Here is a 143,187-nt window from a genome sequence, read left to right on the forward strand (position 1 = left end):
TACACATACACCACACAACCTCAAAACATTGTAAGTTAAAATTCATGAGTCCACAAAACCACAACCATACAATCCATTCAAGATTTATAAGATCAACATACAATCCATTCAAAATACTCATTTATTTTTACAAGCTTCATCCATATCCAGTACATTTAATATACACAAATTTGTCTATTAAACCAAGATCATCATCATACTTTATAAACTCACTACAACTCCATCACTTAATCCCAATACTTCAAAACAATTCATCTTCATCCCAACTCCATTCCATGCTCAAACATCAACACAAGTGAAGCCACTCCATTCCATCCACTCCATTCCATCCAAATAGGCTATTGTCCAACCAACCAAAAAAAAAAAAAAAATCACTTTAGAACCATCGACATATTATAACTAGTGATATAACTAAGCCCCAATACTTCTAAACTAAGCCCCAAATCAAAGTGATATAACTAGTTTTCAGGTTAAAATGATGGTAAAAATGAGAGTTTTCAATAGCTGTGTGAACAATGGGACAGAATGTAATCTTTGTGGTCAAGATAATGTTGCCAGATCTTGTAAACATCAAAGCAGCTTTCAATAAAATCATAAAAAAAGATCCTAAAGGTAGAATGAGATACGACAAGATGAATAAAATAGTGGATTATAAATATAGTATTGACCTTAACCCCTTAAGTAGTGAGCCGATGACTTGAGCCTTTATTGAAACTTGAAAGACACAATGACTATACTTATTTAGATCACCAAACATCAAATCAAGTATTTATATGTAACTTAAGAAACATAAAAGTTCCACAAACCCACCCCCCAAAAATTGAAAAAAAAAAAACAAATAAAAGATACAATAACCTTACAGAAGTGGGATTACAAGAAAAAAAATACTAGAAAACATAGAATTTGAAGTACAAAACATGGAATTGCAGCATAAAACTGCTTGTCAGCAATTAACTTTCCAATATGAGCTGAAACCTGAGCCAAAGTTTCAAGTACAGAACATGGAAATTTTTCAGAATCACCAAACTGTGAAATCCAGAAAAAATAAAAGAGAATAATTGTTGTGCTAGTTTATAAATGATGAAGTCATGGTACAAGTACTTTTTTTTTTTCCATTTTCTAAGACAAGGTTGGAATAACTGAGTAAGGGCACATCATAACATGCAAAAATGTGTGCATAGCAATACATCTACTGATATATACATGCCTACATCTAGATATGAATAAAAAAGGCAACTATAACTCAAGTGCAAAAAGATCCAAACACAAAGGTGTAGGCATAACGTTTTAAAGCGTGGGATGGAAATTAGGTATTTGAGAATTTATAAGAATATGGTATTATCTGAAAGTTGAAAATAGGTATAGACAAACCTTGGCTATGTTCTCAATTTGATCTAAGAGGGAACAACTTGGTGATGCAACGTTACTGACTCAATCTCATATTCACGATCTTTCAATGTCAAAATATGGACAACATGAGGTAATGAATCAAAGCATGCTGTAGCCCAACTCTCATCTATTCTTACAAGCTCTTCCTTCAGATGCTGCAGTTTATTGTAACAAAAAATAAGGACAATGAGAAAAAGAAACAAGCAAATATGCACAGCACAACTTATATAAATAAGGTTTAACATCACACTTGGTCAAACAGTATCTAGCACATGATCCTTGAATTTTAAAAGAGGACTGTCATACCAGTTGTTACAGTTGTTCAAACAAGACTACTATGCACCATAATCATAGGGATAGTATTAAGTTAAATCAAAACTAAAATTATGCAGTGAAACGTTCTCCACTTGACATTATTAGTGTTCCCAACATCAGTGTTCCCCATAAAAAAGGTTACATCAATAATCATTTTAATTATTTACTATATAAGAACAAAATTATATGAGTAGGATATACATGAGTACATCCAAGTCATAAATATACAAAATTATATTACAAAGATTTAAATGCAGGTATTAGATTACCTATGTGGTTGGTAGCTTGATGGATCTTCTAGTTCATTTTGCCTCTTGAACACCAACTCATTCATCTTTGTGGCTTTTAGAACACTCAATCGTTAAACTTCTAGCTCACTAAGAAACAATATATAAAGTAACACTAAAAGTTCCATAGTATCGTCTTAATCTTACACAATTTCATCAAAAAAGAAGTGAAGGACTGGACTGTTAAAGTGTTAATAGTAAATATGGTAATCTAGAATTTGTTAGCAAATGAAAGTTATAAATTACTTTTATCATAGTAGAGTGCAAGCATCCAAAAGAAACAATGGCCCTCTACACAAAACAGATATAATAAAGAACTAGAGAATCAGAGAACACATACCTCTGGAATGTTGTGCAGGGCAATGGCCAAAGCCAAATTGACACCAACACGAAGACCCTGTAAAAGAAGCATGACAATGTTCATAAACACTCAATTCCTGTGAATTCCTGTGAAACAACACAGCATTTTAGCTCAATGAATTCAGGAGCACACATAAGCAATCTCAGGTTGCACACAAAACAGGTTGTACAACATCCAATTAATTCAATATTCAACTAAATCAATATGCACTCATATACATAACTCAATTTATAAGGCATATCAACATGTGTGTCGCCCATGTAATCCAATTCAACATAAATATACATATTCTATCACCTCACACTTGAGTTCAATACAACCCATTACACAAAATTTAATCATCTAAACCTCATATTACATTCAGTATGCATAAGATCTTAAAAATCCAACACTTACAAATACGTGGGAAAAATGCTGAGCAAGGGCTGTTTGGAAGGGCTGAGAGAGGCGTTAGGGTTGGGGGTGTCGAGTGCTCAGCATAGAAGAAAGGGAGTAGCGGAGAGGTGGGCTTTTGGCAGCGAATTTGGGTGGTGGAGACCCGTGAGAGAAAGAGGGAGTTACGGGGAAGGGAGAGATCGTGGGGGAGCTAGGGGATGAACGGAGGGAGCCTGTGAGGGGCTGTCAGTGCTGTCGACAACGAACGACGGTGGCTTTGGTGCGGGTTGCGACGGCGATGTGGAAAAGTCGAGAAGGAAGGAGGCTTGTTTTGGGGGAGGAGGAGAGGGAGAGAGATAGGCATAATGGGGAGGCTGGGTTCGGCGAGGGGTGGTCGCTGGCGAGGTGGTGGTGGCGCGGAGTTGCAGTGGTGGTCGGCTGTTGGGCTATGGCCGAAGGAGAAGAGAGGGAAGAGGGGAAGGGTTCCGTCGATTGCAAAAGGGAGGGAGGAGAGAGGGAAAACAGAAGTGAGGGAGAAAAGAGAGTGAGGTTTTAATTTAGGTGCTTTATCTTTGGTCTTCAAATTGGTATAGCGGTGAAGATTAAACTAATTTGCGGCGATAAAATGTCGCTGTAAATTTCTCGCCGCAAAATCCTTTTCCCCCACAATGTATAGTTTTACCCACCGTGTAATCTGATGGTAAAAGGGTTTTTTTTTTTCCCTACGAATAATTTTCACGAGAAAAGACCATATTTAATTTTGTTATTATTTTCGGTAGGTATTCATCGCCGCAAAATTAATAATGTCACTACAAATACTACTAACCTAAAATTTAAAAAAAGTTTGGCAAGCAAGATTATTTTCAGAAATAACGCGTCGTCGAAAATAGCTAACAATTTTGTCACAAAAAATGACTATAACACAATTTTTGGAAAGTTTATTTGCGGTATCGCCGCAAAAAACGTTGATGTTGTGGCAAAAAGTTATTTCTTACAAAGTTTTACTTGCCAACGTGATCTCGTGGCAAAAAATTTGTTTTTTTTTCATGAATAGTTTTCATGTCATCAATACACTATTTACCACGATCGTGGGAAAAGAATTCGTGAGAAAAGCTCACATTTGTTGTAGTGTATATAATATATTACACAATAATATTATAAAATGAAAGTATTTTTATAAAATAATATTATTTTTATAAGATATTTTATAAAAATATTTCTCATTTAAAATATAATTAGATAAAATATTATAAAAAAATATTATATATAAATCAAGTAAGGATACCTCATGCATGCCAGCTGAACTATTGAAACGAAAATGATATATGTCTCGCTGGTTGGTAGCCCCCGCTCCCAATTTTTTATTTATTTATTTTTTTACTTAATGATTATGTATGTATTTTTTAATAATATTGTGATTTTTTTATTTTTTTAAAAAAAATTTAAAAATATTAAAAAAGACATATATGTAAAAAAAAAAAAAAAAATCCTAAAACTAGCGGTGGCTGTAGAGCCACTCTTCTACGAGTCTCTTTCATGTGGCCGGACAAATACTCCAGTCAGGTCCAAAGGAAATTGCCCCGGCGGCCTTCTCCATAGATCTTTAACAAATCTCTGGCCTCGATTGTTTTAAAAAAAACCTCTAACATTTATTGAAACCTCATTGGAGGAAAATTATAATTATTATAAAGATATTATTATCAATAAAATAAAATCAATAATTGCAAGTGAAAATTCACACCAACCCAAGCTATACACTCTTAAGTATGGAAGACCCATCTTATCTATTTTAAGCAAACTTTTTAAAATCGTGGAATATCATTGCAATTATTCCATGTGCAGCTATATCCCTTATCTCCCAATAGCAGGTTGGAACTTCTATTGGTGAATTATTAAAGATTAATTGGATGCAGCTATTGGTATTATATATTGTAAGATCAGATGCTGATGGTAATTTTCTGGCTACAAAAAGAATGCAACGTAAATTTTTCTTTAATCCATTGCTGGCTCAAGCAATAATTTTTTACAGTGAGCTGGACTTAAAAGGATTATCTTGGAAGATGACTCTCTCCAGGTTATTAATAGCATCAAGCAAAACGATTCTCTTTGTAACAGTGTAGGTCTGATTATTACATATGTGAAAAATATGCTTCTACAACTTGATCAATGGTTTGTTAGATACGTTAGAAAAGAAGCCAATGTTGTGGCTCACTGATTAGCTAAGAACTTTTTTAGAGTTAAGGATGATTCTATGGAGAGGGAGGATTGTCCATCTTGTGTGTTCTTTCACTCTGAGTTTTATTAATAAATATATTGAATCATTGATGTTGATCATTCTCCAAAAAAAATTATGGTAGTCTTACGTAATCAAAAACATAAATATTTATGTAAATAATTTTAAAAGTGCGACATTATTTTCGAGCAAGAGAGTTTAGATGTATACGTACCATGTTATCAAATAAGAAACGATTAAGTTATAAAGAGATCTCATAAAAAATTCAGAGAATGCGCAAGTGCCGCATATTTTTTTGAAAAAATTGAGTAAACATGAGATTCACATGAAAAAAATTTAACTTTTAATAGTAGATCATAATTTTTTTTTCAAAATAAATGCATGGCATTTACACAACCTATAATTGTATCTAGCAAAATCTAGTTTATTTTATTATTTATATGACATATGTATCTTACTTTTTTAATTACTTTCATACATTGAATTTTAATTGCATGTTATGTTGTTTACTTTTTTTAATTTTGATTTTTTTAACTACAGATTCTTTGATAGAGAAAAATAATATGTACATATGCTAATCAAAATTATATAATACAATTTTAGCAACTTATTATATCCCGAACTGATTTTGTAACCAGATTTTTATACTACTAGTTATTATCTCTTCTAATATGTGTATTTGCTCCATTTTCTAAATATTATTCCTCAATTTTTAATTACATGAACTGTCGTATGTTACGTACGAGCGATCCATCTTAGAAAATGCATGCCCCTTTCTTTAAGCCTCAAATATGAATCTTTTTCTTTAATATTTTTTTAAATTATGGATACCTGTTAACAGTGATTTTGTAAGAAAACCCGAACCCAACATACAAATTGTTTTAAGAGAAAGAGCTATGACAGATATAAATAGGTTATACAAAAATAAATTCTTATACAAACTATCATAATTTAATGTGATCTATTAGATTTATTTTATAAGAAAAATAACTTTATAATCTAACGTACTACATCAAACCGCATAATCAATTTATAAGTTTATTTGTGTAATTATTTTGTGGCTAAAGTATTTCTTTTATTGCTCGTTTGGGTATTGAGATGAGATTACAAATATGTGAATAGTAGTGAAATAGTTTAAGTTAAAATATTTTATGAGATTTTAGGAAATGAGAGAAAGAAAAATTGAATAAAAATATTAAAAAATTAAAATATTGTTAAAATATAATTTGTGTATTGGTATTTGAAAAAATTAAATTATTTTTTTATTTTATTTGAAAGTTTGTGTTCTAATATTATTGAGATGAAGTGAAATAAATTGAGATGGATTGAGCTCCCAAGAGCACTAGAATTCCCTCTTCATCCCTTCATGTGTTTCACTTTTTCTACGACTCAAGAGTCCAAAAATAAAATGAAAGGTCTTGTGTTTGTTGGGAGTCCTTAATTGTTTTTTATTTGAGCACCACTTCTATATAGAGAAATAATATTTATAGTTATAGACTGTAAATATTGTGCAATTATTTATCATTAAAATATTTTTTTTCTATATAAATTCTATATTTATTTACTTTTTTTTTTAAAATAAGTATCGTACTACTATTTTATATAGAGAATATCATCTAATCGGTGCTTCTGTTAAAGTCTTAAAAACACCCTCCATTGAATGGTTGCCATGTCGTCATCCTATGACAGTTACATCGAACTACATAACACATGACACTCTCCCTCCAGAACCTCACGGCCTTGCCCAGTTGCCCAAGACCCTCCAAAACTACTCTCTCTTCCAAAAATTCGCCCAAGACGCTCTCTCCCAAAACTTTTAGCAATTGCAAGTACAAGCAGCTTTTAGCCATTAAAAGTTTTTGGAATATATAGAATTTTGGTTGAGAACGTGCAGAAGAAAATGGGTTTGGAGGTCATCGACAGTGGTGTGGTTTTTCTCTCAATAGGTTATTTGAGCAAACACTTACAGGAGAAGAAGAACAAGACAGGAGCTCTTCCTTCCTTACAACCACACCACACACCAGGGAGATGTAAATCTTCCATCAGCACACCACAACCATTGTCTTTACAATTAAAAGTCGTTATTAGCTATTTCGTACACTTGTCGTTAGGGGTTGAAATATTGAGAACATATATGATATTTTACAGTGTGTTTGGCTGCTTAGAAAGGTGAGGAAATTATAATGTGATTTTTTTAATCGTTTTCAACTTCTTGAACTTTCTTCGGAATGGGTTTCCAAAGTTCACTACAAATTGGATTAGGACTGCTTTGATTTGTTGGCCCTTTACTTACGTTAATTTTATTGAATGTGAGAAGTTCCATAATATGCCGTGGAGTATTGCTTATGTGGCCGGCTATTATTGGGGGTTGTTAAAGCCCCATGAGCAGAATGACCGTTCCAAAGTCGCGCTCGTCTATATATATCTTCAATCATTGTGATGCACATGCACACAAGATTGGACCTTTTCAATTTAGCATTTCACATTGAAGTGCCGATACAGGGCAAATTCGTCTGATATGATCCACTCCCTCCTACTTGCTTCACTTCACGTGGATTGTTGGATTCGTGCTCATCAAAAGTCATTTTTATAATTCTCAAAATTATTCTTAGATCTGTTTATTAATTATGAAAATTATTTATATTTTATAATATTATTCTTTCTAATTCTAGATCGCTCTCTACTTGTGCTTCTGCTTTATATTATATGATATGACAAATTGTTACAAGAAAATCTTACACAACATACATTTATCTAATTAATATGTGAATTATCATTTGTGTCATTCTATTTAAATACGCATATTTAAACATTAATATAGAATGATAAAAATGATAAATTACATATTTATTAGGTAGAAGTGTGTGGTGTAAGGCTTCTATTTTTAATTTTTATATTTGATATATCTGGTGGCGAACCCACGCCTAGGCCCCCAAGATTTTTTGAACACCCCTAGATTTTATTTATAACTCTATAAATATATAAAATGTCCTCCCCCCCTCCCCAAAAAAAAAAAAATTATAATCCCTATATGCTCTTTAAGATTTTTAAAAATTTCAAAATACCTATAAATGTCTCTTTCCAATTTTTTTCCTATAGTCTCAAAATTTTGTATAATTTCTATATATTATCTATTTTCAAGGATGTGGTCTCATCAAAATGAAATGAAACAAATTTTAGGAGAAATAATCAATTAATATGGGTCCTAAAGTTTTTTGTTATACAATATTGAACTTCTTAATATGGAATCTAAAGTAAAATATAAGAAAAATCATTTACGATTGATGATCTATATAAGAATTAGTTAAGAGGTTTTATCCTCTAGACTTCATTGAGCAAAAAAAAAAAAAAAAATTATTTAAGATTTCAATTATAGCATTATATGTTTAATAAGACAAGAAAATATCTAAATTTTACATGAAACTTAATAAACTTACTTACATACTAGAATAGAAGATGACATTTTAAAAAATCACTTGATAGTTTCTATGAAGAAAATAAATTCTAAATATTCCATTACATAAGTAATAATGGAAGAATATATTATTCCATAAAACATTATCGTCAAAATTCTGAAACATATATTAAATTGTGTTTTTAAAATTTTATTTATTTATTTATGTAGCAAATTATCGATATCTAATGTTATATATTGTTATGTTTTAAATATTTTTTAATCTTTTTATTTTACATAAATGTGTTATGCGGTAAAAAAATTAGCCCCTCAAAAAAAATTATTAGTTCTGCCACTAGATATATCCCTTCAAAATCAAGTTGGTGTGTCAGATATTACGTGTTAAATTCAATCCTCAAACATGTCAAGTAATGATTAAGGTTACGAGTATTGAGATGCCATAAATATTAGATTATAAAAAAAATTTAAGAACATTTAAAAAACCAAAAGAAATTAAATATCTTAAAATTTGAATTAATAAAACTAAACTCAAGTTAAAAAAAATTAATGGACTAAATGTTTACGAAAAAAAAAACTATTTTAAACAAGAGTTGCGCTACAACTACCGAGGTGTAGCCCAACAAAATCTCCCTAGAATGCCATTTTGTCTTTTTTATTATTATTTTTTATTTTCATACATTTTTTTTATACTCTTAAATATTTTTTTAAAAAAAATACACAATATTATTAAAAGACACTTTCTTAAACATTGAATAAAAAAAACACATATCGAGACCTACTATTGGGATTGATCCATTATTGTGGGTTTAGTGTTTTCCTTTAAACAATTGTGAAAATTAGGGAATCGGGCCTGGTGGTACCATCTTGACGCCTCCCGGATGGCATGGCCTCAGGCCAGCCCTTGTAGAGAGAAGATGTCGTACGGTGGAAAGTTCCCCCTCAATCATCTTCATCTTCTTAAATCCCTCTCAATCATCCAATCATCCTCGTCTTTTTAAATCCCTCTCAATCCCTCTTAATCAAAGTTTGTTTGTAATTTGAAAGAATTTAAATTTTAGCTCTTTTTTTTATATATAAAATAGACTTCATTTTATTCATGAAAGAAATTACAGTTGTGACTAGTCAGTACAGAGAAAACTTTGAATATGAGTCAAACTACACATCTGTTATACGTCTCTCCGCACACAAATTTTTTTGTGATGGACATTATCTTAATTTCTAGAAATTCTTATAAGAGAATAATCACTCTCTATAATAAACAGAGATAAAACCCTCCACCACCTCCAAAAGAGATGGGATATTAAACCACCCCATCTAAAATGATGAATATCCAACCACCCCATCCAAAAAGGAGGAATTCTACTTTTTGTTTCTAAACATAGTAGTTTCTTTTAATTCTTAGTTTTTTTAAAAGAAAAATTAGTTTTAGTTTTCTTAAGTTAACGTTTCTTTTTTTTTTTTTTTTCAATTCATTGATTTGGTATCTTAATATTTCTTAATACGTAATACTTAATACATATTCTTATGCCACGTTATTTCAACGGAATAATATTATATACAGTTTTAATATATGTAAGTCACATGTATTTATATAGAAAAAAGCGGGTCATATAATTAAAAACATAGATTTTTTTCTGTGGATTTCACTTTTGTCTATTATTTTAAATAGAGTATGCGAAACTTCCATATCTTAGGATTGAACAAATTATTTTTCTATCTCAATGATCATATGACACGTGCCAAAGAAATTAAAAAAAAAATTAAAACATATACCATCTTAGTCCTGATCATTCAAGAGTGTGACTAGATCGACCCAGATTAATATAGTCAGGATGGTGATACTCACAACGAGAGAAGTCACTAATACTTGGTATGGAGATGTGTTAAAGTATTTTTTTTTAATTTTTTAAAGCATTTTATGGGTATTTTAAAAAAAATGCAAAAGAATAAAAAAAAAACACGATATTAAAAATAACACAAATGCTAAAAAAAAAAAAAAAAGCCACATTTAGGTAAAAAAAAAAAAAAAAAAATTGATAGACTCTCTTGGTGAGGGACACTCCAACGCCGTGGAATTTATCACTTCATGGTAGCTTTCAATAATCAACACACGGATGTCACTACACAAAACACCCCCAAGAACAAGAGTATTGGACAAATTTCACCATAATTAGAGTCCCGTCTTCATGTTTTTTCATAGGAAAAAGTTGATTTTCTTTCCCTCCAAACGCACAGAAAAAGTCTGAAAGAACATTAGAAGTGATGGGATTCAATTTATGAATCATTCAAAATGAATGAAAAGCAAAGTGATGGGAGTATCGATGGATTTATTAAAACCCGACAGGCAGACATGCACAGATTCAAATCAATTGATGTTGAGCCCGTAAAATCTGGGTCGGATTCATCCGAATCCAAGACATGCCAATTACTGATTATTTTTCTCTCTCTTCTTTTTACAGTAGATTTGGTGCCTAAAGTGGTCCGTCGCCCTATACATTCAACATCGAGTTAACACTATCTTTTTCTGTCTTTATAGACCAATTGTCGCAACTACCAACTAAACATAGTACAAATCGTGACAAAAATAAAACAAAACAAATCGTCTTGTTAGGGCTGGGCCCTAGGCCTATCTAATCAAAGTTGGGCCCAACTCGTGCAATTCATTGTAGGGGTACAAAAAAAATCAAATAATTCTATGTAAATTATATTAATATATTTTATAACTAGTCGGTGTGAATACACTAATCAAAGCCTGCCGATTATTGATTTTTTAAAACCTAGATTTGGTGCCTAAAATTCTATTTCTATGCAATATTTTCTTTAGTTTAAAATAACTTATTTTACTTTTAAGTCGGTTCAATTATCGCATAACTTAGGCCTCATTTATTTTTTTAAAATGAGATAAGATGAAAATTAAAAATTTAATAAAATATTATTAAAATATATTTTTGTAATATTATTATTTTTTTCGATTTGAAAATTTTAAATTGTTTATTTTATTTTGTGTAAGAATTTGAAAAAGTTATAATAATTAGATTAGATGAGAAGAGTTAAGATGAACTGTAAAAATAAACGAGATATTAATATAAGAGAAAAAATATTTATAACTGTGAATTATACAACCGTCACGTAATCACTTTGAAAAGAATGAATAAAACACGAGATTTACATAAAAAAATTAATTTTTTAATAATAGACTCATATAATAACGTCACTTTAAATAAATATTAAAGTTTTTTTATTTAAATCTTTAACTTACATAACTGCTCTTTGTTTAAAGTAAGTTGTAAATAAGATCGGAAGAGTATCATTACTTATATTTCTTTCTCGCTGAGTTTTCAATTTTAGCATATTGATCATTGAATTTACAACTCTTTTAAATTTTTACATAAAATATAATAAATAATTTATTTTTTGAAATCTCAAAATAATAATAATATTAAAAAATAATATTATAATAATATTTTATTTAATTTTTAACTTTTATATCAACTCATTTCTTATCAATTCATCATTCAAACGACACATAATCTTTTCATCTAAATCCATTAAACCCACAATCAGACAGTTGCGAAGTGGATTTTAAATAGAAAGATTTCAAAAGTAAAATTATAATAAATTTAAAAACTCAAAAGAATTTCAAAATCCAAAAATTAAAAAATAAGGAAAAACTGAAACAAAATATAGACATTATTAACACAAAAAATAAAAAAAAAAATTTATTAACTAACTCAACACAAAATTAAACTAGAGAATTTATAAAAGGTAATTAGTGTTTAAGAAAAAAGAATTGTTGAATTGGTTATTTAAAATTTTTAATAACCTTTATACATTTTATTATTTATATTCTCCCTGAATTTTGAATTTTTTAAATTTATAATAAGGTGGATGGGATGATATTTTTATAGCACGTATTGGAATCTGACTCGTTAATCATTGATATCAATTCTGAAAGTCATATCTTTAAGAATAATGTTATATATATTCATAAATTATATAGATGTCGTATAATTATTATAAAAAAAATAATTTTTATTATTTAAAAATAATTTTTATTTTTTTATATAAATTTTATTTTTTTATGTCAACAGGTAATGGGGCTTCCCACGTGGAAATGGAACGCACGTGCTACACAGAGTCCCTCGTTTTCGAAACTCCGACCTTGAGAATCTGAGATGCATGTTCAAAGGGAAATCTCGAGGGTCTTTGTTCCGGAGCAAGAACGATGGCGCCAGCAGCAACAATTCGGTGGTTCGCAGTCATGTCCGTTCTAATGTTGTTTCTTCTCCTTTCCCCATCAATGGCGATCTACTGCGACGAAGACGATTGCTATGATCTCCTAGGGTCAGCTCAAGCTCACCTAAATTTCCTCTCCGATCCCCATTTTATCCCCACTTTTCTCTCATTGTTACTTCTCTAACCTATCTTTAACCTGCGTTTTTAGGGTTTCACAGAGTGCCAATTCTTCGGAAATCAAGAAAGCTTACTATAAGCTCTCACTGAAATAGTGAGTTTGTGATGCCTTTATTTTTATTTATTTATTTATTTATTTCGGTTTTATTCTAATTCTGGAATTTCATTTATTAATCTTGATTTAATTCAGTCACCCGGATAAAAACCCGGATCCTGAATCGAAAAAGATCTTTGTCAAAATTGCCAATGCCTATGAGGTACGGCAGATCTTACTCCTATTTTTTTCGTTCAAATCGGATAGTAACTATCCTTTGAATTTGTTTTGATGCTGTGTTTAGTTTATATATGTTGCCATACTTTCTGTGCTTATATGTGCTGAAAACGCAAAACTTATTGCTGCTGTAGATTTTGAAGGACGAAGCGACGCGGGAGCAATACGATTATGCAATTGCACATCCAGAGGAGGTAAAAAGACCATAATGATTTTATTAGAACATTATCTAACTCTTTTTTGTTAGAGACTTGGAATAATCCCTTAGTAGGTGACTTGGCCATTCATAAACAAGCTACAAAGCATTCGAACAATCTTAGTGTTATGGTTCGTGTGTGGGTGCTGTGTATTATATTTTCATGTGTTGCTTTGGTTTGCTGCTTGTTACAGCCAACCTTGTTTGAAAGTGTTTACGCACAGACTGCTTACCTTCAATAAGATGTTTTTATCGACCACAAAAAGACGTTGTGACAGTTGTTATGCAAACTTTGAACCTTTTTTTGTTTTTGATAAGTAAGAAGTAATTTTATTAGAAACGAATGTATGGGTGAAGCCCATGTATACATGAAGTATACAACAGAAAACTTTGAACTTTGAACATAGTGCTTGATATGCTTAGTCCTTAGCTTAGTGACATTGTATTCAATCTGTACGGGTCTTATAATTGTATATGTTATAATCTGGCAAATGCTGCAGTGGTAGTCTACAATAAAATCAAGCAGTTTGAGGGAGTCAGCATACATAATTTAGTGCTAGAGCCTCTCTAATTAACATTGCTCCGTCTTGCCCATAAAGAAATAGCATCTCTCCCTCTTTCAGCTTTTATTTTAGTCAATATCTGTGTGATATTCCTGTAATGGTTTACCTATCAAAAAAAATATCTGTGTGATATTGATGACCTTCATGAAAATAGTGTAGTACACCAGTACCATCTGTTGTTTACATTCGTGTAAGTTTTGTTGTAAAGGCACGCTTTTGTATCTGGCCTAGGAAGGACTATGTCTGGTACAAATCTTGGTCTGATCATCAAAGGTGTTGTGGGACTTGCTCCCTGCCACTGTATAAGCACCTCTCTTCCTACCATTTTGTAGAGGAAATATTTGAATGCCCCAAAATTAGAATAGCAGAATCTTTGAACCTTACATATTCATTGAAAGAATTGTAACTGTCATCATTTTCTTTTCAGGTATTTTACAATACAGCTCGTTACTATCAGGCATATTATGGTCATAAAACAGTGAGTACTTTTTCATTCGTCTTGGTATCTCAGTATTCTGTCTCAGTAAGTTGACTAAGGTTTGTATTCCATTCAAAATGTCCTTAAGTTGGTTTATGCATCTTCCTGCCAGGATCCCCGTGCTGTCCTGGTCGGCCTTCTTTTGGTTCTCTCTGGATTTCAGTATCTCAATCAGTGGACAAGGTATAACCAGGTACTGTGATATCTGATACCTCAAATATGAAAACATGATACCATATGCATCTTTATGTGAGATTGTTTGGTGGATATGCCGAATGTTGGTAAGCTAGTATAGCTCGCATAACTCAAAGTAATCTGAATTTAAGACATTGCAGTATTACTTGTCATGGCTGATGTTACTTGATGTTACTTAAGAACTCTTTATTCTCGTCTTTTCTGAATAGACCTCAACGAATGGTAGTGGTAAGCATTTAAACTCAACTATATATAGAACATATACAATGTATAAATTTTGTTATATAAGTTAGCTGTAGGATAAGAACACGTTTATATTATGCAGGGTATTTGGCGGGATTTTTTTGCAATGAAAATTATTTTTAATATCACATATTAAAATGCTCGGACAAGTCCTATGACATTTTGAATTCTTCTTGTTCTAGGCTGTGGAAATGGTCAAGAAAACACCCGCTTACAAAAATAGGTTACGAGCCTTGGAACTTGAGCGTAGTGGAGGAACTACAAATAAGAAGAAGACTCACAAGCTGACGAATAAGTATGACTGTCAAAAGTTCTTTGAGAGTTAATAATAAGATTTCATGGATGTCCTTTTCTTCTCTTGATGATGTGTCAATCAATGTGGACACCTCGTCCTTTCAAACTCCCATGTGCTTCTTTTTTAGGATTATTCTTTGGGTACTCCCCTTGTATCGGGCTTTGCATATTATGATTCTCAAATTATGGTAACAACAAAATGGGCTGTGTTCTTATTGCAGAAAAATGGAAGAAGATTTCAGCAAAGATCTTGACCTGCAGATAAAGGGAGCCGAAAAGCCCTCCATCTGGGGACTTCTTGGTGTCCGTTTCCTACTCCTACCTTATACAATTGGAAAGGTTGTAGTGCTGTTACTGCAACTTTTTTTAATGTGTATTATTCAACAGTAACTGCAATGGCTATGGTTTCTTGTTGATCTATTTCATTCATGAATAGATGCTGATCTTAGCTTATTTAGCCAAAATTGATGTTTGCGTTTTATTTTTATCCGATCCAGCTATTGTTATGGTCTGGTTGTTGGTTTTGGAGATACAAGGTGAAAAAAGCTCCATATTCTTGGGAAGATGCATCTTACCTTACACAAAGGTCCCTTGGAGTTCCTCTTGATGCGTGGATAAATATTGGTACGTTGGATCTAATTTGCATCTATATATACATATGCTAATCGTGTGCCAAACAAAGAGTGCAATGCGCCATATCATCTATAATCACCCCCCCCCCCCCAAAAAAAAAAAAAAAAAAAAGAGAAAAGAAAAAGAAAAAACAAAAGGCTGGACCCATACAAGAACTCCCCATTATGTTTTTGTTGGTTGCAGTCTTTCCTGACTTTAGTAATTTTTGATATTTTACATATATCAAAAACTTTATATATTTATATATATATATATATATATATATATATATATATATAAAGTTCTTTCCAGACTTCACGCATGTTGATACTGCACCTGCACGCTGTACTTGTGTGCCCTAGAGGGTCCTTAACTTAAAAAAGTTATAGAAATTAAGATATTTGTATGTTTCTATCAGATGACTCCACAAAGGAAGATCTTGTTCAAAGACGTTTATGGGAGAAATCCAACTTGGAGAGCTACCTATCTGAGATGCGGAAAGAATCAAAGCGAAGGAGATAAACAGGCTTTGCTTTGCTATACTCTGAAATACCAACGACAAACTTCTGATACCAGTCAAACATACACGGAAGAGTTTACCCATAATGCGCGAAGAAACAGAAACAGTAGTATTTGGTTTTTAGGAAAAAGGCAGAGTAGGATCATTGTTTTGAACCCCCAACTTACCGACCTTTTTAAGCCTTCAGAATCTCAGATGTGAGCTTATGTGTAGTTGGTTTAATGGGTCAATCGATCTTGATATGAAGTTCTTCAAGCTGATCTAGGTGGGTGGCATGGCATGCTGAGGTAACTTGGCAGGCTTGTTCCCTCTCTTTGTTTCGCTTCTGACATATGTTTGGTGATGATACTTTTTAAACTGATTATTGGGAAAGCCATTATATTGCTATTAGCCTGTTATGTTTTTTTTTAAATGCGCATACCAAATTTTGTTCTGTTGGCGAGTCGAAGTATAATGGTGCCCATTTCCCCCTATTTTTCGTCATTTTTCTGACATCGATGTATACAAGTAACATTTGTATTGCTGTCAATTTCTGAGGACATCTCCATACGCCTCAAATATGGCGATGGTGAGAGACGCATGGAGTTGAAATTGTTGAATCCTCTTTAACTTCTTTGTCCAGACAAAACGTATATCATTCATTCATTTCATTTAAAAGGAAGGGGGAATAGAAAAAGAACGAAACAAAACTTCTTCCAAGAAAAGAAAAAATCAAAACAACCAGACGGTATGGTTACTGGAAAATTTATTATCTTAAAATATATTGAAAAATTATATTCTCCAAACTGCATGTAGAGTTCACTTAATAAAATATTTATAGGATATAATTTAATTTGAAAGATAAGTTTTAAAATTTAACTCTTACAAATCAAATATTATCATTTAAGCGATGTGAATACTGTATTCTATACATCGACTTGAAAATAAAATTACTTGTATAATATTCTTATTCCATTCTAAAACATTATATCATACTCACTTATATAATCAGTGAAAATAATCAAAAGTTAATAAAATAAATATCATATTCTATTATAAATTTATTCGCTTTTGATTTAAGAAGCGCAGGAGACTTACCACTATAAGAATTATTAAAAAAAAAAAAAAAAAAAACACAGCACCCCTGACTCCCGAGCCCACTTGGCCAGCTGCTCGATTTTCTTCGTTTCCCCAACGATACCCTTCCCAAATCCTCTCTGAGGCTCTTTCGATCTCATGCTAACAAGCATTCTCTAATGGCTCAGTCTCAGGTCCTCTTCCCTTCCCTTCTCTGAAATTTCAGTAACCATTAGCATGTGTAAATGATATCTTGATTGAAAAAAATGATAATAACAATCTCGTTTTGTTACACATAATAGATTGGATATTTGGTTCCGCTTATGCAAAATCTTGTCGAAGACGCTTCAATCCCAAAGCTCACCCTCTCTGAGGGCGCAAACTTGATTGGCCGCAACAACCTCCCAGTGCCCGACAAGCGGCTCAGCCGCAAGCACATCACTCTAACCGCTTCCGCCGATGGCTCCTCCGCCAACTTGTTTGTGGTGAGTAGCCCTTTACTTCTTCTCAAAGACAACTCTATTCCCGTAAATTTATATTGTTGTGCTGGATTGGTTTATTTGGGTGGAATGTTTTAGGAGGGTACGAATCCCATTGTGGTCAATTCCGGGAATAAGAGAAGGAAGTTGTGTTCTCAAGAAAGCGCTACCATTTCAGACGGTGCTATTATAGAGCTGATTCCAGGGCATCATTTTTTCAAGTACGTATCGTCGGGTGGTGACGAAAACGCACCTTTGCGTCAGACCCATAAGAGGAATGAAGCAAGAGAGTTCGGTAAAGGAGAGGAACCATGTCGAAGGAGGCCGCATCAAACATCTGAACGCATATCCTTTGGTACCAAATCTCAGGTGTTGTATTTGCATTTGTTTTAGTAGTGCTTTTATTTACACTTTTGGCATTTATTTGATTTCTGTTCTTAACAAAAACTGGGAACAGTTTCCGTGTTTTTGGTTTTTGCTAGAAACATTCTGGCTTACTTGTGTTTGAATTTTACAGATTGGAAATTCAGGGCACTCCCAGTCTAAGGGAGAGAGTAATGAGATGGCTATCCGACATTTTCATGTCTCTAATGATAAGTTACCTTGGACTTTTCGGCTCTTGCAAGTGAAAGAGCTGCCAGCATGGGCAAACACCTCTTGTGTTTCATTAAGTGATGTGATTCAGGTAACAACATTCACCAATAAAAAAAACCAACATTTAAAATTTTGCATATCCAGTATCTACCTGCTTAATTCGTAGAGTTTTGTGCGTTATTTTCAAGGAGAATTTTCCAATTTAATCTTTGGTGCTTTTATCACTTTGAAAGAAATAATGGATTGTCTAAAACACTAGTATTTGATTGTTGACTTGATTTGCATGCAAATTATCTGATTTCTTGTTTGTTTGGTAGGGGGATATTCTCATCGCTATCCTTTCAAATTACATGGTAGACATCAACTGGTTGTTACCCGGTGAGTTCTATTCACTTTGGTTGTTATCCTTGGTTTAGTTCCACTTTCCTGTCTGTCTGAGCTAGACTGGGTTAACATCTTGCAGTGAAAGAAATCTATTGAGAAATAGGAATTTAGGTTCTTAGAAGTATGTAAATAATGTACGTACGTTCACCAATAATGTCTGACATCTGTATCCAATTCCCTTGTCTCAGTTTCGAGTTGAAAGAGCCAAAGGTAAATTTATTTGCATGTTTGTATCACTCTTTAGTTATGCACTCAGATTGGAGTACTTGTTAATTTGCCCTTGGTTATGGGGTTATTACCTGGTAGTTTTATTGATAAGAGAGAATTGCTTTTTCTCCTGATGCTTTTAATAGATTTGTTTATAGGTTGTATTTCACTGCTACACATATAGGTATCTTAGTTATTGCCAATATTACAAGTAATATTCACACTTTAGGTTATTCATTTTGAACTAAGATGCTTTAATGGATATGGTTCCTGTTGTAGTTTTGTCATAAGCTCATCTTATTAGCTATTTAATGATTGCATTTTGGTGCGGTCCAATGCATACACTCATTTGTGTAGTAGTGCATTGTTTTATGCTTTTTTTTTTTTTTTTTTTGGTGTGTGTGTAGCATGTCCAGCACTTGCAAAAATCCCTCATGTATTGGTAGTTCATGGAGAAGGTGATGGCACATTGGATCATATGAAGGTTTACTTTTATTCTAATGAATATCAATGTCCATTATGCATTGGGGGTTTATTTTTGTGGGCAGACACTAACTTCATTTACTCTGTTTATTTTCAAGAGAAATAAGCCTGCAAACTGGATTCTGCATAAACCACCCTTACCTATTTCATTTGGGACTCACCATTCAAAGGCCATGATTCTTGTCTATCCTAAGGGAGTGAGGATTATTGTACACACAGCAAATTTAATATATGTAGATTGGAACAACAAAAGTCAGGGTTTGTGGATGCAAGACTTCCCATGGAAAGATCAAAATAGCCCAAGCAAAGGGTGTGGATTTGAAAATGACTTGATTGATTATCTCAGTGCCTTGAAGGTAATAACACATATAATTTGTTACGTTGAAGATGGTGTCCTAAAGATCTTGTTTGGCTCTCTTGATGAAGTTCCTGTATATTTCTCCTAGTTGTTTGAGATGATGTTGACATAGAAGTGATGTCATGAATCTCTTACCATTCCCTTTTTTTACTCCGTGCTCTCTGCAGTGAAAATAATGTCTATGTCATGGACTTCCTTAACTGTGTGATAAATCTTACGCTTTCTTTTTATTCCTTTAACTTTCCTTGCTTTTGCCTTGGGGCGTTTTATTTGTTTATGCTCTCAGCTTATTCTCTTTCAAAAACTTACAGTGCACCTTCCACGCCATATGCTTGTCCAACCAGTAGATTTGGAGTTTTGCTTACCTGTGAGAGGCTTTGTATTCTCTTTATTGATGCTGCCATCTAGATTAAGCGTAATAATCTTGTCTTTTTCGTTGGTTGATTGATGCAGTGGCCTGAATTCTCTGTCAAATTACCAGCCCTTGGAAACTTCAATATCAATCCAACTTTCTTTAGGAAGTTTGATTATAGCAATGCGGCGGTACATTTTTTATTCCCTAATCTGTCATAATTTTTTCTGTTCTTAGTTTCTGTTGGGAGGATATGATGTTAAAATAGTATCTACTTGTGTCTAGGATATCATTATATGTGGACATATAAAACTACTTGCACATTTTTCAGGTCAGATTGATTGCATCTGTTCCTGGATATCACAGGGGTACCAATCTGAAGAAGTGGGGACACATGAAGCTACGAACTGTTCTCCAGGAGTGTACTTTTGATAAAGAATTTAAAAAGTCCCCACTTGCTTATCAGGTATAGTTAGAATTCTTGACTCGTATGATGGTCATGTGGTTCTTGACAGTGGATGTCAATCCTAATGGTTCTCAGTTAGTAGGTGAAGAAATCAAATAAGAGATCATGGTATTTGTTGAAGTTTTCCTTCATTTGGTTTCCCTGTTTTATGCTGTTCTGAATCAAGTCTTTTCATTCAATTCCTTTCTGCTGAATTTTTTATGTGCATAAATGTTGGCAATGGATATTTTGATGATTTATAATTATGCTGTATTATTGCAGTTCTCTTCCCTCGGTTCTTTGGATGAGAAGTGGCTGGCTGAGCTGGCTTCCTCCATGTCATCGGGCTTCTCAGAAGATAAGACACCACTTGGTCTTGGGGAACCACGCATTATATGGCCTACTGTGGAAGATGTCAGATGCTCTTTAGAGGTACTACCAAGTAGGTTATTCAGGTTGAGCTTATTGCTTGCTAGAGTAAGGTTTCCTCCAAAACCCTTTCCAGGTTTTGGACATTGGTTGTTGAGTATTGGTTGTCGTAGCAGTCATTCTAGACAGACAGTTTCATGCTTGATGAATGCAGAAGAGTTACAGCCCATGTAAAATCAATGGCCAACCAACTCAACACCTTATATTCTGAAATTGTCTAAATAATTTCCTTGATTGAGGTAAGGGTTGAGTTTGGTTGAATCCTAAGAATACCTGTCGTTGAACATTTCAAAAAATTGTAATACAAGGATCTTGCGATGCTGACACATCATTGTTCCTAGCTGTCAAACTTGTTCAGATATCATAAAAATCAATTGTATATGTCTTCCTGGAAGAGAATAATTCTCTGATATCTGTGCAAAGAAATTCAGCTCACTTAAGTAATAATGTGAACTTAGTTTACACACCCCACCTTTCCCCAACAAAAAGAAAAATAAAGTGAATCTATATACCTTAATTCTTTTCAACTAATGATCTCGTGTTATAGAATTTTGAAAGTGGATATAATCTGAATACATGGAGTTCTCATTACTCATGCTCCAATGTGCAGGGCCTAATCAAGTAATTTTGAACTCACAAAAGATGAGTCAAGTTGACTGACTTTTTTCAATTTGTGTATCAAGAAAATAATTGTGACAGAAACGGATGAGCCCCAGTTCTGTCATGCAAATTTTAGAGTATACATTGCTTATGAGTTTTATCTATCAGTCCATTTCTATACTTTCTGAATGTTTTATTTTTCACGGGTTCTTTCTCCCCAGGGTTATGCAGCTGGAAATGCCATTCCAAGTCCACTGAAGAATGTGGAGAAAGAATTCTTGAAGAAGTATTGGGCAAAGTGGAGGGCAGGCCACACCGGTCGCTGGTGTGTATCTCTTATTACTAGAGAAAGTTTGAACTATTTACTTATCATTCTGTTACTTTAGAGCATTTACTGAACTTCTAACTCAAGAAACCATCCATATTTTATACATCCCCCTGTTTTTATGGGTGGGGGCGTAAAGACATGTTATAGATATGTCATAATGTCTGGCACACTGGTTCATAGTACTTGATGTTCCTTCTTTTTTCTCTTTTGTTTCTTTTGAAGTATACTTATTAATTAGATCTACAATCATTCTTGTCAATATTCCAGTCGTGCAATGCCACATATAAAGACATACACCCGGTATAATGGTCAGCAACTTGCGTAAGTGTTCGTATTTGCCTATTATTTGTGCTTATTTATTATATGTTAAGCATGAACTATGAGCCTGTACTTTTCCCCAACAGTTGGTTTTTGCTGACTTCAGCAAATCTTAGCAAAGCTGCCTGGGGAGCCCTCCAGAAAAATAATACCCAGTTGATGATCCGATCTTATGAGGTATGTATATCGGTATTGGTGCTATTTGAAATATTAGGTTCAGATATAGATGAACGCTACATTAATTATAGGTCTTGGCCCCGTTGCAAATCATTGAGTATTTTCCTACTATTTACTCCAACTGAAGTATTGACATTGTAATTCTACCATTTCTTGTTATCATTTCAGCTGGGAGTGCTATTTTTACCATCTTCTACTGAAAGACACGGTTCTGAATTTTCTTGTACAAGTAATGGTGATGTAATGGAGGTAATGACAACATCCTAGCTTGTGAGTTCTTTAGTCATCACTGCCTTTAAATTTGCACTGCCTTATTCAGAGTGTTGGTAGGAAGAATCTTGGCCAAAAGAAAGTTTCTGTGAGTTTCAGGATAAGAGCAGATTATTAGAAAATTCTGAAGTACCAAGAACGACACAAGTTACCCTAACTTGGCAAGGAAGTAGGAATTCTGACCCAACATCTGAAGTAATTCCATTGCCTATACCTTATGAACTCCCTCCTCAACCATACACTCCTGAAGGTCCTGCTCTGTTCCTCATCCATTGCTTTGTTTTTGGGTCACATGTATCTAAACTCCTTTATCTCCTCTGCAGATGTACCCTGGTCTTGGGACCGGCAATATACTAAGAAAGATGTTTATGGTCAAGTTTGGCCACGACAAGTACAGATGTATTCTATTCAAGATTCCTGACATCTTTAATGTATATACAAGGAACTCCATTAGTGTTTCTTTCTTTTTGGTTCTCGATCTTCATTTGATGTGTATCATAAAATGGGGTCGTCGACTCCATGAATCTAGATTTGTACTCATTTTAGATGAGTTTTTCTATTTTTTTTTTTTTTATGCATAAATCCTTTTTTGGCAAGTGGCTCGCTCATTAGTTCTTTGTAAGGTGTGGTTAAGATAACGTGAATCAATCATAGCAGAAAATGCAACGATAATTTATTGTATTTATGCATGGTTGCTTACTCTTCCCAGGTTAGTTCTCTTGCATTTCCCCTCTTAGTGACTACTTAGCCATCTTGTTTCTTTTAGTTGTCTTGCTGGCACTGATAAAGTCGCCCGTTGGATGAGAATATTTAGGTGAAATTCTCTATTTTATTTCAGAGCCAATATGAAGGGAATTTAGGCAGGATCACCACGAATCTCGACTCTAGTTAGACAATATCGGGTACTGTTTGTTTACCTATTCGCAAACCCCAACCACGCAAGCATGCATGAATAAACTCTTTGTCGCTCACACAACGAAAAACCAGCCATCTCCTTAGAAGAAGACCCTTCTCCATTGGAAGGACTTTATTCGACTGTGTTAGAGAAAATGATAAATATTTTCACTAAAAACCTTTAAAATCGTGATTTTTTTATTTATTTTTATTAACTCATGCCAATTACATGGGTTGGTATCGACATATACAAGCAAATAGTCGAAAGAACAGTGGGGTTTGAAAACAATTATATTTGTGTGAAGTCAGGAGCAGCCCATTGAATTGGCTGATCATTTACTAACACTTCAATTAGCTTCCATCGTGATTTTATCTTGCATGAAGGGAGTATGTTGAAGAGTAGTGTAGTGTTATATAGTCGGGTCACCACGTATGCTTATGTGGGTAAAATTATAAATATATATAAAATTTTCTTTTCTCTTATATTCTCGAACGTATTTGAAGGAAAATTTAACGAAAATCACAACACATCTAGGGTGTTAGTTAGATAATATCGGATACTGTTACAACAATCCTATCATTCAATTTTTTTGTTTCTCTTTCCCAAAACCCATACGTGCATGCACAAACTGTGTCTGACACAGTGAAAAACCCAACTCTCCTTTCCTTTTGTTATCCAACAATGGATGTAGTTTTTGAGCCTCAGAGAGGAAAACCATTCACCATTGAAGTGGGTTTCTTCGACTCTGTCCTAGAGATCAAAGAAAAGGTACAAAAATACCAAGGCATACCCATTCACAAGCAAATCCTAATCTTCAAAGGCCATGTCCTCCAAGACGACCGCAATGTGGAGCACTCCGAAATCCTCCAAAACTCCCACATTCAGCTCGTTGTCACTCCCGATTCCGATAAAGCCAGTACTGTCGAGATAATTGAGAACTTCTCGCAGCCCAAGAAACTCCAACTCATCGTAAAGATGCCGATGTCCAAAGTTCACGTCCCTATAGAAATGGATGTAAACGATACGATTGGACGGTTAAAGGAAAAGATACAAGAAATGGAAGCTGTACCAGCCAACAGGTTGGTGATTCACTCAAGCGGTATTGAATTACAAGACCATAGATCCTTACGTGATTATGAACTTTCGGATAATTCAGATATCGATGTCAGTTTTAAAGGGTCCCCAACAGCTGCTTTGACAGCAACACGATCTGGGCCTACTACGACGGGTTCGAAGAAATTAAAGCTAATGGTGTTGCCAAAATGTGGGACGAAGAAGATTCCGGTAGAGGTGAATGCATCGGAAAATGTTGGGGAGCTAAGGAAGGAGCTGCAGAAGTTACAACAAAGGCTACACTTTCATCTTCCTCCAGAGGGTTATTTTTTCATTTATGAGCAGAATGTGATGGATGATGATAGATCATTTCGGTGGCACCATGTTGGGAATGGAGATACAATTGAAATCTTCAATGGGAGTGTAACCGGCGGTTCATAAGATATATATATATATATATATATATATATATATATATATATATATATATATTATTGGGATTTTGAATGTTTGAATCATGACTTCCTAGCTAGTACAATGATCTCTATCAGTCAACTCATGTATATTAATTATATCCTTTCAATATAATTAATACTCTTGATCTTCATCCTAGTTGTTACCATCCCAATTAATTCATGTAACAGATTTTAAACAATTGTCAGGATTTACGTAGTTGATAGAAGAAGATACTCAGAATTAGCTAGAATGAAGAGTAGCATTTCTCGTCTTTATTTCTTTGGCAACAATTTTTTTTCCTTTTTTATTTTGTTTTGTAAATTAGAGCAAGCATGATGCATGACTATCTTAATTATGATATGGAGAGAGAAGCTTCTCTCATGCTATCTAGACTTTGAACGACTAGATCATACGTGAAATTCTTGGGATTTGCAATTGATTAGAGTAGGCAAAATGCTTTGAATATAAGCCAAATCCATATGGATAATAATACACCTTAAAGAAACAAATCCATTGGGTTGTTAAAGGAGATCAGGCAATTCGACATGAGAACCTAATTTCATTTGTACCAAGAAATAAAATCTCAAATATAGAAAGAAGATCCAGAAATTATGGGAGATGTTCATGTTTATCTTCAAATATATTTGAAGATGCATGATCTGAGTCTTGGCATGCATGCACGAGTTATGGTGCTGTGCGGTGGCCCGGTGGGTGCATTCGAGTTTGAGTGAGGTGCAAGATTTGGTTGGGCCGACCACACCGGGCCCACTTAGAGGATGGACCGATCCAACTGTATTTGATTAGAGCAGAAGCCATCCTCAACTTCGAATAATAATAAAAAAGAAAATGCTAGTCTTCCCGTTGGTTCTTCCCGCTGGAAGTTATAGCTGGGATTTTTTTATTTTTTTATTATTATTATTTTTACTTAATGATTAAGTAATTATTTTTTAATAATATTATAATTATTTTTTATTTTTTAAAAAATATTTAAAAGTATTAAAAAATACATGAAAAAAAAAGTCAAAAAAAATAAAAATACAGAAAGCAACTAGCGGGAGCCCCAGCAGGAGCTCCTAGCGGTGGGAGTAGCACTGCCCTAATAAAAAAGAAGAAATGACTTTTCAATTAATAAGTATTTTATAATGAGTAATGTTATTCATAATCATTTTTTTATTATCTCATAATGTAATATTAGATGATTGGAAGTTATTTATTATATTTTAATTATAAACCTATCATTTAATGTCACATCATAAAATAGTGAATAGAGTTTTTGTTTTAAAATTCATAATGAGACTTTCTTACAGCTCTCTTTTGAGTTTCTTCAATCCTTCCCTCGATTTTATCTACTTTTACTCTTTTCCAAAACCAAAACTAATTTGAAGGCGAATGATGATTTTTAGATTAAAGTTGAAAAATCATTATTTAAGTTTTATAATATATATCAGTAGACAAACAATCACGTAAGTAAATTGCATTATTAAATCGAAAAGTATGTTAATAAGATTTTTGTATATAGAATTGTTTATATATATATATGGTCTTTTTTATATTATTATAGATGAAAATTTAAACTTATATGTAAAAAAATTATTTAATATAATATATAATATAGCTAGATTCCTTCTTGTTTATACCCCAAATTACAAACAATGTCGCATTAATTATATCCACCGCCTATAAAAACTGACAAATAACACTCTTGTTAATTAAGACGTTATAAGTACTGGTTAAGATGAATGAAAATTAATTAATAGGTAAAACTTGGTAACATGATGCAATGATCTTGATCGTCGGATCTTAATAAAAGTACACATTGTAAGTTTTCGGTAGTCTGTGGGTGTAAAGTACCACAAATGATAGATTTTTTTCTTTCTTACTGTACAGTGTAAAATGTTAATTTGTTAAGAGGTTGAAGAGTTTTTTTTTCCCCTTAAAAAAAAAAATAGTCTGCTATATATAAAGCAAGAAAAATAGAGAAAATGTTAAGTATTTTTCACCAAAAAATTTAAAATCACGATTTTGAGTACTTAATTCACGCCAATTGCATGGGTTAGTACGTATTATATTTGCTCATTGATCATAAGAAAATAGCCGAAAGAACAGTAGTACTAGTGTCAACAGTGGAGGTTTTAACACAATATTTGTGTGAAGTACTCATGAAGAGCAGCAGCTAGCCCATTGAATTGGCTTGATCCTTTATTAGAACTTTAATCTGCATGCTTCTATTGTATTTTATTTTGCATGAAGATGAGTATATTGAACATGCTAATAACATTGTGACTGCCACACCTCCAAGCTGGCATGCATATCTTATTATAATTACTAGGTTTGAATCTAAAAACTGATGATCGATCCTTTATTCTTCATATTTGTGTTACCATTCACAAAATCCACGTCTCGATCCGTTCTTTGTTATCCAGCAATGGAGGTGAAGATTGACCCTGAGGAAGGAAGGCCATTTTCCATTGAAGTGGATTTCTTCGACTGTGTCCTAGAAATCAAAGAAAAGATACAAAAATACCAAGGCATACCCATATTCAAGCAAACCCTAATCCTTAATGGCCTTGTCCTCCGAGACGACGACAATGTGCCCCATGGGATCCTCCAAGACTCACACATTCAACTCATTGTCTCTCCAGAGACAGATAAATTAGCCATCTCTGAGATTGAGAACTCATCCACATCAAACATCCGATTCATCGTAAAGATGCCAATATCCAAAAATTACGTCATTTTAGAAATGGACGTATACGACACAATTGGACAGCTAAAGGAAAAGATACAAGAAATGGAAGCTGTACCGACTGACATGAGTTTGGTGATTCATTCTAGCGATGCTGAATTACAAGACTATAGATCCTTGCATGATTGTGAGATTTCTGACGGTTCAAACATTGACGTCAGTTTGAGATCAGTGTCACCAACCACATTGGCACGACCTAGTATTACTAGTATGAGGGTGTCAGATCAGATGCTGAAATTACTGATCTGGTTGCCAAGTTGCGAGACGAGCAAAATCCCAATAGAGTTGAATGAATTTGATCGTGTTGGAGACTTAAGGAATGATCTGCAACAGTTGCAGCAGATACAACACTTCGATCTTCCAGAGGAGTATTTTTTTATTCACAAGCAAGAAGTGATGGAGGATGACAAAACATTTAGGTGGCACCATGTTGAACAGGGTGATACAATAGAAGTCTTCCCTGGACACGTAACCCATGGTCCATCATATCTAGACACTAGGTTTGATGTGTAGATGCAGATCTACATGACAGACCTGCTTTCAATTAGTTGTTAATTAATTTCTAGAAGAGTAAGGAGTTGGATCGATGATAATGTTATCATTTTCAGCTATAGATTAATTAATTGCTAAGGCATGATATATATCACAAGAATAATGAATTATCCAGAGATATAATTTCAAAGTGTTTACTATTTGTTGGAGGGGGCACCTGGCTTTCCTCGAATTAAACCAATCTTGAATCACATGCATGATCCTTCTTTCATTTTCCTTCTTTTGACATTTTGCAGCATAGCAAATCGAAAAGAAGGATTATTATTCCATGTTGTTTATATATCCTTTTGGTCATTACTCTGGTAAAACACACATACAAATGCATTAGCCAAACGTCTTGACCTTAATCTTGTTGATACGAGACATTTAACTGGTTTTATATATCAACTACTAAAGAGTAACTACTACTTAAAATATGGTACCTAGTATATAAAAGTGTGACAAGTGATGATAAAATTTAAAATGAAAAAATATTTCTCATTGTTATAAATACACATGACATGAGGAGTCACAAATAAGATAATTTCTACCTAGAAATCCGCATAATCATAGATAAATAAGACACTTAACTTGTGTCTAGTAAACCAGTGTGAATTGGAGCGATAAAACTAGAATAATGAAGACCAGTATTAATTATTATTCTTTGATTTTAACTTTTGATTTGTATTGCATGATCAGTTTGTAAAATTTATAAAATTTATGAAATAAAACTAATTGAACTATCTAACTATATATTACTCTTAGAAAATAATAAAAAATAAAAGTTGCTGCATGCATCTCATGAGATATTATTATTCTAGTTTTCATCTCAATTTTTTTCTAACCTTCCAGGCCAGTAACTTCATAAGTACTCGCGGCCCCATGGATTGGCTCACAAGATTAATAAAACTTGGTGAGAAATTAGTTCCTGCTTGGGTTGCAGGCTACTCAAGTGACAAGAGATCAGATTGGGATCGATCCTGAGCAACACGTGGCCGGTCATCAAATTGTATTTGTGGTACGCACGAGAGCGGGAGAGGGGAGAAGATTATTGTTTTTTCTTTTTCAGAATAAACACTAATTAACATTAATAAAAATATAACAAAAAAAAAATTATATTTATAAGTTAGTGAAAAAAAATATATATATTCTCTAATATATGCTGATCATATGGTATTAATTATATTAATACAAAAATATGCGTATACGAGAAGTTAATATCTTATTTATTATATCTAAAATTAGTTTGTCTCGATATATATATATATATAATCATGAAAAGTTCAGTTGCAATTGTATTGTGCCAATTCCATGGGTTAGGATTTGTTCTAATTTAGACAAAGAAATAGTTAAAAAGAGCATGAAAAATCGGTTTTTTGCACAATATATATTGCATGATGTTAAACGGAATTTGCATGAAGTTTGTGGTGGCCCGTACGGTTGAATTAACCCCGGCCTTTTATTATCTCTTTAATAGTACTTGTATTTTTCTTCATTGGAAAGGACGGATCACATGATCATGTTGGGAGTAGTAGTTGGTACAAAAATGCATGAAAGAAATTAGCGCATATATATTGTATTCATGATATATCACGCTTATAGCATCAATGTAACTACGCACCACACTCTTATGGCATGAATATTAATAATATTAAGACTTTAAATATTGCTGAACGATCATATATATGATGACCTCTAATCAGATATATTTATTTATCCGAAAAAATTCATTCGAGCTAGGTCATATATACTAATTCCCCCTATCATTCTTCCAATTAGCATACACTACTACTATATATGGATCCTCAAAATTCTTCGGTATGTAATTTTTAACCCTATATTTTCATTATATATTAATGTCAAAAACCTTGCGGTCTAGTCTGATCATGAAATTAATGATCAATATTCTCTTTTATGCAAAATTATATTAGATTTTAATTAAAAATACTCATTACAATTAGAAATTAATCATGAACTTGTTCTTGGGGTGGGTGCATACAGACGAGCGCCATAAAGATAAGTGTTGTCCACCTAGGTGTGCCCCATCGTATGGTGGTCCCAAGAGCTCAAACAATTATGGAACTGAAGTCGGAGTTGGAGAAAAAATTCCATATCCCAGCAGAGATGATAGACCTGGCATACAATGGTCAACGGCTGAAAATAGATGAACTGTCTTTGCGACATTATCGAGTTCCCGTTGAGGCTGCACTTATCCTCCACAAGAAATGTTCCATTTGCGTCAGGATAGGCTCCGAGTCCGAACGGATGTGCAACATAATAGTCAATGATTTGACTACCGTGGCCGACCTGAAAACCATTCTTCATGCAAAGCCTGGCGTTCCGGCCACATTGACGCACCTCCAATTTCCCAAAGGTTGTGATCTTGATGACCATCAGTTTCTGTGGCATTATGGCGTTGGCGAGGAGTCCGAGTTATATCTCGTTTGAGTTCTTCCACTTCCAGTCGAGTTTTATAAGCATACCAATATTAATAAATGATATATGTGATGATATATATTACTTGCATGCATCTTGTGTTTGCAAGAATATCTACTAGCTAGTATTGGATCAGAAAATAATATTTATTCATTTTAATATATATATATATAGTTTATTGAAATAAAAAGGGCATAATATTCTGCTATATATGGTGCATAATTAATGTATGAACGATAAATTTAAGAAGTTTACTGTCCTTTTTTTTTTATTTAAACTATACCTAAACTAATTGCAATAATGCATTGGACATTGGAACTGCTGCAGCACAAACAAACTACCGGTGAGGCCCAAGACATTGCCCACTTTTGATGTCATATAAGCCTAATAGCCCAATAGCAACGACCTTGGGCCCTTGAGGCTTTCCAATATATCATCGATGGGCTGAGCGAAAGTTCCGCGAAACAGTATCACGTTAGCAACATTCTTAAAAGTTGACTGTCTACATGAGGTTATTGTTATGTTACTAGCATAGAAGCCCTAAAAATTGACTCTTCTTAAATACTCGTCTTGATACCAAAATAAAATATTTAAAAACAAGATGATTTCATTGAATAAATTTGTGTTGAGCGAAAGCAACTTCGAAACCAAAAGAACTTTCAACTCAGCTCGAAAGAAGAATTGGCTAGTCAAGAGGACTTAGGGGAGTTTATAAGACGGCAAGCAAGGAAAAGATTTGTTCGAGAGAATATTTCTAGATGTTGAAATTAAAATTTAAAATTAAATAAAATATTATTAAAATATATTTTTTTATATTATTTTTATTTTAAGATTTAAAAAAGTTAAATTATTTATTTTATTTTATGTAAAAATTTAAAAAAATTATAATAATTAAATGAAATAAGATGAGTCGTAAAAAAAATGAGAGTTGTAAAGTATTATCATTATTCAAAAAATCAGTAAAAATAATAATAAATGGACTATTGATTGAAAATAATGGAGTTAATTTTTTTTTAAGGTTAATAATATTCGTAATATCATTCACATAGCAACGGCATAGCGCAACTAGGTGCTAAACATTTATTACAAATATCATTGCAATCTCTTAAAAAGTTAAAAACCACACCAAATTTATTTATTCGCAATAATTATATTATATAAAATTAAAAATAAATAAGAATAAAATATATCAAATTAAAATTATAAAATAATATAAAATATCATTATCATTATTCATTGTCAGCAAACTCGTAAGATGGAGCAAGCAGACAACTCCGGGCGGGGCCCGGTAATCAATAAACAAAGCCCACTTGCTATTATACAACAATAAAACAATTCTAATTTTTTTTTTTTTTTTTTAAAAAGGCCCACATTGACAGTGACATTCGACACCCACTCCCCGGCCTTTCTCCCCATTGGACAAAACCATCAAACCAAAAGCTAACCTAGATAAACTCCGTCAAAACCGAATCCCGAAGCTGCCTGCAGGCTGCGGCTATCAAATTCATCCCCACCGCTTTTTAATTATGACTTAACTCCAACCTAACCCACCGTTAGTCGTCGACGTGATTTGCCTCGAAATCATCGTCGAAACGGACGGACACATCAAATTTGACGCAACCTTTTGCTTTGCCGTGTAAACCAGAGCGTGACACCTCATATTCAATACGTGTAGCTTTCTTGTTGGACCTTCCCCTCACGGGTCCCCCAATTTCGTCTCCAACTTGCCTATCTCCACCGCTATAAAGCGACCCCCATTCTTCACATCTTCTCATCCTTTACGTTTCAAAGCAGCAATCAAGCATAAAGTAATCAAAATTCGATCAAGGTAATTTTTCTCCTCTGTTTTCTTTTCCTTTTTAGATTCTCCCCGCTTAGCTGTTTCTAGGATTATTGATTTTCGAGGTTTGCACGTTTTGGATAAGATTTGGGTGAGATTCAAATCGATTTATCTCCTTTTTGTTGTTCGAGGTTTCCGCATCTTGGATGAGGTGTGGGAGAGATTCAAATCGATTTCTTTTCCTTATTTTTGTGAGATTTTAAAAAACTTACAAGGTTTCGGCTTTGAGATCTGCTTGATCCTACATGTCCCACAGATCTGAGCGGAAATTTCTAAAGAATTTTAGTCTAATTTTGGGTTTGAGCCTCTATGAACAGATCTCTTAGAGTACGCACAAATTTATGCATAATTTAAAATTTATGCACAAATTTTTCTGATCAGATCTCGTAGACAGCAGTGTCGTCGTATCTAAAAGTCTTCTCTGATGATGTTGTTTTCCACAGATGCAAATCTTCGTGAAAACTCTCACCGGCAAGACCATCACCCTCGAGGTGGAGAGCTCCGACACCATCGACAACGTTAAGGCCAAGATCCAGGATAAGGAAGGCATCCCACCGGACCAGCAGAGGCTGATCTTCGCCGGAAAGCAGCTCGAAGACGGCAGGACCCTAGCCGACTACAATATCCAGAAGGAATCCACCCTCCATCTCGTGCTCCGTCTCCGTGGTGGCATGCAGATTTTCGTCAAAACCCTCACGGGAAAGACGATCACCTTGGAGGTTGAGAGCTCTGACACCATCGATAATGTCAAGGCCAAGATCCAGGACAAGGAGGGCATCCCACCGGACCAGCAGAGGCTGATCTTTGCCGGCAAGCAGCTGGAGGACGGTCGTACCCTTGCCGACTACAATATTCAGAAGGAGTCGACCCTCCACCTCGTCTTGAGGCTCAGGGGAGGAATGCAAATCTTCGTCAAGACCTTGACAGGGAAGACGATCACCCTGGAGGTGGAGAGCTCGGACACCATCGACAACGTGAAGGCCAAGATCCAGGACAAGGAGGGCATCCCCCCGGACCAGCAGAGGCTTATTTTCGCCGGTAAGCAGCTGGAGGACGGCCGAACCCTCGCCGATTATAATATCCAAAAGGAGTCGACCCTCCACCTGGTGCTCCGTCTCCGCGGTGGCATGCAGATCTTCGTGAAGACCCTCACGGGCAAGACCATCACCCTTGAGGTGGAGAGCTCGGACACCATCGACAATGTGAAGGCCAAGATCCAGGACAAGGAGGGGATCCCACCTGACCAGCAGAGGCTGATTTTTGCCGGCAAGCAGCTGGAGGATGGTCGCACCCTTGCGGACTACAATATTCAAAAGGAGTCTACCCTTCACCTTGTCCTCCGTCTCCGTGGTGGGTTCTGAAGGATTGGCCCCAAGCTCCCATGAATCTAATGTTTTTAAGAAATAAATTTAAATGTTTGTGTTATGCTACAATCAGCTTATATGGTTAAGGCCCTGCTGAGGCCATCTAAATAAATTGGGTTTGCAGTTATATTTTAATACTTAATGCTGTAGATTCTCTATCGTCCATGAATGATGTGTTATGTTTGTTCATACTGTGAAATTTTCCTTCATGTTTGCCATCTGAGTTCCTTTTTCTGGAAGTAGGCCTACTTAAAAACGAAGGAACTCTTAAAGCCAGATTTTCTAGATTTTGTTTGATGTCAAAGCAAAAAAAAGAATTAAAAAAATAAATTGCCTCGAGAAGAAATTGAAGGTCAGGCTTCTAAAACTGTAAACAAGAAGAGAGAATGATAGACTGTAATCGTAATGCCAGTCACAACCTCTGAAAAGCGAGACGCAATTTTATTCTCGGACGGCGTTTTGATATGCCATGCTCGTAGTCTGAACTCTTGCAATTGATTTTTATTTTCTTTTAGGTAATGGTTGGCAAGGGGATGAAAAATAATTTTCATTTCATTTTATTATAATTTTTTAAAATTTTTATATAAAATATAATAAATAATTTAATTTTTTAAAATTATAATTTAATTTTTTAAAATATTAAAATAATATTAACATTATTAAAAAATAATATTTTAAACTCTCACCTCATTTAAGAATTTAGGGATGTACTCATTTTTAAGAATTTAGGGTAGAATTTGAGGAGTCCGTCGTCATTGAAATATCCTTTTCCTTGAATGTAACCAAGTTGGTTGAAGAGTTGTCAAGAATGCGTTTGGTTAAAGAGTTGTTAAGAATGCGTTAAGAGTTGTTAAGAATACGTTTAGATGTTGAAGTGAGTTGAGTTGAGTTGTTTATTATATTTTGTATTAAAATTTAAAAAAATTATAATAATAAATTGAGATAAATTACTAAAACTAGAGGAGAGAGTGCCACAATGTTTTGAAGTTGAGGAAAAAAAAAGACACAGAGGTGACCCAAGCAATACTGTTATTTTATCGATTTCCTTCCGCGGATTTTTGAAATTGCCACATCTATTTATTAATTTTTATAGTTTACATCTATTTATTAATTTTTATAGTTTTAATATTTTTTACTTAAGAAAATAATTATTAGTAAAGTTATTTATATATATTTTTAATTTTTTTTTTATAATGATTAAAGATCTTTAAAAAATACATAAAAAAATTCAAATAAACTATAAAATAGTAAAAATGTGGTAGGAAAATGTTTCTCATCTAAAACTAATCTTTGAGTTTGTTTGATAGCGGTGGGTAGACCGCTGCTTATACTCCTGTTAATATTTGGTTTTCTTTATTTTAAAAGATAATTTATTTGCGTCAAACTTCAACAACAATTATTTATGTTTTAAAAATGTTATAAAAAATTACAATTAGTGAATTTGTATGTATATTTTTTAGACACAAAAAAAAAACATTAGGAGGCACTTTTACTTTTAGACAACATATTTGGAGGCCATCCTAACATCAGTGAACAAAATAATACCATCTTTGCGTCAAACTTAGAAATAAAAACAAAATAGCACCCAATTATTAATTTCAACAACCCAAGATTTTGATATCAGTTTCTTTTTTTTTAAAAAAAAAAAATGAATATTTGAAGAGCTTGGTATAATCTCGCTGTCAAAGCCTCATTGTTAACAGCATCATGGCTCATACAATTGTATTGTCCATTGTCCTTAATTATTGCCGCCTAACTTGTTTTGACTTGTAGGGAAAATACAACATCTAGCTACCTCATCATGAAAATTTGGTATGCATTTCTCAATTAATGCATAAGTGCTGTAGCAATTTCCTGGATAGTCAACTAAGAACTTCACAAGTTAACACCCATACGATACAACTACCTGCAGCTGCTTGTACAAGTTTGACACAACAACTGATTTTCTTGTGGACTAAATCCATGTGCGCAGAAAACATCCGTCATTGATGGCGGGGAATAAAAATTCATTGCACTGTTCGGCTTGTTTGTGTGGAGCATGGTTAATTTTGTAACGGTACTATTTAATGACTCGATTTAATAAAAAATAATTTTATAGTAAATTTTCATTGAGGCTTCGGCCATAGAGTTCAAGGCCCAAATCTAAGTGAGCGTTGACAAGTTTTGTGGAGTCTGGAAAATTTTATTGACTTGGTTTTGTAATACCTCACTCCCTCAGGTGAAGAACGATGTTACCTTTAAAAATTTTAGGAAATATGGTAGGCTACTAAATCTTGGCCTTAAAACTTTTTTTTTTATAAGGAAATGACAGGTATAAGGATTCTCTATAATAAATAAAATCGTTCAAAATAATAAAATCTTGAAAGAAAATATGCAGAAGTATTTATTAAAATTTTTTAAATTTTATTATAATAAAAATCAAAACTAAAAAAGCTCTAGCATGATCTATGCCTCTATCACACCTCTTTGAGCCAAGTTCGGTCCTGTAGCTCCATCATCATAAAGATGCTCACCCAAGTGGTTTAAAACATAAAACAAAATTAAAATGAGTAAAAAAAAAAAAAAAAAACTCAGTAAAAAACCCACCATAGCGTAAATATAATAAACGTAAGGTTTTTCATAAAGACTAATACTAATACAATCCTATGGCATGCAAGCTATGCGTACTACTTTTGAAAAAAAATAGGGTTTACTATTAAAAAAATTATTTTTTCATGTGAATCCTAAATTTATCTTTTTTTCAAAAAAGTGCACAGTGTTTGCACACCGTAAGACTCTAAATATGATTTCTCTTTCATAAAGTATTTCATGTTTAAGACTCATAATTATTCACACTTATGTCATACTAGGTGGACTACGCTTGAGTCTGTAGTTTACAGATCCACCTATAATTACATTTATACCGTGTGTATGAATGGTCATCTTATTAATCTGATCTTATATTACACTTTATCATAAAAAATCTTATATGTTTTTTATGCAATGTGAGATGCATAAAATACATAATACACAAATAACTATAAAATGCGGTGGTACATATATAAAAATTGACTTATGAAGTATTAACTCTAATGATAATCTATTTAACTAGTTAATATATGTTAATCTTAATTTATGATCTGCAAGTTACTTACCTGTAGCTTTAATCTAATACTTTCAATGCGCAATCGATTACCTATAAAATAAACATATCACCATATAAATTATTAAGAAAATAGGTACGATCTAATCAAAAACTTAAATTATTTAAATAACCTATATTTCTCTAAAACCTAAAATCATCGCAACCAAGTATCATCACTCTCCAAATAATTGATGCTCGTATAATTATTCAAATAATTAAATCACATTAACATTGTAATCACGTAGAGAGAGATTGAGAGACTTATAGTGCGATCACTGTGATGCAGGATGGGTACGTAGCGGGTTAACCATTGCAGTTTACGACATGAATGATGCCTCGTGATCTGGCCATTGTGGTGCATAAAATAAGGGTTGTGTGGCTTGGTGCCTTGAACATTTGTTTTAGTCGTTGAGCTGAGCGGCGTCTTGGGTTCCATTGAGGTGGTTTTTGGTTGGCTCCTGCCTATAAAGGGCTCAGTATGGCTTCCCTCATGGTTGCGGGTTGCTTTATGACTGCGCATAATTTGATCCCATGCATCATGCCAGCATATCGGCCTCTACATTAAATGCTTTGGCCAAAGGATCACCAACTCATGAGCAAGCATTAACTTTCACGAATCAAGCACTCAGCTAGCTCCACAAATCATGCATCCAACTTGGGTTATCATTAGCCTTTTATACTGACGTATTTTTGTTGTGAAATGTTATACAAACACACACCAACGATGAAAAATAAAGTAAAAGTAATACAATCAAGAACACAACGCACAATATACGTGGTCCATCAAATTGTCTATATCCACAGAACTGCAAAAATCTTATTAACTAAAGGAAATTACAATCATTCAATCTCAACTCACACTCTCTATGACTTTTTGCTCTCTCACACAATATACACTCACTAGACAATTGTTATCTCTCAAAATGTTTGAGGCCCTCCAACACAAGTCTAATATGACATATATAGTGAGTGTCGTTGGAAACCCTAATCTGGAAAAACTGCGTACTTTGCTTGAGCGGCGTGTCGAGCATGTCTCAAGCGAATAGCCAAATGAACATTGGCTCAAGCGAAGTGTCGAGCGAATACTAGGGATTGTGTCTCGCTCAAGCGGAGTGTCAAGCAGTACTCGAGCGGGACTCTTGGACTTGAGATTCGCTCAAGCGGTATGTCGAGCGACATCGAATGAACTTTGGCTCGAGCCAACTTTCAGCAAATACTTTTTCAGCTCCAAAACCAGTGTCCACATATACTCCAACAATCTCCCACTTAGAGACTGGGTCTCCACATGCTAGCCAATGTTTCTAGCCTAGCCTTATCATCTCTGCAGCTCACAGTTCCTGTCTTCAAGCTAGAAGACGCATTGAAGTCAAGCCTGACTTTAGTCTTCCATATACGTCGCCCTTAGTTAGCACATCCACATGGCAACTCACAACTCCCACTGCACCAGGAGTATCCAGTCTCAAACCAATCTTGGCAACCTTAGCCAACTTTTTCAGGCTTTTATGAGGAATGACAAGCTGACTTCCTTTGGCTTCCTCACAGGTTTCGCACGATCAAGCCTGTATTTTTACATTATTGTATTTCCCTACACATCACTGGACCATGATGTTAAATACAAAAAGTTAGATCTCTTACCATGCGCACCCTTAGTGATCTTCCAAGCTCCTCTAGAGAATGTTACTGCAAAGCCGTTGTCATCAAGATATCCCACAGAGATCGGGTTTTTATTTAGATTTGGAACATGTCTGACTTGCTGTAAAGTCCACAAGCTCCTGTTTGGAAGTGTGATGAGCACATCACCCACTCCCACTACATCCAGTGCCTCTCCATCAGCTGTATACATCTTCTCAAAATCACCAGCAACATAATTTTTCATGATTTCTTGATGTGAGGTGCTATGGAACAAAGACCCTGAATCCAACACTTAATCATCAATCAGAATGTGCACCACAAGGAGTAATGCATCATAAATTTCATCTGCCACTACATTCACAGCATCATCATCAGAACTTTCTTGATTCCTGCAGTTTCTCTTGATGTGGCCCGCCTTGCCACAACTCCAGCATGTGATCTGTTGCCCAGATCTCATCTTGCTCTTCCCCCTACTCTTGGAGTTTGACCTATCATGTTCTCTGCCCCTATTGTCAATAAATAGGGCTGATCCAGAACCCGATGACTCACCTGAGTCTCTCTTATGTACCTTTTCAGCAAGTACCATGTCACGTATGTCATCACAGTTCAGTTTTGACTTGCCAGCTAAACTACTCACAGCCATCCTCTTGGCCTCCCAACTATTTGGCAGCGATGCCAACAAAATCAATATTCTGATCTCATCATAAAACTCAATCTCTACGGAAGATAGTTGATTTGTAATCGTATTAAATTCATTCAAGTGTTGGGCTACAGACATACCTTCTGACATATTCATATTGAACAATTTCTTCATCAAGTGCACCTTATTGTTCACAGACGGCTTTTCATACATACTTGACAAAGTTGTCATGAGATCCATCGTGGTTCTTTCCTTACTGACATTGTGTGTTACTGTTCTGGACGAGGTCAGCCGAACAAGACCTAGAACCTGTCAATCTAATAGGGTCCACTCAGCATCATCCATGCTCTTCGGCTTCTTTTCCAACAGTGGAAGGTGAAGCCTTTTCCCATAGAGATAATCCTCAATCTGCATTTTCTAGTACCCAAAATCAATGCCGTCGAACTTCTCGATTCCGGGTGCGTTCACTTTATCGCCACCCATCATTCTTCTTATCTTGGCTCTTAATACCAGTTGTTGTGAAATGTTATGCAAACACACACACCAACGATGACAAATAAAGTAAAAGCAACACAATCAAGAACACGACGCACAATATACATGGTTCAGAAAATTGCATATGTCCATAGAGCTGCAGAAATCTTATTAACTAGAAGAGATTACAATCACTCAATCTCAACTCACACTCTCTAGGACCTTTTGCTCTTTCACACAATATGCACTCACTAGACAATTGTTCTCTCTCAAAATATTTGAGGCCCTCCAACACAAGTCTAATATGACATATATACAGTGAGTGACGCTGAAAACCCTAATTTGGGAAACCTACGTACTTCGCTCTAGAGCGTGTCGAGCACACCTCGAGCGAACAGCCAAATGAACATTGGCTCGAGCAGAGTGTCAAGCGAGGGTCGAGCGAACACTAGGGTTTGTGTCTCGCTCGAGCGGAGTGTCGAGCAGGACTCGAGCGAGACTCTAGGACTCGAGACTCTAGGACTTGAGCTTCGCTCGAGCGGTATGTCCAGCGACGTCAAGCAAACTTTGGCTCGAGTTAACTGTCGAGCCAACTTTCATCAAGTCCACCTTATCTCAAGGGACATCACTTGTATGGTTTTGTTGATGGCTCCATGCTGGCACCTCCTCTGCTGCTTCCTACACTTGCCAATGACCCTACTAGATCATATTTTATTCCTAATCCTGAATATCATCGTTGGCAGCAGTAGGACCAACTTCTCCTTTCACCCATTGTTTCTTCCTTGTCCGAAGATATATTGGCTCACGTAATTGGTCTTCACACTTCCAGTGAAGTGTGGCATGCATAGTAGAACATGTTTTCCGTTCAATCCAATGCTCGAATAATCAACTTGTGAGTAAATTTATCTTCTTTTAAAAAAAGGCAACAACACTATTAGTGAAATTTCCAGAAGATGAAGTCCTATGTTGACACCTTGGCAGCCATACGCCAACCCCTCACTGATTATGAGCTCATTAGCTAGATCCTTGTAGGGCTTGGTTTGGACTATGATCCACTCATAACCTCTCTCACAACTCGACTTGAACCCATGAAACTCCAAAAGACATACGGGCAACTCCTTAATTATGAGCTTGGATTGGAACAGCAGCAAACAACCTTGAACCTTCTTAATGGTACGACAATTATGGTTTCTCGGCAATCTTCACACTACGGCAATGCTCATGGTTCAGCACCTACTCCCAAAAACCAGTCCAATAATCGCTCATGAGGCCGAGGCATGGACGTAATCAGTCATTTAATGGGTCACGACCAATTTGCCAAGTTTGTCATAAACCTGGCCATACATCACTCAAGTGCTTCCATCGCTTTGACTTTGCTTATCAAGTTGAGTAGAACAATAGCCTACAAGCTCACATGACTATCGTACCATCCTCAACTGATTCAAGTTGGTACCCTGATACTATAAAAACACACATTCTTATCTTTGATCTCAACAATTTAACACTCCAAGTCGATGACTATATTGGCACAGATCAAATAAAGGTTGGAAATGGTGTAGGTTTGCTTATCCATCACATTGGTACCTCTTTATTTTTATCTCATTCCAAAAAATTATTCCTCAAACAACTCTTGCATGTTCTTTCAATTAAAAAAAAAAAAAAATCTGGTGTCAGTTAACAAATTTACTTGAGATAATTGTGTATTTTTTGAACTTCATCCATCTTTTTTATTTTTTTTTGGTGTGAATGACCTCAATACAAGGAAACTCCTCCTCCATAGACCTACTAAAGATGGGTTTTATATCTTTTCACAAATTTCATCCCCCACTCCACTCAAACTTGCCTTTCTAGGAGAACGAGCCTATCTTGATACTTGGCAAAGTCGACTTGGGCATCCATCTCCTTGCCTAGTCAAGCACATTTTATTTTCAAATAAACATCCTACTTCTAGCAATAAGACTTTTGCTATTTGCAATTCTTGTAAGCAAGCTAAAATTCATAATTTACCCTTTTATTTGTCACCATCTCGTTCTCAAAAACCTTTGGATTTAATTTTTTTCGATGTTTGGGGCCCTTCTCCTAAACCTTCAATTGAAGGTTATCGCTATTATTTTATTTTTCTGGATGATTTCAGTAAATTTACATGATTATATACATTGACAAAAAAATCTGAAGTCAAACCCACCTTCTACATTTTTCAAAAGCTTGTTAAACGACAATTTGATTACAAAATCAAATCTGTTCAAACTGATTGGGGTGGGGAATATAGAAGATTACATAAGATTTTCCAATCTCTTGGTATTCATGATAGCATTATTTTCCCTCATACTCATGAGCAAAATGGCTCCATTGAATACAAACATCCTCATCTTGTTGAAACCGGACTCTCTTATGGCTCATGCTCAAGTGCCCAAAAAATATTGGTCCCATGCTTTTCAGATGGCTTGTTTTCTTATCAATCAACTCCTCTCTCCGGTTAGTAAAAACAATCCCCAATTGAATGCCTTTATAAGACCAAGCTTGAATATAAATTTTTGAAGACCTTTGGATACACTGTTGGCCTAACCTCCGTCCCTATAATGCTCACAAGCTTGACTCTCAATCCAATTTGTGTGTTTTCCTTGGGTATAATGCGTTTCATAAAGGTTAATATTGTCTTCATATACCCATTGGTTGCATATACATGTCTCACCATGTTCAATTTGATAAGAGTCAGTTTCCCTTTAGGAGCTTAGTTCTGGTATATTAGTGCCTGCTAACACGACTCACTCCCAACAAACCTCTCTTATTTGTTTTCAGGTTCTAGTTAATAGCACTTCTCCAGGAATAGCCTTATCACCAGCAATTGACTTTAGATTCCACAGTTGGACAAACTATAGCATCTGGTCCACATCAATTCTCGGCATCAGGCCCAACTGCCTCACTAATTCAACCTGCACCTGTCTCATGTGCCATTATAGTGTCGTCTTCCCTATCAAATTCTCTTGATGCTATGAATGTTTCTGCACCAGCTAGCACCTCTAGTTCAGATCATTCTATTGCCCCCGTACCCATCAAATGCGCACCAGGCTCTAGAATCAAATTCAATGTCCCAAAACTCTCATTAATGGAACCATCCCCTATCTGCTGCAAGCTTTCCTCACCATAACAGAATTTGCTGCTCAAGAACCCATGTGTTTCACCACTGCTTCTAAGCATCCAGAATGGAGACAAGCTATGAATGACGAGTTCGATGCTCTATTACGCAATGGCACTTGGCAACTCGTTCCAGTCACTCCTCAGATAAGTATCATCAGATGCAAATGGGTGTATTGATTGAAATGTAACGCCGACGGTAGCATGCAACAACACAAGGCTCAGTTAGTGGCCAAATAATTTCATCAACAATTTGGCGTGGACTATGGCAAAACCTTTAGTCCGGTTGTTAAACCACAGACCATTCGGCTTATCTTGTCTCTTGTAGTCACACGGAAATGGCAGATTCGGCAACTCGATGTTAGCAACTCGTTTCTGCATGGCGACCTTACCGAATCAATGTTTATGGCCCAGCCGCCTGACTTTATTCACCCACAATATCCTCACCATGTTTGTCAACCCAGAAAGTCCATTTATGGCCTTAAGCAAGCTCCCCACTTGTGATTTGCTAAGCTAAGTTCTTGACTACTTGAATTTGGTTTTGTATCATCCAAAGTTGAGAATTCTCTCTTTATCTACCACCAGCACAATTTGGAGTTATTTGTTCTAGTCTATGTCGACGAAATTCTTATTACTGGCTTCTCATGATCTCATGCAGTTGACTCTCTCTTGCAACACCTTCGGTATAGTTTTCCCATCAAAGATCTTGGCTAACTACATTATTTTCTAGGGGTTGAAGCTAACTTTGATTCTAATAGCATATTCCTTTCTCAACATAAATATATCTTGGACCTCCTTCACTAAACAAATGTCTAATGCCAAACCCGTAGCCACACGAATGCCTCCATTTCACACCCTTACCCTGTTTGTTGGTGATGGCTTCCAAGATTCCATGACTCTACTCTCTATCATAGTACAATGGGTGCCTTCCAATATGTCTTGCGCATTAGGCCCGATCTCTCTTTTGCAATCAACCGTGTGTGCCAATACATGCATTGTCCACTGTCAACCATTGAACAGCTGTCTAACGTATCCTTCATTATCTTAAGGCCACATTCCATTCATGCATGGTCTTCGTATAACATCCAATTCTACTAATCTTCTCCAGGCCTACTCAGATGCGGATTGGGCCGGTTGCCTCCATGATCGTCGTTCTACAAGTGGCTATCTAATTTTCTATGGAAATAATTTAATTTCATGGAGCTCTCGCAAGCAACAAACAGTTGCCCGGTCCAGCACTGAGGTTGAGTACAAAGCCTTAGCCCACTCAACGGTTGAATTAATATGGTTTTAAGATCTTCTTCGAGAACTTTATTCGCCTCAATTACCTCTCATATTATGGTATGATAATCTTGGTGCTACATATCTCTAAGTCAACCCCATTTTTCATTCTCGTAACAAGCTCATGGTTATTGATTTTCATTTCATACTTGAACGAGTTAGCCTCAGACAGCTTCAAGTTCACTTTATTTCTAGCAAAGATAAACTTGCAGATGTCCTCTCCAAGCCCCTAGTTGCATCGAAGTTTGCCACTCTCCTTTCCAAGCTCACTGTTGCTTCCTCCCCGTTAAATTTGCGGGGGCTTGATAATGCACAATTTGATCCCATGCATCATGCCAGCATGCCCTCTACATTAAATGCTTCGGTCAAAGGATTACCAACTCATGAGCAAGCAATAACTTCCACAAATCAAGCCCCCAGCTAGCTCCACTAATAATGCATCCAGCTTGCGTTATCATTAGCATTTTATACTAACATATTTTCTCCAACAATTATGAGATTACACTTATATATATATATTTGTATTATTGTGTATAAGAAAATAAGATAATACAATATTTCCTCAATGTGTTTTACTCTATTTCCACTTTATAAAACAGTGGTAAATAATCATCAACCCAATTGGGTCAATCTTAAATTTCAAAATGAGCCAAACTAGTCTAATAAATATTTTTTAGTTTTAAATAAATTCTTAGCCCCAATATGAATTAAACATAGGTCCACTTGATCTATAAATATTAAAAAATTTAATAACCTCGATAAATTAATAGCCTGTGGGCTATTTCAAAATGATCCATTAAACATAATTAGGCCCAATATAATAATTATCCTTATTAGATTCCTATTATTATTGGATCGAGTTGTTACAAGTTTAGCTCTTGAATCGGTTCGACCCGACCACTAATTAATGTTTACATGCTAATTATCCTAATTAGGATTTCGCCGCATATTATATATATATCGTAATGTTGTAATAGCATATTGTATTGTTGTACATTGTATTTAACTTTCAAGAGAATAAAATCATCTGCAGCTCCATGGATATAGGCACGTTGTCAAACTACGTAAATCTTATGTTCTTGTATGGTTGATTTTGTTTTTTCCTTTACTTTTTCTTCTTATCATTCACAACAAGCACTAGAATTCACGACTTTTTATCTTAGTGGATATCGATAATTTCTTGTGGAAATATATCTCATCCCAAAATTCTCATGTCATCACATCTCCTTCCCAAATATAATTCAAATACAAACATTTTCAAACTAATCATTACAACTTTTTCAAACTAATCATTACAATTTGAGTGGTTCTACACCCACCGCTAGGGGCTCCTGCTAGGCCAATTCAAAGTTTTTTGTTTTTTTGTTTTTTTATCACATCATTTTTGTAATGCTTTTAAATATTTTTAAAAAAAGAAAAAAATCATAATATTATTAAACAATATTTTCTTAATCCTTAAGTTAAAAAAAAATAAATAAAAAAAGGGAGCGGGATCCCTAGCTTTTTCCTTACAATTTTCTTAATCTTTCAAACAAAAATAAAAAACAATTCAACTTTTTCAAATCCCAAATAAAAATAATATTATAAAACGATATTCTAACAATATTTTACTTTATAATATTTTTTATTTAACTTTTTCTCTCTCATTTTTCAAAACTCAAAAAATATTCAATTCAAACTATATATCTCACTACTATTCACAAACTATCTTACTATTATTTACAAAATTCTCATCTCATCTCATTCTCCAAAAGAGTCCTAAATCCTTGTGGTTTTGCAGCATTATATGGCACTCACAACCCACTTGACCATTTGCAAGCCCCACACACTAGTGATATGAAGAGATTTTGAGCTCACCTAGAAGATCTACGACCAGGGAGTGTTGTGGTGTGCATTAGTTGCTTGAAAGTAATAGATCGAAACTTTCTGACTTTGAGAGGAAAAAAAATGCGGTCACTTTAAATTATAGACAAAAGAACATGGGAATGAGAGGGACGGGTAGGGAGGGTAGAGGCTCCTCTCAGATATAATTGTATTTTCGGACTTTTAAGAAAGGAGAAGCAAGAAAGAATTGATTTGAGAGAGAAAACATCTATTACGAAAAGAGTCCTATTAGGTTTACAAATAGATCTCACAAAATTAAGTTCACAAATTGAAGTGGCTAGATATAATATGTTGGATCTACTATTTCATAAAAATAGATGTTTTACATTCTAATGCATTACAACAAGCTATATATATATATGTTCATAAGATCTTAAGAATTCAACCGAGAAGATAAATACACAAGATATATTTTGGTTTGGCTAACATGCTTCAGCCGTGTAGTTTTCTATTATATTTATAGCCGTAGAATCGAACTGTCAAGAGTATAACAAGGAAACAAACATGAGCAAAATAAGGAAACAATCAAGTACACGTTTGTAGGAGAAAGTTAAGCTAACTAGAAAGCGTTAATAATTGGTGCACATGCTCCTGAATTTTCGGCTGAAGATGCTGATGAAGATTCTGATAGTCTAACATGCACAACCAACATTAATCTTGTGTTTTTAGGTTTGGCAAATATTGATCAAGTTCACTGTCACAATATTGAAGATATATCTAATAATATACTAACGGAAAAAATTGACAGCAGGTAGGTAGAACCATAATACTTATATAAATATATATATATATATATATATTATATATACTAGTCACATAAGAATTTTATAAAAATAAATTTATAAATTGACGTGACTTGATCATATGATATGTTATATTATAAAGTTATTTTTTTCTTATAAAATATATCTAACATATTGTGTAAATTAACCATACCATGAGAATACAGAGAAGCCATGCTACACCATAATTATGGTATTCTTTCCTCCAAAATTGACGTTAGAATATTGTATGGCTAGGGTCCCATCACGGCTAGACCATACCATTGATAAAGACATGCTACCACACACGTCCAAATTATTTTAAATAGCTTTAAAGCCTTTAATTAAATTAATTATCATATAATATTTTTAATTTACATATCGCGAGTTTGATAGGATGATATATCATTAATATTTTTAACATATTGCGAGGTTTTAATATACGACATGATCTTATGATAAGATGATAAATATAGAGTGGTGCATGGAAAGTACTTGACGAAATAATTATATCCCAAAGAAATGTTTTGATCCTTTCTCCAATGACGTAATCAAAATCATTAATTTTATCCTCCGATGCTATTGCGACATTTTATTTGATTGGCATGGCATCCAAAATATCTGATGGCCCTCCGATTTTTTAATGATTTGCTAATTTTTTGCATACACAATTAAATTAGGGCCTCACAATTTCTGGATTGGAGCCGCAGTGATGCATTGGTAAAACGTCGTGATCCGAGAGCGTTGCTACACTGACTCTGACTCTGACTCCGACTCTTACGCTGTTTTTTGTTCTCTAGCATCATGCATCCTCAGAATCTTTCTGATCCACACGAGTCATTTCGTCGAAGATCGTAGATAACAACACGACATGATATCCCAAATCAAAACGTACGTACGTTTCTGTGATCACTATTAGTACTCCAACGTGGCAATCACTCACTCTCTCTCTCTCTCTCTCTCTATGTGTGTGTTGTGGGTTGGCTTGCACTGTTTATCTAAACAACAGGAGAGTTCGGGAAAACGATGGAAGGGAAGGGTGAATTAACATGCATGGAACACAGGCCAGCTGCATGCATGCTGGCCATGGGCCGAACAGAGAAATAAATATTTCTAAATTTATTCGGTGGATATAAATATATAAAAAAAGTTCCATAAATATTGTGTGGAACAGTACATGGATTCTCATGGGTTAGAAAATTAAGGGCAAAAAATTAAATATTTCCATTCAACGTACAGGCGTCAATGAACGTGACAAAGTTGAGCACAATCATGTCCTGTTAAATGCATATATGTACATATATGTATATATATATATCTATAGATGTGCATGCCAGACATGAAATTTCCTTGTGACTAATAAGCAATAATATTGCAGCTACCTATCAACTTTGTTAAGACTCTGCCGAATGCCTGTTCCCATTATTCAACTACCATTCTTTGTGCTCCCTATTATTAATATCTTAACACGAAGCATCTCCGTTAACCTCACAAACAAAGCAGCTCCCCATTGGCTTTGCTGGCTCCATTTCATTTTCCAGAAATTTGTGCCTCATGGCTGACTCTCAAAACTCTTCTTCCAATGGGGTTAGGAATGAAACCCCTTCCAATGATACTTTCGCCGACTCTAGATCAGGTACCCCTTTGTCCATATAATATATTAATGAGTTCTCTCGCCTTTATTTGTGAATTCTGTCGCATATACTGTCGCTCTTGTGGCTCTATATATATTTCCCTTGCATGTCCTTAGAGTAGGGTAGTTCCTAATAGGTTTCCCTGAATGATCTTTCATGGGTTTCTTTATTCCAGAGGAAACAAGTGAAGCATCCAAGCTAGAGTTCTCCGAAGACGAGGAAATGCTTATCATAAGGATGTTCAATCTGGTTGGAGAAAGGTTGATCTTTAGCTCTCGTTCTTATATTTACGCAGCTATTTATTAAAAATTCTAGTCTTAGGAGCTTTCAAAATCTGAATTCTATTTGACTTGATGATGACCAGGTGGTCTCTGATTGCCGGAAGGATCCCAGGAAGAACAGCTGAGGAAATTGAGAAGTACTGGACTTCTAGATATTCAACAAGCGAAATGAAATAGCAGATCAAATAGGTTGGCGCTTTTCTCCAACCAAAGCATATTAATTAATTGGGTTTAACATATTTGAGGAGAGAACTCCCGGCCAATTAAGGGATTCATTCCATCCCCTTTGTGCAAAATCTGGGCAGGAATTGCCGTCGAACAATCAACATATATACCACCACGTGGCCGGCCACGGTGATTGACGCTTCGGAATATTTCAGCCTTAGCCTTGTATTGTGATTATTTCCCCATCGTGTGTACAAGACATCCCTGTGCTCTTCTTGTTTATGTACAAAAATAAGGTGCTATATTATATATGAAAATTAATGCGTACAAAACTGGATATTCATGTGTTGTCTTCTCTTTTTATTTTTATTTTTTTCCTTTTACTTTGTCTCATCTGTCTAACAAACTCTAATCCACCCTGGTTTTACATTTCTTTAATCCGAAACCTTATCCAAACTTTACTCTCATGCTTATCCTAGCTCTTAGTTTTCAAAAGAGAAACTTATAAGATTGGGATGGGATGTAGGTCATGTACTAAGATAAATTACCATGTCCACAAAATTAACACCACGTGTACAACATTAACGATAGCTGAGCATTTGGGTGGATCGTCTCCTGCCTACCATGTGCATGTGCATGGTTTTTACAGAGAATGATTCACTATTTTATTGTTAATGAAATGAGATGAGATATTAATTAAAAAAAAAAAACTAATCTCTCGGTCTGGGGTAGACTTTACCGATGAAGCCTTGCATACACGATCGATTGCACGATAATTCATTGTATATATTAAAATAGAGATCCATCCATCCCACTCGACTTTTCTTTGCTACATTCTTCTAATTTACTTTCAAGATTATGATTGAGATTTGTATTTGTAGAGTTCATTATTTTCATGTTACACCTACTCAATCAATTTAACCGGACTCGGCGATCCATTAGACAAGCCACTTTTGTGACACTACCGTACAAAAACATATGTAATAATCATCCCTATCATTTCCCATAAGGATATTTGAAATATTACTTAATCTTAAAAAAAAAAAAAAAGGAAGAAATATTACTTGCTTTATTACAAATGACAATCCAAAATTATTTGATATGGTTTCAAAAATTCCCTCTGAGAAATAATAGAGACAACTTTGTTTTCAATCTTTAAGGCATTTTTACAAACAATAATACTCTAGAAGTTATTTGAATCCAGAGATGAGTTGAGATAATTTATGAATAATAGTATTAAAATTAAACTGTTTATTATATTTTATGTGAAAATTTAAAAAAATTATTTTGAAATTTGAAAATGTTAAATTGTTTATTATATTTTATGTAAAAATTTAAGAAAATTATAATGATGAGATAAGATGAGTTAAGGTAGATTTTGAATTCAAACGAGACTTACGATACGTTTGGAACTTACAATCATCTCAACTCATCATTACACCTTTTTCAAATTCTGATACAAAATATAATAAATAATTCAACTTTTTCAAATCTCAAAATAATAATAATTCTAACAATATTTTATCATCTCAACTCAACTCAGTTCAACATCCAAACGCAACTTAATATATAGTTATTTTTGTAGAACTACCCTTTATTTTAAAATGAAATTCTAAACAAGATTTCTCTTTCCTTCTTCTCGAAAGTGCTATCAGAGCTTATAATCATTCCAAAAATTAGCTAAATATGTCGGTAGTCAGATGACATGCAATTCCAATTTCAGAAGTCTCGAAAAGTAGTAAATACCGCGTACTTCAGTATCTATACCAAGTTGATATCACAGCTTTTGCATAATTCGGCTAAAAGTATCTCGCAGTTGCCTTCATGTTACTTGGCAGGAAATTAAGGCATAAATCAAGTAGAAATTATAGCTGGACGAGTAAATTACCAAAGAAAACAGATAAAAGGTAAAACTCAAAATGCGTTTTGATGCTTGTATCTAATATATACAGCCAGAAGTTGGCCTTTAAAAAACATAAATTTACATAGAGACACCATTAAAATCCATCTTAAAAGTATAAGCGCAATGCGACAAATTATAAAATAAATTGTTCATCGTGCATTACTACCAAGTACCCATGTTACAATTATTGAACTTTTACAGCACTAAAATACGATTCGAGTGAGTTGTCGCTTAATCTCAGGCACCAATCATGTGACAAACACAATGCTGTTTCGAGTTATCGCATTTACCAGATAAGATAACACCAACAGATATGTGGTTCGCCTCATACATTGCTTTGTTTGTACGACTTGGTGTCAAGTACTTGCTTACCGCACATGGCACACACTCCTGCACAACAGAAGACGTTTCAGAAGTTCATTAGCACCAAGTTCCCAATATATATTATTTTTTTTTATAGGTAAAAATTCACTGCACCAAACTTGGTGAAATGGGATTTTTCTAGCACAATCGGTTCGCAAATTGAGAGAAGAATATAAGGCATTCCAAGTTCCCAATATTACAATCGCCAAAAGATCAGCAATGTCAAATAGCAGTACCTTTGGTATAAGCACAAGTGTGACAGTACTTCCCGTCTTGGTGTACTTGCTGCTTACAAATGATGCATTTGGTTTTTCCATATGGAGTCCACCTGCCAGAGAAAAAATTAAGAAGAAGAATTCAGGTTAGGTTATGAAAGTTCAAATCCTTCAGTACTGCTCAAAAAAAATAAAAAGATGTCTGCTGTACACCTGACATTCATTCGATGGATATTCTGCATGATAAAGAAGTCAGAAACTAGTGTGATCGAAACACGAAAGCTTAAGCTATAACCTAATTCAAATAATCTTGATCCTAACTATTTGTGGTTTATGAATCTTTCCACGTCATTCAGCACCACCCAAGCTCACTGAGGTCTATCTAAGGCCATACTCATTGACACAAGAACTTCAATCTATAACCACACATATTTATGTGAAATTATGCAACCTTTTTTTTTTTTATAATTTATAAGAATTTTATTATCAAAAAAAGGCACAGCCCAAGTACACTGGATGTATACAAAGGAAATACCTACTAAACTCTAGAAAACAGGAAACTAAGACAAACAGATTCAGTACATTATATCATCATTCCTTACAAATTTTATTACGCAACCTTATCAATTACCTTATAACTCATTGGACCTTTTTTGGTGCATATGGCATGAATGTAATGAGCGGACTTTCGAAGATAAGGAGCGGACACTAGAGGAGCTTAGATCTTTATTTTTCCGTACCTTATTTCTTTGGGCTCTAGCTGTAGATTTTAATGGCCTAAATTTTCATTATTTTCTTGTTTCCTCTATTACGACCTAGATAGGCTTTCCCTTGTATATCATCTTGTGTACTTGGCTTTGCCTATCCTTTATTAATACTATTGTTTACTTAAAAAAAAAAAAACTCATTGGAGCCTTTTTTTTCATAATTTTTTCAAAACTTCTAAAAAAAAAAAAGGACAAATCCTCTAACCCTCAACACAAGATATGCAAATGGATGGAGATAATTTTTCCGATTGGAGCTATGTGATATGAATACTAGCACTCATTGAAGCTATGTCATATGAATACTCACCCTCATTGGTGCTATGTCATATGAATAATTTTATTTTTGTGATGTAGCTTTAGTGAGAATTTTCCCATTCTCTATCCCATTCATTCTAGTGTCACAGCCCACAAATCCGTCATATCATGTGTGCATATCCTTGACTTATTAAACACTAGAAGCAAGACCTATAAGCATTAGCCTTAGTAAACAAGACAAAATCATTTGATAAAGAGCAAAATGTGATATTTTCTCAAAGTTTACTCAGTGATAGCAACCCATCCAATAAATTGAACATGCATCCACAGCCAACCATTGGACAATTGAAACCATAGAATCAAAAAGTCCTTTCATGAGTATGACATAGCAGGGGAGAGAAGCTGAAGAATTAAAAACCTTGGTAGCACCACCATTATTTTCACATGGTAGGAAAGAAAAACATACTATTTTATTGGCACCAAGTATCTAGGAACAAAGTCCCGACTACACCTGGAGTTGCACATGCTATTGGCAAGTAGTTTCCCGCAAGTGCACTTCAGGTAATTCAAAGGGAAATTCTCTCGGTTCGATGGTCCCAATAATGTCAATGCGGTGTTTTGAACCCAGGAAAGAAAAGCATAACGATTAACAGACCCACAGAACCGAATAGAAGCACACAAACTCTAACATATACAAACGTTGGTCACAACATAATGGTTCAATGGTATAAAAATTTCTCGTTGGACAAGCTAAAGTTCCAGTCACAAGATCAATAACTGTCTTGCTAGCTTACTCAGATTCTTAGGCTTATTGTGGAGTAATAAACCAGTCTAGTAACAATACTACCACAGTACCTAAAAAACACATTGTCTAGTCTGTGATTCTCCCATCATTGGGAGCCAAGAGGCTAACAACTTAGTACAGAAATTCTTGCAAAGCCCCTGGGGAACCCTATTCCCTCCGTCTCTCAAATGCTACAACAGGATTAGCTAAATGAAGTCTGCACAACAATCTAAATTCTGTTGCTGATCATGATACAATCAAAATCCCGCATACTAAGGCAGAAAACCGGCATTCTTGCATGCAATAAAAACCAGTGTGGGGGAAAAATATGTATCCAACTATTCATAATGTGAACTAGAGGCGAATAACGACTTGCGACTTGATTAGATGGATTTAAACGCAATGGAGCACAGATAGCATATTTTAATTACCTGTTTCGCACCAAATCTATCTTAATGAACCCGAATTTTCATAAAACTATCATGAACAACCACGGCCTATATAGTCCATTTTTTTATATCACAAAGCGTAGCCAAAAGAAGCAAAATATTCAACAGATCAAGAAAATATCATTGAAACCAAGAAATCATAATATAAAAAAGAGCATATTCGGAAAAATAATTAAAATTTGAAAGTATCACGAGAGAGAAGTGAAGAACCTGTTCTTTTTGGAGAGGAGCTTGTTCTCGTTGATCTTGCGGCCACCGCCTTCGGTGGTGTTGCTCGCCCCTTCTTTCCATTTGTCCGGAACTATCACCTTCGATAGCTTCTTCTCACCTGCACTCCCCCACCAAACAACAAAACAGATAAACAAATTTTTTCGAGAAAGTAAAAGACTTGGAATATCAAAACGCTACATCTAAAGCAGCGTGATTGATCCTATGGAGATAAACCGCCAGGGAAAATCAGAAAACGCTTACACTTGTCGCACACCATTGCTGTCCTCTGTGGCTCTCTCAATTTCCCCCTTCTCTGTAAGTAGAAAAATCAAAGCCCTAATCAGAAACCGTTCCAGATTGGGCCTCTACTTCGTACGAGCGCGTTGATGTATTTATATAATAAAGTATGAAGGCCCAGAATGATGGCAGATTGACCCTATTGCCCTATTGACATTGCCAAATTCCCGTTTTCGCCTTTGCCCAGAGTAAGGGTTGTGATGCGGTGTATTATGAATCAATATTCATTACTAGAGCGGTGATTTTAGAAGGGCAAATCACGGCCATTGATCGAGTCCTCGAGTCGGTGGTAGCTCATGAGACCTTCGTGGAATCGAGAGCATGTCACGGCCGTTAATATTAATATTTGATGAATAGCAGCAATAAGCAGGATCCTCCTTAATTGCATGAACGAATTGAATACTCTAATTTCAAATGAAATAGACATAGTTATTCAAACATTTAACGATGCTTGCATAGGATTTTTTTAATATTGTTGTCTCCATATGTATACTTAAATGTTCTCTCTTCAAATCGGATGATCCAATTCGGCCAAATAATCAGAATTGCAGTACAACGAAAACATCTTTATCCTTAGTTATGCCGATTAATGTAATACATTTTAAATCAATTCATAAGTCATTCATTTAAATAAAGAATTATTTAAAATACGACATCTTGGCAGTAGCAGCCAATGTAAATAGATGCCTAAGGCAAAACTTAAAATATGGTTTTTTTTTTTCATTAATAATATAATGAAATATAAATTATTATATTAAAAGTTATTTATTTTTTAAAATAAGAACAGGCTTTATTTAAAGTTTTAATTAAAGTTTTTAATATTTCATATGTAATATAATACTTTAAATTGAGGAACCATTTTAAATTTTGTCTTAAGTCTCAATTTTGCAAAGTTTAAAAATTTTATTTAAAAATTATTTATGGAACTTTTCACACGGCCTCATTTGTTTTCAGAAATCATCTCAACTCATCTCATCTAATCATTAAAACTTTTTTAAACAAATATAACAAATAATTTAACTTTTTTAAATTTCAAAACAAATTAATATTAAAAAATTATATTTTAAAAAAATTTTAATTTTATAATACTTTCATCTCAACTCACTGTAATTTAAAAATAAAACTTCATTTATAGTGTTTATATTTGTTCTTATAAAGGCGACTTTTTTTTTTCGAGACATTGCAAGGGCCCAGGGGGTGGACATAGCCGAGTCGCCTTATCTTTGGGATGGTTGGTATAATGAGGTAGGAATGACAATTTTATTTTGGACCAACAAAAATGATTAGATATGGCGCCCGAATCCTGCCTCGAGATAATCTATATAATTATTGTAATTTAGTATTATTAGAGATGCAATATGAATAATTTTATTAGATTTAAATTAAGTTTAATAAGCGATTTGAATTTAAGCTCATTTAAAATTTTATGGACCAAATTGATCGGATGGTTACAATTATATTACTATAGCTATGTACAAATTGGTCAGATCGGCAATACAGGTCTCTGCAATATGATAAACAATACGGTATACCATTTATAAGAGCTCCCCATCCGGTACTCTGGCATCCTTAATTTCAACTCCTTTTTTTTCTCAGTAGAAATTCACTTTTTTAACTCAGATTCAGCTCAGTGGAACGGCATGTGAGAACAATTACAACAGATGATCCAACTTATAAATTATAATAAATAATCAATTGAATTAGATAGGAATCTAATGTTCAGATACAATAAACAGAACAAAAAATGCATCTTATACCCATCCAAATTGAAGACTGAAAAAAAAAAAAAAAAAACTCTGTATCACTGAATGCTCGTCAATCCCATGGACTCAAAGAACACTCCCCTGGCAGTTTTGGGAACCGATCAAAGTCCTTGCAATAGTCATAAATAACAAGGTTTCTCTGCACCCAAGCATAGTCCATTTTCTGGGAATCCGAGAGATGCCAGGCCTCGTATTGATCCCACCAATTTTCAGTGGTGGTTGATACGCATGGAGGGTAAGGATCCTCCCATTGGCAAGCCTCGACGCTAAAGTCCTTGTAGGAGGACACAAACGGGGCATTCTTCCACTCCGTCTTCTCCAGCCCACCTCTTGTTGCCCAGTCGTCGGCGTTCCAAATGCTCGAAAACATGTACATTGGCTTCTCGTTCGGGAAGAAATCATTTTCTTCCCCATTGTTCTTGAACACCCTTATCGGAACTCTATCCACAAAAAACCTGTTTTTTGCATACTTTTCATAATCAAGGAATCGATCAAAGAAAGTAAAGACTAAAGAGTCTAATTTATAGTAAGTAGAGAGAAACTTACACAATCTGGTGATTGTTCCAGAGAATGGAATAGCTGTGGAATTCCTCGGTGGGATCGAACCAAAGCATGTGCCTCATCTCTCGGTTCCCAGTTCCATTTTTGTACACGTTTGTCTGGATTAGATAGGGCTGCCCGGTCCTATTCCCTAAGAACTCAATATCTAACTCGTCTCTCGTTGGCCCTGCCCCATTTTCCGTGCACATCTACAACATTTTTTTTTTTGGTCACTTATGATCTTAGCTATTACTCTTTTGCATTAAATACACAAAGGAGTTTAGAATCGTCAAAGAGACTTACATAGTAAGCTGTGACTACGCCGGCAGAGTCACCTCCGACAAGCTTGAGTTTCATGCTAAACCACCCAAATCTATATCTTTGCCTTGTTTGAAACCCACAACCTATTCAACGTCAAACATGATGCAGACAAGACTGCGATTATGATCATTAAGATAGAGTATCTTCAAACAAAAGCAATGAAAATAGAATATGAATTCGACAACAATCTCCCTCATGTTGATCTCTGTCTGTCTCGAACTAACAAGTCTTGTGTATTTGTTTACCTGTTTCTTTGTCCAATGAGAGATACCAGATCTGCCCATCCGAGGAGGTCGTAAAATGGTCCTCAGACCACATTATATTGAAATTATCTTCAAAAGACCCTTTAGAATCGGCTGCTTCTAAAGGATAGCAAGAGGCAGCCATGAAAGCTGCAATGAAAAGAAGAGTGGGCATTGGAGAGACACTTCTCTCCATTTTCGGGTGGGAGACCTTTGAGGAAGACGAGGCTTGTCTGCTGGATCTCTGAGAAGGAGATGTGCATTAAATGATCAATATTTGAAAAGTATATTTCTTCACATGGCTAATGGGACTGATTTGACCCGGTTAATTATTTAGCTGTTACATATATACAATTTTGCCCATCTTAAGTATAGACTGTAAATGTTAAATTCATGGACTATCGAGTACTGCTAAAACATTAATCAGAATCCATTTTGTTTCATTTTCTATCGTTTTTATACAATTGTTGTTTTAATTAGCGGACTAGACATATGAATGGAGATTAAGGGCTTGTTTTTTGGAAATGAGATGAAATGAGATAAGATTAAAGTTAAAAAGTTGAGTAAAATATTGTTAGAATATATGTTTTAATATTATTTTTGTTTTGAAATTTGAAAAAGTTAAATTATTTATTTTATTTTGTATTAAAAATTGAAAAAATTATAATGATTAAGTGAGATGAGATGAGATATTTTCTGAAAACAAAAAAGTCCTAAGCTTTTGGCGAAGATACAGAAACAACATAACCAAACTGCATTATCAAAATACTAAGAAAATTGAACTTTTCAACGACAAAAATACCGACATCGCCGTGAAAAAGAAAGAGCTTCATTCGCTTTTATAAAATTTTTCTTATTATTTTATATCATTATGTAATTTTTTTAAATTTTAATACAAAATAAAATAAAAAATTTAATTTTTTTAAATCTTAAAATAAAAATAATATTAAAAAATATTTTATAATAATATTTTATATAATTTTTAATTTTTATCTCAATTTATTTCAAAAATAAAAGTAGGCCTGAGGCAGAAGAGAACAGATAAAAATGAGCCGACATGGGCAATTTAGGAATTGAAAAATGGATGATTGATGAGGGGAAATTTCAGATAAAATGAATTTTAAAGGAAAAAAAAAAGCTGGGAGTGAGGGAAGCCAGGCTGCCCTCCAATGGATTTTTGGCAGAATTAAGATGGAGGGTGGGGTCCATGTGTTGCGATCAAGCGCGTGAGTGATTTTGATTGGTCATTCAAAATAACAAAGAAAGTTCTTGGATTTGACAACTAGATTTGGCGGTTTGTAAGAGCCATGGGCTGTGTCTGTTTGATAATTACATTAGATTTGGTCAAAAGTTAAAAAAGATGACTTTGGGTTTAGTACCCTAATTTAAAACTGTTCTATTAATTAATTTAATATGGAAATATATTTACCTGAAAAAATGATAGAGAATCACTGACTTTGCTTTCTTGGAAATAAACATGACCAACATGCAGATTTCAATATCCCAAGAAAGGGTTGGGATATGCTGCAATGTCGTTTCCTGTCCTCATAAACTCAGATCTTGCTAGTAGTTAAAAGAGCATTAGTATTGATCTATATATATATAAAGTTATATTTATATAATATGATTCTAAAATTCTTTAAATTGATTTATGTATATTCAAATATTTAGTTATTTATGAACAGTACTTATTTAAATTTGGATAACTACTATTCACCGTACAAATCATATTTTAATCATTATTTATCTCCCTTCACACTCTCTCTCACAATCCTTTTATTTTCTCTATCATTCAACAACACAATAAATCTTCACTTGTACATTCATTTTATTGTTATAATATATTATATTTTTTACAATTGCATTTGTATTATTAATGTCAAATGTATGTAGTGGATGCTAATTATAAAATATATAAAAAAAAGTTATTTTAACAAAAAACTAATAATAATAAAATAAATAATATTTTATTATTTTATCTCAAATATGTATAAGTCAGTTTGAGAATTTTGCTTGAATGGTAAAGTAGATATATAAAAGAAGTGATTTTGTATATGTATAGACCAATGCTAATACTCTAACCAGCTGCTATACTTTTTTTTTTCTTTTAAATATCTAATGGACATGCAAAAGATTAATTATGTCTAAACATGAATATTTATTTGGGAAAGGTCCACATGAGAGGTAATTTAGTATCCCTGATCATGAAGGGGACCCACTGAATTATTGGGACAACTTATTGATGGTTGAGTGTGATCACAATGTTGGCTCCAAGGGAGGTGGAGGTGTAGCCCTTCACCCGGTTTTACTACCAAAATATAACTTTTTTTTAATTCATTAATTAATAAGTTTCGTTATACAAAAGTCACTATTTATCTTCACACTCAACACGGTATGATAATTTTTTTTTATAAAATATGAAATGTAGAATAATAAATAGTAACTAAGAAGAATTCTTAGTTAATTGTGCAACCTGAAACTCTCAATTTTCCATGGAGCATTTGGTTCAGCGTCACTTTTGTTAATAGATATATCAATTCCTTTGTCCTGTGGGTTGAGGAGAGTCAAGAAAGTGTATAAATAATTTAACTAGTTTTAAGCAACAACAGTGGTAGACAGTTTGGCCGAGTGGTCTAAGGCGCCAGATTTAGGCTCTGGTCCGAAAGGGCGTGGGTTCAAATCCCACAGCTGTCATGACTATATTTCCTTTTTATGTGATTTTGTTTCAAATAATTATCAATGGGCCAGGATTCTGTTGCTCTATCACATGTTCTGCTAGTGCTGGCCAACACATATGGAACAGGAGATTGATCTAGGTAGGACTCATCTTTATATAACTTGGGGGTCCATTGTGGAAACAGACAGACAGTTTGTACTGATTGAATAAATATCTTTCTTGGCATATGTAATCAAGACTCAAGTCAAGTGTACAATCTCTACATATTTTATTTAAAAAATAAAGTAAATCTGAGAAGTATATAAAAAAATTTACTTTCTAATAGTTGTTCCTATTTTTTTAAAAGAAAATTCATAGATTATACATAACATTACCCAAAACGTGAAAACGATTGCGGCAAGACTTGCACATTCCATGTTCAAGGACCCACTATTCCATGTTCGGCTTCCAGGATGAGGCTTTAAAACTAAATGGGCCTAGGAAGTGCTGCTCCGAGAGGACAAATACTGCCCCTATTTCGTGGATGGTGAGGCAGTGAAGTTGGGCAGGTGGCTTGGCCCCATGGCTCTGCCGAATCTATACCTAGCTAGTAGATTTTTCTTCTGACCAAAAGAAAAGGTCGCTTTTTCCACATAAATGATTTTTGGTTCATAATAAATACTCGCAATGCAAACTATCTGTAACCATTTCTTTTGATGCGGCAGTCAAGACTACTTCTTTCACCTTTGCGTTAGGTCGTGATTTTGGAGGGAGTGTAATTGAAATATACATAGAAGAAATTGGAACAACAAATTCAGTAGTAATAAAAGCAATTGCGACGAGACTTACAATAAATATAGCTAAATATTTAAATTTTCCAGATGTCATAATTAAAAGTGATTCTCTTATTGTAGTCTTAGAAATTCAAGAGCTATCATTAGTCTGATAGAATTCAATCATCTCTAAAGATATTGCTCTTATCATATCCTCTCATAAAATATGGTGTTTTAAAAAAATAGATCAATCTCAAAATTAATTTGTGCATTCTGTGGCACAATGGTCGCAATCAACAGTATAATTGGTTGCATATTAGTAGGTATTTTATCTTCTAGTATTGTATTTATTGACAGTAGCAAACACTCTCCTTGTTCTATAACTTAAATCTCTTAGTTATTAATATGCAAGCTTGATTGGAAGAAGAAGAAGAAGAAGGAGGAAAAAAAAAAAAAAAAAACTATCGGAGGGTATATCCAAGGTCCGGGCCTTCTGAACCGTTGAAATTCTATCTTCTTCCTCAACTACTCAGTTTCTAGATTTTTTGTTCAGATATTTTCATACCTCGCCACCGCCATTCCAGCCAAGCCAAATTCTTAAATACCCTTCTCACATTTATCACGCTCAGCCTTCACTCCATTTTCCTCAAGATATCCCCTAGTCAGCTAGAACTATATCAAACACTTCAATGGCAGCCATGGCCACCGCCCTCACTTCTTCACTCTCTTCAAACCCAAAACCATCTTTTTTTTACCACAAGTCCTCCTTCCATGGCACACCCTTCGCATCTCGCTTCACACCCATCAAATCTACCCCACAAAACTCCACCATTTCCATGTCCTTAACCAGTCCATACGATCTCAATTCCTTCAAATTCGAACCCATCAAGGAATCCATCGTCTCTCGCGAAATGACTCGCCGATACATGATGGACATGATCACTCACGCCGATACTGATGTTGTCGTCGTCGGCGCTGGCTCAGCTGGCCTCTCCTGCGCTTATGAACTAAGCAAAAACCCCTCAATCCGTATAGCCATCATTGAACAATCCGTTAGCCCTGGTGGTGGTGCGTGGCTCGGTGGCCAGCTCTTTTCTGCCATGGTTGTGCGTAAACCAGCACACAGGTTCCTCGATGAGCTTGAAATCGAGTACGATGAGCAAGAAAACTACGTCGTGATCAAGCACGCAGCTTTGTTCACTTCCACAATCATGAGCAAACTATTGGCCAGGCCTAACGTAAAGTTGTTCAACGCCGTGGCCGCTGAGGATTTGATAGTGAAGGGAGATAGGGTGTCGGGCGTGGTGACGAACTGGGCTTTGGTTTCGATGAACCACGACACACAGTCGTGCATGGACCCAAACGTGATGGAGGCTAAGGTGGTGGTGAGCTCCTGTGGCCACGACGGGCCGTTCGGAGCCACCGGTGTTAAGAGGCTGAAGAGTATCGGAATGATTGATAGCGTTCCGGGGATGAAGGCCCTTGACATGAACACTGCCGAAGATGCCATTGTTAGGCTCACCAGGGAGATTGTGCCCGGCATGATTGTTACTGGAATGGAAGTTGCAGAAATCGATGGTGCCCCAAGAATGGTAATTTTATTTTGGACTCTTGAGTTTGTAAGATTCATAACGTACTGTATACTATATGACTTCTACTGTGTGACTTGAGTTAATGATGTTTCTCTAAGCAAGTGCTTGTAATTTTGCAGGGTCCAACATTTGGGGCGATGATGATATCGGGGCAGAAGGCTGCGCACTTGGCATTGAAGGCATTGGGGCAGCCGAATGCAATTGACGGGACCTACGGCGATCTTGGTAGCATACAACCAGAGCTTGTTCTTGCTGCTGCTGAGGCTGGGGAGATTGTCGATGTGTAAATATAGTAACGGGTTTTTGTTGATTTGGAATAAATATGGAAGAATGTGTGGATGAAAACTTGGGCCAGCCATTTTGGGTGTGGATTGCTTGTTTGGATGGGGGTATATTTGATGGTTGGTGAGATTTCCTTTGATTTGTGTTGAGTCGAGTTTCAAGAAATAGCGACTTGGAGATTTCCAATGAACAATTCTTATTGCAGATAATATTTCTATTGATGCAAAAAAAACACTTGGTAGTTCTTGGATCTCAACGAAGTAGTTTCTCACAAAAGTTAATTGATTTATTGTAATTTTGTTGATGGCACAAATGAAGAGGACCTGAAAAGTAAATAGAACTCGAGCTACTTGTTCACAATCGATGTGCTAACCTCTTGTTGGGACGAACAATATCTAGTAGTATTTTTAGTGAGACAATAAGATAAAGAGAAATTTTATTTAGAATCTTTTATTTAAAGATTGTATGTGTAAACCTAAAAAGTACCATTTTGATAAGAATATTATAATTATTGTAATTTTGAAAAAGTTTAAACATAAAATTAATTAGATTTGTATATGCAGTCCTCATTTAGAGACTGTATGTAGCATTGTTCATAAGATAATGATACTATTCAACTCAAAAGCTTAAGGTCTCGTTTTTTGAATTTGGACCGAACTAAAATAAATTCAATTGAGTTTAATTTTAAGTTGGGTCTTAAGATACAAATACTCAATTTTTAAATTATTAAATTCATCACAACTCAAAATCTCTTTATACGTGAGATTTACAATTTTGTTTAACTCAACACTTCTTTACACGTAAAATCTATAATTTTTTTCAACTTCTCATAAATACATATAAATCTTTAATATCCAAGCATATCTAAACTCATTTTAGACAGTCTCATAAAACTCATTTTATCATCTTAATTTACTATTATTTATAAAAAATTAATTTATTTCAACTTAACTTATCATCTAAACGATATCTAAGATGATTAATTTTGAGTTACAAAATTAATATGACTATCATTTCGAGTTAACGGCTTAATAACTCATTGAATTCCTGGAAGTTCAATAAGCATAGATTTTTGTCTCAAGTTAAACCCTCGAAGGATTTAAGCCTTGTTTGGATTGAGAAATCAAAAGCCAACCCAAATTAATCAAAGTCGTAAAGCTTTTGTATTTTGGTGCTTGTTTTTTTGACAAAGTCATCATATTCACAAACAATAACTTCGTTCAGAAGTTAAACCTATCTCAATTCATCATTATAATTTTTTTAAATTTTAATATAAAATATAATAAACAATTCAATTTTTTCAAATTTCAAAATAATAATAATATTAAAAAATAATATTCTAACAATATTTTATCATCCCAGCTTAACTTAACTTAACTCAGTTCAACATTTAAACGCAGCTTAAGTTTGGTTTAGTTACACAATTCAAACAATCTTATATAATTTTATCATTATAATTTTCTCAAACTTTTATAAAAAAAATAGTAAATAATTAAAATTTTTCAAATTTTAAAATAAAAATTATATTAAAAAATTATATTTAACAATGTTTTATTTAAATTTTAACTTTCATTTGATCTCATCTGATCTCATAGGTATAACTAAATGAAGTCTAACTCATTTTTTGTTTTATACTTTGATATTTAAATCATTGAATTATAACAAGTTTCAATTTACCTCGTTAATTAATCAAGTTAGAATCTTATATAAATGAAAAACTGGCCATCTGTAAGGGTGTGAAATGATATCTATGAATAAATTAAGGTATAAATAAAAATAAAAATGATTTGTAAATTAGGGTGAAAGAGTAAAAAGGAAAATGATAATTCGTGGAAAATCCCGACTTCCTTCGACCGAGATCAGTTCCTAAACCTACGATCTCCCGTTGAACCAGAACTGATCCGTTTTGCTTTCTGAGAACCCAAATGCTTCCCAAAGCTCGTCATCTCCTCAAACCATTCTCAACCTCAACAACAGCTTCTCTCACTTGGAGAACCCAAATCAAACAAGACCAGCTCGCCTCCCAAATCTCATCCCTTCTCTTACAGAGGCGCAATTGGGTCCCGCTCCTTCAAAACCTCAATCTCTCCTCCAAACTAACCTCGTCTCTCTTCCTCCAAATTATCCAAAAAACCCAAACCAGCCCTGAAATCTCTCTCAACTTCTTCAATTGGGCCAAAACAAATCTTGGGTTTCAACCAGACCTCCCGTCTCACTGCCAAATCATCCAGCTTTCACTCGCGTCGGGTCTTGTTCAACCCGTGAAGCCCCTCTTGGGTTCTCTGATTCAGTGTCACCCCGTACCAGTGCTTTTACAGTGCCTGCTTCGAGTTTGTAGAGGTAGAGATTCTCAGTCTAATTTATTAAGCCTAGTTCTTGAATGTTATTCGCAGAAGGGTTTGTTCATGGAGGGGTTAGAGGTGCTCGAGAAAATGAGAGGTCGTGGGTGTACCCCTTCGGTTCGTGCCTGTAGTGCTCTGCTTGATTCTTTGTTGCGAGAAAATGAGACTAAACTGGCTTGGTGTTGCTATGGTGCCGTAATTCGTTGTGGGGTGTCGCCGGACCGGTCTATGTGGTCGTTGGTTGCTCAGATTTTGTATAAAAATGGGAAATTTGAGAGAATTGTTAGATTGTTAGATGTAGGTCTCTATACTTCTGTGATTTGTAATCTTGTTGTTGATTTTTATGGCAAAAGTGGGGATTTTGGAGCCGCTTTTGATATCTTGAATCAGATGTGCGATAGGAAAATTGACCCGGGTTTTAGTACTTATAGTTCGGTTCTCGATGGGGCATGTAAATACGAAAATGCTGTAGTAATTGAGAACATAATGTGCATTATGGTGGAGAAGAAGCTGCTACCAAAGATTCTTTCATCCGAGTATGATTTAGTAGTTCAGAAGCTTTGTGACTTGGGCAAGACGTATGCGGCGGAGATGTTCTTTTGGAGAGCTCGTGATGAGAACAGCGGGTTACAGGATGCTACTTATGGGTGTATGTTAAGAGCATTGTCGAAGGAAGGCAGATTAGAGGAAGCGATTCCAATATATCGTTTAATCTCTGAGAGGGGTCTTACAGTGAATGATAGTAGTTATAACGCATTTGTAAATGTTCTTTGTAAGGAAAATCAGTCCGAGGAAGCTTGTGAATTGTTAAGGGATGTTGTCAGAAGAGGAAGTACTCCGTGTGCATCAGAATTGTCTAGATTTATAGCATCACAGTGTAATAGAGGGAGATGGAGAGAAGCAGAGGAATTGTTGAATTTGACTCTAGAGAAAGGGTTATTGCCAGATTCTCTATGTTGTTGCTTGTTGATGGGGCATTACTGCTCCAGCAGACGGATTGATTCAGCTATGGCATTGCATGACAAGATGGAAAGATGGAATAATGGTTTGGATGCAGCAACTTATAATGTACTGCTCAAAGCGCTCTTTTCGGGAAAGAGGATTGAAGCAGCAGTCAGGGTATTTGATTACATGAGAAGAATGAATTTGGCGAGCAGTGCAAGTTTTACGATTATGATTAGTGGACTTTGTCGTGCAAAGGAACTTAGAAAAGCGATGAAAATTCATGATGAAATGTTGAACATGGGGCTTAAACCTGATCGAGCAGCATACAAGCGATTGATACGTGGTTTTAAATAACCAATTATTTTGGTATACCGCTAACCTGGTTTTTGTCAAGATGATAGGACGGTGTACTATTGATTTTGGCTTTTACCATGTCTTGTAACATTTGGCTGCGTGATCTGCAGGCCATCGATACAGTGTTGGTTCTTTCTCGGCTTTCAAATTGAGAGATGCAAACATCTTCTGTGATGAGTAATAATTTCAACAAAATCTTGGATATACTTATAAGTAATAAACAATTTTTTTTTGTAGAACCGGTTTTATGAAATAAATTAAGTCTATGAATTTTTTTATGGTATCAGAGCTTGTCACAGAACGAATGAGACTCCACACTAGTTATCCCGTGACAAAGACTAGAAAAAAATACTAGCTTGCACGTGAGGGAGGGTATTGAAGAATAATCTCATATTGCCTGTGGACAAGGTCTTGGATATGTTTATAAGCAATGAATAATCCTCTCTTATTGAACCGATTTTATGAGATGAGTTAAGTCTATGAATTTTTTGAGAGTTGAGACACAAACTATGTGCTCAATGCTTATTGCTTGAATCCGATATGGTTGTTTAAGTTGTTGCCTATTGGAACAAGAGTTTTGCTATTCATAAGTATTATACACCACACACAATAATTTCTTTTATTTATTTAATTTTGTTAAAATTGTTTTTGGTTTTATTTTTTTTAAAATAATTAAATTTTTTTACTCATTATCTATATAACACATATTTGGTAAGAGAAAAAAAATTTAAAAAAATAACAAAAAGGATGGTACGTGGTATATGAAACTTATAAATAGAATTTTTCATTAGAACAAACATGAGGGCATAGTTTTTATTCTTCGATTAGCCGAAAATGGTACTTTTTGCAACGAAAGAATGTAAGCCTAGGATGATATGGATGTGGATGACCCTGGTACATGTATAACCATCTTGTCCAAATTACAACAAATAGAACATATAAATGGATTGGGATTGCCTGTAATTTTCCAAAGCAATGACAGAATGAGTTTAGGTGTATGTTGAGATCAATTTTCTTATTTATTAAAATTATTATGTCTGTTTATCCAATCTAAAAGAAAATTAGCTACCGACATGTAGCACAATAAGCACCGCTAGCGATACGACCTGTAGTACAGATGAAGTAAATGGCACGGAGTCATTCGTGACTAACAAAACGAAGCGAAACCCTCGCTCAATCTGTGCGCCCAGAATCCAAAAATGGCTTCCTTTCGCGAACTTCCGAGTCTCCTCCTCTTAATCGCCGTGTTTTCCCTCGCCCTCTTATCTGTCTCGGCCGATTCGGATTCTCAACGGGTCTCGGAGCTTCTGGCCCTCCAGTCCCGATCTAAATCGGGAGTGATCCACCTGGACGACCGCTCCATCTCTCGCTTCCTCACCTCGGTCAAGACTCCGAGACCCTACTGGCTCGTCATCTTCTTCGACGCCACTCAGCTCCATGACAAGACAGAGCTCCATCTCAAGACCCTCCACAGCGAGTTCGCCCTCCTTGCCAACTCCTTCATAACCAACAACCAGGACCCCGAGTCGCCTTCCCATGCCAAGCTCTTCTTCTGCGACCTCGAATTCAAAGAGTCACAGTCCAGCTTCGGCCTCTTCGGCGTCAATGCCCTCCCTCATATCCGCCTCATCGCTCCGCACCAAAACCCCAAAGAATCCCATCAGATGGACCAGGGAGACTTCTCCAGACTCGCCGAATCGATGTCCGAGTTCATCGAATCGAAGACTAAGTTTGTCTTCGGTCCGATCCACCGGCCACCCATGCTTTCCAACAAGCAATTGATAGTCATCGTCCTTGCCATTTTGATTTGGATTCCATTCGCTATAAAAAAGATCGTGATGGGAGAGACATTGCTCCACGATCCGAAAATCTGGCTGGTCGGTTCGGTGTTCGTCTACTTCTTCAGCGTCTCGGGCGCGATGCACAACATAATCCGGAAAATGCCCATGTTCCTAGCTGACCGGAACGATCCGAACCGCCTCATATTTTTCTACCAGGGCTCCGGGATGCAGCTTGGGGCGGAGGGGTTCGCGGTCGGATCCTTGTACACGATTGTGGGGCTGTTGCTGGCGTTCATGACGCACGTGCTCGTGAAGGTGAGGAATGTGAACGTGCAGCGAGTGGTCATGATCGTTGCTCTTTTCATTTCGTTTTGGGCGGTCAAGAAGGTCGTGTACTTGGATAATTGGAAGACTGGTTATGGGATCCACGGATTCTGGCCTTCAAGTTGGAAATGAGCTCTGCGAAAAGGTAATGATTTTGGGTTATTAGTGAAGGTGGTTTATGTTGCTCTTGGAGCTTGATGTTTGAATTGTATAACTTTTGATGATAAACGAGATAAAGTAGGTTCCTATTGCCGCTTGACTAAGGCTTAAAAACCATTTGCTATACCAGTTTTGTGTTGTTGATTGCTGGCTTTTTGTTCTAATCTTCACCTTGTTTTCTCTGTAAAACAAAATTAATTAGCACTAGAGCTGGAAATAGACCGATTGGCTAAGTGAAACATAAGTTAGGGAAGTGTTCCGGCAGTTTTTCTGGTCTAAGGAGACAATGGTGATATTGTGTTTGGTGAAGTCGTGGCTGTGAGATCGTTGGGTTTCATCTTAAGTATGATAGGTTGATTTTCCTGAATCCTTTCACTTAATAATATGCATGAAACCTAGTATAATTACCGTAGCAATAACCCACCGGTGGGTAGACCAAGTGGTAAGGGTGAACTTGTGTGCATGAGCCCCATGCCATAAATTTGATTCCTCCTTGGATCAAACTGTCAATTAAGTACGAGGCCATGGGGGTAGGTTGTTGTCCTAGTGTTCCCGAGAGTTTAGGTTCCATGGAGATTCTGCTGTGGGATGGTTCCCTCGTAAAAAAAAAAAAAAAAAAAGAGTACGGTAGCAATAGCAATTTTGAATATAATTTACCGTTCACATTGCCAGCTGCCCATGATCCTTCTTCACGATTACAATTGCTTTAACATAGATTTGATAGCAGGCTGCTTAACCTAAACGGTGTCCATAGGCTATAGCGTATTTTTTGATCAATCACTTATCTATATTTCCTGTCCATACATTAAAGGACCATTGCATTATTTTGTCAATTACATGCATCCACCTGTGAACATGTTTTAAAAGCTGGTCATGCTTGAAATTGAACTTGCGGTAGAAGTGGTAATACCATTTAATAGTGTTTACATTGACTGGAAAGACCGAGAAAGATCCTATGGCTAATTGCTCCTTTGCCTGATGTGAATGTCTGGTCATTGGTGCCAGGTTTGTATATCAATGGTCATTATAGCCTTCACCTGTGACCTGACCATCTTTTTTTTCTTTTTTTTAATTGGCACCAGGTGTCTGTGAACAGGTTCTCGATTAATCCCGGGGGTGCACAGGTTCTAGGTAAAGAGTCTACCGCAAGTGCACCTCGGGTAATTTAAGGGAAAAATCTCACAATCCGATAGCTCCTAGAGATTGTTTGCACTCAAGGGCATTTGAACCTTAGACTTAGGAGGAGTATAACTCCAAGCCCAAGGCCTTTACCACTTGAACCAACCCTTAGGAGTTTTCAGCTGACCATCTTAAGGGGTCCTAAAACTTGGTCTTTGGTATCTGCTTGATAATTCATGTCTACTGTCTAGGCATGCATATTCCCGACCTGTCCATGCACTCATGAGCGATGGCTATGAAAACATTTTCGTTGAAAGAATTATATCTGGTCATCAACAGGATGGTTTCAACCACCAGGAGTTGACTCAAGTGATTAGGGCCTTGGTTTTGGTGGTATGCTCCCTCTACGTCGGGAGTTTCAGAGATGCACTTGGACTTGCATCTTTGAATTACTCGAGATGCACTTGCAGAAAACTTATTGTTGAGGGACTGTGTACCCCCGAGATTAGTCGGGACTTTGTTAGACACTCGGTGTCAATAAAAAAAATGAACAGGATATGTTCAAATTTTTGGCGGATTTCAGATATCTAATTTACCTATGTGGGTGTAAGTTATAGAAGTCATCCAACTTTGAGGTGAAAGTAAATCTGGTATAATATTCGTCACAAATTCCTTCCGTCCCAGCGGAGAAAACTTCCAAATATCAGAGAACTCCTATTCCTACACTATTTTCCATTCTTTCCTTTCCACCCAAATCCTTCTCTCAAGCCCACTGTAAGGGAATGCATATCTGATTTTGCTCCTTGTTAAAATATTATTTACGTGTTTAAAATTATGTTGTTTTTAACTTAAGTTTTTAGTAGAAATTTTTTTTTTTGACAGTATAACATGATATGATAGTTATTATTCTATGAGTATTAAGTTTTTGTTTTATTTTATTAGTAAAGTGGATTATTAAAATTATATATGGTAAATTTGATCATTAATGAATAATCTAGCAATACTTATTAGAAAAGAAAATGAATAATCTAGCTTAGAGAAGATGGAAAGGGAAGACAAAGGTAACCTCAGTTTGAAGATAGAGTTTGCTTTCTTGATTGGATATTTGTTTGTTGGGAATCGAAATTGGGGTGAAATTTATTTCTAGAAAACAGTGACTCAGTGAGGGTGGGAGTGAGTCATTGCTTAGCGCTTGATTTTTGTGTCTCGGACATACTAATTAGTCAACCCCAAAACGACGTGTTCTTTATCATTGCCCCTGGTGTCACTTGGCATGAAGTATAGTGCTAACAAGAGAATTTAGAGGAGAGCCATATGACCTGTTTCGGGCAGAACCAATTTCGAATTGGGATTCTTCACGGACTTAAAAGGAGTATATGCATGCAACGTTAACTAATATATTGTCCACCCCGGTGGTTGCAAGGTAGAGTGGAGTGGTGCTGGTGGGCCTCTTTTTAAAAAATTTATCGACCATGTTTTCAAAGGAAGGTGGGGGGTTGTGATTCGTGAACCCTGAACATGTGATGGAGATGTGAATGAGATTAGGCATATCTGGTGACGAGGAGTACAAGAAACTTGTCCAGACTTATTTGCCAAACTCATGAGCGTGCCGCGTGGTGAATGTTATTTATTTTTTGAGATATGGTATATACAAGTCGAATATACAAATCTCATACAAATTCTTTATAAAAAAAGTGTACAACACTACGAAAAAGTGTGAAAATTTATTTATTTTTGATGAGACTCATATTTTTACAAAAAACTTGTGCAGTACTTGTACATTTGGAGCTTGTAGCTAGGCATTACTCTATTAGATATTATGATCGTGAATAGTTAATGCGCTGTTTAGTCCTGTTATTCACTCTTCGGGAGAGGGATTTGTATCTTGGTTCTATTTTTTTTTGGTAATGGTTGTGAGATGACTAGGGAATGATGTCTCCCGGCGTACAGATGAATTTATCTCATGAGAACAATTACACTATGTAACCTTAAATATACAAATAAGCGAATAACTGCCATTTCTTAGACATTATACCTTAAAACTATAATGCCAGAGGTCATAAGTTGGGATCTTTAATGGATGTCAACACCTTTTTTGTCTTTTCCCACCGCCTTCAAACATTGTCCTTTATTGTGGTTGGAATTAAGATGAGACTTTACACGTTTTGAAACGTGTATTGATAAATCCAGAGTTGAGTATAGAATGGTGACGAGATCCCACGTTATCTGGTAATGTGTTGAGTGTTTTACTACTTGAGTACCACATCAATGTCAAGTGGATAATTTAAGAGGTCCATTCATTAATCATGACTAATAATCTTAAGTCTTGTTTGTTTTTTATGAGATAAGATGAGATGAGAAGAGATGAGTTGAGATAAAAATTGAAAGTTGAATAAAATATTGTTAGAATATATATTTTCTATATTATTTTTATTTTGAGATTTGAAAAAATTGAATTTTTTATTTTATTTTATGTGAAAATTTAAAAAAATTTTAATAATGAAATGAGATGAGATGAGAATGAAAATAATTAAGATGAAATGAGATAAGTTTGAGTTCTTTTCTTATCCAATTTCTCAAAACCCAAGGCCTGATCCGGAAAGCATACATGCAAAAGAGCCTAGATATTATATATAGTTAAAGCTTGGTAAGATTTCTTTTTCTTTTTGTTCTATAAGGTTCTGTTTGGATATAGAAATACTCTCAATTTATTTTATTTCATTTCATTATTATAATTTTTTTAAATTTTTATAAAATATAATAAAAAATTCAAAATTTTCAAATTCTAAAACAATAATAATATTAAAAAATTATATTCTAATAATATTTTATTCAATTCATTTAAATTCATTTCATCTCATTCGTTTGGAAATACAATTAATCTCAATTCATCATTATAACTTTTTTAAATTTCAAAATAAAATATAATAAACAATTTAACATTTTTAAATCTCAAAATAATAATAATAATAATAATAATAATAATAATAAATAATATTTTAATAATATTTTATCAATTTAATTCAATTTAACTCAATTTATTTCAATATCCAAATAGACGATCTCACAGTTCTTCATTACTTTTTTAGAGTGCGTGCCCACTTTTGTAATTCTTTCAGCGACCACCATGATGGCTATCATGTACAAAAGCTAAAGTCTCAATTTTCCACCAAGCACCTGTCTCTGAAGTCGCTGCATCATGCAATTCTTTCCCAGCCCTCACTCTATTTTCTTATTTTATTCAACTATTTGTTCAAGGCTGCAGAATCACTTCATTAGTCACACAAGCTATACCTTGATAGTAATAATTAATCGACCAAGTAGAAAAATCGCACCAAAGAAAATATAATAAATAAGTACACCAATGTCGGTTGTAGAATATTGCATGAATCATCGAAGATAAGGCTGGATCCAATCCATCCACTAGAAGGATTGAGTCACCAACAACTATAATGTGAAATGGACAAGTTCATTCATTTTTGTAAAGCCATGATAATTAATTACGATGTATACTTTAATATTTCTCTGATATCCATTATCAAGATCATCCCGTGGCTTCTTTATTCGATCGAATGGCAAAAATCCACATAAACACTTGCTTTTTATCTTAGTATATATGAGCGCTATTGCAAAAACAGCGAGCTCAGAGGAAGAGAGAGCTCAGTATACTCAAAAGTAGCCAGTAGAATGGACAACCATCGACCGCTGTTGGAGAATCCTAAAACTTCTCCCTGCAAAACTCTATGCTTAATTCTCTCCCTAGCTGCCATCATAAGCTCATCTGCACTTGTTGCTACCCATCTACTTAAAGCTGCCAGCTTCTCCGATCCTTTCCCACAGCGCCACATCTGTGATCAAGCCCACAACCCAGCCTCATGCATAGCCATGGCCTCAGAAGTGGTCCGAGACACGAACAGTACGATCATGCAAATGAACCATGTCCATCTACTTCAAGAGTTCTTAAAAAGATCAGCCTACGAAATACAAAAAGTCATGCAGAAAGCCCAAGATGTCAAGCATAGGATTAACGATCCTAAAGAACAACTGACTTTACTTGATTGTGTGCAGCTAATGGAATTGTCCAGGGACAGGATCTTTGACTCCTTAGCGGCTCTTGAAAATATGACCAGCCGTTCCTGTGAAGATGCCCATGCATGGCTAAGCAGTGTTCTCACCAACCATGTCACATGCTGGGATGGATTAGAGGGAACAACCCGAACCTCGATGGAGCCAGGGGTCCAGGACTTGATATCAAGGGCCAGAAACTTCCTAGCCATGCTTCTCGCGGTTTCACCCTTGAAAACCGAAGTGACTGAGCCATTAAAAGGGGGATTCCCCCCATGGGTAACGAATAGGGACCGGAGGCTTTTACAGGCTCTGCCAAAGGAAATCAAGGCCGACGTTGTGGTGGCTAAAGATGGGAGTGGGAATTACAAGACTGTGGAAGAAGCTGTGGCATCGGCACCCGATAAAAGCAAAATGAGGTACGTTATTTATGTGAAGGAGGGCACCTACGAAGAAAATGTTGAGGTTGGGAAGAAAAAACAGAACGTGATGATCGTTGGTGATGGCATGAACTCAACGATTATCACTGGCAGTTTGAATGTTATCGATGGATCGACTACTTTCAAGTCTGCAACTGTAGGTAAAGATCTTCCTTAATTATAGTCAGCAAAAATTATATTTGTTCAGGAATAGGTAAGTTTTGTAAATTCTTTTTTAAAAAAGCGGATAAACTTAGACTCATATAAAAAAATTATTTTTTTAATAATAAATATATATATTTTTTAAGAAGTGCGTGTATTGATTTATAGACGCTAAAATTATATCTAACATTATTCTACAACTCATTTGTTTTCCTAAAAATCAAAGTACCAATAGCTTTATTTATGAATGGGTGCGGGAGATACGGACAGTTCCCACCGAGCAAGCCAAATTTTTTTAACAAACATTTTTTTAAAGTCCTTAAATATTTTTACAAAAATTACAAACTCATTAAAAATATTTCCTAATTCATTAAGTAAAGAAAAAAAAGGAATCGTGGCTTTTGTTAGTGATACTGCTGGATCGGTAGGAATATCATTTCCCTTTATGAATAGTGAAAGGATGATGTCATATTCTGTTTGTATTTCTCAATAAAATGATAAATACCATTACCACCAACAATAACAAACTAATTAAAAGGACATGGGCAATGCAGCTGCTGTTGGTGATGGATTCATGGCCCAAGACATCTGGTTCCAAAACACGGCCGGGCCACAGAAGCACCAAGCGGTGGCACTTCGTGTTGGAGCCGACCAATCCATCATAAACCGCTGCCGCATTGACGCCTATCAGGACACACTCTACGCCCACTCCAACAGGCAATTCTACCGAGACTCCTACATAACTGGAACAGTGGATTTCATCTTCGGCAATGCGGCTGTCGTGTTCCAAAACTGCCAAATAGTAGCCCGAAAGCCCATGAATGGACAGGCCAATATGGTAACAGCCCAAGGTCGAACTGACCCAAACCAAGCCACCGGGACTTCAATACAAAACTGCGATATAATAGCAAGCTCTGATCTGGAGCCCGTGAAGGGCTCGGTCCGATCGTACTTGGGTCGACCGTGGAAGGAATATTCAAGAACAGTGGTCATGCAGTCGTACATAGGTGACCATATTGATCCGGCAGGGTGGTCGGTGTGGAGTAAAGATTTTGCATTAAAGACATTGTATTACGGAGAGTATATTAATAGGGGACCAGGTGCTGGTACTAGCAAGAGAGTGAACTGGCCTGGCTACCGTCTCATTACTAGCACAGAGGAAGCCAACAAATTCACTGTAGCTGAGCTCATACAAGGAGGGAATTGGTTGAAGTCCTCTGGAGTTGCTTATTCTGAAGGGCTGTAACGTGAATTGCATGTACCATCAAGATGATCACCTCAAGTTCGAATAAGAATTTCAAGGAGTGTCTTTCAAAAGCTGAAGCATGTGGTGTTTTGCTTAGGCAGCTTCTTTCTATCTTTAATTATGTTACTGAGTGCAATGTTGTGTATGTTTTTTTTGCAAACTACTGTACACGAGTTTTTCTTGTATGTATAATTATGACTTGTCTTGATCGAAATCGCGTCATTAAAAGAACATTACTTATTTATGGTCAGTTATTTTTTATGAAAATGATTATTTCCTGTTAAAGTGAATATATTTTCGTCACAAATAGTCATTCTCGTCACAATTATTTTCCATTAGTTAATTCCCATATTGACTCCCCATGAAGTGTGATACATTTTCTTCAACCATCGAAACTATAAAATTCTAGATCCAAATGGTAAGATAAATATAAAAAAAAACTTGGGACCTCTTCAACCTAGAAAGTACATCCTGTAATCAAATAATGAACCATGCTTGGCTAATTTGTAGACTACGTATATACCCAAATTAGTCATTGCTGATCATAAAATAAAGTCATAACATGAAGTGTTTACAACAAGGTCCAGCGAGTAAATTGAAAAGGACACATATATTTTCTTGTTCAGAGATATTTAAAAAAAAAAAAATGGCAATTGAATCTGCATTTTGCCATTGATCATCCTCATCATGATCTTGAATCATTCCACGCTGACTTGTGTTATTCAGATTTCTCTTCAACCAATATCGAATCATAAACTACCATTTTTAATTATTTTTCTGTATCCAAATTTAAGTGGCAACATATTATTTCCGAACTTCAGTACCATTGAATCCATTAATGATCTTCTCAGCCATTTAGAGCATGCAGTTTAAAGACATGTTGTCACGAGTCTCCTCGATCGTTGCCGACAAAAACCCAAGTCCAAGAAACTTCGGTGCTGTTTCTCATAAAGAAACAAGCTGATCAGCCCAACGTGCCTCCAACCATCCAAAAAAACCCTCTGCAGATGCTGCTATCACAACCACCTAAGCAAGCATTTTTGTGGTATTTGCCTTAAAAACGTATAGGAATACAGTGTACGTACGTAATAGATGATCTTGTAAGACGATATGCATGTAGCTAGCTAGGCAACCTTTTCGGAATATAATAATTCATCAGGAGGCATACGTACGTGGTAAAAATTATAAAATGCCATTTGCATAAAATTAAAGCTAGAAAATGGATTCTTTTGATCACCCGTACTTTGGATGGCATGCACGAAATAAAGGTCAAAATAATGCAAATTGACAGTTCTCGATCGGACTGACATGATCGTTAATTAGGACAAACTTATTAGCAAGACAGATTTTACAAAATAAAGTTATTTATAATATTCTTTGTATTGATCAGCCAATTAATATTTCTGTTTTAATTTCATGCATGGGAATTAAATGCAAATTAAAAATATAATAATTATATAAATTAGGATTCCATTTTAGAGATATTAATGTAAGTGATATATGCTTTAATCTCACAAAAGATGATAATTTTTCCAACACCTAAATTGTTTTGTCAATATATATATAATTCCTTATAATTGGATTTTTTTTGTACGTTGATTTGAGTGGTATATATAATTAAGTAGCTCTCGGCCACCCTATCTGTTTCACTGCAAGAAAACCCACCTTTCTCAGCGCCACTTTTCGTCGCAATTACCACCTTAATTCGCCGCATATCTCTTTTCTCGGCGCTATTTGCATCGCTGCACATTGGTTGAAATAATATGCATTTTTTTGCCCAAAGTCAGCGAGATGCTAGAATCGCTGCAATTGCAATTTTTTTCCGGCGACTTCAGCTCGCCAAAAATTGAAGTGATTAATCGCCAGAAATGCGTGTGCAGCCATCACATTTAATCGACGGAAGAAATCATTTGCGTCAATAATTCTCGTCCCAAAAAGTTCATAAAATCGTCGCAACAAACCTTTTTCCAACAAATATTTGTTTCGACGCTAAAAGCTAATGGGAACCATAAAGATTTTTTTCGACGAACATACTTCGGCGCAATTAGACATTACCATTGATTATGAAATCGTCGCAAATAGTTATTTCCTTTCCATCGAAAATTTTTGACGCCAAAAGGTATTTGCGACGTACAATAGTCGCAAATAAGTATTTTCGACGACAATTCAAATTTGCGGCGACTTAGAGTCGCCGCAAATAATCTGTTAAAAAATAAAAAAAAAAATTTACTTGTGAAACGTTTGACTAGTATCATTATCCTTATGATATCTTTTTATGGTATCATAAATGTGGATTAACTTCTTTAAAGAAGTTAATCCACATGAAACAGATTTACCAACCAATAAAAATAATAAAAAAACCAAGATTTTCTGTAAGCAACTACCCAAGTTTTTAACTCCAACTACCTAAGACAATTTTGTAAGCAATAAATTGAAACCAAGATTACAAAGCATCTAGATTAATAACCATTGCCACTTTCTGTGAGAAAACAAGTGCTCAACTATAAGTATTTAAAGAGATTGCTATCTACCATACAGTTAGCATGCCTGATGGAGTCAGATAAATACATAAGATTGAGGAATTACCTGGTGAATACGCATTTCACCAAGGCGAATCTGTGCATATGCTTTATCTTTTGCCAAAGCAGGGATATCACTAAGAAAATACGAAACACCTCTTGATATGGTTAAAAAATATGGATCATTCAATAATAGCTGGGTAGAAAACTGGAGGAGAGAGAGAGAGAGCCAATTACCTTCGTGAATACATATCCAGCAATGAGCCATTATCATCCACTAAATATAAATCGAATTAACTCCAACTGAAAAGGGAAGGTGTATTATAATAAAAATAGTATAATACAAGTCCAATGTTATTAAACATAGAGCATTGAGATGAGATCAAAATCACGACACAGCAAGTTACAAAGAAAACATAGACTTTATGGCTGAGATAAATATGCCAATTCTTACAAGATAAAAGCTACATTTACTTTCTGCAGTAGTTTGAGAAAAGAAGGAAAATCACCTTGAACTAATAAAGTTAAAGCAGCACTAAGAGACGCATTTGACCTAAACATTGCAAATGGCTTCTACTCCCCAATTTTTGGAACCCATGTACTCAAAGGAATTGAACAAATGGGTTGCTGACGAATGGGCAAGGAGCTTAAAGAATGTCTAAAAAACCTGTAGATGCCTGAAAATTAGGCCCATGGATTTGTTTCTTAGTGCTGGACCCTCAAGTGACAATCCCACAAAGAAGTTTACATTTTAGTATCCCTAACAACGAAGCAAGATGCAATAGCTGTAGAAAAGAACCATCCTATGAAGAATGGATAATGGGAATAGTGGCCACCTTGTTTTGTAAATCCTTCTGATGCAAATGAGTGAATGGTTTTCCATCATTTTTGAATACTTCTGATGCAAATCCTTGTATATTTTTATTTTTAAAACAAAATGAATGTTCTCTCTTAATCCATCAGAGCATAGTAAGTCTTTCTGATATTTATGATGTCAGCCTTTGTACATATCATTTTAAAATACAAAGATTTAATTCTTCATAACTACCACAGTTCAACAAAACACAGAAGATTATTCCAGAGATACCTCTTTCGAAATTAGAATGAAGTCTGATGCACTGAGAACTCCAACAAACTGACTCTTGCAAAAATCCCAGAGAAGAGCCACATAGAGTTCCTGGAAGTAGTTTCTCAAATGTCATCTTTTTAATATGACATTTGAGAAATAAGTTTTACACTTTTCTTCTGTCTTTATATTCCATAGTTTAATTCATTGTTCAAGTAATCTGAGCATAAGATTTGGATCTTTATAGCAGAGGATTGGGTTATAAAGTTTTAGTTTTTGTTGTGTTCAGATTGTGAATTTGGCTTATTCAATTACTAAAACACACAACATCCTTACCATACAGTGCACAAAAGTCTAATATTGCACCAAATAGTTAGGTCAAATGTACAAAACTTTGATAATTTCCATAACAATATATTGTTATATATATAGTTAAGTCAAATGTATTAGTCACTGCCATTATAGCTTGTGAAGGAGGAGTTGGCCTGAAAACACATGTTGAACTTTAACAAATTAGAAGTATATTAAAACATAAAAAATAAGCAAGCAAAAACTGCACCATAATTGGCAACACGTCTGAATTCAATACAAAAAGCAGCTAGAAGTGAGAAATGTTCAAAATCAAACTATCAGTTTGAACTCATTTATATTATCAAGCAAAAGCATATCAAAATACTGCCCTACATGAAATCAAGCAAAGGACCCTAAAATCTGTTACATCTTTGTCATAATGATCACAAACAAGGACAAATGTCGAAGCAAACATCAAGGGTCCCAGTGATACCTGATACTGGAAAGACTCATGAATCAATTAGAGAGTTCAACATAATCTCTTCATCAACAATTCTGCTTAAACAGCAACACCACACCTAATTAAGTTATAAACACTAAAAATAGTCTCAGACTCTCAAATCTGCAGAACAATAAACTAGGTAGTTAACAAACAAGTTTTTATCTTACTAGCACCCATCTAAATATAAACTTACAACTATGTTTCACAATTATTATCAAACATTGTCAACCCAATGCATGCTTCTTTTACTCTATGTTTCAAAATTTCAACTTTCATTGTTGTTAATCAATTCGAACAAAGGGCAGTTGCGAATGTTATCCATTCATATGTTATTAGATCTATGGAAGGATATATTTCTTTCTAAGCACCCTAGAAAAAAGCTGAAAATATTAGTTTTGTAAAATATTAAATTTGAAGCTTTTTCTAAACGAGGAATAAGACATAGTATGCCACATACTTGTGATTACAACATGTAATCATCAGTCCACTCTCAAGTTAACTATCAAATTATATAATCTAAGAATTTGTAATATTCTGAGTCAAAAAGACATGGTGAGTCTGAGATCATCCAAAAGGATTTTAATGTCAAGAGTGAATTACTTCAGAAATGTTGAGAGTAGTTTTAATGACCTCACCTTGTCTATGCAATTCTCAAACCCATTGTTTGGTTCGAGTGAATCTATCCTGAAGCCAATACATCATATAAATCACAAGTTGAAGAAAAAAATTATTGCAAAGATAGGATAATGGAATCTGGTGTAACAGGATCTCAAAAAATTAAAGCGTATAAACAACAAAGGTTCTCCAGAAATACATACTAGCAGAACTCCCAAGTTATGTTTTGGAGGTGCTTGGAACTCACGGAATCTCTATGGCATGAAATGTGGAGAAGTCAATACAACATAATTATTTAGGAAAATAAACACAAACAGAATAAACACGAAAAAATGTTTAAGATAATCTGTTTACTGAGAGTTAAATAGGAAGTACAATGTAATACGAAGTGGCACCTACTACATATTTAATTAATAGGACGGAGCTGGAAAAACACTTAAATTCTAAACAGGAAAAATCAAAGGAAACATGCTTTTAACTTGGCAATCTTACTTGAGTATCAGATGAGGCACAAATGCGCAGTACAAGATTTAGTTTTTTAATAAGCAATTATTAACAAACTGAATCAGGAGTTTGTTAACATTCTTTACCATTATATATTATATAATATATCAGAAGTTTGGGAAACCCCATTAATCACAAACCTCTATAGCAAGTCAACATTTTCATAAAAATTAACAAGCCAAGACTAGAAAAAATAAGAGCAGGCAATCATCGCATTAACAAGTCAACTAGTAACAGATCCACGCACAAAATGTCTTCATTGCACACAGTATACACATCTTTTAGGCCCCCAAATAAGGATAGAAGCTAATCAAGTAAAAGAGAACTGATTCCGAAATTTTCAATGACCGTTATTAATAATTGAGCATGAAAAGGGCTTAATGTTTAAATCACTTACAAGTATACCAGAGGTTGCATCCCAATCATTTGGAAAATACTGCAACAAGTAGCCATAACAATGATATAAGAATAAATAAATAAGCCATGACTATAATAAGCCATATGATGAGAATATTCTTCTTCTAAGCCAAGAGAACAAAAGACTCACAAAATCCAAGAAATGCCAAAAAAAGCATGATAGCCACAACAATAATAAGTGCCAGTCTTCTGCATGGCAGAACAACAATAGCACAGACAGATAATGGAGAAGGTTAGACCAAAAAGCACAAACCAAACGCAAGGGTTCCTCAGTCATTTGTTAAAATATATAAAAACTTATACAGCTATGAGCTAGTAAATTTGGCATTTCCCAAAAATTATGCAACAATTCTAGATACTCTTAAAAATGGATCCTAGAATAAAATGACAAAATTTAAGAATGAAACATAATCAGGAATATACATGCATAAGTGACACAAAAACCTTTTAAGGTATCTGATTTGAAAATACACACACATTTTCTCTGAGAAACCAGTATAGAATTCACACTTTACAATGGGGGAGACTTTTACTTTGCAAATTGCAGTATTCAACACTTAAAATGTAACTAAGATACTACCATAGTAACACTAGCATGTTGATAAGTTTGTTTATAGTTATTTCAGTACAACTTATAATTGAACAAACATAATCTATAAAATAAGAATTGAAATGATGATGAAGTTCATGGAGATGATGAAGTTCACAACAAGCACGCCTTTTTAATCAAGAGCCTCTGTATTAGCATAAGGTTCAACCAAATGCACTGGAACAATGTACACCTATCTTCAAAACTTATTGCGAGGTTGTACATCACAATCTGAAAATTTGAAAAATCCCCAAAGGCATTCACAAACTAAAAAATCCTTGTAAGCACACAAGAATTTGATGCAACATTTAAGGAAACACAACCAAATGCTGCCTTACCTTCATTTAACAACTACAGGGATCTAAATAATTATGGATAATGTCATAGATTAGTGTATTTAGTTTACCTTTAGACCATAAAGCTCGAGCAATCACTTTGTCTGTAGGTCCTCACCTCTATTTGAAGGCAATGCCGATTTCAAAAAACTAACACATAAGTGATCTATTCTAAAAGATTGACTAGATATAACTTATAATCCGCAAAATGTATTTTAAAAAAAATACAAAGCAGAACAACTTATTGTGTTGAGATCTCATAGCAGATAGTCTATGAATGCTTTATATATATATATATATATATAAGTAGTTTAATCTATCAATACTTAGAGAAAACTTCTGGATTTTTTTTAAAAAAATAAATTGCATGTTGGTGGATCACAAAATAGAAATTAAAGCTGATAAAAATATATGAAAAAAGATGTAGCAGCAGGACCTAAATTTTAAACCAACCACCCCACCAACTTTTGAACCCTAAAGAAACCCAATTTCACCAATCCAGAACCACAACTCATATGCACAAAACAGACAAACAACACAAATGCACTAAAAAGACTCACAACTCAGATGCACAAAAAAAGAACCACAACTGAATTCACTACTAAAATGCCACTGCACTAAAACAGAACCACATAACTGATGAAGTTTGTAGTGCGTGCAGTCACAAAGGCTAGTAGAATGCACAAAACACAAGCTGAACACCACTTCTCTTTCTTTTATATTTTCTTTATAAGTTTTAATAATTTGAAATATAAAATAGATATTAAACACATGTAGAGCATCTGAAGGCATGAACCTTGTTGTTAAAAAATAGAGAAATGCACTAAAAATAGAGAGCAGTTACGATCTGTGATGAGTGAAAAATTGAAGTGAGTGTTGCGTGAGCAAAGGAGAAATGGGTGGGAGCTTGCTGCTGTGAGAGATTCCCAGCAGCAACCCAAAATTCCACAAAACGTAGGAAAAATCCCCAAAACCCACGGACTGCGCAAATGAAATTCATTTCACAGAAATTTCATGGGAGTGAAAATTAACTTGAAGTGAATGTGGGTGTGTTCGTGAGAAGCAGAGAAGGAGAAGGGCCTTACCACCGATTGGCAACTCAGAACTCCAAGAACTCCCACAAACGCGCGCAGCACCAAACCCACAAGAAATCTGCAGTGGAGAGAGAGAGAGGGTCTACTGTGAAGGCCTGGGGTTCGAAGTCAGAGGGTAGAACGAGAGAGAGAGAGAGAGAGAGAGAGAGATACGAAGATCAGTACCGTGCGAGAAGATGAAGAGAGAGGAAGAGAAGATGAGTTTGGCTCGGGGGGGAAAAATAAAACATTTCGTGCGTTTTGCCGCCCCAGACCAAGTAGCGACGATTTTAGTCCGTTGCAAGATGTTTTTTCGTTTTGCGGCGAAACAAAAAGCCGTAATAGAATTAAAAATCGCTGTAAATAAGGCCAACTCCATTTAAATCGCAAGTCGCGGTTAAAATGCCGCAGCGAATTTTGATTCACTGCAAAAAGTGACTTATTGCGGCGATTGTATTTGCAATAGAATAAAAATCGCCACAATAAGTACTTTTTCTTGTAGTGTTTATGAAAAGAAAAAGAGTGAATTGGAAAAGAGCTTTCACGAATTGATCTGGCACACGTTATAGAAATCACAATCAAATCAAGAGTTCGGATCATTAATATATATATATATATATATATGAGAAATCAATAAAAGCTGGCAAACAAGTTATTAATTAAATAATGCTAATTATCGTCAACCATCTTGATCAAAAGTCGATAGATATCAGACAACGGTTCCTACCATGAGTTCTATCCATTAACGTTTTATTTAAGTTATAATTGCCATGAAAGTGATCCAGTAATCTAATTTGTTAAGGTAGATAAAACCAATTTTAGATGATTGCGATCCTATTCAATTTATTTATTTTTCATGCTTTTATTATTTTGAAATAATTATGGTATTGGTCAGAATTATTAACAGATAATTTGATCCCAAACTCCCAACCTGTTGTGTTAAGGCAATTTCTGCAAATGCCTTAGTAGGTGACTTAAGGGGAGACCAACCAAATCTTGGACTTTAACACACAGACCGGCAATTTGGTCTTCAATTAATGGCAATATTTTTTCACTTTCATAAGCTATGGCATATAAAAGAAGGAACCGAACAAACACAATTATTTTTATGCTAAATGTTACAGAGATGGAACCAACAGTAAGTACTGCACAATTAATGCATTTTAGAATTCTCCAGCATAATTACTTGAGAAATCTTTTAAGCATAAAGATCATCTTTATTTGATATAGATTGTAAATTTATTTAACGTATCAGTCAAATTAATTTATAAATTAATTTTTAATTTAGAGACGAATTACTTAATGACACACAAAAAATATGCGAAGCCTGCCGTTCTTATTCATTAAATTAACGTTTATTTTTTATAAATTTGTTTTCCAGAAGTAATATAAAATCTATATTTTTTGGGTAGTAATCGGTAACCACCCAATTTATCATGCTCCTCTCTACTCCTTGTCTCGTCTTTCAAAGCCTTCTCTCACCCTTGGTTTTGGAGGTTTTCATGGTTGCCCACCTTCTCTTCTCTTGCTCTAGGCCCTTCTAAGCGTGTCAGTCTTCCATCCCCCCACCCCCCCCCCCCCCCCCCCCCCCCCCTCAATTTCTGGGACTCCCATCTCACCTTGTTTCTCATCTTTTGTTTTAGTCTTTGTTGTTTCGCTTTTATGGGCCTATGAATGCACCAACCCCTCCTTTCCGATCTACAGGAAGTCTTTGTACCTGTTGTTCAATCGCCAGGCATGGTTTGTAGAAAGATGAACTGTACTGACGCCCTGTAACAGTGGTTGTAGGTGGTGGAGAAGTTGCTTGGCCTTTCGAATCTCTCCCACTTTATCGTAAGCGTAATCATCTCGTCAAGGTACCACACATAACAAGAAAATTACTTTGTTGTGGCCATTATTTATTGTAAAAATGATTTTTTTTTTTTTTTTTTTGTTAAAATGAGCGTATTTTGATCGCAAATAATCATTCTCGTGAATATACTCCATTACAAACGGTCATTTTTACACATCTCTTCTTGGAGCTTTTTTTTTTTCTCGGTTCTGTTGAATTTGTAAGCTACAATATATATAATGAAAAATGGGTTTGAGTGCACATATACTTCAAATCATTTCTTCATCATTCGTGTATCATAGCTGTTGTAATGTTTAATTGATACCAATCTTCCTTCACGGGAAAAAGAAAGTTCCTAAATCACATGCAGTGGACTTCTTTGATACTCTACCCCCTTTTTGTTTAAATAAAAATTACGGAGTCCCATATAACTACATCTACTTTTCTGGCAGGCATTAGAACCATCTCTCCACATTTACTGGCGTTTGCTTCCCCATTGTGTCATTCCATAAAGCGTCTGTTGCATTGGTCTTGCTACCACCATGTCGGCCAAGATGAAAGGGATTTACAAAAGTTTCAAATACATTTCCCAAATTTTTGGTAATGCCTCTCTCTCTCTCTCTCTTTCTCTGTCCACACAGATACATATGCATCTTTTCCCGTGTTTACCTGTGAATATTAATTTGGTGGTTTTGATGATTTGGGGATAAATATCTTGAATGGTTTCCATGCAGTTGTGAAGGAGCGTGAGATGGAAATTGGGTACCCAACAGATGTTAAGCATGTGGCACACATCGGGTTGGATGGCCCTTCTGGCAGTGCACCTAGTTGGGTACGTAGTCCACTACTTATTCCTTACTCTTGTCTCCCGGTTTCTTAAGATGGTGATGCCCAAAACTGTGTCTGCGTGTGTGTTTTGTCCACTAATTTTTTTCCTTTGGGTGGAATTATGCAGATGCATGAATACAAAACAGCATCTGAGTTTTCAACAACATCGCTTGGTAGCATTGGTGAATTTAGAGATTCCTCTTCCATGCCTCTTTCCGCTTGGTCCTCTGCGGGTATGTATGCAGGTATGTATGTATTTATTTTGAGTTTTGCTAGGACCTTAGTGCCATTTTTATTTTTTCCTGGGGTATTTTAAGGCTTCCATATATTATATCATGCAGTGCATGTGCTAAACAGACAAGTACAAACAAGGCCTTTTCACGGGTTAACTAGTTGAGGAGGAATTGTATATTGGAAAATGATAAAATTGACCGATTGTGATTTTTTTTTCTTTTTTAACTTGATGGTTAATGAAGTGATCAGTAGTGAATTGATAATTTTTTTTTAAATGTTTTAAAAAATATAAAAAATGGTTGAAATAAAAACAAAAAAAAATAAAAAAGTGCATTTGCCCTTATTGGTCAGCTTTCTCGGTTAGAAATGTCGGTCCCCCTGTTGCATTATCCTTGTATCTTAGCGTTTCTAATAGATTTTTTAAGGTAAAGTTGTATGGTGTGGAAAGTTTCTTAGGATTCTTTGCCCCTCAACAGGAAAGTTTTGGCTGTTCTGTCACGAGATAACACTTGATTATCAAGGAGAATCTAATAGCTCATGACCCAAAAAGATGGCAGCTTTTGGTGCTCAACCCCAGAAATTCATCGATTGAAGTTTTTGCTTATGTTGAGTTTCCCAAAGTTTCTCATAAATCAATAGAGCTTATTAAAGTTCTTTATATGCTGGTATCTGACAATCGTAGAAACTCAGGGATGTTTAGGTTAGTAAAATAAATGGAGCTGAAAATACCATGTGGAGGCAGATAAACAATGTACATTTTCTGGATTCTGGTGGTCATGTTGTCCTTTTAAGCATGGTTCATGGGAATTCAATTTAGTTATATTTTGATATTTTGTGACAGATTTTGATCATTCCATGAGACACCAACCAGCAGGTGACATGTTCAAAGACGTTCCGCCTACAGATCTTCCTACTAACATTCCCAAGAAACAGAAGCGAAAAAAGTCTAGGTCTACTCCTTCTCCCAAGTCTTCTTCGTCTAGATCCTCACGAGCAGCGAAGTCGAAGCCTGCATTCAATGATCATATGGATGCAACATCAAACCTACAAGTCTAGAACTGGCCGGTGTAAGATTATAATATTGATGCAAGGGAAAGTTTTTCTAAAAAATGTTGATATGAATAGCAGATCAAGTTGTGAAATCCCCTTTTCTTACTCATATAAGTGTGCATAGATTGAAACTCCCATCAGTTCTGCTGCTGCAAGTTTAGCTGATTTGAATGACAACTTCGAAAAGAATTCGAAGGGATGCTGTTTTTATAGTTCTGAAAGGTACTTGATGATTAGAGTTTTTGTTTGACAACCTTGAAAATTCTTTCTAATTAATTCTTTGCGATGCTACATTAATATTGTACAATTCACAAGTTGCAAGTTCACATTTATGCATATTCTTAATTCGCAGATGAGAAGTTCAAGCCCCATCTCAAAATTATTGATATATAAAAAATAAAAATAAAAACTCTTGTTATCCAGATCCGTGCTAATCTCCACACAAAAACATTACATACTACTAGGAAAAAAAAATAAAAATAAACCTGCCTGGAAACTTAATGGCGTTCATAAAAAAAAGTTATTTTTACATGTACATTTATTATATCTAGCATTATTCGTTTATAAATAATAAAGTAATTTCAACCCCTTTTTTGGGCCCGCTTGTCTTGAAGATGTAGAGTGCCGAAATAACCCAATCGAGATGGATCGGTGTTTTTAAAAAATGGGCCAATGGACCGCCGTATGGGTTTTGTTATTAAGAGAAACTGATAAGGTTGGTATTGTCATTCTAAATTAAACCAGAGCTACAAAAAATTCAGATGACCGTTAACCGTTGCCCCGCCAAATACATCGCAGACTTAGAGGAGGAGGTTGCAGCTGACTTATTCTCCACTAATTTTTGTTCAGTACCCATCCCACCAAGTGTCAACTTTTTGAGTTTTCTTTTACACCCATTTCCTGAATCAGTCCCACCAGTCTACCATCTATGTTTGCCATCAATCTGGAGCTGTTTTCCATCGATTACGGTACTGCGTTTTCTCCATGTGTTATCCTCAAAACATTTTGATCCTAACGTTTTCGGAAAGAAAAACATGAATAGCGCATTTGGAGTGCTGACATTCGTGTTTTTCTTGTTTTGTTCCAAAGTTCCTTTGAGTAAGTCCCAAGGTTTTGACGACGAGACACCCGCAGCACCGCCGCCGGAAGTAGAAAGCTGCAATGGGATTTTCTTGTCCTATGAATTCATTTCTCGGAAGAAAGAATACCCCCATGTGAAGAATGCAACGGCACAGTCCTGGGCCTTCAATGCCACTGCAACCATATTGAACACGGGCACAGTCGAGCTCAAAGCATGGAAGATGTTCATCGGATTCCAACACGATGAGATTCTAGTCAGTGCTAGTGGTGCGGTTTTGATGGAGGCTGATGACTTCCCGGCTCCGGTCGGGAACGGGACCCAATTTTCAGGGTCTCCTCAGGCGGATTTGAAGACCTCGATCGACACGGCAGGAGATCTTAGCCAAATTCAGGTGCAGATTATGATAAGTGGCACTCAGTTTGGGGTGAAGCCGCCTGGGATTCCAATGCCTAGCACAATACGTCTTGTCAATGATGGATACAAATGCCCAGCACCGACTCGGCGCAGTTAGTATTTCGTTGTTCTTGTTTCTTTTATGAATCTAATTCTTTTTCATGCATCTTTCATCCACATCCTTTCCACATAGCAATTATCTATGTTGTTGAGGCTGCTTCTTTTCTACAGAGGCATCGATGCATGTTTGTTGCACTCGGAATCCGAAAATTAAGGCTAAAGCTCTGAAAACCAAGTTCTTACCACGCCAGAATGGAGATCTTAGCATCTCCTACGATGTTCTTCAAGCCTATCAAAATAATTATCTTGCTCAGGTGACCATGGAGAGCAAAAACCCTTTAGGACGTCTTGATCGCTGGAACTTGACCTGGGAGTGGATGAGAGGGGAATTTATATTCACAATGAGAGGAGCCTACACACGTAAGAAGGACTGTGCAGATTGCATTTATGGGATGGCAGGACAATATTACAATGATATGGATTTTTCAAAAGTCATGAATTGCCAAAAAAGGCCTATCATCGGTGACTTGCCTCGTGAGAGAGCAAACGATACAGATGTAGGCAAGTTGCCCTACTGCTGCAGAAATGGTAGCCTTTTGCCACCCATCATGGATGTAAGCAAATCAAAGTCTGTTTTTCAATTGCAGGTGTTTAAACTTCCGCCTGATTTGAATCGGACTGCTCTTTATCCTCCAGAGAAATGGAAAATCTTTGGCGTTCTTAGTCCCGACTATAAATGTGGAGCGCCACTGAGGGTGGATCCAACAGAATTTCCAGACCCCAGTGGGCTTCAGGCAACGAGCACAGCAATTGCGAGTTGGCAAGTAGTCTGCAACATCACAAAACCAACCAAAAGAAACACTAGGTGCTGTGTGTCTTTCTCTGCCTATTACAATGAGTCTGTTATACCTTGTAATTCATGTGCCTGCGGTTGTGATGGAAATAAAAAATGCAATCCGGATGCCCCAGCAATGCTTCTCCCTCCAGAAGCTCTTCTTGTTCCCTTTGAGAATAGGATAGAGAAGGCCATAGCTTGGGCTAAAATAAAGCATCTTCAAATCCCTAAGCCATTGCCCTGTGGGGACAATTGTGGGGTTAGCATAAATTGGCATGTCAACTCAGACTACATGAGTGGGTGGACAGCCAGAATGACTCTATTCAATTGGGGGGATCTGACTTTTGAGGACTGGTTTGCTGCGATTCAAATGAAGAAAGCTTATCGTGGTTATGAAAATGTCTACTCTTTCAATGGTACTTTAGTTCCGGAGCTGAACAACACGATCTTCTTTCAAGGTTTACTGGGCTTGAATTTTTTGGTAGGAGAGACAAATGGATCAAACCCAAGAAAAGACCCTAGAGTGCCTGGAAAGCAACAATCTGTCATTTCCTTTACAAAGAAGCTAACCCCTGGTATAAAAATAGTAAAAGGAGACGGATTTCCTTCGAGGGTCTTTTTCAATGGTGAGGAATGCTCGCTTCCTACACATTATCCTACAAAAAACGGAAATGACCGAGTTTTTGTAAATTTAGTTGTTGACATTTTTCTTATACTCATGACCACCTTGTTGCTGTTGGAAAATCATCATTGACAAGCAATTAGGTCATGTACTGTTAGCTATTTATATTATATACTTTAGGATGCTAATCAATTAGACGCCAAAAGCTAGTCACTTGTAGAAATTAAACAATCTTGTATTTCCTTTTCATAGTCCAGATCATCTTAGTTAAATAATTCATAATGCTCCCCTAATCGTTTTTTCTGGTTGAACAAAACAAAGGTCATCCCTCTCAGAATCAGAAGTAGCACGGATATCCTTGCATAAATGTTTCACATTTGAGCCACTGCATGGGAAAAACAAAACAAGAAATGACTGCTAGCTACAAGAAGTTCCATCTATGCCTATCCTTAATTACATCTGAAAAGTACAGGAATGGACTTTTAAAGCTCTAGAGTTGCTATACATGTGTGTTACGTTTTGTTGTGTGTGTGTGTGTTTTTCATTTCTATGCCTCTGGAGCAGCGAAATTTCCTATAGTTAGTCAATGGGCCAACTTAATTGGGATGGGGCAGGTTCGGCCGAGCTTACTATAGCAATCTGATCTCTAGCAATCGATCCTTCAACAATTTGGAATTAAGGCCTAATGGGCCAAATCCATCAAATCGATTGGCAGGCCATGCAGCATTTAACCGTATAATTGCAACAACTACATGCCGAAATTAAGCAGCCGATCGATCGAAATCGAATAGCCATCCTGGCGCCATGTATCTGCCAAAAAACAAGGTTGACAAACAAATAACTTTAACCCGCGTGTTCCATGTATAATCAATCACCAAAATCGTCCCCATCGCTTTCACCTCCGATGCACACGAAAAAAAACATACATCAGTCCGTTATACCGCATGCGACATCTCCATCTTTGTTCAAGCCAAGAGGCTTGATTCTGTAACCCTGTTTGCAAATCGATCAGGTTCAGACAATAAAATAAAATTTTCATTAATATTTTACATGGATCGATCGGACATGTGTAATTAATCCATGTACATTTTCATTCATTCGTCAATAGTTTGATCGTCTGGGTACATACGTATTACAACTAATCCTTAAGATTTAATATATATATGCTGGTAATTAAGTTACGATTAGTTTGAAATTCATATAAACTCATCTCAACTCATCATTACAATTTTTTTAAATTTTTATACAAAATATAATAAACAATTTAATTTTTTCAAATCCAAAAATAATAATAATATTAAAAATAATATTGTAACAATATTTTATTCAGTTAGCTCATCTAAAACCATCTGAATTCATCTCAAAATAACTCTATGCATGCATTTCTTGAGGTGAAATTCAGTTCTAGCTAGGCCAGTCTTGTGAACTATATATATTCATATTATTTGATGCAATATCTGATCATCATCTGGAACTACATACATACATACATACATATATACACACATATATACCTGCTGCCAATATATATCATATATATAATATGCATCATGAACTAAAGTTGATGACACGCTGCTTTAAATCCTCTTTATTAAAAGAGCCGGTGTAGGACAAAAGTAGGGTGAAAATTTATTTGAAGCACTTATAGTTCTATTTCCAAGCTGGCCCATTTTGATTCTTTCAAACTTCAAAACCGATTTTGCTTTCAGATTATTAAAGCTGGATAAGAATCAAGATGGAGAAGTTATTATAATCATAAGCGTGAACAGTGAATGAATTAATGCTACTTCATAAAGACTACATTATTAACGAAGCTATCCAAACTAAACGCATTTAGTTTAGTATAAATTAAAAAATATATCGACACACCGACAAATTATGATTAGGAGTATCTCATATTGAGTAGTAGTGAGTATAGATAGTGAATAAGATTTTACAATATTATTTGAGAGATTAGGAGATATATATTCTTACTCTTTATATATAATTAATATTGATTTCAATAGTACTGAGTATTTATATATTTGAATAATTGTTTTAGAGTATGAGCCCATCTCGTGATTTATCTCTCCCTTGAAGCGTTACAACATTAGAAGTATTGATCATATTTCGATTTCTTTTATGACATATAATAATCACTTTGGTCTAATTAGAAGTATGACTTGAGACTCCAGCTCGAAGCATCACACAGATTGTCGTGAAATGCATATACTATTAATAATATAGTAAGATTAATGTTTTTTTAATCTTAACGGATCATCCCGCCCGCAACAAATGCATAATATATATATAATTCTTTAATTTCGTTTATTAATTATTTTGTACTGAGGCGTCCTAATGATTTTATGAGCAGAGTGGTGATATTTTATTCTCTTTATAATTAACGACAAGACCATTAAAGAAAATATAAATTGACGTTAGGTGGTAGTGTATGATGGTTGGTGAAAGTTGTAATTCTAGCCTAACGACATATTATATGACTTTTAAAAATGCAATTTTCTTGTTCTCATTAATAAATGTTCTGCCATGCTACTGATCGCCAACGGCAGAGCTGGAACAAGTAATGTTGGCTGGGTGAAAAAGTTAAAACTCCTACAGTAGTTAATGCATTTCTAGAGATAGAACATTAATTGGTAGATTATTTAATTCGTACGTGATGGGTAAAATTAATACGATAATTTCAACCATCCAAATCAATCTGGACAAAAATAAATATCATCTCCTGTCGTGTACGTACGTACGTACGTTCAGGTATTTATTGGTAATTCCCGAAAGCAATCCCTTCCAACAATTTGGACAAGAAAACAAAATGACGAGGTGGTGCGTGCGGATTTTGAGCATCCTCGTTCACTTAATGATTTTCAAAATTTAGATAATCTATGTTAAAAAGATTTTATATTAAATTAGACATATTTAAAAGAATAATAATACGTATCGTGAAGTGTTCAAGTATCATGCAGTCGTTTTGAAAAGAGTGGAGTTTTCTATTAAAAAAATTAATTTTTCATCATGTGGGTTTCGTATTTATTCACTTTTTTCAAAGTGATTACACGGTGTTTACACATTTACAATTGTAACTATCATTTCTCTATCTAAAATAATTTAGATTTCAACTATAATAATTGGCTAAAGATAGAAAATTACTGTTAGTTGATCAAACATTAAAATACTAGTTTCTCACTCCAAGTAAAAATACTATTTAGTTTGTAATTAAAAAATTTAGATATAATTTTAGTTGAGTTTAATCAAATATTTTTTTTATTAGTATTAAATGACTTTTGAAAATATGATTTTTTAATATTAATCTAATTAGAATATAATAATAATTATTATTAACATTTAATTGGTAGAACTACAAAATGTGATAAAAATAAATTAAATAAAAAAATTATTAATTAATAATATTTTATTATTATATTGAGAGTGAATGGATAATTCAACGTGTGGATTAAATTTAAATAGAATAGATAAATGTAAAAAAGTGTAATATTAACTAAATTTTAAAATTGAATTTGACCAAACCAATGAGATATTCTAATTCGATCTTCGTCCCTTTATAATATTAGCAACTTGGTCTCTTTAGTTATCGTCAATTATTTTCTATTAAAATAATTATTTTTATTAAAATAAATTTATTCTCTTGATAAATAATTATTTTTATCTTAAATAACTCGTCACATATATTATTATTTTTTTATAGTGAATTCATGCACCGACAATATAATTACGTACGTGTCTATTTTTTTAAAAAAAATTAAATGGTTATTTCTATAAGTTTGAATCCTTGACTTTTAATTTATATGATTGATTTTATGTATCATGTAAAATGTACCAAATCAACGAATTTTATTATTACTATTATTATTATGATTTAAGAGCTTCTCGAAGGCATGAAATTTAAAAGTAATACTTTTATCTTCTTCTATTGTTTGTTTTAATTCTTTGAATGATCTATTGTGAAAAATAATATAAGTTTTTAATTGTCTTGTATTTCTTCTAACTTTTAACTTTCTTTGTGGATGTTGAAGTGAGTTGAGTTGTGATGATAAAATATTATTAAAATATTATTTTTTAATATTATTATTATTTTAAAATTTGAAAAAGTTGAATTGTTTATTATATTTTATATTGAGATTTAAAAAAGTTGTAATGATGAGTTGAGATGAATTGAGGTGAGTTTGGTAACCAAACGAAGCCTAAAGTTTGAATTTAGAATTTTTGCAACTTCTGGAGTTTTTTTTTTTCTTTTCTCTCTCTCATAAAAGGTATATCTCTGGATGCAGTTTAGTTTGCAAAAGTGAATGGTCAAGTGAGTTAATGCAATCGCTCATAAAGTCAAATTTATGTTTATCTCATCTCTGATTATATTTTATATAATTATTTTTAATTTTTAAATAAAATATAATAAATAATTTAATTTTTTAATTTTTAAATAAAAATAATATTAAAAATTATTCTAATTATATTTTATTAAATTTTTAATTTTCATCTTTTATTTTCTTATGTGTTGGGATTTGAGCACTCCAGTCTCCATCGCCTTTATTTTCTTACACACTTTAGAACCGCCGTATAATTACGTACCGGCGGCATTATGGCAGAAAGATACTTCACAGAAGCAATCGTTATCGGCGCCCGTACTCTTTTTTGGCCACTTCCTATACGTATTCTCCTGGATGTGTTTTTGCGCATTTACAGCGTGAAAAATCTATTCTCATTTATTTTTTTATTATCGTCTCGTAATTTTATAATGTATTATTAAATAATAAATTTATAAATAAAATATAATAAATAGTTTCTACTCATATAATGACACATCATAAAATAATAAAAAAATAATGAATAACATCACTCTTACATTATTATAATTAATTCGATCAAATTTTATTACTTAAATATTTTTCTTTTAATGAAAGTGAAATTGAACGGCATCTCTTCGTTTGAACTACCGGATTTTGTTCAAAATTTCATATATCATTATTTAAAGTAACAAAATGAATTTCGTTCGAACGACACGATGATTTCAATCAAATTTTATTACTTTGCATCCAAAATATATACAATTTTCTCGCTAAAATGTCGATTCGATCTATTATTATACATTCGAATAGAAAAATATATTCATTCCAATGGTAGACAATCAGTTTGAATGGTATACCTATTCGTGGACCACATATTTTCGTCTCAAATCAGTCCGTTCGAACGATTTTCAGACTGTTGGAACTTTATGGGACGAAACATCAATTCTATCCGGCCTACAAGTGACTTTTTAAGACGAAATTCAATTTAAATTGGATTAATTGGTTCCAAAAGGCCGTCAAATTTTTTGTAGTGCCACCAGGTGTTTGATAAATTGCCAATTTTTTTGTGCCTTAATAATAGGACCACATGATGTTGAAGTAGCTATATAGCATGCTATTGTCACAACTCCCAGATCAGAGGATGATGCATTCATGAAAATTGGGGTCATGGAAGATAGTGATGCGAGCTAGAGATGAATTCATATGATATCGACGTCTTCCAATATTCCTATCATTAATGGCGTGGATCAGCTATCGACGACAACTCAATCCCACAAAAATGAATTGTGGGGAACGATCGCGCGATATGTAATGCCATCCAAATTAACCTCAATACATAGTGATCCAAGACTTTCGTCATATATATTAAACTCAATTAATGCATGCATGGTCTGTGATCGAGTACCTACTTCAGTATGCTGGAAATTGAATTCATGATTCATTAGTATACATTTGGATATTACCCTTATGGATGACGCGCGCTGCCAATTAACAAAAATGCATGGCATAAACGAAATGTCCAACTTTAGCTGTGGTTAAATTCTGATCAGTGTCTGTTTTTTTTTTTTTTTTTTCTTTTCTTTTCCTCTAGCTAAGTGCTTGTCTTAATATTGTTCATATTTATGTCATTAGAGTCAAAATCTGAACGTATTGAAGGGTACGTAGAGGCTAGCTCTACATGACCTCGTTCTAATGGGTCACTTGGTATTAAGTACATAATATAAATATTAATAAAATCTACTTCTTTCTATTAATTTAAGGTCTGGTTTAGTTACACAGATCAAACCATCTTATTATAATCATTACAATTTTATCAAACTCTCATACAAATATAATAAACAATTCAGTTTTTTCAAATTTCAAAACAAAAATTATATTAAAAAATGATATTTTAACAATATTTTATTCAACTTTTATCTCATCTCATCTGTGTAACCAAACGAGACATTTTTAGGATAAGTGGTAATTTCACATGGTATCAAAGTAGAAGTCTTAAGTTCAGATTAGCTTGTCTCTAAACTTCATTCATTTAAATATTTAAATATTTTATGTGTTGAGCGTACTAAGTGAGGGAAGTGTTAAGAATAAAATATGAATAAAATCTATATTTTCTCATCATTTTGAACTTTTGAGATAAGTTGATCCAAGATAAATGGACTATAGGGGTTGTTTGGGATCAATAGAGATGGTTTCATCTCATCTTAAAATTTTTTATCTAATTTCCTTCTTAAATATCACTCAAACACAAACAATCAATTTTAAATTAAAGGTATTCATGAGATTTAATTCCGGCCAATATGCATGGGATATCGATCATGATTGATCTCATTTCAATCCTCTCTTTTTCTCACGTCCTAATTAATTTATAATCGGCCGGAGTGCTGCATGCATTTGATACACAATATATATTATCATGTTGGAATATTATAACCTGCCTTATTAATTTCATATATAAATTAATATGTAGGAGTTAGCTAACAAGAAACAAACATGATCAGTTGGCAGATATTGATTCGAAGCTTTAAAGGCTTTTGAGAGAGAGAGAGAGAGAGAGAGAGAGAGAGAGAGAAATTACCTTTAATATCTATAATTGTTATAATAACCAATGACTTAACATTATTATCTTAATTTCATCGATCTGTTAAAAGTTTGAGGAGGCCTAGTTAGGTCTTAATTAATTAAGACACGATAGCTGCCATGCATGATTCTTTTTCTAGCTGGTACGTACTGAAGCGACGACTAGCTAGTTTCTCTACGTATATATACCAATTATATCATGTGTTCCGTCTTCCCTCACTTGGTGTCGATCTATGTATTGTATAGTACGTATACCAATTAATTCCACGAAATTAATTTATTTTTTTTTAGTTTAGTTTAGTATCAAAATATTCAACCTAACTAACGCCAAGTACTTCATCGAATCATGGACTATCGTAATTGCATGTTTTGGACAATGATACACTATCAACTATATATATTACAATTCAGCTACTACACTATATATACATTAAAATATTATTTTTTCTACTTTAATTCAAAATTTATGTACTTGCAGCAGTTCAAAGTAGATAAAATAATAATTTTACTATAGTTCATGTTCTTATATCATTTTCCAATTTTTTTTGGTAAATGTGTGGATCATCATAATTATTTACCAAAGGAATGGTCCATACTCGTTATATTGCACCGACAATTCATGATTCTCCATGGTAGAAAAGATTTTGAATTTGAATGTCTTGAGTGATCATATTAGAGAGATAAACAGGCAATATTAATAAAATGTCGTACTGGAGTCTACTTTACTACAACAAAATGAATTTTTTGGGATGAAGATTTTCATCCTAAAAAACTACTGTTTAATCCCAGGGTAGTTTTTGAGATGGAAAAAAAGTGTCCTAGATTCGTCCCAATATCACTGTCTCGGGAGGTTTTTTGGACAAAATTGGAGAAAACCGTTTGATAGCGTTCAAATGGAAATTTTTTTTGGAACGATTTTATTTCATCCTAAAAATACGGTCGAACGGTCAAATTTACCCATTCGAACATCTAAAACTATTCGAACATATTGGATTATTTGTTTGATTGAATAAATTCAGTTTGAACGAAGTCTGTTTGAACGTCACAATTTATGTTCGAACTTTCTATAATGTTTGAACATATATAGTTGAATGTTCGAACTAAAGATATTCATGTTCGAACCTATGTAGTTGATAGTTCAAATTTACTGTTTGACGTTCTAACATTTTACTATTCAAATTCATTCGAACGTTTATTGTATTATTCGAACGGTTATGTAATGTTCAATTTGTCGGATGGTTGTTTGAACGCCATTTACGCATTACGTTTAATGTCTTTTTAAACCGTTTGAATGGTTAACACTTTTTAAACCGTTTAATGTCTTTTCAAACAGTATAATATTTATTTCAACCAATTAAAAGAAAGCAAAATACACATAAATAACATATAAAAATACATTAGTACCATGTTCAACAAACATAAAAGTAGTCTCATAAGTGTAAACCAACTAAATAAAACAGTAGTTTTCATAATACAAAATACAGTTAAAAATCTGATCTATAAATTAAATTAGTTGCTTGGAGATTTGAATTGTTGTGTAAGTATTTGCATTTGGAGTTGCATTTCTCTCCTAAACTTCGCTTGTTGCTCTTCTTCTTGTTTCATTCGCATCTCCAAGTCAAAGCAACCTGGTGTTTGATCATCCGGGAGAGGACTTCTTCCACAGTAATAAATAAGTATGGGGAGAGGGGATTCTATTGTCTCAATCCTCTACCACTCTTAAAAAAACCTTTAGGGATGCCATTTAAAACAATAGAAAACCATGGAGTAGAGATGCACTGACCTATTAAGCCACAAAGTGAAGCTGAGAATCCAAAAGAAGCCAGAACATGAAGAAGGAAACCCCAGTCAATACTATCATAAGCCTTAGCCATATCAATTTTAAGCACAACATTTCCCCCCTGGGTAGGTTTATTTAGGCCATGGACCAACTCTTGAGTCAAACTAATATTCTCTTAAATACTGTGCCCTGGGATGAAGGCACCCTGTTCTGGAGAAATAAACCTGGCAAGCAAATGAGAGAGACGATTTACTACAATTTTGAAGCAAACCTTATAAATCACCGAGTAGAGACTAAAGGGACGGAATTTATCAAAACTTCTCGGATTTTCAACCTTAGGAATAAGAACCAAATAGGACGCAGTGTAAAACCGAGGCAAAACACCCCTCTAAAAAATTCAGCCATAGCATCAAGCACATCACTACTAACAATGTGCCAGCAGGATCTAAAGAAACCCGAGTTAAAACCATTCAGTCTTGGACAACTATCCATAGGAATGGACCAAAGAGCATCATGCACCTATTGAAGTAGCGGAACTTTACACAAAGCAATATTATCCTCTTCAGAAATAATGTGATCAAACAGACCACCAAGATCCGGAAGCGCTATACATGGTCGAGCCTCCAAAAATTTATGAAAATATTCTACCACACTTGCATGAATCTGTTCAGGTGAAGTAAGCATGATCCCATCCCGAAGCCACATCTTATTGATAAGGAACCTATTCTTCTTACTCGTAGCATGGAAAAATCCAATATTCGCCTCACCCTTTTGCAACCAAGTCTTTTTCATTTGCTGAGCCAGGCGAGTCTCTTCCCTCTCCATCCAAACCAATAATTCCAATTGAGAAACCAACAAATCCGACTCCAATTCAGCTGAATAGCCAGCTTGCAAATCGGACTCTAGCCCCTGAATACGAGCTTCCAACTCTGCAATATGCACTTGTGTCCTCCCAAAAACTTGTTTATTCCACACTTTCAAAGCAATTTTCCATCTTTTAAGCTTGCCAGCCAATCTGACAAGACCTAAACCATTGGACTCCTCCAACTAAATTGATGAAACAAGTTCCATAAAACATTCATTCGAAGTCCACATTTGTTGGAATTTAAAGGACAGATAACCATACGGCGCTACCCTCCTTTCCAAATTAATGACCATCGGAGCATAATCTAAAGAAGTATGGGGAAGGTATTGAAAAGAAGCCTCTGAAAACATATCCATGCCCCCACAATTTAAAAGAACACGATCAAGCTGCGCCTAACTACGAGTGAGGCTTTGATTCCCATTACACAAAAGACAAGAAATTTCCAGTGTAACTTATCTCCAGGAGACCACAATGATCCATACAAGCATTAAAGTCTTCCATAGCAGCTGCCAAACGAGGACGATCACCACATGATCTTTCACCATCATGCCTAATTATATTAAAATTACCCATAACAAACCACATCTCTAAACAATTGAAAGCTTCTAATTGACTCCATAAACGACGTCTCTCTTGATATATAGTTACATTTAGCATAAACAAATGTCAAAAATACCGGCTGCAGATTCTCAATAATGCGCACCGTGATGTGTTGTTCATTCATGCTATCAAAAACTAGGCTCACCGTATACGAGAAGAGTACCTAGAGAAGAGAGATCACCCTCGCTCTGACATTCTCTCTCACTCTCTCTCGCAATTACACCATGCACCCTCCCCTCCATAAATGCTATTTCATCCTCTGAATACGCCGTGCATTCACTCCACGCTGATACATACCCTCCACTCGTTTCCATTTCTTCTTCTTCTCAACCCCTCAAGGCCCGGCGCGCCCTGATCTCTCGATTTTATATTCTGTTTTTCCTCGACCGTTTCTCTTTCTCTTTGCGTCTTCTTTGCTCTCTGATCATCTTCATCACCGGGTTTTTCTTGAACCCTTTTTAAACAGTACTAGTATAGATCATCATGCCCAAGAAAAACTAAAAAACCAGTAACCTTTCGGCCTTCAAAACTAAGCGTACGGTGACCCAAAAGTCAAAAAGAGATCTAACCGTCCTTCTCTCACGGTTCTTTCTTAGCAACTTCCAAAGGGTTTTTGTGCTTCAAGCTAAAACATATCACATATATCTGTCGTGACTTGTATCTCAAACCATTGTCCGTTACTTTAGCATAAAACGGACATGATTGGGAGAGAGTGATCGAGCAGTCCGTGCTTGTGTTCACCGAGATCTTAGCATGCGTTATATATAATCTTAGTTTTGAAGTGTAGATGTCTAAGGCCTTCTCAAGAGTGTCAACTCTTTCCTGCCACGTTTGTTTCAAAATCTAGTCTTTTGGCACGTAAAAGAGCACAAAGGTTGAAGACTTTTGGAGGCCCAAATCGGTAATCTCCGCCCCTCTGCTACATGTACTATTCCTTTTAGCTTTCCTCAGATAGTGACAGAGAATCTATTTAAAGGATTCCCCCACTTGCTCAAACTCAATTGAAACCAAACCAACCCCGTCCTCCCTACACATCGTATACAGTGGTTCCTAGGTTTTGTACTGGAAGAGGGAAACATGGTAGCCGGGAAAATGCTTCCGGTGAATGAGTTGAAGGGAGCATAAAAGCTGCTGATCATCTTAATGCAGTCATCTTTGTGGCGGAGCGGCAACAGGTGATTAGCTGTTTCATTACTTTTTTGAGGATAATCATTTCTCACCTCTTATTAATATTTATGCTGAAAAAGAGAAGATAAAAGGTGTGTGGGTGTATCATATGGTTTAGGATTGTTTCACTATTTCATTTTCTATTTCTCACTTTTGAATGAGTGGGCTTTTATTTGTTTTATTTTTCCCTCCTCAACATATACTAATAATTAGGATCAATTAGATTATTATCGATGTCTAAGCAGAGTTATTAAAAATAGCCCAAAGAGAAACATTTATGTCGATAGATCAAATGAGTAAATGGCAAAGAGAAATTGCATATATGGCTTGCAAGTTTTACATCCTTACTCAGTACACGTATATCACCTTCGACATGATGAGCGGGGATACAGATTACTTGCCATACAATATTTATTTACTATTTATTAGTTACAGGTTTTAACGCGGCTCTCTCTCTCTCTCTCTCCCCTAATTTGTTCCTTTTTTTTTCTTGGAATTATGGGGTGGGTAGTTTACTATACGTGTATATATGTATATATATATATATATATATATATATTCCACTGTTCTAGAAATTTGATTTTTCGTGTTATTCATATTTCATTCAGGTCTCAAATATTGCGTTAACTTGATCATCTTCGTCTTCCAAGTCATTAATTAATTAGCTTCTATTTTCCTTTCAGAGTAAAAAGCACAGAGTTCCAATATTCGTAGATATTTATGGAAATGTTTCAACCAAACATGTTCGATACTCACCATCTTATGCTGGACATAATGACACCCAAGTCTTCCGAAAGTGAATTGGTAAAGATTAGAGATCAGGACGATTTCGAGACTGGATCAGGCACTGAAATCATGGAAGCAGCTCCCTCCGGAGAAGACCAAGATCCCAACCAAAGCTCCAAAAGAAAGTGCTACCACCGCCATACCCAGGGTCAAATCCAGGAAATGGAAAAGTAGGCATTCCCACTATTAATAGAGGAAAGAGCTAGAGATGTCCATTATAACTGTGCGATATAATTTTTTGAGTGATTTGAACTTTGTTTCCAGCTTTTTCAAGGATTGCCCTCATCCAGATGACAAGCAAAGGAAAGAACTGAGCCGTCAGCTAGGGTTAGAGCCTCTACAAGTCAAATTTTGGTTCCAAAATAAGCGCACGCAAATGAAAGTACGTAACGCATTCACATATAAGAGTATGCATTTCAGAACTTTTATGCGTTTCCCAAAAACGTAACTACTTCAAACATTGATGCACGGCCTAATGCTAATGATCACACACGAATGACTAAACTTCTTCCATCGTAGGCCCAACATGAACGCCATGAGAATGCAATTTTAAAGGCAGAGAACGATAAACTTCGTGCTGAGAACAATAGGTTCAAGGAATCCCTGGGGAATACGTCATGCCCCAACTGTGGAGGTCCAGCAACTCTTGGTGAGATGTCGTTCGACGAGCAGCATTTGAGGATCGAGAATGCTCGTTTAAGAGAAGAGGTGAATTAATTATGCCTAGCTTTAGCAAATATTGTGTTGTATTTGCAGTTTATTAAGTAATAGTCTTATGAATTTTTTTGTTTTCGGGTTGATCACAGATTGATAGGATATCTGGGATTGCGGCCAAATATGTTGGCAAGCCTTTGAGTTCGTATTCTCACCTTTCACCCCACGTGCCTTCCCGCTCCGGCCTTGATCTTGGGGTCGGGAAGTTTAAAGCACAGACAGGATTTGTAGGGGAGATGTATGGAGGGAATGATCTCCTCAGGTCAGTTTCAGGGCCGACTGAGGCAGATAAGCCAATGATTGTTGAGCTCGCCGTGGCAGCAATGGAAGAACTCGTAAGGATGGCTCGGGGTGGAGAGCCATTGTGGGTTTCGTGTGCCAACTCTACTGAGATATTGAATGAAGAAGAATATTTGCGGACTTTCCCCAGGGGAATAGGCCCCAAACCATTAGGATTAAAATCAGAAGCATCGAGGGAATCTGCCGTAGTTATTATGAATCATATCAACCTTGTTGAGATTCTCATGGATGTGGTAGGCACTTCTCCCATGCATAGATTAATATGATTATCTGCTTATTATGAATTAATTTGAAACGTTTCTTACACTAATATGGTTTTGAACAGAAACGATGGTCAACTGTGTTTTGTGGTATTGTTTCGAGAGCAATGACTTTAGATGTCCTCTCAACTGGAGTGGCAGGGAACTATAATGGAGCCTTGCAAGTGGTATTTAAAGAGTCCTTTTAATCTTCAAACTTATTTTGGAAACGAATATAATGTGCTTTCCTAGGCAAGAACAGAGATTTTTTAGCAAGAAAATGCAAGAGCTGCGCCTAACTTTTGTTCTCCTACAGATAAAAGCTGAATTCCAAGTCCCTTCACCGCTTGTTCCAACTCGTGAAAATTACTTTGTAAGGTACTGTAAACAGCATGCCGATGGGACTTGGGCAGTTGTTGATGTTTCCTTGGATAATTTGCGCCCTAGTTTGATTTCAAGGAGTCGACGAAGGCCATCTGGTTGTTTGATCCAAGAATTGCCAAATGGTTACTCAAAAGTAATGAAAGCTCTTAGATCCACCTTGTTTATAATATTAGATAATTTAGTCGTCTAATTTGTCATACTTTCATAATTCTGTAGGTTATATGGATCGAACATGTAGAAGTAGATGACAGAGCTGTTCACAGTATATACAGACCATTGGTCAATTCAGGTATTGCTTTTGGAGCAAAACGTTGGGTCGCGACCTTAGATCGACAATGTGAACGTCTTGCTAGTTCAATGGCCAATAACATTCCAGCAGGAGATTTATGTGGTAAACTATTTCAGTTGTTTTTCCCTTTTGGTAAACTCATATTCTTAGGATCATAGAAACTTCATTCACCAGATTTGTCTGCCCTGCTCTTTCTAATTCAATTGTAATGCACAGTAATAACAAGCACAGAAGGGAGAAAGAGTATGCTGAAGTTGGCAGAAAGAATGGTGATGAGCTTTTGTACTGGTGTGGGTGCTTCTACTGCGCACGCATGGACAACATTATCAGCAACAGGTTCTGATGAAGTAAGGGTTATGACCAGAAAGAGCATGGATGATCCCGGCAGGCCTCCTGGTATTGTGCTGAGCGCTGCAACTTCCTTCTGGATTCCAGTTCCAACAAAGAGCGTTTTTGACTTCCTTCGGTGTGAGAACTCTCGAACCCAGGTACATGCATGCGTGCGAAGCTTTTCATTAAGTTCTTGCATAGATTTCTTCTATTATGTTAAAACTACTGGCTGTTCAGTGTTTGGTAAGCAAAATATACTTTGTTTCTAAAGGATTTTGATCTTTCATATAGTGGGATATCCTTTCGAACGGTGGCCTTGTTCAAGAAATGGCACACATAGCCAATGGTCGTGATCAAGGCAACTGTGTCTCTTTACTACGAGTAAATGTAAGTTCCTGTGTGCGTGCAACATCTATCTAGCTAGCCCGTGCTCAATATATTTGAAAATCTATCTCATCAAAATCGAAATTGACGATTCTCATTGAGAAAACTAAATTGTCTCTCTGTCACGACGAACTGCAGAGCGCGAATTCGAGTCAAAGCAATATGCTGATACTACAAGAGAGTTGCACTGATTCAACTGGATCATACGTAATTTATGCTCCAGTTGATATAGTTGCCATGAACGTGGTCTTAAGCGGCGGGGATCCAGATTACGTCGCACTTCTACCATCAGGTTTTGCCATACTGCCCGATGGGCCTGCAGGTGTAAACGGTGGGGGCATTCTTGGGGTTGGATCTGGTGGCTCTCTGTTGACAGTTGCGTTTCAAATCTTAGTAGATTCAGTCCCAACGGCAAAACTCTCTCTCGGATCAGTGGCTACAGTGAACAGTCTAATAAAGTGCACGGTAGAAAGGATCAAGGCTGCAGTCATGTGTGAGAATTCATGATTGACATGATCACTTAATTAATATGGTGAGAGATCGAATCTTCAAACTCGGTTTTAGTTTTATTTGATCATATAAGGACCTAACTTCCTTTTGCCCTTTATGATATTAATTGCAGCAGAACAAAAGAACGGAAGAAAAGAAGGGAGCCAAGTCAGGGAAGCTGGTACGTGATGCGTAGTACTCCAAAATTCGGATCAGAAAAATAACGAAGGAAAGAAGTCAAGAACGCACCTTATAATAATATCCTTGCCTGGTTGATCATGTCAATCGCCCGCCCTGCGAGGGTTATAGGTTCGGGTATTGACTTCACCTATATAATAAAGAGGAATATTGTAAAATCAGACTCTTTTTATAATTAAGTAGTCTCCTAGCTGCAGTCAGCTTTTCTAATTAACTTCCTATATATGAGGATTCTGATATATATATATATATATATATATATATATATATATCTATATTAGGTTTTCTTTGATGAGTGGTTGTCTTAGAATAGGTGTTAGTTCGACCATTGAAGGTCGGTCGGTAACAAATTTAGGATTTTCTTTGTTGTATTTGTAGTTTTCTCTTTTACGAGAGCTAGCCTATCCTAGTATTGATATATGAGATCTGAATTTAAGGGCAAAGTCGATTTACTTTAAGTACCACTTCAAATCCACTTTACATTTACAATAAAAATGTATTTATAATCTAACATACTATATAATTCAATCACGTCAATTTATAAATTTATTTTTATAAAATTTTTTTGTAATCAAAGTTTTAATTCTCAAATAAGAAAAGAGAGTGGTATTATTGTTTAAATCAAATACGATAAACTAGGCAAAAGTTATATTAATCATCTGTCGAACTTAAACATGTACACCAAGGGTTTCTCACACCAACGAGACCGCAACATGAATTATTTTGCGAATTAGTACTCTATCGGCCCATATTAATTGCAATTTAAAATTAATTAATGCTTCCTTCAACCTTTTAAGTACCTCATTTTACACGTTCGCCTAAGTTAGCTGGCTAGCTAAAGACCATATATAAATAATAAAGTACCAAAAACGAAAGCTAATATGGTACTAATTAACTAGTCTATGGTTTTTTTTTTTTTTAAATAACTAGTCTGTGGTTGCTCCTAGCTATATTTCATGAGTAGGCTGAAGGGCAGGGGTACTACAATTTATCATGCAGTACTCGATCGTCATTATGCAAGCTAGAGGCACGAAGTTCATCGATGCCTATGGCTGACTTCATGTATAGTATTATACATTGCGAGTCCCCCCAATGCATTGTCCCCGCTAGAGCATTAGTATTGGTGCATGTATATACATATACATATACAAAATTATCTTTTTTGTATATTCATTTTGCCATTTAAGTAAAATTTTTATATTGGCTTATACATATTTGAGACAAAATAATAATAAAATATTATTATTTTATTAGTATTAATTTTTTGCTAAAATCAATTTTTTTATATATATTTTGCAATTAGCATCCACTACATACATTTGATATTAATAATACAAATGCAATAATAAAAAATATAATTTTTTATATATTATATTAAAAATATAATAAAATAAAAAAAATATATAATATATTATAATAATAAAATGAATGTGCAAGTGAAGGTTTGTTGTGTTGTTGAATGAGGGAGAAAAGGAAATGAATGTGAGAGAGAGTAGAAGGAAAGAGAAATAATGATTAAAATATGATTTGTAGGGTTAATAGTAGTTATTCAAATTTGGATAAGTATTGTTTATAGGTAACTAAATATTTAGATATGCATAAGTCAATGTATAAGATTTTAGAGTCATATTATACAAATATGATTTTGTATATGTATATATATACAACAATACTAATGCCCTAATTGGGCTGACTTATAATGTTACTCTATCTGATACCAGATAAAGCAACTACCTACCTCCGTACCATGCTCTCCTCCCTCATAAATTTCTCCCAAGTATTGAAAATCCTGACCTACCACCTTAATCTTCGGTCTAAATTCAGGAAAGGATGTTTGAATTTAATTCATTTCCCTACCTAGCTGCCTGCTATACCTCTTATCTTTTCTCAACCCATCTCCACTATTAAAGTCCTCAACCCAGCCGGCCTTCCAATATGGCAACCAGGTAATTATAGAGCCAAACTTGGAGCTGGAATCTTACATTAATCATTGGTCATAAAAACTCACCCATCGATAACTCCAGATCATTGGTTTCTTCTATAGTATTTTTGCAAGACTGCCCCATAAAAAGTGTGAAGGATCGGATCTTTATTTTGCTTGAAACAACAATCGGTTTATACTCTCATGTCTATATATTGAATCAATTATATATATATATATATATATATATATATTGATCGGTTCTCCATGATGTAATTGGCGATTCCAAACCATGCATGCAATCTTTTTGTGACTAATTACTTCATTAATTAAGCAAGTTTTGGGAAGAGCCCCTAAATTACCCAAATTAAGATGCGTGACTACTGCTCACTGATCACATGAATAGCTTCCAAGCGGCTTACAGTCCATGCATACTGGCCACTTCAGATGTCGAGTAGTGGGCCGGATTAGATTGATCAGGCTTTTTATTTCTTTTGTTTTTTTGTTAATTTTTTAATAGAATCTACTCTCTGCAACCCTCTTTAGGGCTAGTCTTGGTGGTGTACAAAAGGCCTCGTTCAATTCCTCCATTATACCCAATTTATTACCTTTGTTTCCTTGATGCCGAGAACCCAATTTTGGCTCATGTATTTTGTCGCGGTCGATTGATTAATATTGGTTATACGTAGTAGGCCGACTTGCTTGAGAAGGATCCTGAATTCCTGATCTAATTTTATCTCATGTCACATGGTACATATATGTACGTGTAAAAATAAATATAGTTACGTACACTACGTATCATTTTTTTGGAAAAATAATAATTATTGATGGCTATTAATTAGAACATATTAGGTACTAATACTGAATATCACTAAGAGGTTGTTTGGATTGAGAGAGCTTTCAACTCATTTTATCTCATCTAATTATTATAATTTTTTCAAACTTCTACACAAAATATAATAAATAAATCAATTTTTATAAATCTTAAAATATAATAATATTAAAAGATAATATTATATTAATATTTTATTCAAATTTCAACTTTCATCTCATCCCATCTCATCTCATAAATTCATTATCTAAACATCCCCTAAGTGAACAGAAAAAGAGTTATGTTGTCATTACCCGCATTTAAGATAAATAACAATACATAACATAATATCTTTCCCTCAAAAAAAAAAAAAAAAAAAAAAAAACACAAACAAAAGAAAGATTAGTGACCCGGCCACCTCAATGGAAACCGTGCATATATATGATCTTCCATGAGAGCCAATCAGGGGTGGGAGCCATGACGTGTCGATAATGAGTTAATTAACTCATTATAAAATAAAATGAGTTTGGAAGAATATTATTAAAATATTATTTTTTAATATTATTATTATTTTCTGATTTAAAAAAATTAAATTATTTATTATATTTTATATAAAAATTTGATAAAATTATAATAATAAGATAAGATAAGATAATAAAAAATAAAAAAAACACTATCTAAATTTCCAAACGGAGCCGAATGCTGCGCGTCAGCCGCAGCTAGCTGCACTAGATTTTATTTCACCGTATTTAGTACTGAATTATTATCCTCGTTGAAAAGCGGAAGCCAGGCGACAACGATCATCATTACAGTGGAAGCCCTCTAAAGTCATCAGAACCTCACTTTTATGCGGTACAAGAAGGCAAACTTCATGGAGTTCCTCTGGGTTGTTGACACCAATGAATATATATGGCAAAAACTTTACAGTACTAGTTCAGAGTGCCTGTAGAGTTGGGTGATGTTCATTGTTACTTGCTGGTATAGCTTATTAGCTATATATGCTGGCAGTGGCAGTGGCAGTGGCGCCAGTGGATTACGCTATTGTGCAATCATGAGAGGCCGGTGTCTAAGACGGGGAATAAGGTCCATGAAGAGAGTGTTTACCATTTACGAATTATTTAATCAAGAACACCATTGCAAATCATTATATATTGGTTTGATCTGAATAAATACCGTCCAAGCAGGACGTTCTTGGAAGTTTTGGTCTTCTTTGAAAAGAAATTTTGGTCAAGCATCTCTTGAAAAACAACGCTCAAGGGGATTCATTAAAAAAGTTCCCGTATGCGACCGTAATTGCAACCAATTAGCATCATTATTCATGCATGGAAGAAATCTCCCGGCAGTATATATATATATACACACACACACACACACAATATAGCAGCAATGAAAGGAAAATTAACCATGTCTGGTAAATTAATCGTCTACGTATATAGGTTCTGGCTGGAACAAGATCATCAGAAGCAAAGAAACGTTTTGAAAACCATTTATTCAAGGAAATTAATATTCCTACTGATGTACCCGCATTATAGATGGTATCATGTGCTGCTACTGTCATTTCCGCGCACTACTGGCAGCCTGCACGGTTTAAGAGGAAGTCATTGACTCAGTGCCACCCAACACTCTTTAGTTATCACAGTAAAGATTTATACACCAACGTCAGCGATAATTAAGATGGAACGTTATGAACTGCAGAAAGCCATTAATTTGTGCAAGAACTTTGCCCACCAGGAGTTAAATATTTTATAACTTGAATGTATAATTCGCTGCTTTTTTACACCTTGTGTTCTGCAGGAACTATATATGTCGTATGAATAGTTGCTTCTGTCTCTTGTTCTTGTTCCATCTACACATTTCTTCTCACCCTCAATGCAAGTTGCAGAGGCAGATCAATTTATTGCGGTTGAAGACAGCGTTGCGCTAGCTTTTATTGAGTTCATGGGAGCAATGAAGGTGGTTAGGTTTCGTTAGCTTTTAATAGGCTATTATATATGGGCAAGCCTTTGCGGTTGTGGGTGGCTATAAAAGTTGTTCATTTTGATTTTTTTTCTTTTGTTGATTTTTGATATTAGGAGAAGTGTCTCATGAATGAAGGAAAATATATAAGGATATGTATTCGTCATTCAACGAGTCCAATCAAAGTATTTTGGGATCGAATATAATTAATATTTCTATATACGCGAGAAAGGAGAGTTTTAAAACCAAGAAGATTGATTATCTTTTACATATATTAGAGTATAAAGTTACCGATCTCTGCTTCTCTAGCGAACGAATGAAGAGTAAGAATAGTGATGTTGGAGGGAAAAATATACCAAGAAAGCCCAACTGAAAACAAATCTGCCTCTTGGGCCCAAAGCCGAGAGGGCTTAGAGAACAATGGGCCTCCAAAGAGTGGGCCTTTCCCGAAAGTGCTCGCGAGGAGCAAACCTAGCTCACTTCTGAGCTAGGAGTACTCAAAAGCGTGACGAATCTCACCCAAAAGCGTTCAATGGGGAGGAATCTCATGATCCCGTAGTGCTCGCTAAAAAAGAGTTGTATTTTGAATGAGTGAGATAGACAAACAAGGAAGGCACATTTAATCCAGAAATGACCTGAAGGCGTATTAAATTTTTACAGACATAAAACCTGTTGAATATTAAATGAGACATGGAATCGATCGACCAGTACAGTAGCATGGCAAACAATGGTGGCTATCTATTTCTGTCTTTTGGAAGCCTATAAATACTACCCAAACCCCAAAGGAAAGGTTAGGTGAATTCTTCATATTGAACCCATATGAGAAGTATTTGAATCCAACACCTCCAACAAATCATCCATAACGACTAGCAAGGAAGAATAATGATATTTCGCTTAATAATGTTAAATACAGCTCTAGGGTGTACAAGCCCCACACCCTCTGTAAAATGTGAGATCTACAATTAAAAAATTGATTTTTTTTTTTTATATGAGTCTCATATTTACCTATTTTTTTACATAGAGTACGTAGAATTTACATACTCTAAAACTGAAAATATTATATCTATATCTTGGGACGAAAACTATATCAACGAGTAATAAATAAATTATAAAAAATTAATCATTACTCTTATTATTGTCATATGGAAGCATCTATTAATTGGGTCTTGGATTCGGTTAGGTTCTATATGAGATGCCTCAACCAAAATCCAACTCCCCATGACAGGTTTGGGTTTCGTAGGCCAAGTTCGATCCGTACGTAGTTGGGGATAGAATTAGCCTGCTCAATTCTTAAGGCCTAGGCCCATATTCAACCCCCCACTCTCTTTTAATTTAATCCCCGATGACCCAAAAGAGAGCAAAAGAATAATCTAGTACGCCTCATCTGCCTCTGAGGTTTGGTCAGATCTTCAAGAACGTTTTGATCAAGGTAATGGCCCTCGCATCTATAATTGGAGAAAGAATTTTCGTCTCTCACTCAAGGTCAGATTTCTATAAGTTCCTATTACACTCATATGAAGGGGACTTGAGATGAATTGGCCAATTATTCTCCTATTCTGCATTATTCATGTGGTGCTTTAAAAACATTACTGGATTATCAACAACGCTAGTATGTTTTTCGTTTCCTTATGGGACTTGATGAGAATTTTCCTCACGTTCGTGGTCAAATTCTATTAATGGAACCATTGCCATCCCAATAACAAGGTATTTTCTCTTGTTTTACAAGAAGAAAAAAGCAACAGTTATCTGTTTCGACTCCTATGTTTGAGTCTGCTGCTATGCTCACCAAAGCTAATGTCTCTATAATTACTTCTGGTAAACCTAATATTCGCAAAGAAAGATCTCTTTACTCTCACTGTGGTGTTGCTGGCCACATTGTTGATAAGTGCTATAAGTTGCACGGGTATCCCCTGGCTTTCGCTCCAAGTTCAGAAAATCCCTGCTACAAATTAGGTTACTCAGGAGTCTTAAGATCATGGATCTTTCTCCTCTACAGCGGCTATTCCTCAATTGCCTATCTCTCCGGAGCAGTATCAACAGTTATTGGCCTTCCTTACTGCTCAAAATTCGTTGCTCACTAAAACTCCCAACCTATCCAACTCAAAGGCTGAAAATGTAGTCTCCGATGCTTCCACATCTTCATCTCTGTCAGGTATATCTCACTCTGTTTTTTCTTTCAATCAAACTCCTGGCACTTCAATTCATTCTAGCACTTGGATCAATGATACTGGTGCAACTGACCATATCATTTTTTCCATTTCCTTTTATACTACTATCACCTCCATAGTCGATATTGTTGTCACATTACCTAATGGTTCCAGTGTCAATGTGATTCATGTTGGTACTGTAAAACTCTCAGAATCTTTGATTCTTATAGATTTTCTGTGTACCCTCTTTTAGCTTCAATTTACTGTCTGTTAGTAAACTCACAGCTTCATCCTCTTGTCTCTTTCTTTTTCTTTCCAATTGTTTTTTCATTCAGGACCTCAGCCATTGGAGGAAGATTGGCTCGAGTAGCAAAAGAGGCAATCTGTATGTTCTGCAGTAGTCATCTCATTCTTATATACCTATTGTTTCTAATGTTTCCAATCATTTGTTGCCATTAATAAAGACTCATGTTGATCTTTGGCATGTTAGATTAGGTCATCCTTCTTTTTCTAAGTTGGATGTTTTACACAAATCTGTATCTGAAATTCCTTCTTCTTGTAATAAAGCATTTCACTGTCCTGTATGTCCTATTGCAAAACAGAAGCGTTTACCTTTTCTTCACAGTACACATACTGCTACATCTATTTTTGCCTTAATTCATTGTAACATTTGGGGTCTATTTTCCACTTCTACATTTGATGGTTTCAATTATTTCCTATCCATTGTCAATGATTACTCCCAAGCTACTTGGGTATATTTGATGAAACAAAAATTAGACACTTGATCCCTATTACAGTCCTTTTTTACTCTTGTTAAAACTCAATTCAACAAAAAAAATTCAGATCATTCGAACAGACAATGGTAAAAAGTTTGATATGTCCAGCTTTTTACTCTCAAAGGTGTAATCCATCACCGTAGTTGTGTTGCCACCCCCATCAAAATTCTGTTGTTGAAAGAAAACATCAGCATCTTCTCAATGTTGCTCGATCATTGAGATTTTAGGCTAATCTTCCTCCTTCTTTTTGGGGTGAGTGTGTTTTACATGCTGCTCATCTCATCAATAGACTTCCAACACCTGTTTTCTGTAACAAATCTCCTTATGAAATGTTATACAATAAAATTCCTTGTTATTCTCATCTTAAAGTGTTTGGATGTTTTTACTATGCATTTACTCTTTCTCATCTTCGATCTAAATTTGATGCTCGAGCCACACCTTGTCTCTTTATTGGATATCCTTATGGTGTCAAGGGCTACAAGTTGTATGATCTAATCCATAAATCTGTTTTTGTTTCCCGATATGTTATATTTCATGAAGACATTTTCCCTTATCATGACTTTCATAGTCAAATTTCTGCCCATTCTTCTAATTATCCTGTTTTACCTTGTCCTTTTGTTGACATCCTCACTCTTAACACTCTTTCCAGCCCCAGTAATCCTTCTTCATCTGTTCCTACCCTCCCTAGAAGGTCTTCCAGAACACATCGACCACCTTGCTACTTGCAGAATTATCATTGTCATAATGTCTCGGATTCTACCTCAACATGTGGTTTGTGAGATCCATAAAATCTTGTGTTTATAATTTATTTTAAAAGTGTGTTATTTTTGTTGTTGTAATTTATTTGGTGTGTTTTATTCTGGATTTTATTTTCCTTATTGTTTATTTATTTATGTTATTTTAATTGTGTTACTTAATTTATTTATATTATGATATTTTTGGTGTGTTTTTATTTTGGACTTTTTAATTTGTTATGTTTTTATTTTGCTGGGCTGTGTGTGTGTGTGTGTGTGTGTGTTTTTTTTTCATTGTGGGCCGTGGGTGTGTGAGTTTGGTGAGCTAGTTCCAACCCAGCCCGTGTGATTTACTTGTGGCCCAGTCGTTTGGTCTAACCCTAACCCGTGTGTGAAACGTAGCCCAGCCCTTGCGGAGTGTAACCCAACCCTTCTATGTTGCTAAACGGCGTCGTTCCACTTTGAACCCTAGGGATTTCATCACTTTCTTCATGCGCCGTGCGACTTCTTCTTCTCCTTTCTTCTCCTTCCACTTTCCACCTCCTCCTTCCTTCTTTCTTCTCCGTGTCGTTTGGTGGAGGTTTCGAAGCTTGCTGTCGAACTGCTGTTCCCCACGGCCACTACCTCATTCTTCCGCGAGCATCTCGGTGGCGTTGGACAGGGGCTTCGAGTTGTGTTGTCCAGCTGTCGTGCCACACGTCCGTGCGAAATGCCACCTCTCCTCCACGGCTTGAGCTGCCGTTTTCACCATCCTTCCACCCGTGCGACACGTGGCCCCTCCAACCGCCACTCTTGGCCTATATATAGACCACGACTTCTACAATAAAATCTTCCGAGACCTTCATCCTCGTTCTCTCATTCAAGCTCTTTCATTTTGGTGTTTGATGTTTTAAATCTGTGATTTTGATCGTGAATCCGAAAGCTTGAAGTTTTGCCGAGCTCTGTTTTGTTCTAAAATTGTGAAATTTCAATCGGTTTTGAGTAAATTGTTGGTTTTTCCTGTGAGTTGTTTTTCTACCCATTTGTTCTAAACCGAATTCTTTTGAGAGAAAACTCATAAAAAAAGTCAGTGTTTTGCTCTTGAATCACTGTTGCCGCCATTGTCCCGCCACCTTGAGCAACGTCATTTCGAGTTATCTTTCAAAATTTCCTAACTTCGTGTGTATGTAATTTTCCAGTTTTATAATTATATTGTTGTAATTGTCAATTGTAAACTATTGGTTTGTTGGAAATGTATTGTATTTGTTGAAGTGTTGGCTTTAAACGGTGTTGTTGTTGGAAATGGGCCTTGAGCCATTGGAGTGTTGGGATTTTAAACGTAGATGGGCCTTGGGCCGGATTGGAGGTTGGGATTATGCGTATATTTGTGAAACTGTATAATTGTAAACGGAGGATTATTTTATTGTAAGTGAGATATTTAATATTTATTCCAATAAACTGTTGTAATGCATATTTATCATTTTTAATAAATTGTGCTGTGATGTCACGCTGTCTGTTTGGAAATATGACTGAATGTATGGGTGCGTGTATATCACGACCCCAAGCCGAGATGGGGCATTATCTCGGTGGAGCTCCACTGGTCACTCGGGAGCGTAACAGACTAACGTGACGTCCCCTGAGTTATCGCAGGGCGACGACGGGAACGGACGAGACGGTAACGCTCTCGTACCGATTCCGTGACCTTTTGGCTGACGAGGTTAAAGGATGCTTGGCCATGTACGCGCTGGGTGCGGAATTGGGCATCGCTCGTTACGAAGTCTCATGCACGGACGTTACCCATGATGTGACGATGAGAGCCAGGGTGTGCGGACGGTCCATAGGGGAGACCGTGGTGCATGCGTAATTTTGTAATTATTATGATTGGGCTAAAAATGAGACTTTTGATGTGAGTATTAAAAGTATATTTTTGGAAAAAAGGAATGTGGGTTGTTATTCTGTTTAATTGTCTGAATGGGGACGCGTGATTATATTGATGTGTTTTAAATTCTCTTAAATACTGTTTTGGTTAATTACTTGCTGAGATGTCATAATCTCATTATGGTGTTTTGCCCTACGGTTCCGTCTTATGGTGCCGTAGAGCCCGAGTTTTAACCCGAGGGATCAGCTCCACTGGAGGTCTGAGTTGCTGAGTTATTGTTTAGCGTTATGGGATTTGTTTCCCTCATGTTATTTCCTGTTTTTAATTTATCTGTCGGATGACTGTATAATCATTGTAAAGTTATTTTACTGTTTTTGAACAAATTCTGGTACTTAATAAAGAAATACATTTTTATTTCTCAGCTGCGAATATTTTTGTACACTTATTGTATATTGTACACATTCTGAGCAATGGTCGTTGGGGTGTGTGATCCGTGTGGTCATCATCCTGGTGTCACGAACTCCACATAAATAGCACGTGGGGGTCGAGGGCGCCACATGGTTCACCTTTGTCTGTAGGTCCAGGAAAACCTTATCCTATTTCTCATTCCCTTTCATATTCAAATCTTTCTTCTGCACACAAATATTATATTCTTACTCTTTCAAACAACTTAGAACCCGCCTCTTTTACTCAAGCAATGAAATTTTTTCATTGGAAAAAGGCCATGGCAACTGAAATATCTGCTCTAGAGGAGAATAATACTTGGTCTATTAGTCATCTGCCTCCTTGTAAGCATCCTATAGGCTGTAAATGGGTTTATAAGATTAAATATAAGTCTGATGGTTCTCTTGAGCGATATAAGGCGAGACTAGTTGCGAAAGGTTATACACAGAGGGAAGGTTTGATTATCTTGAAACATTTTCCCCTGTAGCCAAAATGGTCACTGTTCGCTATCTCATTGCCCTTGCTGCCATTCATGATTGGTCTTTTGTTCAATTGGACGTTAATAATGCTTTTTTGCTTGGTTCCTTAGATGAAGAAGTTTATATGAAATTACCTCCTAGATTTACTTGTAAGGAAGAGAATCTTATATGCAAACTGAACAAATCTCTTTATGGCTTGAAACAAGCCTCCCGATAGTGGTTTTCAAAATTTTTTGCCACCTTACTTGCTCATGGGTTTTCTCAATCGAAAAATTATTACTCTTTGTTTTCAAGAACTCAAGGTTCTTTATTCATTGCCCTTCTAGTATATGTGGATGATATAATCATTGCCAGTAATGATGATGTTGTTTCAGCTTTAAAGGATTTTCTGCATTCTCAGTTCAAGCTTAAGGACTTGGGTCCTCTCAAGTATTTCTTTGGACTTGAGATTGCACATTCCACTAAAGGTATTATTGTTTGTCAGCGCAAATATTCATTGGATATTCTTAATGACACTGGTTTTCTTGGGGCCAAACCAGTCTCTTTTCCAGCGGAACAAAATCTGCATCTTAGTAAAACTGATGGTGAATTACTTCCTGATCCGAGTGTGTTTCGTCGACTCATTGGGAGACTCTTGTATCTGACTCTTATTAGACTTGATCTCACATATTTAGAACTTTGAGTCAGTTTCTTGATAAGCCACATGACTCTCATTTACAGGTAGCTCATCGTATTTTAAGATACATCAAGGCATCTCCTGGTTTAGGCCTTTTTTTTTTTTTTTTTTTTTTTTTAATCAAAGTCAGCCATTCATCTTATGAGTTTTACAAACTCAGATTGAGAAGCTTGTCTTGATGTTCTATTACGGGCTTCTGTGTGTTTCTTAGTGACTCACTTTTGGCTTGGAAAAAAAAAAAGCATATGGTATCTCGTTCATCTGCTAAAGCCAAGTATCGAGCAATGGCATCTGCCGTTTGTGAGTTATCTTGGCTTCGTTCTCTCTTACTTGACTTCTCTATTTCACATCCGCAGCCTAGACTATTATTTTGTGACAATAAAGCGGCTCTCCACATAGCTACAAATCCTGTGTTTCATGAGTGAACGAAGCACATCGAAATTGATTGTCATCTTGTAGGTGATAAGCTTCAAACTGGTCTCATACGTACACTACATGTCTCTTCCACTAATCAGTTGGCAGATATTCTTACTAAGCCTTTTGGGTTTACAACATTTTCTGCTTTGATTTGCAACATGGGCCTTTTCAACGTTTATTTCCCATCTCGAGGGGGAGTATTAAAGAATAATTTTTTTTTATTTTATTCTTTGGTTTGTATCATTGTACACGTGTTCATTTACTATTTATATAAAAGGTTAGATATTGTAATTAACATTTTACTTTTGATTTCAATAATATTTGCACTTTCCCTTTTCACACAGATCATTATGTGATGTAGTTTTGTAACATGACATGGTTCCCATGTCATGTGATGGAAGCAATGCATATTGGAGGAGTTAATATTGGTCTGACCTAAATGATAGCTATTCAAAATAGTCATGTAACTTAACGAAGACCCTAGCCGTCCTGATTATAATTAGGGAGGGATAAACTCACATTATGAATATGAATAACGTGGTGATTAGATAACTCTGATATATCAGGGATAAGTCTTCTAATGACTAAGCATTGGGCAAAATCAATTAGTTTATGGTATTCATCCAATATTCTCTATGCCTATATATAGGGTCAATAGATAACCTTCGAATCATCTGATTGAGCATTCTTGAATTATTAATTTATTATCTCTCATTTATTGATGATTTAAACATCTAAGGGGTTACAAGCATACCATACCCCCAGCCTACTTAACGATTTGTAGGTTAACTGTGGCGCTCTCGACCCCCACGTGTTATTTATGTGGAGTTCGTGACATCAGGATGATGACCACACGGATCACGCACCCTAACGACCAATGCTTAGAGTGTGTACAACATGCAATAAGTGTACAAAAATATTCACAGGGGAGAAATAAAAAGGCCTTTCTTTATTAAGTACCAAAATTTGTTCAAAAACAGTAAAATAACTTTACAAGGATTATACAGTTATCCGACAGATAAATTAAAAACAGGAAATACCATAAGGGAAACAAATCCCATAACGCTGAACAGTAACTCAGCAACTCAGACCTCCGGCGGAGCTAATCCCTCGGGTTCATACTCGGGCTCTGCGTCAGACTCTACGGTACCATAAGACGGAACCGTATGGTAAAACACCATAATGAGATTATGACATCTTAACAAGTAATTAACCAAAATAGCATTTAAGAGAATTTAAAACACATCAATATAATCATGCGTCCCCATTCGGAAAAATAAACAGAATAACAACCCACATTCATTTTTTCCAAAAATATACTTTTAATACTCACACCAAAAATTCCATTTTTGGCCCCGATCATAATTATTACAACATTATGTATGCACCCCGGTCTCCCCTATGGACCGTCCGTACACCCTAGCTCTCATCGTCACATCACAGGTAACGTCCATGCATGAGACTTCGTAACGAGCGATGCCCAGTTTCGCACCTAGCGCGTACATGGCCAAGCATCCTCTAACCTCGCCAGCCGAAAGGTCACGGAATCGGTACGAGAGCGTTACCATCTCTTCCATTCTCGTCGTTGCCATGCGACAACTCAAGAGACGTCACATCAGTCTGTTACGCTCATGAGTGACTAGAGGAACTCCACCGAGATAATGTCTCATCTCGGCTTGGGGTCGTGATACACACGCACCAACACCATTAATAACAACAGCCTCAATTCCAAACAGATAACGTGACTTCACAGCACAATTTATTAAAGACGATAAATGTGCATAACGACAATTCATTGGATGACATATTAAATATCTCATTTACAATAAAATAATCCTCCATTTACAATTATACAGTTTTACAAATACACGCGTAATTCCAACCTCCAATCCGGCCCAAGGCCCAATTCCAACAAAACCAACAGATCAACAATACAACACAATTATAATAACGTCAATTTAAATCACTTGAGTCACGACGAAAAAATTACATACAAAAATGGGAAATAACTTTGAAAGATCAAACGAAATGAAGTGTTGCTCAAGGTGATGGCTCAACGGCGGCAACAATGAATTTTCAAGAATCAAACAGTGGCTTTTCTAGTGGGTTCTCTCTCAAAAGAAATCGATCTACGAAATAAAACTTGAGAACCTCAACTCACGGCAATAACCAACAATTCACTCAAAACCGATTGAAATTTCACAATTTTAGAACAAAACAGAGCTCGGCAAAACTTCAAGCTTTCTGATTCACTATCAAAATCACAGATTTAAAACATCAAACACCAAAATGAAAGAGCTTGAATGAGAGAAAGAGGATGAAGGTCTCAGAAGATTTTATTGTAGAAGTCGTGGTCTATATATAGGCCAAGAGTGGCTGTTGGAGCAGCCGCGTGTCGCACGGGTGGAAGGATGGTGAAAACGGCAGCTCAAGCCGTGGAGGAGAGGTGGCATTTTGCACGGATGTGTGGCATGGCAACTGGACAGCGCACCACGGAATCCACTGCCGCACGACACCGAGTAGCTCTAAGCAAGAAAGAGGTGGTGGCCGCGGGGCGATGGCTTGCCAGCAAGCCTTCGGTGCTCATGCCGAGTGACACCAAGAAAGACCAAGGAAGGAGGAGGTGGAAAGTAAGGTGGTGGTGGCCGGTGATAAGGGAAGAAATTTTCTGTGTGATGCCAAGCTATGATTGGTGGAAGAATTCGGCTTGACAGCAGCTTTGAAGGAAAAGAAACTAGTAGAAGAAAAGAAGAAGAAGAAGAAGGAAGAAGAAGAAGTCGCACGGCGCAGTGAAAAATATGATGAAACCCTAAGGGATTCACACCAAACGGCGTTGTTTAGCTAAATGAGGGGCTGGGTTGAGAGACTATGGGCTGGGCTTCGCATGGTGCACGAGTTGGGTTTGTTGGGCTGGGTTTAAACTCATGGTTTGGGCTTGAAGCTACACGAGCTGGGTTGGGTTTTAAGCACAACACACACATGGCCCACAATTAAAATCACACAAATAAAAACACACAGCCCACCAAATATAATAAAAACAACGGCCCAAACCGAAAATACACACATTTAAAATAATATAAATAAAATATCACAAATAAAATAAAATAAAAAATAACATAAATAAACAAATAACACAATTAAATAATCAAAAATAAATAAATATTAGAAAAAATAAAATACATAAAAATTAAGGATCTCACATTAACAATCATGACTGGTAGTAAGACACGTACTTTACACATATGGTTTGACGTTTAGATAAAAAAACGCATTTGATTTGTCGAGATGGTGAAACCAGACATTAATTAAAGACTTCCCAAAAGGTCATGTATGTGACAAAGGGCTACAAACTGGCACATGTTTTAGATAAGATGGATGCCCATAGAAAAATTCAAGTCGATAAGCAAGTCGACAATGCATGTATGTGTGACAAGTAGGGCGTGAAACGGATCCACACGCCGTACGTTGACGATTTGTCTCAAACACGTTTGATCAGGGAATAACATTGTTGTCATTGGTTTGACGCCGGAGGGGCAACACTTCTATTAATAGTGCATGTGTATCATGAGGTTTGATGGTAAACTAAATCTAACTTTTTATGTAAGGTTGGATATATAATAGTTACACCAACCTTTCAAAAATTAATTTGCTTGGCTCATAGAGATCTAGGTTGGCAAATTGGTTTTTTTTTTTTTTTTTTTAATTATTATTTTAATATAAATGGGAGTAATGTTAGATTTAATTGCGTAAGTTTTGTGGATGCATTTTGTTAAAAAATAGGCTCACTAGTTAAATGATTTTTTTATATACTTTTTTCATAGAGGAGTTTACCTTTTTTTTTTTTTTTTTTTAAAGACATATGTGAAACTTGTATACTTAGAATCTATGCAAGTTATTACAATATAAATATAGAGCTCGAGTGATATATTTATCCCTCTTTCAACTAAAATGAAGGATTAATATTTTCTTAAGTTTTTGCTTGAATTTGAGAGTTTTAAATAAAAGAAATAAACACATAAAATAGATTTGATAATATTTATTATTATTAATAATAAATATTTCCAACGTCACTTAATATCGATAACCCATTTGATATATCTATTTTTTCCTTGACATCCTCACATTCGCATGACAAATTCGAGAGATATTTTCTTGAGGATAACGTTAGGTATAAATAGATAAATTCTATGTAGATCATTTGTAAAAAGATGTATTTCATTAAAAAAATAATTTTTTTTTATAATTTTTGTTTACAATAGGATTCACTTTTTTTCAAAAATTTATATAAAATTTATCTATTTGAACTACTCATCATTCACACATACTACACATCATATTTATTTTTATTTTTAATTTCTTAGTTTTATTCTTTTTAAAATATTTAAATTTTTCTACTCATCATCTATATAATATATTTAGTAAAATAAAAATAAAAAAATTATGTAAAATATGTGTTATAAGGATAATGAATGTAATTTTTTCGAATTTTATCTCTCACCTTTATCGATTGAGATGTGACGGTTAAAAAGTGTAAAAAGCGAAGTCACATGTGCCGTGCATGCAGGAAAGGTTGGAAGGGCCGTGCTGAAAAGGTACACCACGGGTCCACGAGTAATCTACGTTGAACATTTTTATTTCTTTTTTTCTTTTAATCATCACGTGGAACCTGTTTTTTTTTTAATCATCACGTGGAACATGTTATTTGGCAGCAGGCTGCGATCACACAAACAAATGGGAGAAATAAATTTTATGCTGACCGTTGACACTTAATTATAAATAAATTTATAACTGGAATCGTTTCATATTTATATGTATTTATATATAAGTTAAATTTATTTTATAATTTAATATATTAAATTATATCACGTTGATTTATAAATTTATTTTTATAAAATATATTTATAATTATACTGTTAATGTCAAAAATGCTCACAGTCCGAAAAGGAAGAAAGATCAATTCCCGGGACGCGCTGACAAGCGTTGGGCTTCGATCGGCACTGTTTGGAGCCCCCTACAGTGATCTGGTATGGTTGTACGGTATCGGTTTGTACATCCATCTCACTTTACAATAGAAGCTGTAGAATTATTTACTGGAGAATACATTTTCTTTGAAGCACTCTGGATGAAGAAGAGCATTTTAGATGTCAATCTGTTGAATACACCACCCATGAGAGACAACAAGAGAAAGAGCTTTGCGTACTGTGGTAGGCTTGACGACGAGGCTGAATGTCTCTCCAAAATCAAGACCCTGCTGTTGGTGGAAGCCCTTGGCAACAAGGCGAGCCTTATAATGCTCAACCGAGCCATCAGCTTTTCGCTTGATTTTAAACACCCATTTTGAGCTGATGAGGTTCATGGATGGTGAAGGAGGAACCAATGTCCAAGTCTCATTCCGAAGAAGAGCGTCGAACTCAACATTCATTGCTTGGAGCCAATCTGGAGATTTAAAGGCAATGGTGAAAGAAATGGGTTCCTGATGCACAGGTAGGCAAGTGGTGAGAAGGGCATGAGGTAGAGGGTAGCAGATGGAGCCATCATGGAATTGTTTGGGCTTATGCATGTGATTTTGAGAGCGGGTTTGCATGGGATGAACTCGAGGAGTTGGGATGATTGGATGATTTTTTTCTGGTGAGTCTCCCGGAGAGTGGAAGGGCTAAGCATTGTGAATTGTTTTTGGTGCAATAGGTGGAGAATTCAGCCTAGTGGTGTCTCTCAAAAGTGAAGAAGAACCAAATCCAAGATGAGGTAGCGGCAGAGGTAATGAGACATATCTGGAATCCTGCAAAACAGAGTGAGTATCCAAGGAGACAGACTAAAAAGGAAAAGAAGACTCATCGAAAACAACATCTCATGAGGCATAGAATTTGTTGCTAGTAGGATCAAAGCACTTGTACCTATGGTGATGGAGACTATACCCAAGGAAAATGCAGCAGCGAGACTGAAATTCAATTTTGTGGGAGTTAAATGGGCGAAGATGAGGCCAACAACTGCAACCAAACACTTTGAGAAAAGAATAATCTGGTGACTGATGAAATAAGCGTTGATATGGTGATGTATTTCTTAAAATTGGAGTATGAAGTCGATTAATGAGATAACAAGCGGTGGTGAAGGCTTCATCCCAAAAGAGATGAGGAACACTAGCATGTGATAAGAGGGCAAGTCCAGTCTCAACCAAGTGGCGATGCTTGCGTTCGAAAACACCGTTTTGCTAGTGAGTATGAGGACAGCTGACCCATATATGTAATTCCTTGAGATTCAAGAAGTTGATGGAGGCGACGATACTGGCCGCCCTAGTCAGTTTGTATGGACTTTATTTTTTAGTTAAGAATATGTTCAACATGAAGCTTAAACTTAACCAAGGTAGCATAAGCATTAGAGTTATAAGCTAATGGAAATAACCACCTAAATTGACTAAAATCATCCACAAAGGAGATGTAATATTTATTGCCACTGAAAGAACAAATAGGGAAATGATCCCATACATAAGAATAAATTAAATCTAAAGGCTTATTCGAATGAGATGTTGATGACGAGAAGCGAAGTTGATGGATTTTAGATGCACAACAAGCTGGATACTAAGCAGGAGCTTTGACAGATGATAGAGGTAGACTGCACTTGGAGATAATTTGACAGACTAGATGCAAGGAATTAAAGATGTATTAACATCGAGGAAGGCAGCTTTATTCTTGGAGATTTGAAGAGAGGAATGAAAGAGGTAGAGACCACCAATACTCGGACCGCGAAGGAGCAGTATGCATGTTGCTTGATCCTTGACAAGAGAAAGAGAAGAGTGAAACTTAAAAAACATGTTATTATCACAACAAAATTGGTGCACAAAGAGAAGATTTTTTGTAATATCAGGGACATGGAGTATATTAGAAAGAACAAAATGAGCAGTTTTTTATGATAAAGAGGAGTCCCCAATATGATTGATAGCCAGACATGCCCCATTACCAACTCTCAAATGGTCACCATCAGTGTAGTTTTCAGCACAAAGTGAGAGATTACTGAGGTCTGAGGTGATATGGTTGGTGGCTTCAGTGTCGAGATACCAGTTGAGGTCCTAAGATGGCTGAGGAGTTGCCAAGAGAGCAGATGGATTTGCAACATTGTTAACTTGATAAGTGAGATCAAACATGTGATAGCATCAAAGTGCACTATGGCTAGTGCAATGGCAGACTTGACATGTGGGCTTTCCACTAGAGGATGTCCCACCACAGCATCAAACACACACTACACATTACACTTATTTTGATTTTTAATTTTTTGGTTTTATTCTTTTTAAAGTAGTTGAATTCTTCTACTCATCATCTATATACCACACATTTAGTAAGAAAAAAAAATTATGTATAATATGTGGTATGAGGATACTAAATATAATTTTTTCAAATTTTCTCTTTCCTTAATCGATTGAGATGTGGCGGTTAAAAAGTGTTAAAAGCGCAGTCACATGTGTCGTGCATGCAGGAAAGGTTGGATGGGTCGTGCTGAAAAGGTACACAACGAGGCCATGCCACGAGTAATCTATGTGGAACATTTTTTTTAATCACGTGGAACATGTTTTTTTTTAACAGTTTTGCTAGATACAACCGCCTAGCAGAATCCCTGTGCAACCGGCTGACACATAGGCATCTGAAAGAAAAAAAATAAATGAAAATCGAGAAGTGACTAAACCTAGCGACTGAAGCAAGCACTCCCTTTGTTACAGAACACATCTGTACAATCAGATTTTAGAAGCTATAGAACACATCTGTTTTCTACATCGTCGTCTTTGGGCCTAGAAGAACTGAACAACCTGCTCGTCTTCGCATGAACAACTGGTTCACTCTCCGTCATCACCGGTTCACTCTCCGGCCAAATCTCTGCCACAGTGGGTGACCTCCCTTTCCTCGAAACTCTCGTCCTCCACAAATAGCCCAACCTCACCGGCCCCATCCCGCCCGCCATTGCCAAGCTCCAACGCCTCACTTTTCTCAGGCTCAACTGGAACAACCTCTCCGGCCCAATTCCTGACTTCCTCAGCAAGCTCAAGAACCTCACCTTCCTCGACTTCTCCTTCAACAACCTCTCCGGTTCTATCCCACCCTCACTTTCCCTGCTTCCAAACCTCAATGCGCTTCACTTGGACCATAACAAACTCACCGAAAGGATCCCATACTCTTTCGATACGTTTAGCAAGGTACCAGACTTGTACCTCTCTCACAACAAACTATCTTTCCAGTCCCAACCTTGTTTGCTAACATGTTCTTCAATGTCATAGACCAGTCGTCTAACATGCTCGAAGGAGATGCGTCTGTGGTTTTCGGCTCAAACAAGACCACGCAGATCGTGGACTTGTCGAGGAACTTGTTCAAGTTCAATCTGTCCAAGGTGGATTTCCCCAAGAGCTTGACTTCGTTGGATCTTAACCACAACAAGATCAACGGGGGCATTCCGGTGGAGAGATGGCACTGAATCTGTAGTTCTTGAATGTGAGTTATAATAGGTTGTGTGGATAGATTCCAGTGGGTGGTTAGTTGCAGAGCTTCGACTACTCCTCGTCGCTCCCAAAAACTTAGCCTTCTTCACCGCCATTGCTCATAGTTTTCTTGGAAGTAGAGTCTTTTGCGGAGTTCATCTTTGATTTTCCACCAAATTGAACTTCAAGGAGATGTGAATATAGTCGATGAATACAGATGTCGTCATCTTTGGCAACCATGGGGGTGTTGCATTCATCGATGGAGAAGACTTGGGAATTTCAGAAAGAACACAGATGAAGACTTGTGGGATGGGAGGCCTCTGCGCTTGTGTTTGACGCAAAACCGAAACGACATTGTTTTTCATTAATGCCACGTCAGACGCAATGTCGGAGGATTCCCCAGGCCGGTTGCATCCATCATTTTTCTTGTTTTAATCATCACGTGGTCATGTTATTTGGCAGCAGGCTGCGATCACACAAACAAGTGGGAGAAATAAATTTTATGCTGATCGTTGACACTTAATTATAAATAAATTTTATAAAAATAAATTTATAACTGGAATCTTTTCATATTTATACATACATTAAATTTGTTTTATAATTTAATATATTAAATTGTACCACGTTAATTTATAAATTTGTTTTTATAATTATACTGTTAATGTCCCGGGAAGAGAGATCCATTCTCGTGTCTCGCTGATAGGCGTTGGGCCTCAATCGGTGCTGTAAGGAGCCCCCGACAGTGATTCGGTGTGGTTGTACGATATCAGTTTGTACATCCATAACGATGAACAATATTTAAATGTAAAAAATAAAGAAAGATGAATACACAAATTTACGTGATTCGACATTAGGCCTACGTCCACGGAAGTATGGGAAAGGGAGATTCCACTATAATAAGCTTGTTTACAGCCTCTCATGGTCTCTCTTTTCTCACTGTACAATGGAAGTTGTAGAATTATTTACTGGAGAATACATTCTCTCTGGAGCACTATGGATGAAGAAAAAGCTCCAAATTCCGGAGAAGTCGAAGTCGCCCCAAAGAGAGAGAGTGTGTCCCAAAACCCAAAAGAGTCTGAAAAAATGGAGTCCCAATCCGTAGGTTCCTCTTGCCTTGTATCTCCTGTCCCCACTTGATTTAAGTCACTTCCCTACTATTTCTCTCCTAACGCCTTGCTTTTCCTTACTTAATGTCAAATATCTCATTTTCCTCTCCTGACATTATTTTCTCATACCTCTTGACACTTCTATGTCTTAGTTTCTTCTTGTCCCCTCCCCTTCCCTTTCTCTCATATTTTGTCTTCTATTGAGTTTCTTTCCCCAATTGGTTGGGCCTAGGAAATTCCATGAGCCAGGTAAAAATTCCCTTATAGTTACCCCGACAAGTGGAAAAATCTACTGGGCTGTCAGTTTTTCCACTTGTTGGCCTTTAGGTGCTGCCGAGCCTTCATGTCGTCACTTTGTCCTATCGGTTTTCTTCAGCTTTTCTTTTCGTTTGCTTTTTCCTGCATTGTAAAAGTGTTAGTTTCGGTTTATGAAAGTTCATTTGATGGAGATTTCATTGATGAAGGTTTTGTTGGTGGAGATTCTGCTGATAAACGTTTTGTTGGTAGAGATTTCGTCAATATATATTTTGCAGATGGAGATTTCGCCGATAAATATTTTGTAGGTGGAGATTCCGGGAAGGATAAAGCAACCTTATGGGGGTCAGGGTAAGTTATTCGAGCCGCCTTAAGGCTGGTCTGCTCTCCCGAACGAGGAGGTTGAGCCACCTGCTCGCCTATCATCATTCGTGGAGAGGTAAGTTGTTCAGACAGTCTGTTACTGGACTCACTCCCACCTGTTGACATCACAGGAAATGGTAAGTTTGGGTCAGGTTGACGCTGAACCCACACTTCACCGCAGCGGAGGTCAAGGTAAGTTATTCGGGCCGCCTCGAGACTGGTTCCGCTCTCCTAGATCAGGAGGTTGAGTCACCTACTCACCTATCATCCTCCGTGGGGAGGTAAGTTGTTCGGACAGTCTGTTACTGGACCCGCTCTCGCTCGTTGACGCTGACGCTGACAAGGAAAGTAAACTTTGTCTTCAGGTGGCCAAGGACCAACTCGTATTCCTCCACAAAAGGGACAATGCAACATTTTAGGCCTACATTTCCCTTTTTGTCTTGCGGGGAGGTTGATGAAGATTTTACTTATGTAGATTTCGTTGGTAGAGTTCTGTTTTTGGGTGGCCATAGACTGACATGCACTCATTCACGAGAGGAATAAGACAACTTTTTAGGCCTACCTTTTCCTTTCACCTCTTGGGGAGGTAAGTTATACCACAGAAAATAATTGCGTTAGTAAAACAGAATTCACACAAGTTTTTAAGGAGACAAACTGGAGCGTGTAGCTGCCACAATTGATTTTTGCTCGTTGTTGCTTAACCGAAATTGCTTGCAGTTGTTTTGTTGTTTCTTATCTTCCTTTCTATTTTTGCTTCCTTTTTTTTTTCACAACCGTGGGGTTTGGATGTCTTTGGCCGCTGTTCGTGATGCACATGGTCGTGAAGTGCTTCTGCCCACTCCTGCAAGGCCATGGTGACCATGTCTGTGGGGACTTACAGCCGTGAAGAGTCTGTTAAGGCTGTGGAGAGGGGCTGCTGAGAAGTCCATGCTCGCTACTGTATGGTCGTGGAGTCCATGCTCGCCTATTAGTGGTCGGGTAGAGTGCCAAGGAGGCCGTGTAGAGCGGCCGCGTGCATGAGGCCGCGTAGAGTGGTGGTGCACATGAGGCCACAGAGTAAGGTCGACAAGAGGGGGCTGTGTGTATATGACTGGGAAGCAATGCATGGTGGTGGAAAGGAGGTCGCATGGTGAATCTACCCATGAGCTGGCCAAGGAATGCATCCACAAGCCTTTGAAAGGGGTCGTGGAGGCTGCATTGTCATGCACTCGCAGGAGTACTCGTAGCTCATGGTTGAGTTGTTGCTTGTTGGAGGTGGTTGGAGGCCAACTCAGTGAAGTCAAAGAACACCGGGGGGGCAAGGTGTAGCTGCCGTCGTCCTCGCCACGCCGAAGCTGGGCTGGGCTGTGGAGCTTCCCTCCAACGCAGCTTTGTTTGTGTTTCGTCGCCATTGTATGGTCCTCACATTGAGGGGAGGTCGCAGACCACCCCCACAAGGACAGATAGCGCTGGCAGTCACACAGGTGACCGCTGGTGCCACTCCCGTGTTGCGCCACGATGGGGTTGTGGGCTCGTACGTCAGCCCACCGTGGACCACGCTGGCAGCCCAGATGGTGGCTGCCAATTTCGCCGTAGGCCTCCGTTGCCGGTGTGCAAGGGATGCCCTGGGGGCACGGGGCGTGCTCGGCCCCTGTTCCCCATGGTATCAGTGCACCGTGCACTGTTCACCAGTGCACTGTGCACTTATGCACTACTTCCCGCTAAGTGTATTTCATGTGTATTGTATATTTTAAAAGTACACAGAGCAATTGCATTTGTAGCCTAAGTGGCCGAGAAGCTTGGTTCCCGGCCTTCATGGTTTTTTGTTTGAGAAGTCAGCCTTCCATGCTAAACATATAAAAAGTGCATTGCACTTTTAATCACCCCTTTCTTGCAGTAGTGTTTTTCATAAAAATAAAAATGGAAAGACTAAATATACTTATCTGGAAGAGTTTTATCTACTCCCTCAGAGATAATTTAACTCGCCGGAAAGTCGTCCTTCTTCTGCCTACGGTATAAAAAATCTTGATCCCATAGACAGTGCCAATTGTTAACGTAAAAAAATGCACACAGTCCTTGGATTAATGCGTATTGTAAGGTATAGGTCTTGCTAATGTTTAAGATTCAAAAGAATAATTTGGATTAATGCGTATTGTAAGGTGTAGGTCCTGCTAATGTTTAAGATTCAAAAGAATAATCAAGCAAAACAATGAAGATACAAAAGAATAAAGGCCATACCCCCTTCTTAGGTCTTTACCCAATTTCATAAACCAATCCATTCCATTTAAGACTCGAAAGAAAAGACTATTTCCAATTTAATGATTTGTTTAGATAATCAAATAAGATGAAATGAGATAATCTATAAATTATAGTGAAATAATTTATGAATAATATTTAAAAAGTTTGAACTAAGATGTTTTATGAGATTTTGAAAATTAAGAGGGAAAATCAAATAAAAAATATTATAAAGTTAAAAATATTGTTAGAATATAATTTTTTAATATAATTTTTATTTTAGAATTTAAAAAAATTGAATTGTTTTTGTGTTTTGTTTAAAAGTTTATAAAAGTTGTAATGATTAGTTAATGATTATATAAAAAATTTGAATATTTGAAATTGAAAAATATTTAAGTTTGTGATGTTTAGATATTGAGAGCATTCACATTGGGTTCCCTATAAATTCCCTATAATTTAGCTAAAAAGTACATTTCCTAAAATTTTTTCCTAAATTTTACTATCTTTAAAAAACCTTATACATCTCATTCTCTATTCATTCCCTATTCTATTAAAATAATATTTCTCTATTATTTCTTTATTACTTTTTTCTCTCACTTTCATTTACAAATTTAACTACTCAATATTTTTTTTTTATGTTTTAAACTATTACTCTAGTGAATATTTTAAATAAAAATTTAAATTATTTTTAATATTTTTAAAATTAATATTTTTTATATTTTTGTAGTTATTTAAGTTATTTTTAAAACTATTATTTAAAACTACAACAAATATAAGTATGAGAGAAAGTGTAGATGATTAGAAGAAGAATTAATTTAATTGAAAGGAGTAAAATATTAATAAAAGTGATTTAGAGAATGAATAGTGGTTCCCCAAATATGGGGAACCACTATTCATTCCCTAAATCTTTTCTCTAAAATGGGGATCCGGATGGCGGGAGGTTTTGAGAGTATTCCCTAAATTTTTTCTCAAATTATAGGGAAAATGTAGTTTTAGGAAACCCAATAGGAATGCTCTAAGATGAGATAAAAAATCTTGTAATCCAAACTGGGATGGAAACTCACATCACCTCATCTCATCATTACAACTTTTCTAAATTTCTACACAAAATATGATAAAGAATTCAATATTTTCAAATCTTAAAATAATAATAATATTAAAAAATAATATTCTACCAATATTTTATTAAATTAATCTAAAACAAATTCTACCCCCACCATGCGTGAGCCTACGATTAACTCGGAAGGACTATGATTATTGCCACACACCCAATTTCATGATTTCAGAGACACTGCAACGTGGTTACTAATTATAATGTTTTTGCAGACATTATTAATCAATGGAGTAAATAAAATCTTATCCCATCAATTTCAAAGGACCTTGGCAAGATATATATTGAGATACGTACAACGACATAACTGACAAGAATTCTTATTTAAGGAAATAATAAGAAAAGAATTATGTCAACTGCCTTTTATATAATAAGCGGACCTTTACTTCAAACTTTCACTAAGGGCCGTTTGGGAATAAAAGTATTCTAAGATATTTTTAAATATTTTATCTTTAAACATCACTTAAACTACTTGTACAACTTTCACTAATGGTCGTTTAGGAACACACAACTGCTCTCATATATTTTCAAATATTTCAATTCTAAACATCACTTGAATACAAAAATTTTTCAATTTTAAATATTCAACTTTTTTTTCTATTCATTACCTTGTCGTACAACTTTTTCAAATTTTCAAACAAAATATAAAATATAATATAACTTTTTCAAATTTCAAAATAATTATATTCAAAAATTATATTTAAACAATATTTTAATTTTATAATATTTTTATTCAAATTTTTCTCTCTCATTTTCTAAAACTCAATAAAACAGTTTAACTCAAACTCTTTTATTACTATTTACTAGGGGTGGGCAGCGGGGCCCCGCCCCCGCTGCCCCGACCCGCTTCCGCCCCGCCTCCGTTAGGCGGGGCGGATCACCCCGCCCGTCAGATGTGGGCGGCGGGGCCACCCGCCCGCATCTGGGGCAACATCCGGGGCGGGGGCGGGCTGGGGTGACCCCCGCCCCGGATATAACCCGCCCCGCGGATATTATTATATATATAATTATAATTATATATAATTATATTATATATTATACGTTATTTACATATATTTAAAAAAAAAAAAAAACCCAGGCATGAAACGACGTCGTTTCATGCCTGGGTTTAAAATTAAAACCGAAACCCTTGGTCCCTTACGCAGCCCCCCTACTTCGCATCTCAGTTCTCACCTCTCACTCTCGCTCGCAGCGGCGCAGCCTCGCTCTCGCCTCTCTCTCTCTCTGAGTTACTTCTCGCAGCCGTGAGCCGCCGCCCGGTCCATCCGGTTCCTCTCTCTTCATCTGTGAAGGTAAGCCGTAAGAAACCCAAATTTTTAAATCAATTTTTTTTTTTTTACATATTTAATGGAGATTGGAGGAAGGATGGGGTTTATCGGAGATAGAGGATGGGATTTTGTGAATTGTGTGCTGTGGAGTTTAGATTGTGCATGTGGTTTGATCTTTGAAATTTTGAATGTGACCCGTGAATTGTGTGCTGTGATTTTTTTTTTTTTTTTTTTTTTTTGCATTATATAATGTGTGTAAATCACTGAATTTCAATATTATTGTGTCTAGGGCTCCAATCCGAAACCCTAAATTAATTTAGGGTTTTAATCTTTGAAACCCCTAAATTAATTTAGGGTTTCGAAATACCCTAAATTAATTTAGGGGTTTTAATCTTTGAAACCCCTAAATTAATTTAGGGTTTCGAAATTCCCTAAATAGCCCAATCCGAAACCCTAAATTAATTTAGGGGTTTTAATCTTTGAAACCCCTAAATTAATTTAGGGTTTCGAAATACCCTAAATTAATTTAGGGTTTTAATCTTTGAAACCCCTAAATTAATTTAGGGTTTCGAAATTCCCTAAATAGCCCAATCCAAAACCCTAAATTAATTTAGGGGTTTTAATCTTTGAAACCCCTAAATTAATTTAGGGTTTCGAAATACCCTAAATTAATTTAGGGGTTTTAATCTTTGAAACCCCTAAATTAATTTAGGGTTTCGAAATTCCCTAAATAGCCCAATCCGAAACCCTAAATTAATTTAGGGGTTTTAATCTTTGAAACCCCTAAATTAATTTAGGGTTTCGAAATACCCTAAAGAGCCCAATCCGAAACCCTAAATTAATTTAGGGGTTTTAATCTTTGAAACCCCTAAATTAATTTAGGGGTTTAATCTTTAAAATTGCTATGCATTAGGGGTTTAAAAAATTAATTTAGGGGTTTAAAAACAGAATTTGATGTTCCCTACCAAATTGAACAAAAAAAAAAAAAAAAGAATGCACTAGGGTATTTCGAAATTCAATATAATGAATTAAGATGAAATATATATATATATATATATATATGAAATTATGAATGTCAAGTGGTACTTTTTTTTATTCTACTTTTTTTTTTTTTATGTTCATTATAATTTATATAGTTGCTATGCTTATGCCTTATAGTCTTTCAAGTTATAAATATATATATATATATATATATATATATATATATATATAAATAACTAAAACCACTATAAGTCTTTTTATAACTTGAATAATTAATGTGTCTTTTTAATGCCTAAAATTTATGACTTTAAATTTTTTACAATTGTTTGATGAATTATATGGTCTAATTTTTTATTCTAATTTTTTTTATGTTCATTATATATTTGCTATGTTTTCTATAATTTCAGATTTGTTGTTTGCTTGAGTTATGGATATGCCAGCAGATTCTAGTGCGAGCTCTCCTTTCCAGGCCGAGGGCACCCCTACCCCTACCCCTACACCTACACCTACCCCTCCTAGTCAAACCCCTACCCCTAGCCCTACGGCACCTTGCCCCGCCCCCAAGCCCAACAAGAAACCTGCTTCAATAGTTTGGAGTCATTTCACCAAACTAGAGGGTGGTGACTCAAGTAACCCCCAAGCCAAGTGTAACTATTGTGGAAAAATTTATGGATGTCACTATAGGAAACATGGCACCTCACAATTAAAGGTGCACTTAGAAGAGCAATGCAAAAAAAGTTCAATATTAAGATCATTACAAGACAAAAGCCAATCTAGGCTAGAAATTGGACTTAAAAAAATGGCGGATGAGACTAGTGGGGGTGCAACTTTGAAGGGGTATACTAAGTATGATCCCGATGAGTGTAGAAGACACCTAGCTCGTATGGTCATAATGGACGAGCTACCTTTTCAAATTGTTGATGGGAAAGGGTTCCAAGCGTATTCTCGCTACTTGGAACTAAGGTTTAACATTCCTTCTCGCCACACGGTGGCAAAGGATGTAAAAAAACATTATTACATTGAAAAGGAGAAGTTGAGGGGTCAATTGGCGGATCAATTTGTTTGTCTCACCACTGACACTTGGACATCGATCCAAAATTTTAATTATATGTCTTTGACTGTGCATTTTATTGATTGTCATTGGACATTGCAAAAGAAAATTATAAAATTTTGTAAAATCACCGATCATAAGGGTGAGACAATTGGAAAGGCCTTGGAGGCCGCAATAAAGGAGTGGGGGTTGACCCGAGTGGTTACAGTCACAGTCGATAATGCCTCGTCTAACGATGTTGCATTGGGACATCTAAAGACCTATCTTAGAGAGGCAAATAAGACACTCATGGGTGGTGAGTGTCTGCATGTGAGATGTGCGGCACATATTCTGAATCTGATTGTCACTGATGGTTTGAGAGATCTTCATGACTCGATTGCTCGGGTTAGGACTGCTGTGAGATGGGTGAGATCTTCTCCTTCGAGGTTGGACAAATTCAAGGTTGCTGCGAGATCTGCGGGCCTAACATCTAAGAGGGGCCTTTGTACTGATATGCCTACACGATGGAACTCAACATTTCTGATGTTGGAGGCGGCCCAAGAATATAAGCTGGCATTTACATTATTGGGTGACGAAGACATCCAATATGTTAAATATTTTGATGATCACGGGGGATTGGGGAAACCCGTAGAGGATGATTGGGAAATTGTAACTAATTTTGTAGAGTTTTTGAGGCTTTTTTACGATGTCACCATGAGGCTATCTGGAACTTTGTACCCTACATCCAATATTGTATGTCAGCAAATATGTAGGGTAAAAGAAGAATTAGATGACATGGTCGCGGGTGGTCACATTAGAATGCGGGAGATGTCATTGATTATGAGGACAAAGTACGACAAGTATTGGAGAGATTTAACGAAGGCTAATATTTTGTTATATGTAGCTGTCGTCTTTGACCCGAGGTATAAGTTGGATGGCATGATATTTGGATTGGGCCTTGCGTACGGGCAAGTATGGGCAGAGCTTATTGCAGCAAGGGTTCGGGAAACCCTTACTAGATTATTTGATGAGTTTTCCACCCTGCAGGGTGGTAATATTGCGGCACCTACACCTACCCCCTCAGCCTCAAGCTCACAGTTTCCTGAAGTCGAGGTTGGGAAAAGACGTAGATTGGAGTGGGGTGAGAGGTATGAGCAGACCCCCTTCCTTCGGAGTTCTATAGAGGCTCAGTCAGAGATAGACAGATACTTAGCAGCAGAGATTCTACCATTTTCCCGAGATTTTGATATATTAAGTTGGTGGAAGGTGAATGCCGTGAAGTATCCCATCCTTGGAGAGATAGCCCGCACACTTTTGGCCATCCCTGTTAGCACAGTAGCCTCAGAGTCAGCCTTTAGCACGGGAGGACGTGTATTAGATTCATTTCGGAGTTCATTAGCTCCTGCCACTGTGGAGGCTTTGATTTGCACGCAGAATTGGATCAAGGGAACTCCAATTCATGTTCCGGATGTTCTTGAGTATGAGAAGGCCGACGTCGAGGAGGATAGTGATGATCAGTTTGGATCTGGTATTTATTTTAATTTCATTTTATAATTTCTTATTTTAATTTATTTATTTTCATTTAATTGGTATTCATTAATTTGATTTCAAATTTAATACTTATAGTGATACATGAGACGACGTCTACGGCTACCTCCGATGCAGTATGACTTTGTATTGGACCCACCATTGTCATGGTTTGCACAATTTCTTCCATAATTATTTTTTGCATTTAAAATTTTGTTTCATCTTTATAACTTTTTAATTCTAATTTGTTTTATTTTTAACTTATTAATATTTCAGGTTTTATAACTTATTGACTTTTATGATCTTGATTTTCAGTCTCACAGCAATCGACATAACTCACCACTCAGTGAACTCACCGCTACGGCTCCACCCCAAAATCAAATTGATCAAATTGAAAAATTATGATTTTATTCATTTAACATTAATTGTAATGTTGCTACAATAGTTAATTGTATAATTTGTAATATTTATTTCTTTTAGAGGAGTTTGTAATAGTGTAATAGTTTATTAGTTCTCTTAATTTGTATAATTGTGAACAAAATATTTTAGCATAGTGCCTTACTGCCTTAGTGATGATTACTACTTAATTAGTTAATAACGTAATAGTTCAATGTATGATTCTATATATCTCTTATATATATATATTTTTTTCCTGTTTTTAAATATATATACTTTTTAATCTAAATAATGGGCTCAAATGGCCCAAAAACGAATTCTGGGCCCAAAGTGGCCTAAAAACCGATTCTGGGCCAATTAGGGCCCAGAAAAATGTACTGGGCCGAAGGCCCAGTATGGGGGCGGGGGGTGCGGACGGGTGGGGGTCCACCCCCGCACCCCGGCCCAACGGACGGGGGACCCCGCCCCCGCCATGCGGGGGCGGGGAGAAATTCCCCTCCCCCGCATATGCGGGGGCGGGGGGCGGGGGAGGGGTGGCCCCGCCCCGTAGGGGCGGGTATCACCCCTACTATTTACAAACTATTTACAAATATTCTGAAATATTTTTAATATCCAAACAAGTTCAAATTTTCCAGGATAGTGATCTTCTTGATATGACGTGGAAGATTTTTTACCGGCCAAGCCATCAACCATGATCCCAACATGCACGTAGATGCTTGTATTACAGAAATGAAATTTACATTTTTAAGATGTGCAAGTGACGCATACTCCCTTTTAAAAAAGTGGGTAAAGTTGTAACTCACGCGAAAAAAATTATTAATAACTAGTATATGAGACTTGAGCACCCTAAAACTGTATCTAACATCACTCTTCACATTTTCATCTCTCTAAATTTCATCTTTATAAGAGATCTTATTAATAATTATGACAATACTTATATATAAAAGACATTCCATCCTCAACATCTATACGCGCTTACAATTATTTTTCGTTTTTGCTTTTGTTTTGTAAATAGATCATGATGGGAAGAAAGACTCCGTCTCAGTAAGGTCAGACTTCGATCCCTCAATAAGTAAATCTAATAAGTAAAATATTTAATTAATAGTGACTTTATTTAGGGGATGATAATTAGTTCCCCGAATCATGTGACTCCAAGTATTTGTGTTTTTGTAGCATTTGTGTATGTTTTTAAAAATAAAAATATAATAACACATGCAAATACTTTTAAAAAAAAAACAAATACACTTATCGATAGACTTGGGAGATACAGTATTCAGTCACCCGCTAAACGTCCTTAGAGCATTCGCATTCGGTGTCCTAAACGTCTTTTTCCCTTATAATTTGGGAGAAAATTTAGAGTTTCACCGCAAACTCTCCTCCATCTGAATCTCTAAAATAGGGTGGTAGAATTCAGATGCTATAGTGGATCCATTGTACATCCCTAAAATGGAGATCCACTGTACATCCCTAATTGTTCTTTTCATTGGCTACAGCTCATTGCTCCCGCGTCTCCCTCCCTTCGACCATTGGGTGCCTTCATCGTTTTCGCTTCTCCCTCACACTGCAACCACCATCGACGGCAACCTCTCCATCAATTCATCATTGTAAGTATCCCTATCCCCTCTCGCTTTCCTCCATTGCTGGGTTCCTCTATTCTCATTCGCACACACTGACGATTAGGCATCATGCAGTTTTGAAATTTCATCCATTCGGGATCCTCTATGGTTATTTGCACCGAACTTCTCTATTTCATTTCACTGTGAATAAGGTTCCTCCATGGTTGGGTTTTCAGATCCAACGTTTTGACAAAAAACCCTAGATTTCCTTCAGATTTTCAAATCTCATTCAAATAAATGATTTTCTCATATTTTTGTTGCAATGTATTTCCTCCATTGCCATGATAATCATTTTCTATGCTTAGATTTGAGGCTATTTTTCATTGATTTGTGAATTGCAATTTAGGGAAAAAAAAAAACCTAGATTTTTTTGAGCAATTTATTCTTCAATGTGTTGAGATTGCCATTTTCTATGCTTAGATTTGTGGATATTTTCTACTGATCTACGTATTGTAAATTATGAAAAAAAAACCCTAGATATTTTTGCATACTGTTGGATTGATCTATGTTGTTCAATTGCTCTGTGATGTTGGATTGGTCTGTGTTGTTTCATTGCTCTGTTTTGTTGGACTGCGACCCTGCAATTTCATTGCTCTGTGCAGTTTCATTACTCAGTGTTGTTTCATTGTTGTGCTGTGAACTGCTATGTGCTATGAACTATTATGCAGTTTTATTGCTCTGTGCAGTTTCATTACATTGTGATGTTTAATTACAATGTGTTGTTTCATTACTCAATGTTGTTTCATTGGTATGTGTCGTTACATTACGACCATATTGTTTCATTGCTCTGTGTTGTTTCATTGCTTTGTGTTGTTCCACTGCGACCATGCGGTTTTATTGCTTTGTACAGTTTCATTGCTCAGTGATGTTCTATTGTTCTGTGTTGTTTCATTGCTCTGTGTTATTAATTGCTCTATGCTGTGAATTGCAATTGATGGTTTGGGGTGAAAATCCTAAACTTTTTCCCAAATTATAAGGAAAAAGGACGTTTGTGGCACCAAATGCAAATGAATATGACTTACTTTAGTTATGTCTTACTAAATTCATGCAATTTAACATGAATATTGATTTTTTTTTAATTATGCCTTACTTAGTTGTACTTGATATTTTTGTGGCTTTTTTTTTTTTCCATCTTATGCTGCTTGAGTTATGGCTGAAGAACTAAAATCATTAAGTAGTTGAAATACTTTGATAAGTTGTGAGTATGTTACCCTAAATTTTTGTCATCTAATGGTTAATTGTTTATAACTTTATACTAGGAAATTAGCAAAGAGCAATGAAACAACACATAGTAATTTGTATAATTGGGGGGTTAATTCACAAGTGTTAGAGGGGTCCCATCATTATGGCAGGGTAATCCTAATCCAGATGGTCATCAAGCGTTTTGTGATAGTTTTCACAAAAGGCAACCGAGGTTTAAAGTTTTGCAGCCATTTTGTGATAGTTTGCTGATTTTGCAATGTTATTTGGATTTCCTTTGTTTTTTTGTTATTATAGAGAAGTAATGTACCTCACCTACCATTTGTTGGATTACCTCCCTCGACTGTGGTGATGACAGAGCCTCGTGGTGACATAGGGAATTTGGTACATGCCTCCATGACATGGTAACCTGGACGGTCAATAAGTAGTGGCAACCAGTTGTTATAACCATTGGAGTGTGCCAAATTTTGTACATGTTACCATTCGGTTCCTAAGCCAGCTAGCAAAATCACCTCAAATTTTATTCTTACGTGTCTAACATGTCTACTAATTGTTGTGCGTCTATATGTCTTTAGAAATGGATTCACAAGATCGTGGATATATGTACTTCACCAACCTCCTAAGTCAAAATCCTCAACTCAACCCCACTTATGGTGGTCAAAGTGAACACTCTCCTATGACTGTTGATGACTCTTCACCCCTACCTCATAACGATCCTCTCGCTGTAAGGAAATCAACTAAGAGTGCAAACTTAACCCCCGAATAATACAAGTTACTTATCTCAGCATGGCTTAATTGTAGCCTTGATGTCGTCCAGGGAACAAACTAAAAACACTCACAACTTTGAAAATTTTTTTTGAATACTTCAATCAGTTTAAAGAAACCAAAACTGAGTGGAGTATGAAGTCCTTAATACATCGGTGGTCGTCCATTGAAAAAGACAGCCAACAAATTTTGTGAGAAACTAGCCCAATTTGAAGGGTTGAATCAAAGTGGCATGACTGAGCAAGACAATGTAGAATAATGATACTTTTATATGCTTTTGGCATTTTAGTTTTTATAATGACTGTTTTCGTTATCTGTCTTCTCATTAATTTTGTCGTTTTTATATTTAAATGCAAGTTTGACAAAGCAAAAATCATGTACCAATCGCTAGGAAAATGTTCATTTCAATTCGAGCACTGTTGACACCTGTTAAAGGATGAACCCAAATGGATTCAGAGTTGCACAAAGGAGGGTCCAAAGCGAAGGTTGACGATGTCCCCGTCCCTAACCTCGACTCGATGTTTGGGGGCTACTATTGATTTAATTTGTGATCTCGAGGCAAAGAATGTTTTGGACAATGATGTCATCAATTGGAATGGCCAATGAGAAGGAAAGCTGAGAAATGAAAACGTAAGGCCCAAGGCAGACCAGCAGAGGAGATTGTTGCGCTGAGCAACCTAAATTATACTTTTTTGGAGAAGTCACATGCTCAAGAGAAATAGTTTTTTTGCCTCAAGGCCGAAAAGATAGAATATGACCAGGAGAGAGAGGAAAATAAAATTCGACAAGAGGACGAGAGGCTGAGGTTGGAGGCAGAGAAACTAGAATTTGCTCAGAAGGAAGCGGAGGAGAGAGCAGATAGAGTGGTTGGAGAGAGAGAGGAGCGAATAATGATGATCGATATGAGTACCTTGCCTAGACTATAGCAGATATATTTCGAGCAACGTCAAATGGAAATCGTGGAGAGACGCAATGCTGAAGAAGACTATTTTTTATTATTATTATTAAATGTATTACTTTATTAAGGGAAAGTACAATTTTATAATTTGTAGTATTTATTATTTAGACTGAGAATGAAGTTGGTTGTCATTAAGAATGAGACTGAGAATTTTTTTAACATAGTTAATCATATATGCTAGAAGCTTTTAAAGTTGTTGCTTTATGGATTGTGTGCGTGGCTATTATGAAAAAGGAAATTGGCCACTACAACTACTCAAGCTATTACATATTATCCCCTGATATTACAAAAAATAATTTGCATGTTCTTGAATAAAACATGTTTAAGGAATGGAAATTGGAAAAGCAGGAATATAGTTACTACTAATCAGAAGATAATACAACTATTTTGCTGCAGGTCTACTGTTGGGAATAGAATTGCTATTAATGTTCAATTAGATCTTCTTGGATCTGATGATGTGCCGAGCTATCTCTAATTTCATAATGACACTAAATGAAGTCCATAAGCTTGGTTGTACGATTGCACGATAGTTCTGGAATATCATCATCAATTTGATCATACTCGATGTTCGGAACCTGATTATCATCACGTTCATCTTCGATGATCATGTTATATAGAATAACACATGCTTTCATTATATTTATTAGGTCATTGATCTTGAACATTTGTGAAGGTCCACAAACGATTGCAAATCGTTGTTGAAGGACCCCAAATGTACGCACTACATCCTTCCGTGCTAATTCTTGTGCTGTTGCAAAATGTTTATTCTTATTCCCTTGTGGAGATGGAATCGTTTCCACAAAAGTTGATCACTTCGAATAAATGTCATCGGCAAGGTAGTACCCCATAGTGTAGTCATTGTCATTGACTGTGTAATTGATTGGAGGAGCATGACCTTAGGCCAGTTCCATGAAAATAAAATATCTCTCTAGCACATTTATATCGTTATGTGAACCAGACAATCCAAAAAATACATGTCATATCCGACGATCATACAAAGCAACCGCTTTTAAAATAATTGTTGGTTCACGACAGTGGCCGGAGTACATACCTTTCAAAGTCTCGGGACAGTTTTTCTACTTCCAATGCATGCAATCAATGTTTATGGGCATCCCTGGGAATTCACGCTGTTCACCAATCACGAGTAATCGAGCAATATCATTAGTATTTGGAGACTACAAATATTTATTAGAAAAAACAGTTACGATTGTCTTCACAAATTTTTTAAGGCTCTCCATTGCGGTGCTTTCTCCAATCCGTATGTATTCATCTATAAAATCACCAGTTAGTCTATACGTAAGCATTCTAATGACAACGGTTATCTTTCGCATAGAAGATAAATTGAGTCTTCCAGCATTATCTCTTCTTTGGATGAAGTAGAGCTCGTAAGCCTAAACCTCATGTTGAATACGAAGAAATAGTGGATGACTCATACAAAATCTCTTTCGAAAGAGATTTGAGGGATATACTGGTAGTTCTACAGAATAGTCGCGAAATAGCTGTTCATGCCCTTGAATATAATCACGCCGAATATACTTACGACATTGGTGATTGCGACCACGCCTCAATGTTGATCCGTCATCATCATTAAGAACAACCTTCAACTCATTTTCAGATGATAAGTCAAGCAACAACTTGCGGAAGAATGAATGAGCCATTTGATGAAAGGAGTGGAAGATGAGGTCGGAAAATGGAACTTTCTAAGATGAAATTAGACTTAGGTTCAGGAGAATGTGACTGGAACCAAAATGTCTATTTATACAAAAAAAAGTTACCGTTATAATAAGACAAAAAAATGTTACCGTTTGAGTAAAGACAAAAAAATTTATTGTTGGAGAAAAAACAAAACATGTTACCGCCGGAGAAAAGACAAAAAATGTTATCATTATAATAGGACAAAAAAATGTTACTGTTAGAGATAATACAAAAAATGTTACCGTTACAAAGTGAACAAAAAATGTTATCACTGGAGAGAAGACAAAAAATGTTATCGTTGGGGAAATAACCAACAAAATGTTACCGTTAGAAAAATGACAACAAATATTACCATTGAAAAAAGTATAACAAATGTTATTGTTGACAAAAGGCTGAAAATAATCAAACATTAGATGAAGGACAAAAATTGTTACAGTTACACTATACAAATAGAATATTACAGTTATATATTAAAAAATA

The 143,187-nt window shown here is 35.6% G+C and overlaps 14 protein-coding genes, 3 long non-coding RNA genes, 2 other non-coding genes and 1 pseudogene across 29 annotated transcripts; 15 read left to right on the plus strand and 5 right to left on the minus strand.

Moving 5' to 3' along the window:
• Positions 1–895: 895 nt before the first annotated feature.
• On the minus strand, positions 896–3,241 carry LOC121264398. Its single transcript, XR_005940490.1, has 3 exons — positions 2,749–3,241; positions 2,332–2,388; positions 896–975 (listed from the first exon to the last, which is right to left on the minus strand). It is a non-coding gene; the product is annotated as an uncharacterized LOC121264398 (long non-coding RNA).
• On the plus strand, positions 1,533–23,321 carry LOC121264395 (tyrosyl-DNA phosphodiesterase 1). 6 transcript variants are annotated; one of them, XM_041167552.1, is made up of 17 exons: positions 1,533–1,556; positions 17,309–17,410; positions 17,519–17,701; positions 17,795–18,064; positions 18,213–18,380; positions 18,607–18,667; positions 19,288–19,364; positions 19,462–19,719; positions 20,175–20,264; positions 20,405–20,539; positions 20,801–20,950; positions 21,769–21,872; positions 22,143–22,196; positions 22,280–22,370; positions 22,539–22,619; positions 22,740–22,890; positions 22,964–23,222. In XM_041167552.1, exons 1-17 carry the CDS (start codon positions 1,542–1,544, stop codon positions 23,059–23,061), a joined length of 2,088 nt encoding a protein of 695 aa, XP_041023486.1. In that variant the 5' UTR covers positions 1,533–1,541; the 3' UTR covers positions 23,062–23,222. The 6 variants fall into 6 exon arrangements, 5 of the variants coding, with proteins under 5 accessions (XP_041023486.1, XP_041023485.1, XP_041023488.1 ...); XM_041167551.1 differs by lacking the exon at positions 22,740–22,890 and having other exon boundaries at positions 22,964–23,321; XM_041167554.1 differs by lacking the exon at positions 22,964–23,222 and having other exon boundaries at positions 22,690–22,890.
• On the plus strand, positions 12,474–16,547 carry LOC121264397 (chaperone protein dnaJ 50). Its single transcript, XM_041167556.1, has 10 exons — positions 12,474–12,719; positions 12,820–12,882; positions 12,979–13,045; positions 13,194–13,253; positions 14,246–14,296; positions 14,409–14,489; positions 14,917–15,029; positions 15,250–15,367; positions 15,526–15,652; positions 16,059–16,547. Exons 1-10 carry the CDS (start codon positions 12,601–12,603, stop codon positions 16,160–16,162), a joined length of 903 nt encoding a protein of 300 aa, XP_041023490.1. The 5' UTR covers positions 12,474–12,600; the 3' UTR covers positions 16,163–16,547.
• Positions 23,322–24,106: 785 nt separating the features above from the next.
• On the plus strand, positions 24,107–25,127 carry LOC121264400 (ubiquitin domain-containing protein 7SL RNA1-like). The gene has a single exon (XM_041167561.1). It carries the CDS (start codon positions 24,217–24,219, stop codon positions 25,027–25,029), a length of 813 nt encoding a protein of 270 aa, XP_041023495.1. The 5' UTR covers positions 24,107–24,216; the 3' UTR covers positions 25,030–25,127.
• A 7,253-nt stretch (positions 25,128–32,380) lies between these two features.
• Positions 32,381–34,094, plus strand: LOC121264399 (polyubiquitin). Of its 3 annotated transcripts, none has more exons than XM_041167559.1 (2): positions 32,381–32,585; positions 33,041–34,094. In XM_041167559.1, exon 2 carries the CDS (start codon positions 33,041–33,043, stop codon positions 33,956–33,958), a length of 918 nt encoding a protein of 305 aa, XP_041023493.1. In that variant the 5' UTR covers positions 32,381–32,585; the 3' UTR covers positions 33,959–34,094. The 3 variants fall into 3 exon arrangements, with proteins under 3 accessions (XP_041023493.1, XP_041023494.1, XP_041023492.1); XM_041167560.1 differs by lacking the exon at positions 32,381–32,585 and adding an exon at positions 32,598–32,748; XM_041167558.1 differs by lacking the exon at positions 32,381–32,585 and adding an exon at positions 32,809–32,924.
• A 6,729-nt stretch (positions 34,095–40,823) lies between these two features.
• Positions 40,824–40,962, plus strand: LOC121266668. The gene has a single exon (XR_005940889.1). It is a non-coding gene; the product is annotated as a small nucleolar RNA Z247 (small nucleolar RNA).
• A 7,274-nt stretch (positions 40,963–48,236) lies between these two features.
• LOC121264401 (MYB-like transcription factor ETC3) lies at positions 48,237–49,309 on the plus strand. Its single transcript, XM_041167562.1, has 3 exons — positions 48,237–48,528; positions 48,702–48,786; positions 48,891–49,309. The coding sequence occupies exons 1-3, from the start codon at positions 48,447–48,449 to the stop codon at positions 48,982–48,984; spliced, it is 261 nt and encodes an 86-aa protein (XP_041023496.1). The 5' UTR covers positions 48,237–48,446; the 3' UTR covers positions 48,985–49,309.
• A 1,571-nt stretch (positions 49,310–50,880) lies between these two features.
• LOC121264402 (cysteine-rich PDZ-binding protein) lies at positions 50,881–54,415 on the minus strand. Its single transcript, XM_041167563.1, has 4 exons — positions 54,180–54,415; positions 53,919–54,036; positions 51,475–51,566; positions 50,881–51,265 (listed from the first exon to the last, which is right to left on the minus strand). The coding sequence occupies exons 1-4, from the start codon at positions 54,193–54,195 to the stop codon at positions 51,201–51,203; spliced, it is 291 nt and encodes a 96-aa protein (XP_041023497.1). The 5' UTR covers positions 54,196–54,415; the 3' UTR covers positions 50,881–51,200.
• A 1,478-nt stretch (positions 54,416–55,893) lies between these two features.
• Positions 55,894–57,404, minus strand: LOC121264403 (probable xyloglucan endotransglucosylase/hydrolase protein 8). The gene is made up of 4 exons (XM_041167564.1): positions 57,085–57,404; positions 56,822–56,922; positions 56,525–56,727; positions 55,894–56,433 (listed from the first exon to the last, which is right to left on the minus strand). Exons 1-4 carry the CDS (start codon positions 57,275–57,277, stop codon positions 56,031–56,033), a joined length of 900 nt encoding a protein of 299 aa, XP_041023498.1. The 5' UTR covers positions 57,278–57,404; the 3' UTR covers positions 55,894–56,030.
• Positions 57,405–59,695: 2,291 nt separating this feature from the next.
• Positions 59,696–59,775, plus strand: TRNAL-UAG. Its single transcript has one exon. It is a non-coding gene; the product is annotated as a tRNA-Leu (tRNA).
• Positions 59,776–60,968: 1,193 nt separating this feature from the next.
• Positions 60,969–62,577, plus strand: LOC121264404 (thiamine thiazole synthase 2, chloroplastic). Its single transcript, XM_041167565.1, has 2 exons — positions 60,969–62,102; positions 62,222–62,577. Exons 1-2 carry the CDS (start codon positions 61,200–61,202, stop codon positions 62,387–62,389), a joined length of 1,071 nt encoding a protein of 356 aa, XP_041023499.1. The 5' UTR covers positions 60,969–61,199; the 3' UTR covers positions 62,390–62,577.
• Positions 62,578–64,203: 1,626 nt separating this feature from the next.
• On the plus strand, positions 64,204–66,038 carry LOC121264406 (pentatricopeptide repeat-containing protein At4g21170). Its single transcript, XM_041167566.1, has one exon. The coding sequence runs from the start codon at positions 64,310–64,312 to the stop codon at positions 66,023–66,025; it is 1,716 nt and encodes a 571-aa protein (XP_041023500.1). The 5' UTR covers positions 64,204–64,309; the 3' UTR covers positions 66,026–66,038.
• A 1,101-nt stretch (positions 66,039–67,139) lies between these two features.
• LOC121264407 (probable dolichyl-diphosphooligosaccharide--protein glycosyltransferase subunit 3B) lies at positions 67,140–68,418 on the plus strand. The gene has a single exon (XM_041167567.1). The coding sequence runs from the start codon at positions 67,225–67,227 to the stop codon at positions 68,260–68,262; it is 1,038 nt and encodes a 345-aa protein (XP_041023501.1). The 5' UTR covers positions 67,140–67,224; the 3' UTR covers positions 68,263–68,418.
• Positions 68,419–72,943: 4,525 nt separating this feature from the next.
• LOC121264408 (pectinesterase) lies at positions 72,944–75,444 on the plus strand. The gene is made up of 2 exons (XM_041167568.1): positions 72,944–74,053; positions 74,609–75,444. The coding sequence occupies exons 1-2, from the start codon at positions 73,096–73,098 to the stop codon at positions 75,298–75,300; spliced, it is 1,650 nt and encodes a 549-aa protein (XP_041023502.1). The 5' UTR covers positions 72,944–73,095; the 3' UTR covers positions 75,301–75,444.
• A 2,251-nt stretch (positions 75,445–77,695) lies between these two features.
• LOC121264409 lies at positions 77,696–80,667 on the minus strand. Of its 2 annotated transcripts, none has more exons than XR_005940492.1 (3): positions 80,497–80,667; positions 78,057–78,122; positions 77,696–77,956 (listed from the first exon to the last, which is right to left on the minus strand). It is a non-coding gene; the product is annotated as an uncharacterized LOC121264409 (long non-coding RNA). The 2 variants fall into 2 exon arrangements; XR_005940491.1 differs by lacking the exon at positions 80,497–80,667 and adding an exon at positions 78,329–78,497.
• A 382-nt stretch (positions 80,668–81,049) lies between these two features.
• On the minus strand, positions 81,050–82,309 carry LOC121264410. Its single transcript, XR_005940493.1, has 3 exons — positions 82,210–82,309; positions 81,345–81,403; positions 81,050–81,233 (listed from the first exon to the last, which is right to left on the minus strand). It is a non-coding gene; the product is annotated as an uncharacterized LOC121264410 (long non-coding RNA).
• Positions 82,310–84,634: 2,325 nt separating this feature from the next.
• Positions 84,635–87,443, plus strand: LOC121264412 (CRIB domain-containing protein RIC10-like). 2 transcript variants are annotated; one of them, XM_041167571.1, is made up of 5 exons: positions 84,635–85,067; positions 85,495–85,642; positions 85,777–85,874; positions 85,998–86,115; positions 86,946–87,443. In XM_041167571.1, exons 2-5 carry the CDS (start codon positions 85,585–85,587, stop codon positions 87,158–87,160), a joined length of 489 nt encoding a protein of 162 aa, XP_041023505.1. In that variant the 5' UTR covers positions 84,635–85,067; positions 85,495–85,584; the 3' UTR covers positions 87,161–87,443. The 2 variants fall into 2 exon arrangements, with proteins under 2 accessions (XP_041023505.1, XP_041023506.1); XM_041167572.1 differs by having other exon boundaries at positions 85,998–86,103.
• A 211-nt stretch (positions 87,444–87,654) lies between these two features.
• Positions 87,655–90,465, plus strand: LOC121264411 (COBRA-like protein 10). The gene is made up of 2 exons (XM_041167570.1): positions 87,655–88,741; positions 88,860–90,465. The coding sequence occupies exons 1-2, from the start codon at positions 87,916–87,918 to the stop codon at positions 90,275–90,277; spliced, it is 2,244 nt and encodes a 747-aa protein (XP_041023504.1). The 5' UTR covers positions 87,655–87,915; the 3' UTR covers positions 90,278–90,465.
• A 10,148-nt stretch (positions 90,466–100,613) lies between these two features.
• LOC121264158 (homeobox-leucine zipper protein MERISTEM L1-like) lies at positions 100,614–105,976 on the plus strand. Of its 2 annotated transcripts, none has more exons than XM_041167231.1 (12): positions 100,614–101,440; positions 102,116–102,388; positions 102,483–102,600; positions 102,738–102,926; positions 103,025–103,465; positions 103,558–103,659; positions 103,788–103,988; positions 104,072–104,246; positions 104,361–104,632; positions 104,766–104,861; positions 104,997–105,390; positions 105,481–105,976. In XM_041167231.1, the coding sequence occupies exons 2-11, from the start codon at positions 102,153–102,155 to the stop codon at positions 105,363–105,365; spliced, it is 2,199 nt and encodes a 732-aa protein (XP_041023165.1). In that variant the 5' UTR covers positions 100,614–101,440; positions 102,116–102,152; the 3' UTR covers positions 105,366–105,390; positions 105,481–105,976. The 2 variants fall into 2 exon arrangements, with proteins under 2 accessions (XP_041023165.1, XP_041023166.1); XM_041167232.1 differs by having other exon boundaries at positions 105,484–105,976.
• A 19,604-nt stretch (positions 105,977–125,580) lies between these two features.
• On the plus strand, positions 125,581–126,262 carry LOC121265632 (annotated as a pseudogene).
• The last annotated feature ends 16,925 nt before the right edge of the window (positions 126,263–143,187 follow it).

This window comes from Juglans microcarpa x Juglans regia, chromosome 5D, assembly GCF_004785595.1.
Source record: "Juglans microcarpa x Juglans regia isolate MS1-56 chromosome 5D, Jm3101_v1.0, whole genome shotgun sequence".
NCBI lineage: Eukaryota > Viridiplantae > Streptophyta > Magnoliopsida > Fagales > Juglandaceae > Juglans > Juglans microcarpa x Juglans regia.

Bases quoted from the DNA above. Each gene is read 5' to 3' on its own strand.
- LOC121264407 (XM_041167567.1), top strand. From the start codon at position 67,225: ATGGCTTCCTTTCGCGAACTTCCGAGTCTCCTCCTCTTAATCGCCGTG.
- LOC121264403 (XM_041167564.1), bottom strand. From the start codon at position 57,277: ATGGAGAGAAGTGTCTCTCCAATGCCCACTCTTCTTTTCATTGCAGCT. The intron at 56,923-57,084 runs GTAAACAAATAC...GACGTTGAATAG, and splicing joins CTCATTGGACAAAGAAACAG to GTTGTGGGTTTCAAACAAGG. The intron at 56,434-56,524 runs GTAAGTTTCTCT...TGCAAAAAACAG, and splicing joins TGGAACAATCACCAGATTGT to GTTTTTTGTGGATAGAGTTC.
- LOC121264412 (XM_041167571.1), top strand. From the start codon at position 85,585: ATGTCGGCCAAGATGAAAGGGATTTACAAAAGTTTCAAATACATTTCC. The intron at 85,643-85,776 runs GTAATGCCTCTC...GTTTCCATGCAG, and splicing joins ATACATTTCCCAAATTTTTG to TTGTGAAGGAGCGTGAGATG. The intron at 85,875-85,997 runs GTACGTAGTCCA...GGAATTATGCAG, and splicing joins CTGGCAGTGCACCTAGTTGG to ATGCATGAATACAAAACAGC.
- LOC121264395 (XM_041167551.1), top strand. The intron at 17,411-17,518 runs GTCCTCTTCCCT...TACACATAATAG, and splicing joins CTCTAATGGCTCAGTCTCAG to ATTGGATATTTGGTTCCGCT. The intron at 20,265-20,404 runs GTACATTTTTTA...CACATTTTTCAG, and splicing joins TTGATTATAGCAATGCGGCG to GTCAGATTGATTGCATCTGT.
- LOC121264401 (XM_041167562.1), top strand. From the start codon at position 48,447: ATGGCTGACTCTCAAAACTCTTCTTCCAATGGGGTTAGGAATGAAACC. The intron at 48,529-48,701 runs GTACCCCTTTGT...TCTTTATTCCAG, and splicing joins TTTCGCCGACTCTAGATCAG to AGGAAACAAGTGAAGCATCC. The intron at 48,787-48,890 runs GTTGATCTTTAG...GATGATGACCAG, and splicing joins TTCAATCTGGTTGGAGAAAG to GTGGTCTCTGATTGCCGGAA.
- LOC121264406 (XM_041167566.1), top strand. From the start codon at position 64,310: ATGCTTCCCAAAGCTCGTCATCTCCTCAAACCATTCTCAACCTCAACA.
- LOC121264404 (XM_041167565.1), top strand. From the start codon at position 61,200: ATGGCAGCCATGGCCACCGCCCTCACTTCTTCACTCTCTTCAAACCCA. The intron at 62,103-62,221 runs GTAATTTTATTT...GTAATTTTGCAG, and splicing joins TCGATGGTGCCCCAAGAATG to GGTCCAACATTTGGGGCGAT.
- LOC121264408 (XM_041167568.1), top strand. From the start codon at position 73,096: ATGGACAACCATCGACCGCTGTTGGAGAATCCTAAAACTTCTCCCTGC. The intron at 74,054-74,608 runs GTAAAGATCTTC...TGGGCAATGCAG, and splicing joins TTTCAAGTCTGCAACTGTAG to CTGCTGTTGGTGATGGATTC.
- LOC121264158 (XM_041167231.1), top strand. From the start codon at position 102,153: ATGGAAATGTTTCAACCAAACATGTTCGATACTCACCATCTTATGCTG. The intron at 102,927-103,024 runs GTGAATTAATTA...GGTTGATCACAG, and splicing joins ATGCTCGTTTAAGAGAAGAG to ATTGATAGGATATCTGGGAT. The intron at 104,247-104,360 runs GTAAACTATTTC...TGTAATGCACAG, and splicing joins TCCAGCAGGAGATTTATGTG to TAATAACAAGCACAGAAGGG.
- LOC121264411 (XM_041167570.1), top strand. From the start codon at position 87,916: ATGACCGTTAACCGTTGCCCCGCCAAATACATCGCAGACTTAGAGGAG. The intron at 88,742-88,859 runs GTTAGTATTTCG...TCTTTTCTACAG, and splicing joins CCCAGCACCGACTCGGCGCA to AGGCATCGATGCATGTTTGT.
- LOC121264397 (XM_041167556.1), top strand. From the start codon at position 12,601: ATGGCGCCAGCAGCAACAATTCGGTGGTTCGCAGTCATGTCCGTTCTA. The intron at 13,046-13,193 runs GTACGGCAGATC...TTGCTGCTGTAG, and splicing joins AAATTGCCAATGCCTATGAG to ATTTTGAAGGACGAAGCGAC. The intron at 13,254-14,245 runs GTAAAAAGACCA...TTTTCTTTTCAG, and splicing joins CAATTGCACATCCAGAGGAG to GTATTTTACAATACAGCTCG.
- LOC121264400 (XM_041167561.1), top strand. From the start codon at position 24,217: ATGGATGTAGTTTTTGAGCCTCAGAGAGGAAAACCATTCACCATTGAA.
- LOC121264402 (XM_041167563.1), bottom strand. The intron at 51,567-53,918 runs GTTCTTCACTTC...TTTCTCTGGCAG, and splicing joins CTCCTCTCCAAAAAGAACAG to GTGGACTCCATATGGAAAAA. The intron at 51,266-51,474 runs GTACTGCTATTT...TCTGTTGTGCAG, and splicing joins CACTTGTGCTTATACCAAAG to GAGTGTGTGCCATGTGCGGT.